The sequence below is a fragment of the Chrysoperla carnea genome, chromosome 1 (genome assembly GCF_905475395.1).
Source record: "Chrysoperla carnea chromosome 1, inChrCarn1.1, whole genome shotgun sequence".
In the NCBI taxonomy this organism is placed as follows: domain Eukaryota; kingdom Metazoa; phylum Arthropoda; class Insecta; order Neuroptera; family Chrysopidae; genus Chrysoperla; species Chrysoperla carnea.
The window spans coordinates 102,781,888-102,926,066 of NC_058337.1; the positions used below are offsets into that span (position 1 = coordinate 102,781,888).

General features: G+C 29.4%; 1 protein-coding gene and 1 non-coding gene across 2 annotated transcripts; one reads left to right on the forward strand and one right to left on the reverse strand.

Moving 5' to 3' along the window:
• Nucleotides 1–6,451: 6,451 nt before the first annotated feature.
• On the reverse strand, nucleotides 6,452–83,828 carry LOC123292974. The gene is made up of 15 exons (XM_044873691.1): nucleotides 83,560–83,828; nucleotides 28,673–28,896; nucleotides 26,689–26,815; nucleotides 25,448–25,847; nucleotides 23,903–24,680; nucleotides 21,840–22,316; nucleotides 16,288–16,563; nucleotides 15,144–15,380; nucleotides 13,529–13,906; nucleotides 11,614–12,764; nucleotides 9,909–10,089; nucleotides 8,977–9,284; nucleotides 7,867–8,033; nucleotides 7,267–7,441; nucleotides 6,452–6,625 (listed from the first exon to the last, which is right to left on the reverse strand). The coding sequence occupies exons 1-15, from the start codon at nucleotides 83,592–83,594 to the stop codon at nucleotides 6,452–6,454; spliced, it is 5,088 nt and encodes a 1,695-aa protein (XP_044729626.1). The 5' UTR covers nucleotides 83,595–83,828.
• Nucleotides 83,829–116,740: 32,912 nt separating this feature from the next.
• On the forward strand, nucleotides 116,741–116,814 carry Trnan-guu. The gene has a single exon. It is a non-coding gene; the product is annotated as a tRNA-Asn (tRNA).
• Nucleotides 116,815–144,179: the final 27,365 nt, after the last annotated feature.

Here is a 144,179-nt window from a genome sequence, read left to right on the forward strand (position 1 = left end):
CATTTAACTCAAAAATAAATGTTTAAGTTATCAAGTTTGTAACGATATTTGGAATCTGTCCATTGCTTTTATTTTAAAACACTTTGTCAACCATTCATGAAGTGGGTTTAAGAATTTTTAGAGAGAATATTGGCTCAACCAAAATTTATTTTTTGATTCAATGCAAAGGGGTTTATATCAATATTTTCTCAAAAATGAGAGTTGCTCCTAATCGAACCCGCTACCCTAAGTATGTCTAGGGTAGCGGGTTCGATTCTCGCCGTCACAACAAAATTTAATTTAATTAATAGTTGTGATGGGCTGGTGTTGTGCATGGTATATGCATAAAAAATAATTGAGAAGCTGATAAAAGAAATTATCAGTGGAAAAGGTGGTAAAACACATATATGGTGTCTCAACGGGCTGTATAGCCTAAGTGTATCCTTCGTGGACAGCCAATATAACCTAACCTAACCTATTCCTAGCTGTCAAATTCAGCAACCGCTTGTTTCCTCCGTTGATAAAGGTATAACATAATAGATACCTTTAACTAACAATGAATCGATAGATGTTAAGTTATCACAAACTAAGACCTATCTATTCCCCTCTCTCCACTGTAAGTATCGCGGAACTGTCATTATGTCAACAAAGCCAATAAAAATAAGTAAACCTTCATACTGAACTTATTGAAGAAAGACTTGTAAAATTAAGATCATTTTTCTACTACAATAGAATTTCGCTCAGCGATTAATTCGACGCAACCATTTTTATTCGAGTTTGGATGGAGAATTCTACCAATATTATAATTTTTTTATTTTTTAAATTTTATTTAAGGTCGCTTTTAACGTCTAGGTCATTAGCGACCGCAGAGACTTATACATTATTTACATGTGTTATTATTAATACAAAATGTGTTCATATAATTAAGTCATTGTCCTTAATAAACTTGAAGAGACTTGGGAAATATTTGGGATCATTGAGGATATCCAATATTATTATTTGCTTGATTACTTAAACATTTATAAAATAAAATATTTATAAGTATCAACAATTTAAAATATATTTATTGACTGACAATATACGAAGAATTTAATAAATATCATTTGTGAAAATGGAAAATTTACAATAATTTTAAATAAAAAAAGTGATTTTGTCGAGTAACAATCAAATATAGATACTTCCCTTTTGCTTTAAACCCTTGATCAATAATTTCAATGTGGAATTTAGATCTTTCTACTATTGATCAATAATTTCAATGCGTTGCTAGAATGAATATCACTTCGTCTTGTTCTGAAATAAAGGATTTTATAAAAAGTCTATCTTTTCGAAATAATCGGGCAATGAATGTCTTATTCGCAGTGTGTGCGGCGATATTTAGCGGCATAAAGGCGTAATAAGTGTTGCATGCTAATCTTTAGAATGTTAATAATTACGCAGTTCATATTAGTAAAATATCAAAAAAGTGGGATATATTTTTAGTGTATATATGCCACTTGTCTAATGTCGATATTAATATGGTTAAAGGTACATCTAATTTCCATAGTCCATAAATATACCAACAACAATGCCGAATTAAACCAGAGCAAGGCCCTTAGCAAATTCAATCAATGGAGGGGCGTTTTTTTTGGATAGTTGTGTATCTACCGACGCCTCTTTTGCGTTTATGACTGTCCTTTGCAAAAATTTGTTTTTGTCAACGAGTATAGAGTGTGCATTCGATAAAATTCATGTTCCAATATTAGAAAGAGATACAAAGAAAGTTGCGATATAGTTATCTCCGTTATATGTCATATGATCACCGCACAGCGGAACAAAAATAGCTCTACCTTAGATCAGAGACTGTCTATTTCTAAAGTTGGCACAACTTTTCAACACAGAAAATATATGAATCGCGTAGTCTAGTATCACTATGTCTATGATTTCACCACTATATTTTAACCTTCTTTTTTAATCCATCTTCAGCCTCTTATCGGGCTTCATCAAAAACTTGTTTACGTTGAGTCCGTGGGGCCTTTGCATTTGCTACTCTTGCTACATAGCTAATCCAGTACTGAGAATCCGGGATTTTTTTTAAACCCTATACCAAGCTTAAAATTAAATAATATTTGGTTTTTGAAATCTGTTAAAATTGATCGGAAAGAAAAATTTTCTCCAGGGCCCGCGCCTTATTAACTTATTGTTATGTCATTGCAAATAATTTCAAGAGGAGTTCGCTGGCTTTATATTTATTAATTGAGCTTTCTTGACTGTTTGTATGTTGTCTAAAAATTGTGCCTGGGAAACTTTTTGTCTGGAAGCAAAAGAGAAGCAGCTAATATTGTAAGAAGTATCGTTTAAAGAATTTTGTAAGCTTATACCATAAAATACACATGGATCGTATTTTTCACATGGTAGACTTACAATAAATCTAGGAGTTAGATAAGTTTAAATAAGGTACATTTCATATGGCAAACAATTTACATATTGACAATTAAAATCAAAATATTACGGAAACCTGAATGTGTCACTGTCAATTTATGAGAAAGCGGCGTTACACTAGCTTACTTTTTAAATGTGTACTAGCCACAATTTTAAAAAAGTCACTTGTTCACTTTCAACAAGTGCACTTGTGACTTGTGGCATTATGGAAACGAACCTTTTTGAAGATGTCGGTATTTTGTCATGTACAGATTTCTACTTAAACGTCATAGTAAATACTTAATAATACTTTTAAAGGTTAGAAATTAGAAAGAAAAACATCAACAATTAAAGCATTGTATTTTTTAAATAATAAACATTAATAATAAACAACATTAAATAATAAACAAAGTATAAACATTATCATATTATTATTAATAATTCCAGACAGTTTCGGTAGTGTCTAATTAAAGGATAGTCATCACAGACTGACATCTTCAAAAAGGTTCGTTTCCATAATGCCACAAGTCACAAGTGCACTTGTTGAAAGTGAACTAATGACTTTTTTAATAGTTGGTTTTATACTTGTGGGTAGTACACATTTAAAAAATAAGCTAGTGTAGCGCCACTTTCTCTTAGCGCCAAATTGACAGTGATCCATTCAGTTTTCCGTAAAATATTGGTGGCAGCACATTCAAATTTCTATGTAGAACGAATTGTGCGTATTTAATATACAAGTGAGATAGATATAAAAAGAAATTTTCTTTGTTTATACATGGACTTTGTAAAAATAATAGGTCATCCTACATAGAATTTACATTTAACACCAAAGAAAATCACCTCTTTTAAAAAAATTCAAATATTTGCGAAATTTCAAACATCTCTTAGTAAAATGGTTCAATTGGAATCATCTACTAATCATTCGAATGCTTGCACTTTGTATCATCCCAATCTTCTTCAATAATATGCAACTCAAGATCTTTAGAAATGTTAATAAAAAGGGATACCAACCCAAGTGTTTACACGTGCTCAGGTGTTAAAACTAAAGACTTGACCTGGTTAAAAAAAACGAATTGTTATAGGCGTTAGTAAAAGATGTAATAGTTCAGCTAATAACTTATAAGAAGGTGAGCTAATACGACTTAGAACCGGTGTCAGCCTTCACCCCTTCTTACGAGTTTTTCACAAACCATACAGACGAAGAGCTACAGAATTATAAGTTCTTAAACTCTTTATCATCATCAATAACAACGTTCTGGTTCATAATTGAAACTAAATCATTGAACCGAACCATTTCTTATTGGTTTTCAAAAATAAGAACGAAATTAAAACTGAATTTTGCTACGTTCTCGAGTGATTAATTTTTGCCTACTTACCTACCATCAGTAGTAGGAATCGTTGTGGCTTTGAGGTTCACTGTGGGTTTGAGGTTATGTTCAAGGTCAAATACAAGGTCCCCGTCAAAATTTTTTGTCAAAAAATACGTGGTATATGGTTATTTGTGAGTAGAAGGTGATAGGATAAAATTTCATGTTCGTAGTCAAAAACTGCAAATCACAAGTGTTCGAATGAGTTGTAGCTGGAACCGATAAGACCATTTTTCTCGGGAATATAGATATTTGAGGTGATTTTTTTTGGTATCAAGTGTATTATGACTTTAATTGTTAATATGCGTATAAAAGTATTTGGCGTTACTTTACACTGAAAACATATTCAGTCCTTGTGTACTTTGAGGACTAGCTTGTAAGAATTTGACTTGAAGATGATATTACAAAATTGAAGTCTTAAAAGTTGCGCAGCTGCATAAGATGCGCACATATACAAATATTGTTTGTGTGAAACAGAGATTGATTGATTTTTTTTTGGATGATACACTTATGTTGCGTTTTTATTTATTTATTTATTTAAATGAATGATTTTTGATTGGTTGATTGATGTGAAACAATTTCGAGAAACTTATCAAATAATATATTGTTCGTTTCGACTAATAATAATTCTATATTATTATTTTTATGTATAGCCGATTATTATTTTATATTTTTTTATTTCTGGTAGTCAGATTTTTTTTCTTTTTTTTTGCAGACTTTATTTAGAATTGTTAATCATTAAATTTATTATTTTATTTTTATTTATACAAATTTGATACTTAAAGACCTTTTTTTTTTTTAATAATCAGTCTGTACTTTTTTTTTTTTAATTTTTTATTTTTGTGTGTGTGTTTGATAATGAATTTTGTGACACATTAATAATTTAGGAGTATAAAAAGGCGCTCTGTGAATTAAAAATACAAAACAATGTATGTACAGAGTGTTCTAAAGAGACGTACTGACTTTGTTCTTTTAATACCCACAATTATTATTGTTTCTAGCTTAAAAAAGCTCAACTTTTCAAATGTGCACGAGTCTTTCTGAAACATTCTGTATATATAACGTTTGTAGGTATGTATGGTATGGTATTTGTGTGTTAAATGTTAATGTGTATGAAATATTAACAGTGGTTGATTTTAAATCAATTTTAATAATTTTTATCTATTGATTGATTTATTTTTGATTTGATGATAATCCATACCGAGTATGCCGTATGAAGTATGGCAACACAATTTCCATACAAAATTACTATAAAATTGTAAATAAAAACAAAACGATTTAAGATAACAACATTTTTTGAATTTTTAACCCCCGAACTAAAAAAAGGGGGTGTTATAAGTTTGACCGCTATGTGTGTGTATCTGTCTGTTGCATCGTACTGCTATAACAAATGAACTGATTTTGATTTTTTTGGTTTCGTTTGAAAGGTAATTTCAAACGAAAGGAGAGTGTGGAGAGAAAAAAGGGACCGCCTTCCCTCTTTGTCTCGCAGCTTGACAAAGCGTGATTATTAATATTTTGAATTATGGTATAAACACGTGCATGTCTTTGTATTTCACAGAGGTAATACAAGACAGACGAAGACAGCTATACACCTACTTTTATTATGTCTCTCTCTATAACGGTTTACCGTTTGGATGGCCACATTACGGTTCTATGTTATTACTTCTATGTACCAGATAGACTCATCCACTTTCCCTTAAACCACCTAAACGGGCAATCAAAATTCCCTAGATTGAAACGAAATCCCCTAAATTAAATGACTTTGAAATTATCAGAGGTTTGATAACTTTTTAAATTGGATTTTTTAATAAATAAAATATAAAAAAATATTATACAAAATTTCCACGTTAAAAATTAAAAAACTGAAAGTATACATTTTTTAAATTAAAATTTGTTACTTAGAAAACCCAAAAAATTATCAAATGTCTGCTGATTTTTAATATCATTAAGAAATTAGTAAATCCCCTGAACAAATCCTATAAAAAAAGTTTCCCCTTGATTTTCTGCTGTCTTATTTGCTGCTCTTTCGTGCTGTCTGAATCATCGCAGCGTGCGTGCATTCAAGAATGCACCATTGAATTTATTTTTGTGAGGGTTTCTTTTAAGATTTGCGTCTATAGTAACAAACCTGCAGCTTTGGAGCACCTAAAAGTTAATATCCGCCAAGTTATGGCCGAAATAGTCTCCGAATTAATTAGAAATCTGCACATGACAAAATACTGAAACCTTCAAAAAGGTTCGTTTCCATAATGCCACAAGTCACAAGTGCACTTGTTGAAATTGAACTAATGACTTTTTTAAAAGTTGGTTTTATACTTGTGGGTAGTACACATTTAAAAAATAAGCTAGTGTAGCGCCACTTTCTCATAAATTGACAGTGAACCATTCAGGCTTCCGTACTCTTTATTTAAAAAATTACGTCGTTAATATTTTTGATGATTTTTAAACTCGTAAAGATGTGAAAATGGAAGATTTGCTTATTTACAAGAGCTTTTTCGTACGAGTCGTATTATGTAGGATTGTTTTTTAAATTTTTTTGTATTAACATTCATACGTACTATATTCATAGAAAATTTAGTTTGAAGAAAAGACTAGCAGATAATATAAATTGATAACACAGCGGACAAGGCCACAGAAGACGGCTATACAAATAAATTATCATCACATCACATGTTTAAAAAAATAAAATAAAATCGATATTAGTATTAAGATCCACAATCAAATGATTCCCATTCACTAAATCTAGAATCTTGTTTTTGAATACGCTTCTGACATGCTTCAATATAATCGTCCTGTATACGATACATACCACTATTTGCTTGAAACATTAATGTTTCTAATATACGTTCATTTTTAATTGCTTTTGATGGTAATACAACCTAAACAAAAAATAAATTAATATTAATAAAAATATTTTTTTTATTTTGTTGAGCTCTAACTAAAATACAGTTATTTTAATAACAAAACCGATACCACAATATTCTACACACAAAAAATAATCATCAATTTTTATATTTTATTATATTATTCAATTCTTTATCATGAATAATATATTGAACTCCGCCACGAAAACTTTTTTAAAAGCTTTGTATAATTAAATATGAGTTAATTAAAATGAATTAAATATACAAAAGAATTCACAGATTACAAACGTTATTTATGTTTTTAATCTATGAAATGTTAAAATTCAAAAGCCTGTTTATAAATAAATATCTATACATATAAAATGGTTTGTCCTGAATAACTGACTGACTGATTGACGGATCAACGTACAGCAGTAGTATTAGTGGGTATTCCGAAATTCCATGGGCTATGAAATAGGAGATGAAATTTTGTATGAAAATTCTTCATTTCCCTAAGGGGGGTGGGTCTACTACTTAACCGATTTTAAAATTCTTTCACCTATAGAATGCTACATTGTCAGCAAGTAATAACTTAAAATGGGGAATAAAAGGGGAATTAAGTGAGGGTAAACAAGGTTCAGTATGGTTGGTTTGTAAATTTGAATTATTAAACTTACTTTGATTAATTCTTGTGGTGTAATTCTATATAGTTTTAAATCACGTGCCAGACGTTCCATCGTACATTTAAATTCTTTTTTATCATCACTTTTATGTGACATTTTTGTACGTATTTTATGTCGTGTCCAATTTAACATTGCTTCAAATTTTCTAACTTCAGGTACTTCTAAATTTCTATAAACATAATATTAATATAAACATTAGGACCTTTTTCAACATGTACAGTTAGTTATCTAATGCTCACGGAAGCGACGTTAATTTGCTTATTCGGTAAAGTGGGCAATAGAAGTGGGCAAGTGCAGCAGTTTCTTTTAATAGGGGTAGTTACTATCTAAGTGCTTCACTTGTTTATAAGGCGAAATGCTTATTATCCAACAGTAACAGTAGAAGAGGAAATTATACCTAATTGCGAATGAATTAGTTAAATAATAAAATTAATAGGAGTCAGGATTCCTATGTTTTCCTGTTAAGAAATTGCAAGCAATTTATAAAAATATTTGTGTTTTTGTTTAAAAATTATGTATTTGGATTTTTGTAAACATACAAATCCTATAAATTGACTCAACCGATAATAATTATAACTTTGAATATGTATTTACCTGCACATAATCATTTGTACCATAGATTCACTAAGGTTTAAAAATTCAGGTGTATGAAATAATTGATATGCTCTAGTTTCAACAAATGCTAATATCATATTGACTAATTCTGATGCTGATGTATATCTCCAATAATAATTCTCTAATGAACATAACATAATGCATACCTGCAATAAAAACAATGTAAATTAATTTTCACTCATTAATAGTAATTAGAAATAATCTAGATGTCGCGATTTTTAACTTATCTCATTTTTGTAAAAAAATTATTAATAGAAGTTAATGTAACCGAACAAGAAAATTCTGTCGGCCGCAAGCATCAATAGATATCCAGGAGTTCCTTTCGTGAACTCCAAGCTGCTCCTTAAAGAGAATATCTTAAAAAGGACCAATCTTAGATGGAGGGAGGAGCGTACTTGTGGTACTACAAGACAGATATGGTCTGAGTACAATCGTAGGCGTTCCGAAGTTCTTATATCCCTTTTAAGGGCCTCTGTTAGCAAAGTTGTTGCGACTATTACAAGGCACTGGTTGGGCGGCAGGCATGACGAACGCCTGGGCCTGGTAGTGTATCACGAGTACTGCAGGAGCTGTACAAAGGATAAAGTTCGCCGACGTCAAAACACTCCTGCTGTTCATAAACAGACCCAATCATAGAGTATTGGCCGGGGATGAGCTAACCCTTTTTCGGTATCACAACGGACCCTATAGTCTTAGTGTGTCCCACTCCAAGACAGCCACTTTAACCTAACCTAACCTAACCAGGTGAAAAATTTCCACTGCATAGGCAGAAAAGTGAAGTTGGTTTTCGAAAATTTTTAGAAGACGTAAAAAATATAGGTAAGTGGACGGCATTGATATCTGATATTACCATAGAGATACTTATAAAATACATATAAAACTTTGTTTTGCTAAGGAGAGGGGCAACCTTTTAATGCATTTGATTGCTTATAATTTCTTCGTTTTTTAATCAATTTTAATTTTACTTTTAAATTTGGCCATGGTATCAAGTCTAGTTTTACATTTTTATGCCTAATATGACAAATTCGACATAAGGCAATTACCGTATTAAAACTAAAAATTGCTTATTAATAAATATATTATACTTACAACATCTATACGTAAATGTTGTTTAGCATGATGAAAACATGCTTGTAACAATTCAGGTAAATCGTAATGTTCAGCTGCACATATTAAACCAGGTATTGTTGCGCATGTTAATGGACATGATCCCGTATGTAAATAATCTAATAATATTCGAAATGTGTCTGGATCAAATTCGATTATTGAGAATTCAGTTTGTGCTAATTTTGCACGATCAACTTTTTGTGCATCTGCACATACAGATAAACGTGGTACAGCCAATGCTACATTTAAATTTTTATTATCTTTGTTATCTTTGTCTTTATTATCTTTATCTGAAAAATAATTCTTATTAGTTTTTTATTCTAATAAAAGCGTTAATTAGATGGCAGCAGCACTCAGTAATTGTTATCATATTTTAGTTTCAAATAGATTTTATGACAGAAAAAGTTTTTTTATATAATTCACAAGCAAAGAGGTTATATATATAGAAGAGACAAGCCAACATGAAATCCGTTATCCGCCCGCAGAAATAAAAGAGATAGAGAGAATATCTAACGCTATCTAACTTAATTATGATAGAGAGGATCGCGGTAGCTGTTGTTAACACATTACAGATGATAACCAAGTTTATTTTGTTTGCAGAAATTTCCACTTACACAGGCTTACGCAACAACATATGTATTAAGGACGTGAAACTAGAGTGGAGAAGATAGCAGGAAAAAAGGCGCCTGCTTGGGCGAAGTCTAGTCCTCTCGGTCGTTGCGCACTTTGTACTGCGCATTAAGCTGTCCTTTGCTTTCAATTTTTTGTCTTTTCAATTAATTGAAAGTGATTATAAACATGTCTTCAGTCACTAAAACAGCCTGATACGCAGAAATTTTTTCCGATGCTTTAAAATTCAAAATATTTAGCTTAGTAACAATGATCGTGTGCTGCGGCCATTATTTGTTTATTACTTGAACAATCTTGACTCGATGACCATTTCTTTTTATCTTCAGCAGATAATTGTTGTGTATTATGTTGTTTACGTATGGATCGTCCCCAACCAGCTGTTATTGTGCCTAAACGTGAGAATGCACGCTTTACCATTGGTGAATTTGGTACTGATTTAGGTCTTGGTGATTCAATATCAGGTACCTATTAAAAAAAGGTAAATATTAATAACTGTTTTGAAATATAATAAACGCAAGAAGATTTAAGTGGGCTCATCAAAGTCTAAAAATGAGGTTTTATGAAAAAATTCAAGAAGGGCGAACTTTAAGAAGTTTAAACATTTCGAGATGAATCAAATATAGTGATTTCGATTATTGTCAAATATCTAAAAGGGAGATATGAAAGATGTTTTGCTTCGTAACAGTACTAAGCTTACAAAAAAAAAGGATTGCTCTTGTCTGAGGTAGGACGGTAAGCCTGCTTACTTAAGATAGGGGAAAGTGTTCTGTAATGATCCCTCTAAGAAAAAATATAGTTTATAGCCAAACTATTCGAGATATGTAAATAATAATGGGGTTTTACCTCCGTTCATCAGACATTTATGTCTCTAACAGAGGCCACCCACATCATTATGTTTTAATCTTTATTTATTTCAAATACATTCGAATATATACAATTACATTTTCATGATGTGGATGGAGTCGGTTACTTCGTTCTTACCCAAGCGACGACAGTGTGATCAATTTACCACCCCATTAACTATTTTTGTTCACACTGCCGCTGCCTATGTTCGAACCCGCAACCTCCCAGCCAGTGACCATAGCAAGCTAAGACGCCTTAGCAAGCTCGGCCACTTGACCGGTTATTCGAGATATGTATAATGTGGAAATATATTTGGTTTTTTTTATTCAAGTGTTGCAATATTGGCATGCTAATTTCTTTTGAATTGTTCAAATTTTTAGAACTATTCAATATTTCTCAAAAGGGTTCGTTTTTCCGACCTTGTAAGAATGGTGGCTAAAATGATCCACTTTCATGCGTTTTTTATCAAACAGTTCACATAAAATATTAATTGTCCTTTTTTCACATTAGTATGAACCACCACGATTAGTATGAACACAAAAATCACTGATAAAATCATCTAAATCAACACATTCAAGACTTGTTATATGACGGGAGTTCATTTTACTTATTATAATTTTACACACGAAATAGGGATCATTTTAACCTGAATAAAAGGGATCATTTTATCCCTAACGACATATTTGAATATATTCAGAGAAATTGACCTTGAAATTTATTGTACGCCTATCAAAATGTAATATAATGTTTTTAAAAGTCAACAGAAATCAAGATTAAAACAACCAACTAGCGAAAACTAACATAATGAAACCAATTTTAAGTTGAAATTTGTCTTACCGTAGATCAAAAGCTCTTGGCTACGTAGCTTTTGCTACGAAACACTAAATACCTTATACATCACCATAAGTTCAACGATGGATTTTCACGAGGAAGCCATCTATCGATAAATATTGTAAATGACTTTAATGGTCCACATAAAACAACGAGGGATCATTTTACTCTGAAGGATCATTTAGGAGCACTTTTCCTATATCTTAAAAATTTTTTGTGTGTTCTAAATATATTTTCTAATGATAAATTTGTAATGATAAAAGACATAAAACTTTGTTTTCTGTAAGCCAAGTTTTATAATTACTGTAAACGTACCTGTAAAAAATTACTACTTTTTGGTCGACTAGATTGTTGTGGTGATAATAATGTAGGAACTGGACGTGCTAATAATTCAGCAACAGGCACTTGTGGTGAACCAAAGCCTGTTTGTATTCCATACAACATTTCTTGAAAGACACGACTACGTACACCTAATATTGCTCGCACACCAATAAATTTCACTTTTTGTTTCGATTGTCCAACCATAAATGTAACATCAAATAATTGTGAATTAATTGCAGAATTTTGTTCAGTATTTAAGAACATTCGTGTAAAATCTTTGGCTAATTGATCATAATCTTCAAATTGATCACGGACACTATCTAATAACGGTGAAGATGGTCTCATATGTCCAATTGGACGCCATGAACCACGACGATATGGTTTTGGTATTTGTCCAGTTTCAGCATGATTAGCTAAATTTGCAACAATATCCTCTAACATTTGTGATCGTGTACGTTCTTGCATACGTGCAAATTTTGGTGCTGAATATGAGGCACGTTCACCATTCACAATTTTTGTTAGTAACCATTCACGAAACATTGGACCTTTGTCAAATACGCTTTGTTCCCATAAATACGGTTTGTAAGCACCAACTTCATCTCGAGTCACTACACTTACTTCGTATCGAGTTGGTTTTCGTTTAATACGTGGTGATGTTCTTACCAAGATAAACGTATGTAAGAAATGAGATTTAATGCATGATGGTGAGAAGGATGTATTGTCTGCTTCTAAGAATACCACACATACAATATCATTTCCAATGTGACGTTTCCGTTGCAGTTTTTGTGGGTCATGTTTTTCGTATGGTAGCAGAGTTGATACATGAAACATAATTTCAATATTTCGCCAATGTGTATAAATTGAATAAATTCCAGTTAAATCATGAACGGTATCTAAACCACCTTTGTATTTATCAAAACCTTTTAATCGTACTTTATCGCCTAAGATTTGTAAGAATTCGTCAAATAATTGTGAATTATCATTATTATCTAAAATGTCTTCTTCATTATATTGCCCTTCTTTTACATAGATCACACCTACTTTTAATTCACTTTTTATAAAGACTTGATCTAATTTTAGTAGTTCTTCTGGTGTGTCTGGTAATTGTCCTAATGTTAATGGTGGTGAAATATTTACTTCTTTACCTGTAACAAAATCAATTATACAATTATATTTAAAATTTTTAAGATTCCAAAGGGTCATGACTTCGATATCAAGTAAGATGCGTTTATTGTACGCTTTACGTAGTCTGCTTTTTGAAATTCGAGTTACTGAGTATAAATATGATTAATCAATACCTCGCAGGGAAATAACATTTAATTGTTCGAGGTACAAAATCTAAATTATTTAGGGATTCATCGGAAAGGACTGGCATTTTTCTCGACTTGGTGAGAATTACGACTTTTCGAGGTTCAAGTTATCAAAATTGTTTGTGAATTACAGAGTGTACAATCAATAACTTCGCAGGGAAATAATATTTTATTCGAGTTAATAAATCGAAATACCGCATGTTTATGGGCTCAGCGGAAGGGAATGGCTTTTTTTCGACTTACTGAGGATAACGACTTAACGAAGTTCGAGTTATCAAAATTGTTTGAAAAGTTTTTTGACTTTTAATTTCTTTCGGGATTTACAATTTTACCGATAATGTTTATTAAAATAAATTATTGCGTTAAGAAGTTTTCAGAAGTTATCTTGAAGAAGATTCCTTAAATGATATTACTTTTAAGAAACTGGCGCCTTCTATCACTCCTTTCTAATGGATTCAATACGCATAATGGTTTTAAAATTATATCTATCTTAACAAAAAATAGTTAAAAATCTTCAATTTATAATTGTTCCCGTCTTTACTACCAGAAGGAAACCAATATATGATGATTAATAATTAAATAGATAAAATAAAACTTACCTAAGGATCGCACAACTTCTTCACGATTATAACGATCAGCGAACACACATGATGCTGGTATTAAACCGTGTACGGTATAACTGATTGCACGTACTAATATTCTAAATTGATCACGTGCATTTAATGTTTCTTGTTTGATTGATAATATAACAGGCCCTAAATCTTCATCATTTGTAAAATAATTCCAATGTTCTGTTCCATAAAAATATTTTTCATACGTTTCTTGTTCTACACTCGTTAATTCAAAACCTTGCATTTTCTCCCATTGTTCTTCAATTACTGTTTTCTTACGTGCTGTCAACATCATATCACCATCCAGATCATCATCGTCATCGTTATCATCATTATTTTCATCATTTTCATTAAAATTGTTACAATCTATAAAAGTGATATTATAAATTTAATTTTTATGTTCGATATTTTAGAGAGAATACAAACTAGAATGAATTTTCAAATTTCAATAGCAAAGAAGTTTAAGTCTCTAGCTCAAATTTAGTAAAAATATGAAAGGCAACATTTATTTTACTACTGGGCAAATATTTTCTAAGAACTCTTGCGTGAACTTGTCTGAAAGCGATAAAAGAAAGTGCTCTTCGTCTGGGGTTTTTGTATCTTATCTCAAAAATTATGCAAAAATTATCAAAATTACTTTGTGCATTGAGTTTAACAACACAGTTTCGTTTTGTGAATTTGCTTATAGATTAATTTTGACCCAAAAAATACAAATACCCTACAATTTGAATAGATTTTCGGCAGTATCTTAAGAACTACTCATCTAGCTATCAAATTAATTGATTTTTTGTAGATTTTTAGATGGATTATGGCTTTAAGGTGATTGGGTGTAATTTTTAATGATAACTTATTTATCAGCGCGCGATAGAAATTGAAATTTGCAAATACATATGGAAAAGAATTGGCCATGTATCGGGGCGGAAAATTGAGAATAGTCTCAAAAATTCTCTTAATTGGAATTTAAAAAGATCAAAGATAGTACAGGCTGACTAACCAAAAGTTTAACAACGAAGTGCATTTGATTTAATGGAGTCTGTCTCAATTGAAACTTACGGTAAAATTATAACGTTATGTAGAAGCTTTATGCCACTGACTATAACCACTACTTGTATTTTGTGGCAACCATGAAGTTTCTTTCAAATAAAATATTGAGGCTATTAACCAGAGACTTTGTTACATAAGAAATATTATGTGAATTTAGAAAATAAAACATCTCAAGACACTAGTACCTAAATAATGTATTATCCACAAGGAAGGTGTAAAGAAATGTGAAATGTTTTAAGAGATCCGAAGAAGCAAAACGTAAAACGCTTCGTATTACTGCAATGTGTTTATATATTTTGATGGAATTTAGAAAGATGCAGGCTAAAACAGAAAATCAGCGACCTAATGCTCATATCTCAAATTGTTTTAAGCAATTAGGTTTTTTCTTCTTCTTCTTCTTCTCGTCACTTGAACGAGAAGGTAAGAGAATTAAAGAAGAGAGTATAAACGAAAAAAGCTCATCTTGGTTAAGACTTATGGTATAAACGAGACTAATCAAAATGAAAAATTCATTCTAGTTCAACTATAATGTTTTATAATTATTATAAAAGTTAATCACCTTTATCATTACTTTGTTGATGTCCCATATGATGACCACCGCCTCCACCCCCGCCATTATCTGAATAATCACTGACACAAAAATCAGGATTTTCTTCATATTCGTTAGCTTCATTTAACTCATGTTCAGATTCACTTTGGTCCCATATTGTATCTGAATTGATCTTTTGTCGTGAACATTCAATCCAATAACCAGGCATTGGTATTAAATTATGTGGAAATTCTTCACAAAATTCATCTAAGTATAAAATTAATTATTAATTATTTGATGAAATTTAACCATAACTTAAATAAATAACTAACAATAACAATATTAATAACAAACATATAACACGTTGATTAGGTGTAAAGTTCGCTCACTGTAAGGTAGAACACCAAACGAGCTAAATATAGCTTGGTGTTCAAACTTAGAGTGACCCAACAATACACAATGCATTTATTACACCACTTTGTTCTTATACTTTTTGATCGCTGTAAATAAAAATTAAATAACATTCTATAAAATCGAATGACAGGTAGATTTCGAAGTTTTAATCAGAGAGATATTGCAGTCTCGATGAGGATTTGCCTAGTATCATGCAAGGGTATTATTTAATATCACTATCCAGAGCATAAAATCGAAAACTTCGAGAAAAAACGCAAGGAAGCATTTTAAGGAAAGACTGTCGTATGTCGATAATTTCAACAGTCATTACTTTCGCCGATTAGTGCTTTAAAGAAGTATGCTGTAACCCGAACATGTATTAAAAATCTATTGCCTCGACAGTACAGGAAATTTTACTGTCGAATTGAATCTCAAAAATTGAAAATCATAAATGGCAACTTCTACAGTAGGTGTATCAAGAAGGATAACATAATTTCGTTGCAAAACAGATGCTCTATTACCAAAGAAAGACAGAAAGAGACTGGAAACCTATGTGTCGTTTTACTGAGGATGATTTCTAGAGTTTTTATCAACACTGTCAACACTGAATTATGTTCGTTATACAGACTTAAATGGATCGTTACTTAATTTAGTAAAATAGAATAAACGTGACAAATTACCTTTGCCCTTAGCGTTTATCATCAGAAAAACGTTTCTTCAAAATCTACCTTAATATAAATTTACATTAATCAATTGATAAATATTTTGGATAAATGCATACCTGAACAAGCTTGTGGTGGTAATGGAAATATTAATGTTGTTGATGATTTTCGTCGTGCTACAGCACACCCTAACGATTGGGGTTTAAATGAACGTAATTGTTGCATAAAATCCGAGCACTCCATTAGTGCAACATCAGCGAAATGTAGATCGCACAATATATGATTTTTGAAGCGACGTGCACGCTTCTGATTTGGCCCTGTTAAATTTAAACCACAACTGTTGCATCGTAAACATTCTTCGTGATAATGATTGTTGTCATATAATGGTGATGGTTCTAAAAATAAAGTTAAATTATATTGCAGACTGATTGTTGTGACTGCCTATTTAGAGTTTTAGGTAAAGTAATGAAATCTAATCAATCTTTTCATATAGACACTTGTCTGGTTTATCTAGGGGTATGTAGATATAAGTAATTGGCTTTAATTACAAGTGAAATCTCAATTAGATAAATTACAGGTGAAAAGCTTAGATATCTTCTGTATTAAGTAATCTGCAGGCCCTCATTCCCACTCTGGACGAGTATACTCGCCAAAGTTAGCAAAAGTGAAGCACTCACTACCACACTTTCGTCTTTATTTAATTAGTATCTTACTGCTGTGGCCAAAATTGAATTGGCAAAATACATGCTATCGTATGTACTGAACGTCTGAATGCCTCATTTGGCATTTGACTCGGGTGCAAAAAAACACCTTTTCAGCGAAGTCGGGCACCGTTCCCGCCCAACTTTGAATAAATGAAGACAAATAACTGAATACTTCCGTTCGTCCGAACGGAACTGAACTCCCAGCGAAAACCGCAAATGGATAATTAAATCGACTATTACTCTCGCTAATAAGACGATCTATACTCGAACTACGAAATAAAAGGCAAATTCCACTTTCAAAATGAAAAGGTAGGCTCACAGATAAAAAAGGGACATAAACTTATAGTACCCTCTTTTTTCTTTATTTTAATAAGTTCTACCAGTCTCTAAAAATGCAAAGCTACTTTATGATCGCGGTAAAGATAAATCTATATAAATAAATTGACTTTAAATCAGTAGAAAGTAGTTTTATATTTTGGATCGGAGATTAGGAATGCTATTAGATACTGTATTGCATGCGTTATTTGAATGAATATTGTTTAACAAAGATCTATAAGGATTGGTAGTTTAATAAATACGTATTACATGAGGCAAGTTCCTATTTTTACTATTATGTATAAAGTTTCTATTTTTATTATTATGATCGCCAAAATAGGCATAATTTAATAATAAAAAAATAGGTTTTACTAAAAAGCGGTAAGGTTGACAACTTTCGATCTTCCAAAAAATAAGAGTAAAGCCTATTTAGAGGTACAACTCCTCATAAAGTATATTAAACAAGCCTGCTCTTAAAAATAATAACTTTACACCCAAATTTAAAGCGATTTAATTGATTTAAGCAATTTGGAAAAACAAATACTCAAAATTTGATATTTCAAGAATGAATCAAATAAAATTTTTCTAAAGTTCTTTTAGATCGTATTATGATTAGAGCTTATCACAAAAGATGAAGTTTTTTAGAATCTTCATTTTTGTTTGATATACTGCCAAATTTCAACAAGTAGATAAACATATGATAAAAATATTTCTTTTTTGGCACTGTTGAGGTCGTTATTTGATGAAAAATCATAATAAATATTAAAATGAAACTCATAATAAATATTTAAGAACATCCTACATATATTTTTATTAATTACATATAATAACAATATCTTCCTTAGGGATAAATTACTCTAGAGAGATTATTTATTCCTTTTTTTATAATTTTAGTATTTTTATAGAGCATATATGTTTAAATAAAGTATTTATTAATTAAAAATTTAACATACCCCCTATTTTGAATTATTTTTTTACAATTAACAATTAATTCATATTATTTTTAATAATATTTTTTATATAATAATTAATTGTTCGATGGATGGACAATAAATGGTTGGATTTGTTATTTTTTAAATTATAGGTACACATGCTTTATACATAATTTTTTTTAAAATATTTATTCACATAAAAATATATTATTTTAATGTATTATAATAATAATATTTATTATATTATTATTAATAAATCACTTGTTATTTTTATTATTATTATTATTTAATTCACATACACCTTTAATTTATTACACTTTAATAAATTTAATTTAATTTTAATAATTAATATTTAAAAATTATTTAGTGAAGACAATGGACACTTGTTGTGTATATAAAAGATTTCACTGATTCTGATACTTGATCAGATCAGATGATTTGTATATTTCAATATAATATATTGTGATGATCTCTTATATTGTTGGGATGGTTTTTTTAAATAAATAATTTAATATTTACACATTTATTTTTTATTAATTAAATTAATTTTTATTTAAATATATTTAATCTGATTTTAATAAACACTTTTTTTTATTATAAAATAATATATAGATATATATATAAGTATATATGTATGTATATATTATATAGGTATATATACTTATAGTAGGTATATTATAAAGCTGACATCTTGTGGACAACACACGTGTATTAACAAACGTTACATACACTATCAAATAGAGCTACTATTCTCGAGCTATACGTATACAACATGTACATATTATATTTTTATTATGGTCATTGGTGGGAAAAGTATTTTTCTTTGGAGGAATCAGTGGACATCTAAGTAAGAGTATGGAGGACAACCATTAGCCTCGAACTTAAAAGCTTGTTTGAAGATCTAGAGAATGCTGCAGAAAATATGAATAGTTCGCGGGACACCTTATTTGTTAAATGACCAATACATACTTGAAACTTTGTGAGTGGCTTCCTTTCGGCGAGTTTACCAAACTTTCTCTCTACGACTTATTTCGAAAGCAATCGGTCGGAGAAAACGCAGCAGGGAATTTGTTGGACACCATATCCACTTGATAAAATTAATGATTATCAAACAATTCAGCAAAAATGAGCTATGTATGTATGGGAAAAACAAAAATACTTAAGTACGGCAAGTTCGAGGTGGTAGATAAGTTCATCAGTGCAATATTTTTGTCGAACACAATATTTTATTATTTATTACATCGATATATCAAATATGACGTTATTATGTTCATTTGAAAACGCAGCGCTTTCGAAAAGTCGTAGAGAAAAACTTTGGTGGACTCGCCAAAAGTAAGCCATTCACAAAGTTGCAAGTATGTATTGATCTTTTAAAATGGTACTGTTTCGCGGACTAGAATGTTGGGTTGTGTTAGTGTGGGATACTATGAAAGAAAAGGTAAAGCGACAGAAGAAAAGGGAGGTTTACGATAATAACCTAGGGTAACGCTTTAAGCTAGGCTAGTGCGATTCGAAGGCTTCATGGCAAGAAAGGGCTTTAAATGAAAAGCAATCCTAGTGAGTCGTATTAGTTAGCTTTTTAGATGGAGAATGGAAATCCTATTAAGCTTGTTAAGAAACTAGTGTATTGCCCAATGAAATTGAATTATAAAAGCTATTAATACTGTTGAAAAAATTGAGAAATTTAGAAACTGCTAGGGTATGCTTTCAAAATTTTAGTAAATATAAATTGTAAAGAGTGGAAGAGTTCATTTACTTTTTAGTAATGATGATGAATACAAGTAAGCTTCAGGCTATGATTGGACGCATTTGGTTTTGGTTAGCCTTGTCCTTCCTTTGGCGGCTTTTACATTAGACTTGGCTTTGCACCAGTTGCCAATATCATCAATAATATGTAAGAGTGAGACTAAAAAGAAGACTAATCATCCAAGGTTAAGATAGCCAAATCATTATCATGTTCTTGCTATTGTTCACAATTACTATTCAGTCTATTGATATAGAATCTATTTATTTTTTGTGTAACTTTTGTTTGAATGAATTTCATCAAAGTTATTCCGACCTAATGAAGAATCGCTTAAATAAAGGTTTTGGGTTACTTATTATTTCTTTTCAAAAGTGATTTCATAGTCCTCGAAAATCAAAGTTTATTAAAATGAGACTGACTATAAGGTACATTCTTAATTGTACATAAAAATAGTATGCCGACGCCAATGTATAAGGACGCTCGCAGTATAATGTACAATAAAAGTGTAGAATCCACCGTCGTCGTTTATAACAACCACTACTATTAGGAACACCACTACCGTTGATAACTCCAAGGCGCCAGAATGATCCACTTTAGCCCCACCCCCGATCAATGCATTCATGTCTAATCATATATATTGTAATAATAGTACAGTACATTTGTACTGTACGACGGACTATGTGTGCATGATGATAATGATGACTCCATCTTTGTTTACAAACAACATGTTGTTATATAAATGTTCAATGGTGGCGTTAGTTGTATACGTTTTGTGTGGGATATCGTAGTACTACGAAAAGTATTGTATAATAAACATAACCATACTTTTTAATATTTTATTTTTAAATTTTTTTTTTTAAAAATACGTCAGTTTAATTTATTATTTATAGTTGAATTTTGTTAAATATTCTATTTTGTTTTTATTTTTTATCATTAATTTTACACATGGAGTCACAGTATTTTTTACACAGTTATTTCTGGAATATTTTATATTTCTTTAAAAAAAAATTATTTTTATAATTAATTAAATTTATGATTATATTATTTATGTAAAATTATCATAGTTATATAATTTGTATATTGGGTTGTAGGCGATTACATAGTTTTTTATTTTCAAGGTCAAAGAATTAGGCCAAAACAAAAGGACAGCTTATGATTAGAGAGAAAAGGTGCAGAGGATAAACTTTTCCGAAAAAATCAAGGTCAGTTTTTTACTAATGATAAAGTTGACTGAACAATAATGTTCGCTAATGTTTAGTAACGGCATTTTGAATACCGTCTAACTATCGTCTGGTGTCATACTTTTTCTTAAGAAATTTTTTTTATCGTTGTTAAACACACAAATTTAATTTTATCTGGCCTTAAATAGAAAACGCTTGGTAAATATTAGCATGTGGCGTTTACTTCAGAAAACTAAGATATATCGTTTCGAAAGTATTGCATTAAAAAAACTATTAATGTATTTGCATGATAGTAGAATACCAAACTTTCGTGTCCGCTAATATTTTTTTGTCCCGCAAATTTTCCTAATATAGTGTACAGCAGCATTTGTATAGTATTTACACAGCGATACGATTACTAATAAGTGCATGTACTCTTTACTTAGGCCAAAGCCAGTTTCAAGCGTCATTTTTTGCATTTTTCAAAAATTTTTGTTTGAAACAGTTTTTAATATTTTCGGTATATCATAATTTCTAACACATGTGTATATTTTGCTTCATGAATATGTTATGAGACCGCGACCATAATAACTTCTTTTACCTTCTTTTCCTCCTTTTGTTATATGTAATCTGAATATGATCTTTATTTGGTCAATTTTGTAGTGCCTTACTTGCGTGTCTTAGTTAGATTTATTGAAAGATTAGAAGAAACTGTTAACAAGTACAATTTTAGCGAAAAAAAGCTTGTCTTGGCCTATATTTGGTATAAACTTTTCGATCGAATATATTTATCTATAAATCGAATAATGTACTTACCAGTTTGTGTACTGGAATCAAAAAATGTACTTGTTGTTTCGACAGTCATCGATGCAATTGTACCATCAGTAATCTGTGCACATGAATCACGGCGACCACGATAACGTGATGTATCGTCACTTTGTGATGATTGCCGTCGAAAATTACGACATCGTATCATTTCTTCTGTTGTGCTTTGTCGACGAAATCCTCTTGCTATTAATATTTCTTCAGTGGTTGATTGTCTACGTATTGCTGGACGATGATGTTCATTATCACTACGTGATGATGCACCACCACCACGATTCGATGGTGATGGATCTCTAGATGAACAACTACTTGAATCTGGAGATCGAGGTGAATGTGAATGACTCATTGATTGTCTACGACTACCTGGACCACCTGGTCCTCCTGCTGCTATTGATGTTGATTGACGGCGTAAACGTCCACGACGATGTTGTCTACGCACTGGACTAACATCACGTTCAGTTGAACGATCTAGTTTAATTAATTTAATTTAATTAGTATTCATAGCTATATACATTTTAAATTACAAAAAAAGTCTATGAATAAACAAATAGACAAGGGAATTGCAAGACAGAGGGTGTTCTATTTTAATATATCCACGTGAATAACCTTAAATGTTTTACTCATAAAATTGCATCATTTGAAAGAAAATAAATTAGGAGAGTGAAATATTTTTATTTTGATCTTTCAAGATAAATTAAGAGAAAACATTTTTAAAATTAAAATGTTATATGTAGAAAATCCCTTTCCTTTGAATCAAAATTGTTTTTTATGTTAATTTCAGATATATACACAAAAAAAAGCAATTTCAACGACGTTTATTCTTTTGTGCTTTACCAGTTTGTTTAAGGAAATTTTTCCATTGTATTGTTTTGTCTAAAATTAAGGCTAAAAATGATAGTAAATAATGAATACTTCTCTTGCTAATATTTTGGACAACAACGATTAAAATTCGAGATTTCTTTTAAATGACAATTTTTTTTATTATTGGCCAGATAAGGAAAATGAAAGAAAATATATTCAGGGTTTTTTATGCTGTCTGTAATTTTTAATATTCAATAAACTATTTTTTGTACTCTTCTAATCGAATCTTAACGGTCTCATAAATGAATGCCAGTTATATAATAATTTAAATTCTGCAGAATAATATCACGCTTAATTAACATGTAAATATTTGGTCAGTGATTTTGAAATGTTGAAAAAGTTAATAAATCGATAATTCACAAAATACAACCTTATGATCGTTTTACCCAAAGTTTTTTTTTTGTGAGTGTTTAAAATGAATAATAGTATATTACACATCTGGGGAGCAAAAGTATAGAATATCTCAGATCTCATGTCCATTCTTGGTTTCGCCTCGCACGACAGATTTGAGATCTGAGACATTCTTTATTTGCTCTTGTAGTGCGTATACTATTTTTCTCCGCGGCGAAGGCAGAAAGCGGCAACTTAGTTTTGTACAGCGGGAAGAAAGTTGACACTTTCTGCACGGGGGTTAGAAAAATTAATTTTAAATTTTTGAAACAATCGATTCGGACAGTTTTTAATGAGTAGATCAAAAGTCTCCATGGGCACGTCACATATGGAGATTGAACGTTTAAACAATACATGTAGGGTAGTATATCTGGCCTTATATTATTTGCTTTAGGAGAAAAGACAGATATTTTTTAATAACTATTTCATTATGAAGGCTCGTTAAATATGTCTTCGGCAATGAATGTAAATTTCCGAGTAAGTATTCTCCTTAGACAATCATTATGCCAGGTATAATCTTTCCTTTAAGGCCTGTATGATTGAACGTTGACACTACGCATGCTCGAAGTTTAACACTAATTCGTGGTTTAACTAGAACACTGCGTTTCTCAAAATTCGACTATCAATGTGTCTGTAATAATCTTCTAGAGTTCTAGAGTACAGAAGTTTAATCGAAAGCTATTTCTTATAAGAATGTGTAGGGTCCTTTGAATTTTTGACAATTTCGTTAAAATTGTTTACTGACTAGATAACAGGGTAATATTTATTTATTCATTAAAAAATAAATGACTGAATTACTTCACCTGGACTTAAATGTGTACGTGATTCACGTCGACTATGTGATGCTGAATCAGGACTTAATGAATCACGACGTGCTTTACGTGAAGAACCATCTGTATCAACATCAGGGCTTAGTAATGGTTGTGAACCACGACGACTCCATGTACCAGGTGGTAAACATGTTTCATCAATTGCTGTTGCTTGCCGTTGTAAACGTAACAAGCGTCCAGATCGATCAGGACTTGCATGTCCTGTACGTGAATCACGTCTATTTAATCGTATACCACATTGTGTTGTTGAATCACGCCGTGTTCCAAGCAACGATCCAGGTGGATGATGTGTGGGTGTCGTTGCTGTCGTGGCTGTTGCTGTTGTTGTTGGTGGTGGTGTAACACCACCACCGATAGGACTACTATTACCCCCACTACTATTATTAACAACAACAACCGTTGTGGGTGTTGTTGGTGGTATTGGTATTGTGGGTGATGTCGCTGGTGGTGTTATAGCTGCTGATGTTATAATTGTTGGTGGTGGTAATGCTTGTGTGCTGCTATCAATACGTGTACCGCTAGGTGCTTGTATTTGTATGATTGTTGTTGGTATTGTTATGCAATTGTTGTTGTTGCTTTGCTGTTGCGATGATAACAATGCAGCTGTAATTGGAGCTGAATCACTAGCTGTCGACGATGTAGATGGTCTTTGGTCTTGTCTATAATACGTTGATGTTTGGTCAGATACAGCACGTGAATCACGCCGCTTTTTGTGATGATGATGGTGATGATGATGATGTACACTGCCAACCTAAAAGTTTGATGAAATTGAAATTCTAGATTCCTTTTCCAATAATATTGAATGTGGTCAAATTTCGGTTTAGTAACAGAAATTCTCTTGAATGAGATTATAGAACCAATCAGGAAATAACAAATAATATTTCACAGGCCTTTGATTTGCAAAATTTATACAAAGTGATTAAAAATTAATTATCACAATTGAACAGTTACATGTTTTATTAAATTTATTAACCCACTTCAAAAAAAGAGAAGGTTCTCAGTTCGACTGCATTTTCGACTGACTGAACCGATTTCGATGATTTTTTATTGGAAAGGATTTACTTCAAGTGTAGTTTGATGAGAGTTTGATTAGGTTCTGATTATGGGATACATGTCAAATTGACGGGACTCTTCAATTTTTAGCAGGAAATTAACGATACCCGGCCGAATCTTTTATTAGGTCTACCCATATTCAGTCGAAAGGTGGCAGTTAGTACACCATTAAGAATTTTCAATGGATTTAATTCAAGTTGTTATTTTTAGGGGTATTTCTGAGTGTGGCCGATAGTTTCGATATTGTAATTTCTTAAATTATAAATATTTGTATAGTTATAATTAATTGAAATAAGTTATTTTATGACGGGGAGTCTAGCTTTTATGACGTTATATTCGGTAGGGGGATTTAAGAAAATGTGACGAAGCTATACGAAGAGGGGAAGGCGAGTCCAAAATTGCGACACTTTTTATAAAAGTCTTTACTTTGTGAATAAAATATCTATATTACATAAAGAGATATACCTTTTTCGGTGGTGATGGTGTAATAATTGTCGTAGAATCACGGCGACCACTGCGTGCACTTTCACCAGATCCACGTCGACTAATACTTTTTGTTGTTGAATCACGACGGCCACCACCGCTACGTGCACTCTCACCAGAACCACGTCGTTGGTATCCATTAACCGATGGTTCAATAACCGTTGTTGAATCTTTACGTGACCAACTTTTCATGAAATCATTCCGAAAGTCTGATAACGATGTTAAATGTGAATCACGTCTTGATTTTGTACTTGAAAATGATTTAATACCACTATCAGCAATTGATTCACGTCGTTTCGATGTACCATGATGCCCGTGACCACCACCAGGTATTGTTGATGATGTACCATCTTGTGTTGTTTGACGTCCCCATGGTAGACTTCTATAATTATATAAATTGAATTGTTCTAATTGTTCTTGTTCTATAATTAATATTGTTGGTAACATATTGTTATTGATATTATTGTTATGAATATTTATTAATAGTGGGTTCACGAATATGATATGTGTTATCTCGTTTTATCTATTCTGTATACATTGATTGCATTATCATCAAACGATACAGTGTGGCCACAGATGGAGGGTTACACGACGTTAAACATTACCAAACGCAAATATTCAGAAAATAAAAAACTTTTTTTTTTTTTTTTTTTTTTACAAGCAAAAGAGAAGTAATCTTCATTATTTTATAGAAAAATCTTCAAGACCTGAATACAAAGTTTCATTAACAAAAATTTTTCTTTTCCATTCATTCTGTACAACCACATTAATATTTTTACGACTGAACAATTTACATTTTGGGCTTGACAATTTATATTCCAGGTTAATGTTTTAAACGAAATAATGTTGCCTTCTGACCCTATTCGTTTTTTGCTAATTTCTGAATACTCTGTAGTCAGATTGATGTTTTTTTAGACAAACAGAAATTGTAAAATTGATAAAATTTTTGATTTTTTTTTTATATACTTATAACTCTTCCTCGTTTGATTTCTCTTTTGCAATCTTTTTTTACAAGAAGAGACTAATGAAAAATATATTTTGTCGTAAATATCATTTCTGTGAACGATCTGTATTTACAGAATGTTTCAGAAACCATAATGGTAATTTAAGAAAGAATTAACCAAAAAATGTATTCGTCAAATATCGCACCGTGCATGATTTTTATGCCAGGGAGTTACCAGTGCAACGACACTACGTTATTAATAAATTCTTAGTTTTTTTACCTAGCTAAATCAGCCAATGTTTCACGACGACATAATGGTGCTTTATTACGTTTAGTATTTGAGCCACCACCACCCCACTCACGTAATATATCTGTTAGTTGAGCTAATGAACTTCGACGTCGACGGGCTGGACCTATAATTTTTGTAACAAAATAAATTATTAATAACATGATTATAAATTATACACATTCTGTTGTTGTTTAAGGTTTTGTATATATTATAGATAATAATATTTTCTATTTCAAAATCTATTTAAGTATCAATTGTTTTAACGATAGCCATTTCCTTCGAAGTACTTGCATGTTTATTCTACTATTTTAGGGAAGAGATTGTATTATCGTATACGTATAGAACAATTAAAATCATTATATTGTTGATAAACATTATTGTTCATTAATAATATTGTATTATATTGTTGTAATATTGTTGTATATTATTAATACATGCTTTACAGGAATTCGTGCCAGAATTTTGTAATTAGTCGGCATGGTTTCCAAGTGAATTGAAATCTTCTACTGTTTCATTTTTCATGATTATTGAACGTTGAAATATCTAAAAACATTAGCAAATCAAGATCTCTTTTTATGATTACTTGTTGAGTACAGCCATCGGTTTTTAAAATATTTCGTTAAAATTTCAATAACTACTTTTTAACCCCCGGCTAGAAAGGAGGGTTTTATAAGTGTAACGTGTCTGTATATCTGCGTGTCTGCCTATGGTATTCTTATCGAGTGAAAGTAGAAAAGAGGGGAAACGTCTGGGCTGATTTTCTCTCTCGATCAAATTACCTTTCAAACAGAAAAAAAAATCGGCTCATCCGTTTTAGAGCTACGAAACCACAAACGAAACGATCAGACTTAATTTTGTGTCCGGGGTTTCTTAAAATTTTTAATTATAATATTTTGTTATTGACTTTTTTATTTGTTTATTTCAAAGAGAAAACATGCGTAGGTACGATAAATTTTATATTAAATTAAAGCTAATTTTTGTTGTCTAGATTTAGAAATACGGCCGCTTACGTACTAACAGATTGATTGCTAATTGTTGAGCGTACAAAATTTAAAAAAAAAAAATAATTGTAGGAAAAATTGGATTTAGATAAGAACAAACATAGACGTAATACAGATAGAGAACGTCCAGGTTCTGCTAGCCAGTAAGTGGATGCGGTATGTGTAAGGAGAGAGAAGACTGTCTCCTTCCCTGTAAGACGTCTCCTGTGTCCTTGTTATAATCTGGGGAACTCACTGGCAATCTTCTCTCTTGCTACGCATATCGCAAGTTTTGCCCCTTTGCTTGCTCTACGCATTCATATCTCTATGAGAACAAATGGATGTACTAATCATATTGTTGTATATTACTACTATATGTTCATAATACTATAGACTAAACCCAAGCAAAATCATGACCTTTTCAAAAATTACTTAAATCTAAATTTCGTATTTTCTCCGCAAATTACGAATATGCCATAGTAAATTTTGCCATAGATTTTAGTTTAATTCATCACTTAGTTTCTTCACTTAGAAGTTTAAACAGTTGAGTCTGCTTTTAAAAAGCGACGTATTAGATAATCCCGATCATTCAGAATTACTCTACAAACGTTATTTTGGCTATATATCATTCTTTTTTGTTCGGATTTCTCATTGGTTGAGCGTTAATTGTGTTGTTTAATTGGCTTTGACGGAATACTTTTGTATTTACACTTTAAGTTAGAATATCAGTTGAGTGAAAATATTATTATCTTATTAATATGTAGGTATAGGTTGGTATACATATAATGCGTGTAATGATCTTGGATGAATAAAGTGGAACTATAATGTGTGGTAGCGTATTCTGATAGAGTTTAAAGCGATTTTGGTGATGGGTTTTGTGCATAGAAAGTAAGTATAGTAATTTATTTTTTTTTTTTTTTGGATATGGGTGTTTTGTTGGTTAAAAAGTCGTGGTATATAGTCGAAGATTGTGAAGAAGAAAGTGGGAAATGAACCTTGTGGTGTATTAGGGGGAGACATGCCCTGTATTTCAATCGGTGGTGATATGCTATTAATTTGTGCAGCAGAATCACGTCGTCCACCCAAACGTTGTCGAATTGTGCTCTCTTCAACTTGTTCACGCATCAGGTCATCCCAACCATTTCCACCTTGCCATACCAGACCCACTTGATGAGAGAGGATCGGTAAATTGCATACAAAACATATGGCTGTCATCGTTCTGTAACAATACATTTATTATTTATTTCAAATTTATTATATAATTAAATTTTATAGTATTCCAAATTTTTTTTTATACATAGTATTTCAAGTTAAATTTCTAATTTTTCTAAATTTATTTCTACATGGTTAATAACTAAAAAACTTTGGAAAATGAATCTTTTTTTTTATACTACTAGTTCATGCTTGAAACTACGTACGTAAAGTCAAAGTCTTGAGACTTCTACCTGTCTTTCAAAAAGGTACCATCTACCATTTTTTGTTCAAAATGGTCTGGCAACATTGACTACATATCATTACATAACTATGACAATTCTTACAGTGCATTATGTTATAAATTAAAGAAAAAAAGACATGTCAACTTTGAAAAAAAACTAAGATCTATAGGGATCTCGGAAAATGGTATGTTCCTGTTTTTATTTTGTTAAACTAACATTATAATGTTTGTTATCTATTATTTTATATATAAAATAGTTTGTAATATTTCTTAACAACATACATAACCTCAACGGAAACCTAAAAACCTACTTTTAAAATTTTAAGTTAAAAAAGTGATAGATAAAAAAATAATGATGTACTTACAAAATTTAATATTAGAAACATTGAAAATGTTTAATGTGAGCTAAAATTCGATTTAAAAAAATTAATTAAATATAATTGATTAAAAAAAACCTTTTTACATACTTTAAATAATACAAAACTATAAATAATTAATATACAATCTATAAATAATCAAGTGATTCAATATCAATTTAGGAAATTGTAAAACCACAAATAAAGTGATGAACTAACTTTAATGAAGAAGTTGTTACATACTCGATTCATTAGTTGTTAGTTAGTTTGTTCATATATTCATCATTTAATATGTATTGACTTTTTTGTGTACAGGGTGTTCTTAATATGTATGTGGGAAAATTAACAATTTACATACCGTACAGGAAACATGTCTTCCGATGAAACATTGCTTAACTTAAGATTTACCATAAATTGTAATTTTTAAATAATACTAGGCAAAAATAACTACAGGTAAAAAAAGGCTTATCAGATTGTTCACAAGGTTTTTTTCGGTATTATTCTCCATGGTTAGGTTAGGTTATATTGACTGTCCACGAAGAACACGCTTAAGCTATAGAGCCCATTGTGATACCATAAGTGTGTTTGCCATCTTTCCGCTGATAATTTCATTTATCAGCTCCCCAATTTCAGAGGCTGAATGCAACTCCTTCATGCATATACTATGCATTAAACCAGCCCATCAAAAATATTAATTAAATTAATTTAGTTGCGACGGCGGGAATCGAATCCGCTACCCTAAGCATACCGCGGACGGAATTGGTTACGCCTTAACTCACTGAGCTAATACATGCAATCTAATTATATAAAGAGTACTGTCTAATCTTATAATAGATTTAATGCCAATCTAAAGGTCTATAATAATTAAAAAGTTTGCATGAACAGTAATTTCAGGTTTCTACTTATTTCTACTATAGGAAGGATTAAAAAGAGGTCATATGGTGACATGTTCTGGAATAATTTTTAATCAACATATAACATAATAGTGCTTAAGTATATTATTTAATTTCCGCGTGATTACGTAATGTCTTTTTTTTATTTCGAATATTAACTACCAAAACCTTGATTACGATAGTTTCATTATTTTACCTTACTCTCACCGTTTAATCTAGGATAAAATAATTACTATATTTCCGGACTAAAAGATAAGAAAAAGTGTTATTTAGTTTGATAAATAGTTAATTGTGAGAAATTTATATATCATTATAATATAGAGTTTATTTTAATAAACCTTCGTATACCTTTTGAAATATTAAAGTACCTAATATAAGTTTGATGAGGTTTATGAAACCTCAAAAAGAATGATATTTATTGTATATATATTTTTTATTTATTTTGGGTCTTTTTCTAATATGAATAATTTATTATTCTATAAAAAATGAAATACTTTTAGTTTTATACTTGAAGAATACCTCAATTCAAAATGATAAATGTTTGAATTCAAATATATCTACTAAGCCTGTTGTATAATTTAGTAAAAATTGAAAAGGAATGTATAATGTCAGTAATTGCCACTTTCATTTGCTAGGTCGGAAATGTTGAAATCTTAGTAAATGATTTATAAACGACCCCGGACACAATACATTGATTTTTAGTTTCGGTTAAAAATTTTTGAAAACTTCCATTAAGATAGTTTTGATTATGCTGATCAAAAGTTCTTATGGACTTAACTCTCAAAAATTCTTCCCTTCAGAGCTGCAGATCTTCAAAGGTTATACCTACATGAAGGGCTCGGAAGGAATGGGTTTTTGAGGGTTGATAATAAGATAAAAAGTAATTCAATGTAAAAAATGACAGTATTAGGAATGTTAAAACGAAAAATTCCTTGGGTAGTATATATCAATATCTCATGTTATTTCGTATTGGTCCTCAATTCCGCTTATCTTGAATTTATATTAACTATATTAAAGAACTAAATTTAGATGGCTATAATTTATTAAATTTGATGACAAATTTTAAATTTTTGCCAACCTATTAAAAAAATAGTTTTCCAATTATAACGAAATATGGCATGCAAAATTTTAACACAAAAACAGGTGGAGTGATAGTTTTCCTCATTAATTTTGAAACTTTTTGGGTCAGAGGAAGTTACCCGTTTTCATATTAAGGTGTGATTAAGATTGATAATTATTTTTAAGTAGGTTAGGTTGTATTGGCTGTCCACGAAGGACACACTTAGGCTATAGAGCCCATTGTGATGCCATATATGTGCTTTACCACCTTTCCGCTGATAATTTCATTTATCAGCTCCTCAATTTCAGAGGCTGAGTGCACCTCCTTCATGCGTATACCACTACACCAGCCCATCACAACTATTTATTATATTCTCATTTTCATTTGACTTGACTCTTAAGAAAAATCAAATATTTCTCTTATGACTTACGACTTTTTACTTTAGTAATCCACTTTCAAAAAAAAATTGATATTAAATAAAATAAAAACCAATACTAAAAGAAGGTTTTTAATGCATTTGTATTTACACCTATAACACCAATGTGTTTTAAAATTTCTTCAAAAAAATTTAAAAGTAAGAATGTTTAAAAATGAAGATTAAAATGTGTGTGTTTTATTAAATTGCATATTTTGTAGAAAAACAAATTTACTATATACACTTTAGACGAAAATGACAAAATAAGTATTTTAACATAAAAAATTTTGACAATAATTTGTCAAGTAGGTATCCATCCCTCTTATCTATACTTTTTGTAAAAGTGAGTTAGGTAAGGATAATCCATATTATTTGCTCTATAAAGCACAAAACACTTTTCTATATTTTTTGTTTTATAAAAACTTTTAAACAGTAAATCCTGACATCATGAAATTTATATATTATCATGTTCTTATTAACAAAATTGGATGGAATAACTATTCATATTTATATTGCTATGCATACAGAATATAATCTGTACTTTATATGTTTGTTATTTTATTCGAGTTGAATTTATATCTTTTAACAAAACGAGTCTTAGAAACTAATAGCCTGATAGTGGGATGGTTATAGTTTATTACCAAAAAGGCTAAGAAATGTAACACAGCGAAACATTTATTGAAATTGTGTTTCATACTAGGAAGTTAGAATATTTTGTTGCGACAAAAATAACACAAAACAACACATGGAGGCGAAGCAAGGAAAATAATAATAATAAAATAAGAAAAATTTCCTGTGCTGTAGTGTTGTGGAAATATTTAGACCCCAGATATAGATTTTCAAATGATTATGAAAAATAAAAACTTATTTATCAGCACCAAACCATAACTGAGACATAAACATTTCCAAATACAAGAATTTTTGTTTAAAGTTGCGGCAAATGTGAATTGAAGACAATGGAACATTCCTGCTCTTGTCGAGTTGTACGAGTTTTTCAATTTCATAACGACAGCATAATTTATCAAGAGTTGGTACTCAAGTAACTTGGAACATTTTTCATTTTTTCAGCTGGGCTTATATCTTTCCGGTAAAAATCTTACGGTTCACCTTGTATACATAAATAAAACATCAACAAACAGACATTTTCATTAAATTATATTTTAATGGAAATGAAAACTTGAAGAGTAATAATACTTAGAGTAATTGGGTAATGACTGGTAGCCTGGATACAATTTACCTTGAATCAGTCTATAATTTCTCCAAAGATTTACTTTAAAGACGGTTTGATAAATTTTTTACTAGATAGAAGTAAAAAACCGAGATAATTATTATCCATTTGCATTTGCAAAAAAAATATCATAGAATATTTTTATTGTACTTCAAAGTACATAAATTTGCTTTTATTGATTTCAGAGTTAAGTAGTTTTGTTATGTGATTTTTTTTAAATCCCTAGTTTTAAACACAGCGTAAAATTTTGACATCTTCTATCAAACAACGTCCTGTACCACTGACCTATAATAATAGGTAGGTACTCATTAAATTTTACAATTATATGTATGGGTTAGCGTATTACAACTGAAGAAAAAGAAATCACATTTACCCTGAAACAATAAAAATACTAGTTTAAGCTGTTATTGGACGCTCGGAGAAGAGAAAGTGCATTTTGTAAGTTTTTCAATGTTTCATACATTCTATGAAGCTGTTTCTTAGAGTGAATAGTAAAGATTGAATGTTGAACATAACACTTTCAGGTGTATCGTTGGGAATGAACCTGGGTACAAGAGTGTGGCCCAGTTTTTGGTTAACTCTCTGATTACGTTCATTTACTAATCCTCAGGAAATCTGCGAAAAGTTCAAAAAACTTATATAATATTCTGTTAACGCTACTCGAAATTCTGTTAACGCGAGACTCACGCTAAATACACGATAGTGTTCACCCTTTTTTTATTAGTTTTTTGTAAACTTTTCCATGTGCACTTATTAGTAAAGGTTTTGCCTTTCTTATTTGTTTTTATTAGTTGGTAAGCTATTTCCTTGCCAAAAATCTACTTTTACTATCTCAAGGGTGAGTATACTTTACCTAGCTATAGTTAACTCTGATTAGAGTACATGCTGATCAAATTTCAACACTTCGGTTTTAATTAACTTATACTGAGAATACCAGTAAAAAGTCGAGAGTCAATTCTTACTGAAGAATCAACTTTCCCTGTAACATATACACTGATGATGACTACATGTTAGTCGAAATATGGAAAAACGAAATTTAACTGGTACTACAGTTTCTCCTACATGCCATATATATGTAAAATTAAATACAATTAATTTTATATAAAATTGTTTTAATTAATCAATTGCTTTAATTGAATACAAATGTATATTTTATTTTATTATAATTTGAGTTGAGTTGAGGTCGATATCATCATTTAAAATAATGTTAATTTTACCGAAAGTTTATAACAAAACAATTTAATCAATTCCCTATACACAAATTAACTATAACGATCAATTTGATTTATGTAGGTGGTGTATCTTTTACCTATTATAATCGAATAAGCTATGTTTTCATCTTTAGTGTTATAATTGGGTGTTCCATTGAGAATGTTATCTTTAGATGTGTCGCCATTTCGGTGTTTTGTACCCAAATGTTATATAGGATACGTGCGCCTAGTAAGGTACATTTTTTGCAATACTTCAACAAAATGTAAGAAATAATTTATGAAAACAAACAACATCATTTAAAATAATGGCAAATAAAAATAATATAAAATAAATAAGGATAATTTTATCCGTCTTAAAAAAAATCAATTTGAAAAACCTCTCGTGTGGACCTTCTTAGGAACATAGGTCCCTGTCATAATCCGATTTTATATAAGTAATTTATTTAAAACTAAAAACAGATTTTTACGAAAAACTTAAGCTTCTTAAATAATCAGTCTGTTAAAATAGTTTTTTGTCATAATTGTATGGTGGACTATCGTAAGCTTCCGGAAAAAACACCTGAAAAAAGTAACTGACAAGAATGCATTCGCTAGTAATGAGTGTAAATTAATTATTGTCCGAATTAGCTATCGCCACAACCTTTGGCCGAAGCCGAAGCCGAAGGTTTAAAAACCGTCGTGAAGTTGGCCCCCGCATTTTTTGTTCCAGAATATAAACCATATGGTTCGATTGTACTCGCATTAAGATGGATTGTTCCAGAATTTCACTCTTTTGTACCACCCCATTCTCGAGATATTCAATTATATATGCGCGGGGGCCAACTTCACGCTAGCCCCCGCATTTTTTGTACTGAAATTTTAATGCTACCTTTCGGAAGAACAATCAAAATAAAGGATTGTTCCAGAATATAAAGGGAAAAAAATCAAAAATACGGGGTGGGGAGCCAAAAATATACCAACCCACTAATACAAGTTAACAAGTTACCAATTCAGTAGAATAACGCTATAAACATAGATTTCTTACAAAAGACTATAAAATTGATATTATTGTTCATTTTGAGAAATGTATACTGAAAACGGCAGCCATGGGGAGGATATTTATAAGGGTGCAATTACATGATGATGGAAAATTATGTAAATGCTACTTCTTGAGACGTTAGTACTGAGCTACTGTATGTGCCAATTGATAGATATACGTTAAAAAAGGATTTTTCCAGAATATTTAATCAATACAACTTCAAATGGGGCGTGAGGGAGCAAAAATTCACCCCCGATACAAGAGTAAACACATAACGCATTCGTTTGTACTGGGCTATGAATGAAATTTTTAGAAAGAATACATATAGAATAACTTAGTTTTCCATTTTCACCATTTTTAAACTTCGAACGTAGCCACAGGGAGGTGATATATATTCGGGGGAGACCTAACCCTCGCTGTGCTGCTTTCTATGACGTTTGTACTGGGTTACTGTATACGCCAATCGATAGATATACATTAGTAGAGGATTGTTCCAGAATATTAAATCAATTCAACTTCAAATGGGGCGTAGGGGAGGAAAATCAACCCCCGATACAAGAGTAAACACATAGCGCATTCGTTTGTACTGGTCTATGAATAGAATTTTTGGAAAGAATACATATAGAATAACTTATTTTTCCATTTTCACCCTTTTTAAACCAGGAACGTAGCCACAGGGAGGTTAGATATATGCGGGGGAAACCTAACCCTCGCTGTGCTGCTTCCTGTGACGTTTGTACTGGGATACTGTATACGCCAGTCTATAGATATACATTAGTAGAGGATTGTTCCAGAATATTAAATCAATACAACTTCAAATGGGGCGTGGGGGAGGAAAATTTACCCCCGATACAAGAGTAAGCACATAGCGCATTCGTTTGTACTGGTTTATGAATAGAATTTTTGGAAAGACCACTTATAGAATAACTTAGTTTTCAATTTTCACTACTTTTAAACCAAGAACGTAGCCACAGGGAGGTGATATATATTCGGGGGAAACCTAACCCTCGCTGTGCTGCTTCCTGTGACGTTTGTACTGGGTTACTGTATACGCCAATCGATAGATATACATTAGTAGAGGATTGTTCCAGAATATTAAATCAATTCAACTTCAAATGGGGCGTAGGGGAGGAAAATCAACCCCCGATACAAGAGTAAGCACATAGCGCATTCGTTTGTACTGGTATATGAATGGAATTTTTAGAAAGCCAACTTATAGAATAACTTAGTTTTCAATTTCCACTATTTTTAAACCACGAACGTAGCCACAGGGAGGTTAGATATATGCGGGGGAAACCTAACCCTCGCTGTGCTACTTCCTGTGACGTTTGTACTGGGATACTGTATACGCCAATCGATAGATATACATTAGTAGAGGATTGTTCCAGAATATTAAATCAATACAACTTCAAATGGGGCGTAGGGGAGGAAAATTAACCCCCGATACAAGAGTAAACACATAACGCATTCGTTTGTACTGGGCTATGAATGAAATTTTTGGAAAGAATACTTATAGAATAACTTAGTTTTCCATTTTCACTATTTTTAAACCACTTTTTGTGTTTAGTTTTTGAAAGGAACATTTTTTACATTTAAACTTTTGCTCTATCTCTAAAGGGTTAGAAGATGGGTCCTTCGGACCCAAAACCCAATTGACCTATGTTGCTCATTTACGAACTTGACCTCAAGTTCAAAATAAGCAACATAGGTCAAAAATAAAAGAAAAATAAACAAACAAAAAAATATTTCAATTTATTTTAAATATTTTTTTATGCACAAAAAATAATACATTTTTTGCCAAAAAATGATAAATTTCCCGTTTTTTGCAAAAACATGGATCAAGGAGCCAGTTTACGGGCATGCAACTTATTATAAAATCGATAGTTAATACTAAAACCTACAATTTAAATAAAAATTTAACTTTCTAGAACCCAATGGCTTAAAATGGCAGCCGTTCTGAAAAGATCATTTCTAAAAAGTGATAAATTTTCTGTTTTTTGCAAAAATATGGGTCAAGAAATCATTTTACGGACATGCAACTTCTTATAAAATCGAAAGATAATAAAAAATGCTACAATTTAAAAAAAAAATTAACACTCTAGGACCAAATGGCATAAAATGGCAGCCATTTTAAAAAAATCATAAAATTTAAAATTTTGGCCGAATTATTCGGCGAATTTAGTTAAAATTTTAACTGAAAGTTGTACGTGTTATAACCTAGTTTTGGTATAAATTTCATTAAAATCGGTCAAATATTTTTCAAGTTACAGTCAAATGAACTCATTTATCATATACATGTATAATATATATATATGTATAACTTGGGGAGGGAGGTAACAAAAACCCCCCCAAAAAAAATGTGGTGTAGTTTATAACCATTACTACAAACTTACCAAATTTAGATATGCTCCGATATCTCCTCTTTAAAATAAAAAATAAAAAAGATAAAATTTCTGAAAAAAATACCATTTTTGACGCCATTTTGTTTTTTTGACCTGTTGCACCACTCCGAGAAAGTAAAAAATTTCAAAAAATACTTATTTTTAAGTAAAAAGCAAAACCCCAAAGTTTCGTTGCCCGAACTTTTAATCCATACATAAAGCCTATTTTTATTCTACTAATACATGAGTGAGTGAGTTACAGTTGTAGTAGTTACAGTTGTAGTCATTTGAAACAATATGATTAACTTGTAGTTAATTCGCGTAGTGCTTTCCATATGGTACTTTGACTTATTAGGTATACAAAGAATATTATTTGGATAATTCAACATATAGATTGGTATCTTTCCGTTTAATATAACTTCGAAAATATTATTCTATCGTGGATTTTTATTGTGTCAATTTTTTTGCTTTTTTTCATTTATTATCATTTTTACAATTTTTTGCTTTTATAAGCTTTATTTTTCCTTCATATTTTTGGTGTTTTGATTTATTCGCCGAAAAATAAAATAATTTTTTTTTAATTTTTGATTAATTTTGTTTTTATTATATACATGTATAAATGTATGTATTTTTCGATTTTTGAGTTTTTTTTTTTGGTTTATAATTTTGTTTTATTGTTTGTGCTTTTTTTTTTTGTTCACTTATTTTTTCGTGTCGGAGTTTATTTTTAATTATTTCGATTTATTTTTGGAATTATTATTTTTTTCGTACGTGGTGAACAAAGAACTTGTCAGCTCGAATAGGTAAGTTCTCGTTCTTGAGAACAGAATTCTTCAAATCGTTGAAGTAACTTTCCACATACGATGACGATGCAGTTACAGTCGCCATATACTTCGAAGATAAAACTCCTGTCCACATTACGAAGTGTTTACATATTCTTAACAAATCTTGAGCAAAATTTGGTAAGTAATATGCATTAAGGCGACTTCCTTGGACACCACATTCTTGAAGTGCTTCTGCTTGAATTTTTTGTATCTCTGTCAATTTATTCTTAGTAGCATCTTTTACGAAAGCCTCCGCTAAAATTTCCTCTTCGTACTTATCAACATCGTCTACAAAAGTATCCCCTTCAATTGTTTTAGTTGTTTTATTAACGAATTGTTCTATTTTATAGCTTTTAATTCTATTCATGAGAAAGACCTCCCGATTTTCACAAGGCGTTAAAAAATCCATATCCTTTACTCGACCGCTTCTTTTACTTTGTGAAACGACTAGAACGGAAAGCAAAATTTCCCTAAAATCTTCCAAAGTAGTACACTGCGACAGGATACCAACACAACGGACGTAGAAATCTTTCACTTTAAATTGTGTACTATGGAAACACTTCCAACGGCATACCAAATTAATAAGATGGGCTATATCAATGCGTAAAAATGTTCGGGGTAAATGCACATTGTCATCTTTTGCATCTTTTAAAATTTGCAAACACAGGTCAATATAGTTGGATAGCTCCATTCCATTAAATGCCAAAGAAACAGCATTCATCAAAGCCAGTGAAAAATCCGTGATAACTTCAAAAGGTATGGGGAGTCTTGTTCGTAGCCATTCGCGAAGCCAATATGCTATCATGTTTGCGTTATGTTTTTCCGATAGCATTTGTACAATTGGAACCACTGCACTTTTTGAGGAAACTACACATTGATATAAGAAAATACTGCCGGAATAGTCGTTCCCTTTGTGTACCTGTTGCACAAGTGATCCAGTTGCATCTATAGAAATGCTTATTCTCTCACGGTGGCTCATTTCTTTGTAAATTGTCGCTTGATTTATGGTCCAGTATATGAGGTGAAATTTATTTAAGCACAATTCCTTTATAATATCTGCAAATTCGACAGACTCATTAAGATTATGAAATGATTCTACTAAATCGGTACATTTCCCTCCAATCAAAATCTCATCGCGAATCTCCTGTTTTGCTTTTCTTAATACTTCAAGACTATAAAGATTTGCGGGTTGTGGTTCGCCGTATAGCATGCAGCGGTTTGCGTTTTCACGTCTCCAATTTGCTGCTTGTGTGCTAGTTAATTCCTTTCCGATTTCGCGGCGGGATTGCCCAGCCAGGCGACGTTTTTTAATATGCGCATGACCTCGGGTGTCAGAAGCCGTGACTTGTAAAATAATATTTTCATCTGTCTTTTTTGGCTTAAATAATAAATGTGCACTTAAATTTGAATGGCATTCATGGCACAAGGCCGATATTTTTAAATAGGGACAACCTGGGCTTTCAGATATGATTCCTCGCTTAAAGACAAACGCACATGGAATTCGTAATTGCTCCCATATTGCATTATAAATTATATCAGTCCACCCTTTTCTTAAAACAGAATATCCACGAGTGTGATCACGTTTATCCTGGTAGTTTAAAGAGGAAGGTATTATTTTAGACCAAAGAGCCGCAGATATTGTAAGAATAGTATGCAAAAGAGGAAAGTTTTTGCTTTTGACATCTTTCTTTTCTATGATGGAATAAGATAAATCAGAACAAGCAACGGATTCTGTAGACGTATTATTTATATCACCAGTGTTTATTTCGGTTTCCTTCGGTTCAATAATTTCTTCTTGAATGAAGAGTCCTTTAGCTTCGAAATACAAATTTTTCAACTTATATCGATTTCCATGAAACATTACCCATAAATGTTTTGGAGTAATTTGATTACTAAGGCGTTTACTAATTTCTCTCCATATACCACTGGACGGAGGTATGAGTTTACCAATTTCATCATAAAGATTAAAATCAAGAGCCTCATCCAAAATTTCAGTCGGGAGTAGTTTCAAAGTTCTCGGCATTTTAAATTTGTAATAAAACAAATTTAAATTTAAAAAAAATCAAAAACAAGTTCAATTTAAAAAAAATAATAATTCCAAAAATAAATCGAAATAATTAAAAATAAACTCCGACACGAAAAAATAAGTGAACAAAAAAAAAAAGCACAAACAATAAAACAAAATTATAAACCAAAAAAAAAAACTCAAAAATCGAAAAATACATACATTTATACATGTATATAATAAAAACAAAATTAATCAAAAATTAAAAAAAAATTATTTTATTTTTCGGCGAATAAATCAAAACACCAAAAATATGAAGGAAAAATAAAGCTTATAAAAGCAAAAAATTGTAAAAATGATAATAAATGAAAAAAAGCAAAAAAATTGACACAATAAAAATCCACGATAGAATAATATTTTCGAAGTTATATTAAACGGAAAGATACCAATCTATATGTTGAATTATCCAAATAATATTCTTTGTATACCTAATAAGTCAAAGTACCATATGGAAAGCACTACGCGAATTAACTACAAGTTAATCATATTGTTTCAAATGACTACAACTGTAACTACTACAACTGTAACTCACTCACTCATGTATTAGTAGAATAAAAATAGGCTTTATGTATGGATTAAAAGTTCGGGCAACGAAACTTTGGGGTTTTGCTTTTTACTTAAAAATAAGTATTTTTTGAAATTTTTTACTTTCTCGGAGTGGTGCAACAGGTCAAAAAAACAAAATGGCGTCAAAAATGGTATTTTTTTCAGAAATTTTATCTTTTTTATTTTTTATTTTAAAGAGGAGATATCGGAGCATATCTAAATTTGGTAAGTTTGTAGTAATGGTTATAAACTACACCACATTTTTTTTGGGGGGGTTTTTGTTACCTCCCTCCCCAAGTTATACATATATATATATTATACATGTATATGATAAATGAGTTCATTTGACTGTAACTTGAAAAATATTTGACCGATTTTAATGAAATTTATACCAAAACTAGGTTATAACACGTACAACTTTCAGTTAAAATTTTAACTAAATTCGCCGAATAATTCGGCCAAAATTTTAAATTTTATGATTTTTTTAAAATGGCTGCCATTTTATGCCATTTGGTCCTAGAGTGTTAATTTTTTTTTTAAATTGTAGCATTTTTTATTATCTTTCGATTTTATAAGAAGTTGCATGTCCGTAAAATGATTTCTTGACCCATATTTTTGCAAAAAACAGAAAATTTATCACTTTTTAGAAATGATCTTTTCAGAACGGCTGCCATTTTAAGCCATTGGGTTCTAGAAAGTTAAATTTTTATTTAAATTGTAGGTTTTAGTATTAACTATCGATTTTATAATAAGTTGCATGCCCGTAAACTGGCTCCTTGATCCATGTTTTTGCAAAAAACGGGAAATTTATCATTTTTTGGCAAAAAATGTATTATTTTTTGTGCATAAAAAAATATTTAAAATAAATTGAAATATTTTTTTGTTTGTTTATTTTTCTTTTATTTTTGACCTATGTTGCTCATTTACGAACTTGACCTCAAGTTCAAAATAAGCAACATAGGTCAATTGGGTTTTGGGTCCGAAGGACCCATCTTCTAACCCTTTAGAGATAGAGCAAAAGTTTAAATGTAAAAAATGTTCCTTTCAAAAACTAAACACAAAAAGTGGTTTAAAAATAGTGAAAATGGAAAACTAAGTTATTCTATAAGTATTCTTTCCAAAAATTTCATTCATAGCCCAGTACAAACGAATGCGTTATGTGTTTACTCTTGTATCGGGGGTTAATTTTCCTCCCCTACGCCCCATTTGAAGTTGTATTGATTTAATATTCTGGAACAATCCTCTACTAATGTATATCTATCGATTGGCGTATACAGTATCCCAGTACAAACGTCACAGGAAGTAGCACAGCGAGGGTTAGGTTTCCCCCGCATATATCTAACCTCCCTGTGGCTACGTTCGTGGTTTAAAAATAGTGGAAATTGAAAACTAAGTTATTCTATAAGTTGGCTTTCTAAAAATTCCATTCATATACCAGTACAAACGAATGCGCTATGTGCTTACTCTTGTATCGGGGGTTGATTTTCCTCCCCTACGCCCCATTTGAAGTTGAATTGATTTAATATTCTGGAACAATCCTCTACTAATGTATATCTATCGATTGGCGTATACAGTAACCCAGTACAAACGTCACAGGAAGCAGCACAGCGAGGGTTAGGTTTCCCCCGAATATATATCACCTCCCTGTGGCTACGTTCTTGGTTTAAAAGTAGTGAAAATTGAAAACTAAGTTATTCTATAAGTGGTCTTTCCAAAAATTCTATTCATAAACCAGTACAAACGAATGCGCTATGTGCTTACTCTTGTATCGGGGGTAAATTTTCCTCCCCCACGCCCCATTTGAAGTTGTATTGATTTAATATTCTGGAACAATCCTCTACTAATGTATATCTATAGACTGGCGTATACAGTATCCCAGTACAAACGTCACAGGAAGCAGCACAGCGAGGGTTAGGTTTCCCCCGCATATATCTAACCTCCCTGTGGCTACGTTCCTGGTTTAAAAAGGGTGAAAATGGAAAAATAAGTTATTCTATATGTATTCTTTCCAAAAATTCTATTCATAGACCAGTACAAACGAATGCGCTATGTGTTTACTCTTGTATCGGGGGTTGATTTTCCTCCCCTACGCCCCATTTGAAGTTGAATTGATTTAATATTCTGGAACAATCCTCTACTAATGTATATCTATCGATTGGCGTATACAGTAACCCAGTACAAACGTCATAGAAAGCAGCACAGCGAGGGTTAGGTCTCCCCCGAATATATATCACCTCCCTGTGGCTACGTTCGAAGTTTAAAAATGGTGAAAATGGAAAACTAAGTTATTCTATATGTATTCTTTCTAAAAATTTCATTCATAGCCCAGTACAAACGAATGCGTTATGTGTTTACTCTTGTATCGGGGGTGAATTTTTGCTCCCTCACGCCCCATTTGAAGTTGTATTGATTAAATATTCTGGAAAAATCCTTTTTTAACGTATATCTATCAATTGGCACATACAGTAGCTCAGTACTAACGTCTCAAGAAGTAGCATTTACATAATTTTCCATCATCATGTAATTGCACCCTTATAAATATCCTCCCCATGGCTGCCGTTTTCAGTATACATTTCTCAAAATGAACAATAATATCAATTTTATAGTCTTTTGTAAGAAATCTATGTTTATAGCGTTATTCTACTGAATTGGTAACTTGTTAACTTGTATTAGTGGGTTGGTATATTTTTGGCTCCCCACCCCGTATTTTTGATTTTTTTCCCTTTATATTCTGGAACAATCCTTTATTTTGATTGTTCTTCCGAAAGGTAGCATTAAAATTTCAGTACAAAAAATGCGGGGGCTAGCGTGAAGTTGGCCCCCGCGCATATATAATTGAATATCTCGAGAATGGGGTGGTACAAAAGAGTGAAATTCTGGAACAATCCATCTTAATGCGAGTACAATCGAACCATATGGTTTATATTCTGGAACAAAAAATGCGGGGGCCAACTTCACGACGGTGGTTTAAAAACATGATTTTAAAACTTTAATATTAAAGTTGATCTCTAGAAGTTGATTTAGAGGTTATGATTTTGAGAAGTTGATCTAGAAGTCAATCTAAAGATGATTAAAAAAATTACCTTGAAATTTATTTCAAAATAATAACATTTAGAACAATTCGTTCAATTCCGACGTTGCTAAGAACCTTCGACCAAAGCTTCGGCTTCGGCCTGAATTTAGGCCGAAGCCGAATGTTTGTCCGAAGGTGTTTTTTTTGGCCGAAGCCGAAGTCGAAGCTTCGGTCGGTCACTAAAATTAATAAACCATTTAATTTACCCTTTTTTATTCAATGAAACTATTTTTCATTTAAAATTATCTTTAAAGATTAATCAACATTGTTGTTTATGTAGTAACAAACTTTTGAATTATTATATCTTATAAATGTTATATACCAAAATCAAAACTCAACGATTTTCTTTGAACAAATAAAATATCTCCGTTTTCTGTAATAGTGTCCCATTTTTGAACGCAAGGGCTAAAAACTTCAGAACCTAACAAACTCCTCGATAGTCAAAAATCAATATCAGATGCGTTTGGCTATTTTTTCCGATAACAAACCAAAAAATTTTTTCTTTTAATTTCACAGGGCCTTTGGCGCTTCTTTCTTTACAATATCAGTGTGCCTTCTTGAGAATTCGTTTGATGGGACTATAAATATACTTTTTTCTGCTACAATAATAGCTTTTTTTTATCAAAAATACAAACAACACTTATCTTTTTAAGTCCTTGGACCTAAGTAGCTTTGTATAAAATAAATTTTGCTTTTTTAGAGATATAACACTATAAATCTTAGGAAATTTGCAACGTGACTACCAAGATAGTAGCTCCCTACCTTATGAATTTACAGTTTTATCTGTGATACGAACCGAACATGAGCATGAAATTTAAACTTATTCGAACTTTTTTAGGAATAAGACCATCTATTTTAAGCACAGGTAACTTACTTTGACTCATAACAAGTAAAAATATTCCGGTTAACGAAATTGGAGAAGTATAACTATATATATAACTTCCATAATAATTGCCATAATTTTATTAACAAATTGGACCTGTATCGTATGTTTGAATTTTGATTAAAATTCGTCCATCAGGTAGCATGATATTGTTACATTTAAACAAAATACGCAGACAAAATTAAAACGTTTGGGTATGAGAAGGTTAAAAATATGTCGGTATTGATTTTTAATAATATTGATAATTACAGTAATTGAATACATGTAAAATGCATTAGTTACGCGAGGGTAACACAAACTAGTAATTTAATTTTGATATAAAATTAACACGTTTGCACACTAAAATACAGATTAAATAATTCAACACGCAATATACTAAATTTTATTTTAAATATTAATTCATATTTGGTTTTGGTATATTAAATTGATATGTTTCCCTTAAAATGAACTGACACATTATTTACAACGATGGATGGGCTATTGCTGATACAGGGTAGCGGTTTAGATTTTCAAATATTATGATTTGAAAAGGGTCTTACCCTGCCATGAAGAATTGACCAAGTAGGTATTGGTGTTTATTGTTAATATTGTAAATTTAAGTAGTAATATAATTCATTGATATACCTACAATACGTGCACGTTACATAAGAAAGGATCAACCTATCTACGAAATTGACATAGTTTTAGTCGAAGGACTTAAATTACTTTAAAAACTAGTGAAAACAAACAATTGGGTAAATTAATTGTTGAAATACCATGCATAGTCAGTGTTGATTTCTTTATCACATAACACATACATACATGTGACACATACATAACTGATATTCAAGTATGGTACATACTATAAAATTTCCGCCTAATTGGCACCCTCACGGGTAAACAGTGATGTTTACGAAAAAATGTTTCAAGCAAAAGTTGTTTATTTTTTGATAAGGAACATTTTTTACATTTAAACTTTTGTTCTATCTCTAACGGTTTACAAGATGGATCCTACGGACCCAAGACCCAATTGACCTATGATGCTCATTTACGAACTCGACCTCACTTTTTACGTCCTGAGTACGCTGTAAAAATATCAGCTCGATATATTTTTTCGTTTTTGAGTAATCGTGTTCACAGACGGACGGATGGACGGACAACCGGAAATGGACTAATTAGGTGATTCTATGAACACCTATAGCAAAACTTTGTGCGTGGCATCAATATTTTTAAGCGTTACAAACTTGGGACTAAACTTAGTATACCTTGCACATTACATATATGCATGGTATAATAGTATACCTTGCATATTACATATATGCATGGTATAACAAGTGAAAGAAAACAATTGACTGACCTAATTATTGAAATCCGAAAAAGCGGAAAAACGATAAAAAATGTATACATATTTCCTCTTTTTTTAAGTTTTTATCCTGCCCCCCCAAAAGTTACCATGAAAACTCCTTAAATGATCGGCCTACAAGAGAACTTTTTGCCCATTTAGTTTAGTTTGATCATTTAGTAGATATATTCGACTGTATTTCAGTAAATGTATAATAACAGAAAATAAGAATTGTCCTTTTTGAACCTTTTTTTGTGTTGTTAATGGAAAATTTTTAAATTTTCTTTCTAATGAATAAAAGCTATTTTTGATATTTGTTGTAATTTGTAAAAAAAAAATATAACAAAAAATGGCATAACCTTACAAAAAAAGAATAAGAGCACATCTATTTTTAGATACCTATATACATAGTCGAGGTGTAGAAACAAATTTATTCTGTAAATAATAACACTCTGTCAACATTCTAAGTAACCCAGATCAATCTATCGAGGTACCTTGCACTAAAAGATAAGTAAACACAATTTTTTACATGAAATGAAATATAAATTTTTAATATTCTTACATAAAAAAACAAAATAAAAAATGGTACCTATATTTATTTAATATATAAAATAACAGGTGTGTAGAGTATTCCTAAAATAGATATACCTTTTAGATATCTGTGAAATTATAAATGTTTCATGGTAAAAGGTGCCAACAAAGAAAACTGCCATTAGTAGTGCGTTTTGTTTTATTACTTGGATAAAAAAAAATTATTAAACTGAATTTTAAATACAGCACTTAAGTGGATAACCAATGATGTAGAAAGAGCTTAAATTGTCTCCAGTCGACCGTCTCATCTTTCTAACGAAAATGCCTGTAAGTTGAATCGACTTATATTTACTTATGTTAAGTTTTATATAAATTTTATGTTACTAACAGAATAATTTCATTCACGAGAAGAAAAATAATGTTAATACAGTGTCCTGGTCATGAAACGTAAGCATATGTTGAAAATTTCGATTTCGATTTTCGAACAGCTTAACAAGAACATCCGTGTACTGGGAAGCTATTAATATACTTTAAAATTTCCGAGAAGAACAGAAAAAACTGTACGAGGAATGCAGCAAATTTAGGAATTAGCATAAAAGTTCTTGATAAAGTTTATTGCTCCTATTTGCTAATATGAAAGAGCGCCATATGTTGCTCTTATGGCAGGTTGCTCTTTCAGTGTATGTTAGCAAAGAAGAGCAATAAACTCTATCAAGAACTTTTATCCTAATTCCTAATTTTGACGCATTTCTCGTACAGACCTATCTGTTCTTGTTTTCGACAATTTTAGAGTATATTTTAACTTCCTAGTATACGGATGTCCTTGTATAAGCGGCTCGCAAATCCAAACAGAAATTTTAAACATATCTTTTCTTGACCATGACACTGTATTAACACCATTTTTCTTCTTCTGAATGAAATTTTTCTGTTGGTATTGAGAAGTTTATATAACAGTTAAAAAATCTTCCCCAAGTGCTGGGTTTTGATCTCATTACCTCTTGCATAGAAAGCGAGTATTTAATCTCTAACTTATACATATCTTCTGAAATACAATAAATTATATTGAAGTATTTAATTAAGACAAATATAAAAAGTTATTTTCATAATCTGGGAAATTGAATTAGTGAAACATAAGGGCCACACGCACATGAGCTAGTTGTCATTTAGCTATTAACTAGTTAGGTCAGAACGTTGGTACAGTTTGGTAGCCACATTTCACATCCTTTGGTAATTCCTACTTTTATCAATAAGGTGATTTTCGTGGGTTAAATCCTAAATTTTTACTTCCCATATAAGAATTGTGTGTAAATGGTGTTTTCTAAAAATTTTTTAATTTAAATTAAGTTAGAATTTATTGTTAGAACACTTACATTCTTTTGCAATTACTTTGATTTATGTCACCGAATCACACAATGAAAATAGGGGTATTCATTCCCTCAAAAAGAATGCTTCATGCGTCTCAGCTTTCACATTTAAGAAAACTCGAGAAAATTACCCCTTTTCCATTGTTCGTGTATATCATAACAAAAACACAAAGAGTTAAAAATATCAAGTTAAAATTAATATTCTAACAACAAAGCGAAAATATATATGCTAATATTCATTAAAGGTATCTCTCCTTTCTATATTCCTTCACGTATACCTACATCATATAATTCATAATGTCTTTGCTTTTTTAATGTTTTATCAGCATATTCTTTCTTATCTTTTAAAGATTCACTTTTATTAATGAAAAATAAATTATTATGTAGGTAGGTATATTAAAAAAAATTATAATATCTTTTGGTCGCATCTACAGACCATGGAAAAAACTTACTCATTAGTTAATATTAAAAATATTGATTTTAATCTGTATGATTATGTCTTATGAAAAAAATTATAAAAGGTAAAGAAATTCCCAGTGAGAAAAAGAAAATTTATTGTTATCGTTTTCTGCAGTATTTAAAAGAGTCTTTGTAGTTCAAACAAAAATAGAAATGTACCGAAATCAATTTATTCTTTCACACAAAATGCTTACTTATCGTATTCGTAAGTGAACTGTAATTTTGAATTTTAATACTTAATTTAGAAATTTTTGGAATTTTTAATGCGAGAAAAGTTTAGAGTTAGATGTGACTATTTCATTTGTAATCTGCCTAATCTATCTTTTTTGCATGCCTCAAATGATCTCTGGATTTGAGCTAAAAATCCTATAACAAAGGACAAAACAATTGCAAAATTGAGTGTGTACCTATTATTGTGTATCCGTGGTACAGCACGTTGTTTAATCCAAGGTACATAAAGGTGCACATTTTTTAAATTTACCTGCCCTATATTCTTCGTTGAGAATTAAAATAGAGCATGAGTAAATACCCATCAATAAGTAAGTAGTGATTTAGGTGGAATAAAATTTATAAAACGCAAACTCAAAAGCCAATTTGTAAATAAAGGCAAAATCTTTTAACTTTGAAACTAAAAATATGTTATTCCTACTTTACTTGAAGGCAAATAAATGTGGATAAACATTCATTCTTCATGCTAGTTAGTAAACTTTATATTTAGTGGCTTTGTCATATAAATAGGAATATCTGCTGAAAAACTAGAGAACAATTCAGGTAAATTGTGAACGAGGTACTACACTTTACCATAATATAAAAAAGGGTATTAAATTTAAAGTGGAAATTAACAATTGACTGAGTTATTTGTTGAAATATGCTATAGATGTTTATAGACGATGTTGAATATCAGTGGAATTGGAATTTTACGTGGATTGCAAAAACAGCATCTTTCTAGCATGTCTAAAAGAAACGGGAAGTTTTAGAGGTGTTTTTCCATTTTCGGGGAGTTGAGTCGTTGATCTTAAATTTTTTCGCAGTATTCTGTTAATTTGACTTTATTACGCATCGTATAGAAAAATCCCCATGAATCTAGTGTCAATAGAAATTAAAAGGGCAATTTTACGGGTGTCTTTTAGCGATAAAAACCTACGTTCTTTCCCATGATCCCAACTATCCCTCTACTAAAATTCATCAAAATTGGCTAAACGGATTTGGCGTGAAAACGTAACAGACAGACTTACTTTCGCATTTATAATGTAAGTAAGGATTAGGATATAGGCGATAAAAAGGGTTTGATTTAATTAGACAATTTTAGTTGGACGTTTCTAGAAGATAACCCACCATAAATCTTAATGAAAGGTCAAGGTATTATTGATTTGTCTCTACCAAATATATTCTGCTATTTTGAACCATTGATATAATTATTATTATACATAAGTTATTAAGGTCACTTTGGATTAAATATCTAATAACAATAATTAACATCGCTTCTACGATATAATGTTTCTCTGAATTATATTGTATAATCAACCTCCTATAATTCAAAAGTTATGAATTATTATTTTTAAAATGATTATTAGATTAGTGAGTAAAGTAGTATTTTGTTAAATATATTAAATAAATAATGTTACTAGTTTTGAATAATAAATGAAATAATATAAAATTTATGTAAATTTATCTAATGTTGTATTCTGTTTGCAACATTCTACATATTTTATGAAATGTATTATATTTTTTTGTATAACATTTAAATATAATCATATAATATAAATTTAACCATATCTACCGAATTCAACCAGTACAATTATAATAAAAAAAAGCTCATGGGCTGCAGAACTACATCGTTAAGGTCATATTTCCACTATATAAGATGATGCCCTCCGATTCAATTTGGTGATCGATATGAAAAGGGGAATGAGGTGCTGGAAAGTTAACAATCTTTATAGGCACTTCCTTGACCCTAGGTTAGGTTAGGTTATATTGGCTGTACACGAAGGACACGCTTAGGCTATAGTATATATATATAGAGCCCATTGTGATACCATATATGTTTTTTACCACCTTTCCGCTGATAATTTCATTTGTCAGCTACTCAATTTCAGAGGCTGAGTGCACCTCCTTCATGCATATACCATGCACTACACCAGCCCATCACAACTATTAATTAAATTAATTTTGTTGCGACGGCGAGAATCAATCCCGCTATCCTAAGCATACCGCGGACCTTATCCAACTGAGCTAATAGGTCGACCCTAGCTGAACTTATATACCAATTGGTAACTGCTTAGCGCAATTTGGAAAGACTGTGGAAATGCGAAACGTTTAAAAAATCTAGAAAATACTTGACATTTCGACATAAAGAAGGAGAAAGAAAAGCTGTAAAGTTTCTAAAAGACATTTACACAACCTATGAAGTGGTTTCCAACCCTATAGCTCAATTTAGAGGGCTGTACAGATGCAAAAACAATCTGCTTGCCAAAAAACTTACGTACCAAATTCATTTGAACAAAGAATGTCAAAAATTCCGAAAACTTCCTAAATACTAGGGATATAAGTCTATATTTTCAAACAAGCATTATTTTGATAAAATAACTCACATATTCTCGTTTCATCAAGCGAAACACTCTTTGAAAATATGTATAATCGGAATGAGTAAAAATTTAGCTTGTTTGCTTACAAATACAACGGTAGGAATCTGAACTGCGAAACTATGCTGTATTGTCTGTATAGCCTATGGCATGATCTGCGTAATTGTGATATTGCAATGTAATCGTTCTTATTAGATATTATAATGAATCTCTTAGGAATCCTGTGTTATTGGATGATTTAAAAAAAATATTTTGCCTTGAGAACAGATTATTAAGGCTATTGTAAAGACATTAAAATTTAACATATTTATATTCTTTAGAATTTTTAAGCTAGTCATTGGATGTAAAGCAGAGCTGCATGGGCAATTTATAACAAACTTAGCAATTTCTTATCAATTTTTCTAAATACTGTTTAAAAAACGATGAAATACTTGAAATTACGGCATAAAAAGAGTAAAATGGAAGCTTTAATATTGACACCTTTTAAAGACACTGCCTTGGTACTTACAAAACCTTTTTTCAGAGTCCGGAAAAACTTATCCTTTATTTAATACATATTGTTCATACTATTTTGAAAAATTGTATAGTATGAAAAATCGAAATTTACTACCGACAGTGTAAACTCTGTCCTCTGTCCACCCAACGCAAAAGAATATGCAAAAAGGTCGACCGGAAAAAGACATCAATCTTTTTTTGGCAGGGTATGCTTAACTTATTAAACTACTTGGAAATAAAAATTAGTCCTTTGTGTAGTGAAAAAAGTAATAATTGCTTAACTGAATACGATAATATTTACTTACTTGGAATATAATCTATAATTTTTGTTAATTTTATATTAATAAATATTATTTAAAATACGTGATTTAGAATATTAATTAATTGTCTGTTTTTACTTTGACATTTATCTTATACCCTCTTCTTTTTTCGTAATTTAGAACTTTTGAGATAAATAATATTTTTATTTAAAATTTATAAAATATAAACTCGTAAACGTTTTAAGAGTTAAATAAATAATAGTAAGAATTTATGTACACCCTACCTAAGTAGAACATAAATAATATTATTTATTCGAGTCGAGATAATATAAAAAGGAAATAATAAAATATTTACTTTTTTTTATTCAAAAATGTAACTGTTTTTTAAATGAATTATTGAATGAATGCGAATGGCAGACAATATGTCTGTCGTCAATGTGTATTCAGCAAAATTATATTACATTGGTTTATGAGTTTATTGGAAACGCAAGTAAGATACATTTTTATTATTGTAGATTTTTGATGTAGAAATTGTAAAAACTGATAAAAAGTTTCGTATTCTTTTTATTCGTGTTAAAATAAACACTCGAAGCCATTAGCCAGCTCTCGTGCTTTTAATCTTTTCTGAAAATATAAATTTATTTAAACAAAATCAATGACTGTCATAAAAATAGAAAATAATGCAAGTCCTTCTAAATTCAACCACATAGCCGGACTCTTCAGAAAACGCCTAATTATAAATAGATTTCTACAAACCAATTCTGTTGGATTATTGTAATCCTGCCACTGATAGCAAATTACACTTAAAACAATAATATTAAATTAACATAGAAATTTGATAATTAGATCAATATAGAAACATAAATAGATTAACATAGAAATTTGGTAATATGAACAGAGTATATTACGAACATTTTATAGTGGTAAGAATATTTTGTTCAGCTGTATATTTAATGTTAGGTATAAAACTACCCTACTTTTTTTGAATTTATTTAGGTGACTACATTAGGACTATATCCACATACTGGGCCGGTAATAAACACATGTGTTATTTGTGTTGGTGAACGCAGTGCTAACAAGACTTCTGCAGGCTTAGAATTGGTGAATATCTTCCTTCTTTCATACTCTAATAAAAAGATAATGGGTTATCCAGCTGCCTGTTGATTTTTTGCTGACCGTCAAATTTTCAATCGCTTTTTTCAGTATTGTGTCTCAGACTTCAGACAAAGCACTGAGAAAAGGCGAAAAAAAGAGAGGTTCGTTCATTCTATTCTGAGCCATCAAACTTTTAATTTATCGCCAGCTCATTTAATCATTGTCTCTCGGACACTGCTGTCTTTCGTCTTATACTCAACAAAGCAACATATCCGCAGTTCGACACTTTGACTTCAAACACTCCGCTTTGGTGAGTGCCAGCAAAATGTAAACTGGTTAATTATCTTTTTATTAGAGTATGAAAGAAGGAAGATATTCACCAATCGTGGCAGGACAATTAAAAATTACCTGGACTCAAACCTTTGCAAGCGGTGTTTGTAAATATTGCTCTTACTCAGGTCTGTTAGATTATCTAAGAACTGACCTAGTACAAAAAATGTATCTACGGTAGCTTTACACCTATGTTCATAATAGTCCACTGGGGGATAACTAGTTATTTTATATAAGTAAAGTTATCGCAAAAACCACATAAACTATTTATAATAACAATAATAATTATAATAATGGTTAAAACAACAAAGTTTTTTTTTCTCCACATTATGTGGTTTATTGATTTTCTCAATAGAGGTCCTGTGAATCGTTTATATTTTGTGTATATGTGTATATATAAAGTTTGTCTGTTACAAGAGAGAGCTGCTATATTACTACCTAAATATATTAAAAATACAACATACACAATATTGAGCAAATATAGTGGAATCGAGCTCCACTAAGAGCTACAAGCTCACTATATACTATATCCAGCTGATGACTAGTAAAATAGGTTTGAGCATTGGTGCTTTGCTCTACTAGTATAGTATGTACGTACTAGCTGGTTAAAGCATCGTCATCATAGAAACCTAGAGACCAGATATTATGATGATGTGTTTATTCATTCAGTTCGTTGTTCAATATATAACATTTATAGGGGAATGTATTCTACCCCGAGGCATTTTACAGTTTCTAGATATTTTACTTAGAAGACGGCAAACAACCGAGATAATGATTATCCATGTGCATTAGTTTTCAAATAAAATAGAATCACATTCTTTAGTGTTTCAAAGTTTAAAAAAAGTTTTTTCTGTATATTTATTTACAAATTTATAATTTTGTTATAAATCACATTCTATCTAAATCACTATTATTTGGAAATATTTTCTTACGAAATTTTCAATTTTAAACATATGAAAGGTCGAGAAGGTAAAATTAGAAAAAAAAACACGCGGTCATGTACCTTGGATCGAACAACGTGTTGTACGATTATGCACATAATTGGTTTGCTTGGAAATATACAATTTAACAATTATTTTCTTTAGTTATTTTTCAAGTTTATTATAAGAGGAAAACGAGTTGCTGTTACGTTTTCAATGTTTCAATCACGTACGTTCTACCATTCTGTCTCCCAGAGTTGACTGTAAAAATAACACGCCTTCAGATGCAATCAATGGGAGTGATCCTAGATATATTAGAATATACTCCATGATCCCATGTGCCATGGATCGCATGTTTTTATCGATAGATAGGCTAGATCAGGTTAGGTTAGGTTAGGTTATATTGGTCCTAAGACACACTCATGTCTTAGGACCCATGGCCCATTGCGATACCATGTGTTTTACCACCTTTCCGCAGATAATTTCATTTATGAGCTCCTCAATTATTTCGAGAGACTGAGTGCACCTTCTTCATGCATATGCCATGCACTACACCAGCCCATCAAAACCGTTAATTAAAATAATTTTTTTTTTGGTGACGACAGGAATCGACCCCACTACCCTAAACATCCCGCGTACGGAATTGCTTACTTTAACCTTCTGAGCTACAAGAAATCGACAGGTATTTACTATTTAAATTCTCAGGAAAAAAAAATGTATAGGTAAAATAGTACTATAAACAAAGGCTTATCATTTTTATATTTAAAAAATGGCTTTGAAATACACATAAATGTAAATGTTGATCCCTGGTTAATACATTCTCCCCTTTGTTCACATTTATATTTTATATGTACGTTGTTTTGAGTACAAACCAAATATTATTTATCTTCCAGTATACATTTTATGTAGGCCATATCTTGTTTACTTCTTCGCTATCTAAATTCTGTATCTATGTTTTAATGTATTTTCAATTCGTACGCTCGTGGAAAAAAAAAACAAAGTAATTGAAATCTTATTTCAAAATTGAGTTTCCATTCACAGCGTTGTCGATTTATTAATAAAAAATGTAGGGTTAAATGCAGTACCTAGAGTCAAAAATACCATACCTATAAACTTCTGTAGTTTCTCGGCAGGTATTGCTATTTACAGGACAACATTTATATTGAAATTAAAGAACTTTATGAAATGCAGATAGGTTTAAGACTGATTGACATTTGTCAATATAGTTTTGTTTTCGAAAGAACTAAAAATATAGAATTGATTCTTTTGACTGCAATTTACCGGCTGAAAATTGCATATTGTTTTATAATTCATACTTGAAGTAAATCATTGGTTATTGATGAGCAGTTTGTTATAACTATTTTCCAGTTTTATACATTAATTTTTCAAATTCGCAAACTAATGTACCTCGAATCTTATAACATAATGTACCATTGATATATGGTTATATTTATGGATTAAATTTTTAAATAGAGTAGTGAATTTCTGTGAGAGAAACGTGCAGGGTTTTTGATGCTTCACTCATACAGTCTATCAAGCTATTCGCTAATGTGAGCTGTAAGAATGATTATATTGAGAGAGCGCCGATCGATACACTATGGTGATTCACGGTACATTTAAGTGTGAACTATGGTATATTATAATGTTTTACCTTCGTTCACTCGTTTTTATCGATAGTTGCTTGATATTTAAATTCTCTAAAATTACATAGTGTTGTGGAATAACAGTATCATAAACACAGACTATTTCCATTGTGATATTTTGAAAAATGGCTTCAAAAAATATGTAATGTACTTAAAGTTTGATTCTAAGTTTTACACGTTGTAAGTAATATCCGCATATAAATCCTTTCCCGGATGAAAAATTATCATTGGGATCAAATAATTAAAAATATTTTTTTCTGTTTTATTCTGTTACTTGCTTATTATAGGTGTCGCCTTTATATGAGAGATTTTATTTACACAATTAATAAACATACCTGAAATATTGGCCGGGTAAATTAGGACACATCCAGGCAGCTATACTAAATCATTCTTGTGTATTAACATCAGTATACGGTTAACCCTTTGAGTGCGAAGTGCTGATATATCGGCTACTAGGATACGTGAGAGTAAATTCGAGTGCTTATAAGATCATAAGATCTACAGATCTTTGTGTATAGATGATATATTTTTCAAAATATTTTAATGAATTAGCAAGTAGCAAAGTATACATAAAGAGTCTAACATAAACATTGTATATCATTTTAGCTGGTAATAAAACTATCTACGTGTCGGTAGATATTACAAATAGTTTGATACATGTTTATCTATATAAAGTCTTCTATAATCTGTATTTCAGAGTAGAGTTTGCACAAGTTTTCATTTTACAAGCTTTGTTAGTAACAAATTTCAACATTTCAAGTAATCACTATAAATATTTAAGTGCTGCATTGGGTGGGAATCTTTGGAGAAGTAAAGCAAGATGTATACGTACCCAAGTCATTATTTCTCAAACGTCTAATTTTTGTAACTCAAGGCCCTGTACTTGAACCTATTATCTATAAATATATAGGAGACTTTCTATAGATATAGATAGTCACTCATCACGATATCTCTGGAACTATAAGACCTAGAGACTTGAAATTTGGCAGGAATATTCCTTTTGCCAAGTAGAGGTCAGCTAAGAACGGATTTTACGAAATTCCACCCACAAGGGGGGTTGCGGGGGTGTTCATGAATAAAAAATTCATATTTTTCAATTATGGCTTTTAATAGTTCAAAACTTGGTCAGAATGTTTTAAATTACATTTAGAAATTTTTTAACCTTCGGAGGGTAGAAAGGTGTAGCGAGAAAGTGGGAAGGAAATATCGAATATTTACAAATATACCTAAGTGGGGTATCAAATAAAAGAGCATGACATGTACATTACAAAAATGTTATCCAACGCGAGGAAATGTGGAGGGAGGGGTGCAAGTGGGGATGTTGCCCAGCAAAGCGGGTATATTTTACGCCACGCAAAGCTGGCGGGTAACAGCTAGTACAATATAATTTACTTCAATCTCTCAGACTGTTATGCAATAATTCATAGCTTCGTTCGCAGATGAGACAGTTTTTCGTCTCACTTGTGCATTTTATAACGATTATTTGAAACTTTCAACTACTATACCTACTAGATACAATAATTTAATTTCGATTTAGCCACAAATTTCTAGATCAATTTTTGTATAATATAACTATTTGTTTCGATTATCATGTAGTTATCATCAGCTTGGATAAGCTAATAGTAATTACTCTTATAGTGTGTGTTTCTCGTTGCTAATTTGGTGAAGATTAATTCAAATTATTCTATAGTTTTCGTTTATTTATTATCTTTGATAATATTTATAAGTACATTAAGGTTCATTTAAGATCAGAAGTTATTATATTTTGTAAACAGTTTGGAATTTGAACTCTAAAGAAATAATTTTGCACAACTTTATTACCTTACATTCACTGAAAGGGAAAAAATAAAGCAAAAACCTTGGTTTTTACTAAGCAGCAGTAGTACTTTTCACTAGACAGAAATAAGGTATACTATTTCTATCACTTAGAGGCATATGGTATTGAGGTATATGCAATGCCAAAACTTTATTTCTTATTTAATTAAATATTTCTAGTAAAATTTCCTTATTTATTTTAACTTTTTATATAATCCTTGTAGTATTTTATATATTGTCCTTGATATTTTAGACCACTTTGAAGTTGGAAATCTTTTGAAGAATTTGGAATGTTTTTGTTTTTTTTTAGAAGCCGCCCTTGTGTTAAAAATAATAATTTTGACTATTTCTTTGAGTAATACCTGTATTCATCTATCGATTAAAGAAAATTTCTGGATATTTTCATTATAATATGGTGCTCACCGCTGAACATCTTTTTTTTGGAGGACCTCCAGGAGATCGCCTACAGGAACAGTACCATATCCAATTTTTGAAATCGGAAAACAGGATCTTGGTTGACCTATAATTGTCCTATATGTATACGTATTTTATATTTATGTAAAATAAATGGTCCTCCCCCAAAAAAAAAAAAACTCGCAAACGGCGCTCACAACTATTCAACCCTTTAAGTTTGTATAATATCAAATTTACATTTTTTAAATTTGTTTTTTAACCGGAAAAATGATTTATTAGTTGATAAACCAATGAAATATTTTGATTTGAACCAATCATCTGATAAAATCTTTAGATCTTTCTGTAAAGATACACTATTCAAAGTGGTGTAATAAACCACTTTCAATGAATTAGCAAGTAAGTAAGGTATATATTTTGTTAATGGCTCTGACATAAACATTGTATATCATTTTAGTTGGTTATAAAACTATCTACGTGTAGTAGGTAGAATGTAGATATTATAAGTAGTATAATACATGTTTGTCTGTATCATGTCTGTTCAAGTCTGTATCCCAGAGTATCAAACGGTTTGTACAAGTTTTCATTTTACAGGGTTTTGTTGGTATTGAATTTCAACATTTCACTATATAAACATATTATAAATATGTAGAGGTAGAGAAAGCTCACTCGAACTGAACTGGGATATATGTGTATGAATATGATGCGCATTCGTTTCATCGTTGTTGTTGTTGTTGTTGTTTACTAGAATACTAGAATCCATTTGGTCTCCTAAATCCTTAAATGTACTTGTTGCTTTTAATAATAATTGTCTGTATATATGTAGTACAACAAACATCACATGTAACAACATTTCAACTTGTAACTTGTACAATATATAACAGTAACAGATATATCCACAATATATTGTAAATGTAAAAGTAAGGATGTTTGTTTGTTTGTTACGCTTTCACGCAAAAACTACCGAATGGTTTTTAATGAAACTGTACAGCAATATAGTTGATATATCAGAATAACACATGAGCTATAAATTATAAAGTAATAGATATTAAAAAATAAATAAATTTAATCTGACATTTACTATTTCAAATTTTTACAGAAATCTTTAATTTATGGTTCAAAATGATGATCACAGATGAAACAGATATATGATCATCATTTTGAACGATAGATAAAGCAGTAAATGTCACAATTCATGGCCACCTTTCTGATATACTCAATGAATAAAGACTATTTTACAATTTAAAAAATTTTAAACTAGAGGCTATAAAGCGGTGGTTTTGTACTTTCAAGACCAGTAAAGCAGGCGGGTATCAAGCTAGTTCTACAATATATTCTTCAATTTTTAATGTTAATGTCTATTTTTATGCTAATTAATTATTAATGTGTCTTTCAAAACATTTTCATTTTATAAAATTAAATATTTATGCTTGTTTTTATATTGTCATAGTTTTTGTTTTGTGTTTTTTTAGTTTTGTTTAGATTTAAAAATGGTTGTTAAATTTTTTATATGGTATGAGGAAATTTTAATATTTGACACTGAAAAAAAATTAAAATATCATCCCGAAGTTGGCCGTTTCATATTGAAATCCAGGTTCTTGTAAACAAAGGTAGTAAAGTATAAGAGACCAAAAATCCCAAATTGAAAATAAAGTTTAAATAGAAGCTTTCAGAATCTTTAATATAATTGATAAAATTTGTCTAAATTTTGCTTGTTGAATTTTACAGGGATATTGACAAACCATCTGTCAGCAGATAGAAGACTAAAAAGAGGGTAAGTAAGTTGCAGTACTAAAAACTTCAGAAATCATCATATCAGAAATATTTGCCATCAAGAAATGTCAGTCGAAGTTATTATGTTCGTATAGAAGTTGAAATAGAAAGTGAAACCAAACACAAACTAACAAACTATAATTCTGTACGAACATAAATAATAATAAGAACGATTGTAAGTTAAATTTACAATAATAATAAACATAAATGTCGATATATACAGGGTGTTTTATAATTTACTGCAGAAAGCTGGATTTCCTGAATAAGCATATCAAGACAAAAGAAAAAGCTCTTTACCAAATTTTGATGTGATGCCTACTTTCCGAGATATTGTTATTGGGAAAATAAAAAATTAATTAATTCACAGACCACCGATGTATTGATAACCGTGAAATTTAAGAAAAATTTGCAACGGGCTTTTTTTACGTGAAATCGACCAAAAAAACTAGAGTAGCTTATCTTGGTTCAAAAAAATGTGGCATTGGAATGTTTCTATGGAGGGCTGGGGAATTGGAAGCATCCGGACCAAATGCGGCTCTCACATTTTGAAAATTCAAAATCCTGCTCTACTAAAGGTGTGGCAAATTTAAGATTCTCAGAACTGTAATAATTGTGACAAATAATCGAAGAAGGTGAGATAATTTGATAATTAAATGCGATGATAAACATAGAAAACTTTCCAATTAAATTCGTATTTGGTTTTTTGATAGTCCCCCCCATATAAGCAAGCCTACTGACTATCAGCGGTCTGTGAATGAAGGAAATGTTTTAATTTTCCCAAGAACAATATCTCGGAAAATACGCCTCACATCGAAATTTGGTAAAGATCTTTTTCATTCGTCTTTATATGCTTATTCAGGAAGTCCAGCGTTCTGCAATCGATTATAGAACATCCTGTATACCTAACCTATAAATGTATCAATGTTAGTTATTATTATTGAAAGCAAGTTAAGCTTTTATGTATAAACTTACGTACAATAATATCTTAAAACTTTAAAATAGATGGAATATTTGAACAGTGTTAACTTATAAGGAAAATCATAAAATATTTTTTATATATTATAAAATCATACAATGTATATAATATATAGAGGAAAGTGTAGTACCTGGAATTAAAATATACATTTATGTATTTTTAAAGCCATTTTTTAAAATTTCACAATAGAAATTGTCTCTGTTTGTAACAGTATTATTCTTACACGTAATAACTTTTTCAGGAGTTTAAATATTGAACAACTACCAATAAAAACGTACGAATCATGATACAAGATCATAACGAACCCTGGTCCCTACCCTAATGTCCCTAGGATCACCTCTACCGAAGGTACTGTTTTCAACATGTTATCTTTATAGTTCACCACTAGGTACGCTATCATACAATGCATATATGATTAAGGTCCAGAGTCCGTTCGCCAATGTTTGTCAATCCGATATATATTTGTCTGGTGAGCTGAAATGTTAAAATGTCTATCTAAGTAGTGAATGTGACTATCTATGAACTTGACTTGTCCTCCAGAATTATAAAGTCAAGTAAAAATTAAAAAAAAATTGAACTTTTTGCATAAAACTTAATGAGAAAAATGTAAAATGTGAAATTTTTTCATATTTTTCATTATTTTTCATAATATTTTCACCAAACAATATTGTAGTATTCTTCATAAATAGCAACATAAAATAGGTAATTTTCATCATACAATTTTTTATACTATTGATTTCTTTAATAGTTTATACTTCACAATCAGTTCGATTGTCAATTGCACATGGGATTGTAATTAGAAGTACGAACGAAGTAAGTACTTTCACCATTCGAGTATGTTATAGACAATTTCCACAGGTTGTAAACTCAATTTTTTTTTATGAATGCAAGATTATTTTTTTTTTATTTCTGCACGATTTTCCATGAAAGGACAAATAGCAAACTACTCACAGCGAACGATAAATTGTGGGCTCGGCCAACCCGCTCGGCCTTGCCAGTGAATGGCCTACTTAAAACATTGAAAACCTTAAAATTACCTCTGACAGACAGCCTATTGTTTGAGCATAGGTTAAGCTTTTTTTTTATGGACTTTGGCATATGAATTAAATGAGTCTTCTTTTTACCAACTTTACTTCGCGCTAACCTAAACATGGTAACATATAACATCATAAAAAGAACTAATGGTAAATTATATCTAAGTGTCTATCTTTTATCAAGTATCCGTTGAACAGTGCATTGATTGATCCCAGATACATCACAATTTACTTTTTCAAACTATACCTTCTCAAAATTTTGCGTTATATTTCAAGGTGATATAAAGTATTACAAAATACTCACCAATAGATAGTGATTTACACCAAATAAACAATAACCAACTTGTAAATAAATGAATGAATAGTAAAAGTAAAATTTTGTTCTTTGAAACCCTAAAAAAATATTATTTCGACTCTACTAGAAAATCAGATAATGACCCAAGGTACATTGTACTCTTGGTACAACATCTTACTTTTTGTATTAAATCCTATTATAAGATATATCCGTTAATCCTGATTATATAAAACATATGCATATGAAGTAGATATAACGTAGCTATAAGCATATTCTAATTATAACCATTGAAGTCTTTTATAGACTACTTAAATCCTACATCAAGTTGAAGTCTTCAACGAACAACATTCGCTCAAAGATTTTAAGAGGATACAGAACTAAAAACAGCTCCTTCTATTAAATTCATTGGTATCATTAGTTACTTTATTTTTCTATTTCTATCTAAAAATATTCTCTACTAAATGTATTTTTGGTTTGAAAGTTGAATCAATAATCCGGTTTAGATTTTACATTTTGTTTTGTTAAAAAATACCGTACTCTATATTTTCGAAAAATATAGAGTAGTAACAGCTGAAGTAATTATTTTGACAAAAAGCATCATTCGCAGATGTGTCCGATTTTCACCCATTCATAACAATCTGTAAAAATTTTTTTTTGGAAAAACTAATCGGTAAATTTTGTTTTTAATAGAACTGTAGGTTACTATAAATATTATCAAAACTGATTTTTCTAAATAAATTTCGATTTTTGCCCCAATTTCTTAGACCATTTTTTGTATTATTAAGTATTTCGACTACCATGTAGTCATAATCACTAGGTTACTGTTTTTGGTACTTTTTTAAAAACAAAACAGTGCCCGCGACGTCTTTTTTACAGTTTGTACCTAAATTTTATTACATGTGCAGCTATCATAAGGCTAGGTGGTGCAACGCACCAGGTCTCTAAAGCTCCCTAAGCATTGAAAAGAAAAAAAACCTGAGTCTGCTCACAACAATTTTTTTTAATGTTGTAAAATGAACATTAACAGAACTTCTAATTTATGATTTTCAACACAACAAGTTGGAATTATTATCGAAACTATAATATCTGATTATGGACTGATGTGGATTTTACTTACGATGGAAAACAAGGTGGCATCAAACTTCGGTTTGAATCAAGAGTTTGTGTATTTGACTTTGAATTTTTTTGTAAATCTTTTTTCCCGTATATTGATCCCATCTATATAATAAATATTTTCTATGTTGTCGTGTGCATCGTTGTTTGGAATGTGGAACGATGGGATGGGCCCGATTTTTTCTCTCTGCACTGGAGTCTTTGTCTACCTAGGTACGCCACTGAATACAGAAAGTATACTTAAGGTTTTCCATATTCCTTGAACTAATGAGTACTAAGATATCACTGATAAGTATACAGATTGATTGAATAACATTACTATCCGTGGGCTAGTCGCATATACTCCTACACAAGATTCACCTACAAAATTAATACATATTTGTAGGTGGGTGTATTTGTCGAGTTAAATGTCATTGTTGCAGCTAAAAGCTTTGGAATAATTTATAATGTTATATATACAGAGAGTGTCCTAAAATGATACATAAATTTTATTAGTGATTGATAAACAAAATTTAATTATGATTCTATACTTGGATAATAGGTATCTGTATCGATTTATACCAGAGGAATTATGGCCTAATAGTGATCTAAATCTGCCTGCTTGTATCTATAGTTTAGTCAACTAGTTCAAATTGGTGAAATATAGAAATACTAGTCTTAAAAAATACGTGTGATACCTCGTTGGGTTGCAAAAGTTATTATATTGGCAATTTTTATGTGCTGGAAAACGCTTATGGCATATTTTTCTAGACATCATTCCGAATGCAACGAGATATCACACGTATTTTTACGACTAGTATTTCTATATTTCACCAATTTGAACTTGCCGACTAGTGACTCTAAAGCAGAGGCAAAAATGTTAGCTATTGGAGGCAAAAAAGGATCTAATCTCACATCTAAGGACCTCTATAAGCAAAATCATTGCGGCTATTACTGGACACTAGCTAGGCGGCAAGCACGCTGAACGACTGAGTCACCAGAGCATTAAGATTATTGCAGAAGCTGTCACAGTAGGAGGAGCAATCGGTGTCTCATCTTCTCTCTGGACAGATACACTAAGGTCATAGTGTCCGTTGTGATACCGAAAAGTGGGTTTACCCCTCCCTGGCTACTATTCCATAAATCATTTGGAGCTATTTAAGAACAGCAAGAGGTCTCTCCCCTTGATAGCCATTCTAACCTAAACTATATAGTGAGCCTGTAAACTATACAAGCAAGCGGTGCCCGTGGCTTCACCGTTATTATTATTTTACTATGTACATATGAAATATATCATAGTATATTAAGTTTAGTCCCAACGAGTAAAGCTTAAAAATATTGACGATATGAACAAAATTTTGGTGTTCATAAAATCACCTAATTAGTCCATTTTCGGTTGTCTGCCCGTCTGTCCATCAAGCTATAATATCAAGCTGAAATTACAGCGTGCTTAGGACATAAACAGTGAGGTCGAGTTCGTAAATGGGCAACATAGGTCAGCTGGGTCTTCGGTCCATAGGATCCATTTTGTAAACCGTTAGAGATAGAACAAAAGTTTAAATGCAAAAAAATAGCCAAACAACTTTTGTTTGAAACATTTTTTCGTAAACATCAGTGTTCGCAAATTAGGCGCAAATTATATAGTATGTATTCAGTCAATTGTTTGTTTTATTATGTTTTTAATTATTTTTATTATTTTAATAACAGTATATTTTTAATGGAATTCCTATTTTAAATATTTATTTTTGAGATATACTTTATTCATAAAATTTACTAAATAACATTTTATATGTATTTTTTTTTTTTTTTTATTTGTTATAAATAGTAATAAAACATTTTCTATTTCATTTTTATGTTGAATTATTTTATATACATTATACATTTTAAGTAAATATATAACTCAAATTCAAGTCTTGTTTCATCACAACCAAACTGTATATTCTCTCAACTAATAAATTCACTCTGTTAAACATTTATTTTTAGTGAATTAAAAAACTATTTTTCCCAGTGCATTTAATTTTATAAACCAGCAACTAAAACAGTGGTGTTATAAATTTGAAACGTCAGTGGCCCCCAAATGTATGAATCGATATATCGAATATTTTTTTTTAATTTTAAACACAATTCAATTATTTGGCGCTTGGAGTTAAAAATATATTTTGCTAAAAAACTGCTATTTGATATTTTAAAACAAATGAATTCGACAAAAATGATTTACTTAGTTTGACGCTAAACATTTGTGTAACCAAAAAACAGTTGTTGTTCTTATGAAATGAAACTCATTACTATTTAATAATTTTTTGTCAACCTATACATAAATCCTATTCGAAGAAGCTTTTTTTCTCAATATTTTGTGTCAAACTTTAATATTATGTAAAATGATATTGACATTTTACTGATAACATGTACCAACACAAAAATATTTAAATTGACTACTCTGTCAATTCTTTTTTATTTAAATTTAATCCTTTTTTTTCTATTGTTGTTCAGCTTTTGGATTAACTTTCATCATACAAGAAAAAAATAAATAAATATAACCAGAAATAAATGAATTTGAAAAAAAAAGTTTGAAAAGTGCTTGGAGCTTATTTATATAATATTACATATAATGTACATACCATGATATTACTACATACGGATGATGGTAAGGGGTCAGACATGGTAGAATTTAATTTCATAGACAAATGAAGGGTAAAACGGGAAAACGGGAGTAGAGTAAATAATATTTTCATTATATTTCATATAATAACGAATCATCTAACTGTATCATATTAAAGGTAACAAATATGCGCCTGAAGCTATTAAATATGGCAAACCATTCATATATAATTAATAAAGAAATTTGTTTGGTTTGATAATTATTGTTAAATCTTTCAGAAAATCAAATATTGTATTATTATTTTATATAGTTAAACTCAAGCTGTTTTTGTATGTATCTAATAACACTTTTATCTATCGTAAATATTTAAAAATCAAACTTAATTTATTAATTAACTTTACCTTAAAGAATAATTATTTCCATTTTCCTTTTTTAATTAATTTATATCAAGCTCTTTGTAATCTTCTTATACTCTTTGAAATTATAAATACAGATTTGTTTGTCAAGGGAATGATTCTTTTACATTTCATTTAAACTTCGATTATTTAAATTACATTTAAAATTAATTATTTAGAATAAATATATACACAAAATATTTCTTCATTTATATACATTTTATTCGTTTTGTCAACTTTGGGTATCGATAATTAATTAACCACATATACGACCATTAAGACAGAAATGAAAAACAGCGAGAGAAAAAATTTTAAGCAGAAATTCGAGATTCAACAAGCTTTTCTTGTAAGAATAAGTTTTTCTGTTTCCTAAAGTAACAAAAATATGAGTCCAATCGGTCAAAGTCGACTTGAAGACCATTTCCCTATCTCTTTTAACCTCTTTTTGTGCCTCTTTATATTTTCATTACTTAGACACCAAGTGAACTTATTCCTCGCGGATTTCTTTGAGATTATACCGAAATCATTGGTGGGTTCCCTTAAGACAATATAAAGACAGGTATTCTAAGCATTCATGTGGTTGCGCTGCTACGAGTGTGTCCAGCATACTGACCAACTGTCAACCAAAGTACTTCCATACCAACTCCCACAATAATAAATTTATTTTTTAATAATTAATTAGCGACTAAAAAAATAAGTCACTAATTGTTTAATTGATTAAATACAATATACCATCGAAATACCTGATAACTGTGAATTAACATAAATTCAAAAATACGAACTGTATTATCTTTGTGGTTGGGCAGTATTTGTTTCGACCGCTGATTGCGAAGTATGTGAAAGAGTAGTTAATTCTCCAGTACCTAAATCAAATGCAGGCTCTGACTGAACAGATGCATTAAATCGTAGTCACTTAAAATGTTCTAATGAGGCAGTATATTATCTTCTGAAAAAAAACCGAAGAACTTTTCACTAGCTATGGAAAATCATTACTGTATTTGCAGAATGTTCATGAGCTTTTTTATCAAGAAGTATTCAGGAATGCTGTTAAACATTCACTTATCTTTCCTGAGAACCAAAATCTTGTTGTTTTTAGTTCTCGAAGTGCATACATACGTACATACTTCTACAAAGAGTGTTCGAAAATAAATTGTTTAATTTTTTGCAATAATATTATAATATTATAACAACTTATTTTTTAAATGATATTACTAATTTACTTGTTTTCAGTATTAAGAATACTTTAGATATCCATAAAATATAATAAAAATATTTATTATTATGAGAGTTAGCATGAAAGTACTTTAGTTGACAGTTAATATGTCAAACGCTGGGCACATCATGTATTGCAAGATTAGAATACCCGTCTTTTATATTATCCTAGGTTCCCTAATCTTTGTAAGGATTTATATTCCTTAAATATTTGACTTCTCAGTTGATTTGATAATAATGAGTACATTGAAATTTAAATTATATTGGTTTCATTTTAAAAGAAATGAATTTTTTTTTTTTTTTTAATTTATTTTTATATTATAACATATCTATTTAACTGAGAAAATATTTTAATTTGACTTATGTAATTTACAGTTTAATTTTTTTTTGTACTTTATCTAAGTACCAATTGTATTCCAAATCCTTAACCGAATCACACTATGAGTTTTAGTGGGGAGGCATTTGATCTTTTTGTATGAGATGCCGACTGTCCTATGATTTATCCTATTTCTATGGTTTTCCATTAGGTTTGCACGAGGTTAATGACGAGATACTTCCTAACAAAGTCAGCCATAGCTGCACACCTTCCCCTTCCTTTCTTTTTCCCTTTTATTGACATGTTCTGTACAATATTGTATTGCTTAAAAAAAGAATGAATAAATTGAATTGAATCTTCTCTTAAAAGTTAGCAAGTATAAAATGATTTCCAAATAATTATAAGCAATATTGTTTTTCGTAGAAAGACACGTTTTAGAACCAAAACTACACATGGCTGATATTTTCCATATATTGAATTATTATAGACCTCAAACCATATATAGTTATTTTATGATTAATTCGAATAATTAACTTTGAATAATATGTCAAGCGTTAAATTTCTAGTAATTAAAAAAAAGAAAATTATCCCAACCATATAATCGTTTTATAAATTATAATTAATCATAATATTATAATATTACCCATCTGTAATAATATTAACAGTACATTACATAAATTTTAATAATAACCATATTATTAATTTCAATTTCAAAAAAATTAGATACATTATTATTGATTTATTTGAAATACTATGTATAATTAATATAATGTAATAATTATTAATAGTGAATGCAAGCATTTAATTTATTTTTAAAATAAGGATTCATACCAAATCTATTTATATATGCGTATTTATCTACTTTTAATGCAACTCCATTCAAATTAATTGTTCTTGTTTGCATTTTTTTAAATTAGTATCTTCTTATTTACAGTGATTTGTTAAAAAAAAATAAAAATAAAAAATAGTGCCGCGGACAGAGAAATTTTCACGAAAGGATGTACACTCTATTGAGGCTTGGCTTTTCTTGTTGTATTATACGTATACTGAACATAAAAATAACCTTCTTTTGATCTGCCAGCGGGAAATATTTAACGTAGACTTGTTATAACGTTCTGCCCTGTCACGTTTCCAGCGGGACAAAAAAAAAGCCGGACATATAGGATAGTTTTGTTTACAATGGTCTAGATTTTAGATATTTCTGGATTACTTGGACTAGAATCTCGGTTTAAAAAACTTGCCTCATATACCTTATAAGGTAACTTCTAGAGCTGTGATAAAAGAAATTTTGCCGAGTGTTTGTCGACGAATTTTTATATACAGGGTTTTTCATCATAGCTAGTCTAAGGCGTTTTTTAAGGAGTGGTCATAAGATAAAAACAACCTAAAACTATATTTTTAATAATATATTTACAATAGAATGTGTAAAAAACAAATCATGTTAATACATGCTTATTATTTTCTTGTCAATAAAGTCATTGTTTAAATTGACTATTGAAAAAAATAACATTAGAGAGAAGAAGGATATTAATTTTTTGTCGGTATAATATCAATAAAAAAAATATTATCTATCCCCTCTCTAAGGTTTTTTTTTTTTCAAAACTAAGTTTATACAATGACTTTATTGTCAAAAATAATGAGCTTGTATTAACATGAAATTTATTTATTACACATTCCAATGTAAATATGTTATTAAAAATACAGTTTTATGTTATGGAACTCCCCTTTAAAAACGCTTTAAGGTAGCTAAGTTTGCTCTGTCTATAAGGCGTTTTACCAAATTTAAGAGGAGGACAAAATATGTGTTTTCTGACGGAAAATGAATATTTAAATATTTGCCATTTCAAGAGATTCCGAATTTGCATAAATGGTTTTATAAACAATTCATACTAATCCAGTACCACTTGAAATCGACGTTTTTATAGGTATTATTAACGTTTGGCTACCGTCTGAATGGAAACACATAAATTATGTTATGTTTTCTCAGTGAAAATTCAGCTACGAAAGCACTTAAAAGGTCGTTTTTTGAACCAGGTATTAAAATGAGTAAACAGTGCCTATTTTAGTGTAAACCTATGGTCCGCTGAAAAATGCACAACAAAATTTTTATTTTTTGTTAATATATAAAGTACTTGTTATATTTTGAAATTTCAAACGGCAACACTAAAATGGTGTGTTCATATTTGAAGATCTTATTGGTTCTTATGAAAAATTTTGATATTTCCAACAAAAACAATTAATTATACCATGAACATTCTAAATAAAAATAGGACTATTATAAAACCACTACTCATCTAATATTACATAAAGAATCATAGATACTAACTATATACACCAATCATATACAAACAATGAACAAATAGATAAAACAAACAAACAAATAATTATGGTTAAAATGAATGTGTTGTTAAGTTTTATAGTTTTATAAACAAATGTATTATGTCTCGTCTAATCTGGTCTGCTCACATATACATATTATATACATTTAGTACAGTTATTTAAAACAGTACCCTTGTGGTCTTTGGTCAGTCATAAAGAATATCTTGTACTTTTATTTTTATTGAAATAAATGAGACATCTGGAAATAAAATACTAATTAGTATATCTAAAATGGAATTTTATTTGTATGAGGTGTTTTTTTTTTTGAGTATAACGAAAATGTTTATTTGGATTAAATCATCCTCCCGAGAGCTTAGACCAATTAAATTTATAGTTCGAGTTCTCCTTGTTAACTCGGAGACTTAATGATGATTTATGGGGATTTTTTTAGTTATAATAGTAATGCGAGGCTATATAGCTCAAATTTTCTTTAGAATCCGATCCGAATCCGATTTTAATGATATTAACAATGCCATCACATTCAATGAAATGAGTGAGAATAAAAAATTTCCTTTGGCGAAATAATAAATATAATGACGGGAAATTTATGCAAAGCGTTGAACATGTTTTTAAAAATAAACGAAAAATTTTCAGTATCTTTTCGCCTTAGACTAAACGACATAAAACTGTTAATAATTGGACCAGATTCTTGTTGAAATTGGACCTGATTCTGTTGAAAAGTAAAGTAAGATCCAAAAACATAAAAATATTTAAATTAATCAAGGTCTTGCTCTCGAGATGGAAAAAATGCTACTAAAAAGAAATCTTTTGTGACAAAATTTTAAAGTACCTATAAAGTATTTTCGGCCTTCAATCGAGGGGTATTCGTCATTCTTTAGATTGAGGAGAGATGTTATTAATTTTTCAAATCAATGATAAAGACTTTTAAATATATTGCATCGGCTGCTCAATCTTTTGCGCAGTGAAGTCATGACCAAATAAATTTTAGCTCCACAATACTCTCTATTTTTTATCAACTGTTTTTATAGTAACGCTTATTTCCAGATGCCGTTAGAGAATGAATTAAACAAATTGTTACGAAAGCCACTTAACCGAGAAACCGACAATCAAAACATCTAGATATACCTAGTTGTAGGTATGTTTCTTGATTTGTATGCAAAAAATCTTTTTCTCAGCTTTCAAATTTTCTAAAAAATCTACCTCAATTTACAATCGTTCATTAAAAATTCTTGAAAAAGTTGCTAATCAAAAAAATTTCTGCCAACCTGTTCGTGTTTTCCGTACTTTTTTAGAATTTATTTAAAAATTATGCATTTTAGAGAAGAAACACTTTAATCCAAAGTTGTAGAACGTAAAATTTTTAAGCGATATGAACATATAGTTTTCTGCGGCTTATATATACTTTTCACCAATAGAGGATGGAAAACAAACAACACAAGTTTGTATACCTCGTATAATATATTATACAGGCATAAGTGTATTAATACCTACTTATAGGTACAAACAAAAATTATGCCTCGTAAAGTAGGTATTTATTTGAATATCGATTTTTTCGAAAATTCGAAACATTAGAAACCATCAAAATATAGAGATCGGTAAGAAATTTTACATCCCGATAACTTTGGGCTAACCGAAAATCTTGGATTTTTCTAAAATCACTCTTTTTTTTCTGCGCATATGCAAAATTTTTGGGCATACTGCACCGAAAAACTTCACCAAAACTTCAGTAAATCATATGAAATTTCATCTAATTTGATGGGAGTAAATATATATTTAAATTGAATTTGTTTTTGCTGTTATAAGGGAACACATTGCCCATTGCTAAAATTATTTCGATTTTCGGATAAGTGACTTTAAACTGCCCGATATTTTATTTAAAAAAATAACTTTGTCAAATTAATTTTTTTTTTTATTTTTAGTGTATCGTATTATTTGTAATTAAATATGATATTCTCCTTAACTTGTCCAAAATCATTTGTTTGCGTATAAAGAAAAAAAATTAATAACTTATTCGTATTGAGCACCATTTTTTAATAATTTTAATTGAATGGTGGTGGTGGTGCTTGTTATAACTGAATAATAACAATATAATAATAATAATAAAAATAATAATATTGAGTGATTCATTCAATTTTCAATTCAATACAATGAATAATATAATAGAGCGTAGCAAGTGAGTTAATTGAACTAAATAGAATGATTAAAAAAAAAAAAAAAAAAAAAATTTAAAAAAAAATGTTTTTAAAAAAACCTAAGAACGCAGATTGCAATCCAATACGTTTTTAAAGAGATCAATTAATTAAAAAATATAATAAATACAAATATTATTAAATTAAATAAAAAATAATTTTATGTGAAATATGTATCTTTAATTATGAGTCCATAATGAATTCAAATTTCCACGTTTCCTTTTATCTGCTTTTTTGAGGATTGATAAAAGATAAGGTCTTTATCCGTTGTTCGAGTGTTTAATTTATGGAAATTGAGATTGACAATTTCCATATTTTCAAAGAATTTTTTTGTCTGTCTATATACTGTTAGAAGAAAGTTAAAGTGATAACACAATAATATTTACAAATATTTTATTATAATTCTTTATCATTGATAACATTGAATTTTGCCAAGAAAATTTTTAAGTACGTATAAGTTAATTCAAATTGATAAAATATAAAAAAAAATTCCCAAATGTAATTTAGGCATAGCATGCTATGATTGTGACGTAACAAGTTTTGTTATAAAATAAATTTTTGTCAACTAAAAAAATTTTGTTCAACAACCCTATTGGTTTTGTTTTTTGCTATTTTATTTAATTTTCCAGCCATTGTGATGGATGCAAACTTCTTGCCATTATTTTTTACATGTTTGTATATATACCTTTTTTTTTATATAACACATACGACGGCATAAATAAAATCATAGGATTTAAAAAACTTTATTTCCATAAAAACACCAACGATACGCTGGAAATTTCACTGTCTCATAATTAAACCTACTTTTAATAATTCTCAAAATCGCAGACAAAATATAATCATGGAAATTTTGTTTCTGATTATTATTTCATTAACCATAAATTCGTCAGTTTTGTCAACATTTTCTTTTATACGTAGTGACATTACAAAACTTTAAACAACATAAAACATTAGGATCTATTTGTACAGTGGTGGTTCATGTGTGGAAAGGAATTAGTACAAGAAGATGAAAATAACTTAAAACTTAATAAAATGTTACTTCACAACGGAATTCATGCAATTATTACGTATAAACTTTTATACTCTTATAGGTATACTCGTATGAAATAACTTGTTTGATGAAAGCTATGCAATTTCTAGACAAAATTAAAAGTTATTTTTAATATTGGATGCCACAATGGTGATTTGGTGAACTAATTTGATATTCATACAAAATATGAAGTTATTAAGCTTGTGAAGTCGATAGGACGCTGATAAAAGCGCACCAATAAAGCAACGTGAAATGCAGTTAAAGCCAATAAGCTATGGTATCACATTTCTTAATGATTGACGTTCGGAGCGAAACCGGCAACCCGTATGTAACAAGCTCATTCTTAAGTTTTATCGACCTGTTATGTGATTTATTTAGACTTTTGTCAAGTCTACAATTTACAAAGTCTATGGAAATTAGTCGATGAATTCATTGCCGTTTGAATTGAATTTAAAATCTGTGCCGATTGTTTTTCTTTGATTTTATAATATTTTGACAGTGACTTATGCGTTGGGAAAGTTTATGAAGGAAATGGAAATGTTAGGTTTTGTAAGTCCACCACTGACTTTAAATATTAGATAATTACATAATCGTATTTATTCTTTAAATATTATTTCATTAACCATAAATTCGTCAGTTTTGTCACCATTCTCTTCTTTACGTAGTGTCAGAAATAAATGGTGGAAACCCACATAAATAATATATAACATTACATTTTACTATTCAAATATATTCATTAGCGCTCCCATCATATTTATCTAAAATTGTGAACCGCTATTTGAATAGTATTGAGGTATTATTTATTATTATTCACGTGTTGTGAATAGGTATTTATTAGGGATATATGCGAACGCAGCGAGCTGCAATGCCGAAGGCTCCAGCTCGGCCAATGATCAGTTATTCCAAAGTTTTCACATCTTTTTTTATGAAAAGAGTAGTAACTTAAAATAAGTTAGGTATTATATTTCTAACACTTTTGTGCTCATTTTTATCGCTTAAAGTGGTAATGATGACGTGCTAAATATATAAAATTCCAAATTGCTTAGGAAATATGTTTTTTATTTGAAGATTTACTTCCCGAGATAAGAAAAATGAGTGAAAGTTTCATTAGAATTCGTCCAGCATTTTACGTGTTGCACGAATGAACTGTAAGTACATTATAAACATACAAAGAATGTGAATGATAGCATAGAAATAAAAGTTGTAAGAGATGAAATGAGACTAAAACTACAAATAAATTGTTTTATTCATCTTGTTCTTGTTCTTGTTCATATAATCATGTTTGTTGTTGTTTTTGTCGTGTGTTTTCTTCACATTTTTCTCATATTTTAGTATCATATTTTTCATGGATATATTATTTTATTTTTGTATGAAAAAATAATATACAGGTTGCTCATTTTAAGTGAACCAGGTATTTTTCGCCTCAAAGGCCATGTTTTTGAAACTGAAATGTATTTTTTTTCAACCAGTTTCTTCAACTAAATATCAAGGGTGGACCATTTTAATCTATTGTGGCTAATAACTCGTTTTGTAGTTAACCAAAGGAAAATAAAAACTTAAATAAAAGTTGTAGAGTTTGATGGGGGACATCATATTGTGACATCAATATAGGCGTCAGTATAAGATGGTTCATTTTCAATAAACCATTTTTTCATAAATCAAAAATTAATGTTTCGTACAAAATTGATTCATAAAAAATTAAAGCCTATATTTTTATAGCATATTTTTTTTATTTAGCAAAAAACATGAGGAATTTGTTTGAAGCTTATTTTTCTTAGACTTCAATAATATAGGTTTTTTGCATTAAAAAAATAAAAAATTCACCATTTCTAATAAACATTTAATGGAATTTTTGCATTTTTCCGAGAAAAATTTTAAACAACAAAAAAGATTAGCAATTCTTTTACTTAAACGGAAACCTAAGGAGAAAAACGGCTGGCACAAATGAAACACTCTATATTTAGTAGAAGAAATCAGTTGAAAAATTAATAATTCAAATCATATTTCTTTTGAATTAAGCCTTTCTTCAAATAAGCTTTCACTATAGAATAATATTATAAAGAAATGTTATTTTTTATTAATTTAATACAGTTATAACGACGAAACTGAAAGATCCCGACCGAAGCTTCATACTTATGATTGTATCGAGTATACCAACATCGAATATAACAACATATTGGCTATAACGATCAATGTTAGTGCATAAAATACTTTTTTTACATTTATGTATCATTTTATATTAATAGAACAACATCATAATACTATTTTATACTATATTAACTTAATTTTGAGTCTTATTAACTTTATTTAAGATCTTATTAACTCATAGGTATATCGATTATAGAGACCAATTAATTCAAATTTAGAGTAAACCTCTCAATTTATGTCTAACTTTGAATAAGTATGGATCTTTCAATACTTCTTAGGAACGAAAAGATATTTAATGTATTAATACTTAATATAATATTGTGTTTCTAAATTCAATATTTTTAACCTTTACAAATTATGAATAGAACTTGTATCATGTACGATAGTTACATAATGATATTAATTTTATAGTGTTTGCCTTTCTTCTGTTATTAATTGTGGACCAGGAAGTACTCAACAAGAACGAAAATTTACAAAATGTATTTACTCAACAAGATGTAGTACTCAACAAGAACGAAAATTTACAAAATGTATTTTTAAAAAAACCTTAATAAATTCCATTTTAAAATAATTTTTATTTCTGTAGATTGAACTACTTTATACATAAAAATTAATTATTGTTCAATAAGTGATTATTCCTTATTTATATATAATTCAGACTATAAATAATAATATATAAATACAGAATATTGTCTATAATCTAGATCGTAGTAGACATTAGTTCATAGATAATGTCTACTACTACAATACAAGAAAATAAATGAATATCATCAATTTAATAATAACTATGATCTATGAAATAAGTGTGTGTAGAGTATTCAAGTAGCCAAGTGAGAACATTCAATATTGAGAATTAAGCAGGCTATACATACATGAAAGGTTCTGAACCATATGCAAAAATGTTATTATCTTACATAACAGCTAACTGGTTATCCATAGTTAGCTAAGGCCAAATATCGTGATTATTCATGATTTCATCACTATTATTTCTTAAAAAATATAACTAATAATTTTCGACAGAAAAATGCATAGTCAGGAAGAATTAAATTGGAAGAAAGAACGTTAATCGAAAATAGTATGTGCATCAATTTCCATGTGGTGCATCAATTTCCATGCAATGGATATGTTAATTGAATCTCAAAGGAAAGTCTTGGATTCAAAATTTTATTATTACTATGGTTCTATATGTGAATATAATACAATTTGAACTGGTATATGAAGAACAGGACCCAAAACCATCTCTACGATAAAGCCATCTACTGATGTTTGCACAAAATCGATCGAGAAAGATCATGTTGTATATCAAGAAAAGTACAACCACACTGAGAAAAAAACAAGTAAAACCGTTATTTGGGGCTCCTGAAACTCGTTAAGAAGGCATGGACTTATTTTCTGCTTTCTCTCCTTTTTATGATGCTAAACTACAGCCATGATGCAAGAATCTATCTATCCATCCCGAATACAAAATCTTGCATGTATAGCGTGCTTTAAGTATATTGGAACATAGTAATGTAGTTTGAATAGCGTACAATTCAAACATAATGTAATATCCATAAATCACTTCGTTTTTATTTTTAACGGTTGCTTGCTTATGTTCCATCCCCACTTTTATCCCTTCTTCCACTCTGTTGTTGTATGTATTGTATGGTTATACTATGGCATACCATTTGCAGTTTCCAGTAATTCAAACTATGTTTTCTTACACACACATTTATACTTGTGAGAAGATTGCTATGGTCGGGAATGCTTTTGACTTGCTATGGTCGGGAATGTCTATAATTACAGAATTTTGGAAATCCAAGCACATTGTTGTAAAGGTACGGAAAAACAGAGTATTTTACAATGCTAGAAAAACCCATTTTATTGCAGAAATGATTGAAAATGATGTAAAAATGAAATATAGAGCACAATTTTTACCATCTTTTTCTGATTTATTATGCGGGATTACAATTAAAGAGGATGTAATAGCTCGCAGTCATATTCTTAATACTTTAACAAAACTTTTTGACCAAATATTGCTTGAAAGTTGTTCAATACTCACTTTATAATCTTATCATGGCATTTACGATCTCGCCATTGTATCCGACCGAAATGGTTTCTACCTAATTTAGATGGATTCGGTTCCTTGTTCCAATTTACTGATCAATATGTCTCCATGTCTCCCCATTGGCAATATATTTTTATTGTTACTGTATTAACCAATTCCTTTGTTAATCCCCAAACTAAAAATGGGGTATTTTATAAGTTTGACCGCTATACGTGTCTGCCTGTCTGTGGCATCGCAGCGCCTAAACGAATGAACTGATTTTCATTTTTTTTGTTTCGTTTAAAACGTAATTTAATGGAGAGTGTTATTAGCTATATTTCAAGTGCGAGATTAGAATTCCGTACCCAAAAAAAAAAAAAAAAAAAAAAACTAAAAAATTGTCAATGATCTTAAAATTGGTTCAGCTTGGAAAAGGCTTTAAGGAAAAAGGTAATTTCATGGAAAGTGTTCATAGATATGTTTCAATTGCGAGTCTAGGGTTCCGTACCCCAAAAATATGTCGGAAGTTTATTATTTTTTCCAGTTTTAGATTTTTTTTTTTTCAAATAAACACGTGTATTATTAAGAAGAGAGAGTAAAGCCTAAAGAAGTTTTATTTCAAAACTAAAATAGTACGGTGAGCCTACCTACACAGAGAGGCGATCTAGACAACTGTCCCTATATAAATTGTTTTCTGTTGTTTTCTTTATCATTTTCTACTAAACAACAAAAACAACAATGACAACAAAAGCATTAGATATAATATAATATGATGCACAGTTTTATATACGAGGAGTATATTGTTGTATTCTATATCTCTGTTGCGTGTTTTAAACGTATGTTCGTCATACAGAAATAATACTATAGCAGCTACACGTCTTTGTAAAAGTCTAAAGCTGTCTTTACTTGCTAGCTAGCTTCATTCAACCTACTTTATATTCATAACTTTATATCCAATACAATGCTCTGCACTTACATTGTGTAAAAAAAAAAAAAAAAAAAAGAATCAACAAACTTAAGACTTCGTTTGTTTGTAGTTTTAAAAGAAGCCGGACTAGGTACAAAAATATAGATCTTATTTACTAAAGGGTAAAACTTCTTCAAGACTTGTATTACTCACTAAGACTATTATGATAGGTTACTATGGTTTCTTTATCAAACCATGATTCAATTACCAAAGATCGCTCACTTTCGGTTACCAATTCTATAACTGTCGGAAAAATCAGTGAATTTTTCGAAATTTCGCATACGAATCAATACTATTTAACGATAGGTACAATATGAACTAGGTGCGCTAGGGTTTTTTTGCCAAGTTTTGAGCTATCACAACGAGATATTTCGAGAGTAAAACTTAAAACGAACAAATTAAAAAAAAACAAAAATAATAATAATTATTATTCCGCGACAAGGGTAAACTTTTATTGGTTGTATATATTAAAAATCGGTGTGACAGACCTTTCTGTCACGATAAGATCTGTCACACCAAATTTTCTTGAAAAAAGATAAAACGTGCAATAAAATGGTCTCTTACTAATTAAAAGTGCAAAATACTTGAAATTATTAAAAATATAAAAAATATTTCTGCCAGGATAAACCCGTGACACACCTAGTCCATATTGTACTTATCGTTAAATAGCATTGATTCATTTACGAAATTTCGAAATCCGTGTAAGTGCAATATTACTGTCACGGGCCCCCCGCTTATTTTGAATTAGAGAGAAACCAAAACCACAAAATAAAACACGAAATGGCGTTTTACTTTACTAGTGTATATAATAATACTTTGTAATTTTAGGTAACATAGATTGGGTTTTAAAAACTGTATACTGTAGGTACACAATTACACATACTTACAATTATCTTCATTTCTTTACTACATTATAATTATCTCAATTCTTTTTTATTTATATTTTCATTATATTTTTAATTAGTATAATGGATTCCTAAAATCCTTTAAAATTTTTATTCATACCAATTTAATGATATTAAGGTTATTCGGGTACAAAAACTGATTGAATACAAATGTGTAAGTATTTTCCTTTTTATAAATTTTTAAAGAGATGTTTCATCATCCCATATTAAGGTAGTATAGCAGTATCCGATGCTCGCAGTTAACTACTGTGTTTTCAAAATTTATTTAAAAGATCACAGACATCACAAAAATTAGATTTTATTACCGTACCGTTAAAGAAATATCATTAATTAAAAATTGTGCAAAATAACATGGATTCTTTGATATTCTTTAATTTTTATTATCATAATTTAGTTTCTGTCTATATTGTTAATAAAATATATTAAAACGTATAGTGCGCACTTTGAATTGAAAAAATTCCTTAGATTATATATAACGCATTTATGAATGGTATCATAATTTAAAGCTATCAAATATTAATAATATACGTATATTATGAGTTTTATTTTATTCATAATCAAAATAATACCTATTACAATCAAATTACGTTGCCTTTTGTAAAAAAATGGAAAATTTGTACGTTATGCGGATAAATTGAAACAACATCTGGTCATGGAATAATGTTATTTTAATTTGCTATACATTTTTTTGTATCATTAGTTGTAACAAGTGAAATTTACAATATTTAAAAAACCTCCGATAAATTGTTCGGGTACGGAACCCTAAACTCTCACTTGGAACGTATCTAAGAACACTTTCCATTAAATCACCTTTTTCTTTAGAGCCTTCTCCAAATTAAACCGATTTTGAGAATCATCGCCTATTTTTTAGTTTTTCCCGGTACGGAAACCTAAACTTGCCCTTAAAACATAGCTAAGACCACTCCCCATTAAATTGTCTATTAAACGACGAAACACAGACAGACAGACAGACAAAGAGACAGTCACTCATAGCGGTTAAATTTAGAACACTTCTTTTTTTGGTTCGGGGTTAAAAAACAATTTATAAATGAATAAATGATTACTGATTTGACTAAACTGTTTCCCATCTCGATACTGCTATACTACTTTGGGCAAAATTCCACGAAAAAACTTTTGACAATTCGATGTTGAAAACTGAACCACTGAAAAAATATCCAACCATGACAGTCGGTATTAATATAATAGATTTGTGGAATAAGAATGAATTCAATTCTGTATGTCACTGGTATTAATAGCAGGAACGTGTTAAACTCGAATTTTAGAGCACAATCGACAAATTTTAAAGATATTTAAATTTTGATTTGTTTGTTCATTATATAATTCTTATTACATATAAGTAAGCATATAAAAATGGTAATTTCACTTCAATGGTAAATGCTAATTGTGGTGAATTTAAAGTGCTAATGAAAACATGTTTCAATGTGATGGGCTATGAATGTACGAAGTTCACGATTTTATTCGCTGAATCACTTTTACGCCAGTCCGTTAAAATTATAATTCCAAAAAAATTTATTTAAGGTAAATTTGGGTATCTAAAAACGCTTTTCAATCACATGAAATAAAAGAAACGGTCGAAAAATTTCAGAGTAAGAATCAACTGTGAAGACGCGAAAGTATATCACAAATAATTATGTTCCCTAGGAACAACAGTATATACTGGCGAAGAGACAACATCCAAGATCGTTTATCTTAAAGACCCGAGTCCATTTCCGCCTATTATGTATTTTTTTTCGTTTCTTTCGCCCTCATATGTTGCCATGCAAAAGATTTTTAAAATATCATGTATAAAAAACTTTGACTTATACAGGGTGCGCATTTAAGATGAAGACCTCATATTTTTGTTATTCAATTCAGAATATATTCAAGATATTTTGACAAATATACTTCAATTAGATATCTCAAATTTTAATTATATCCTGTTTTAATTAACAAAAGCTTGATATAAATTTACAAGAATTTTATTAAATTTACCACAATTTTACGTCGTGATAATGATTATATCAATATTTTCTTCTCATTTCTTTCTTTTTTTTAATAATTATTTTTAATCAAATGTAATCTTTGTTTGAGAGTATGTGAGTGTGTCAAAACATCGAACACTCTCAGATGAAATCAAATATAATGAAAGTAAATAGAAGAAAACAAGAAAAGGAATTTTTTTTTTGTTAGTATTAATATTTGTGTTTGGATGGATATTATTTGTGTGTTTTTCGTATTCTATCTTTTGTTAATCAACAAAAAAAAATAAAATGAAAATGTGCTTGTTTGTTTGTTTGTTTGTGTTATCTCACAAGTCAACACGAAACGGGGGGCTCATTCTATATATCTGATAACATTTTATTTCCTTAAAGGAAAAATATAATTACAAATCTCGTGGTAGGTATATGGTTTTTTTATTTTCATTTAAATATTCTATAGAATTTGATTTTTCTTTGTACCACAAAATTTACATTTATCACATTTTAAAAGAAAATTTTGCATGTGCCTCTATTATAAAATATTCATCATAATGAATGAATAAGGAACAAAAATTATGGTGATGAATAATCACTTTTAGTATCAACTCAATTATAACTAATAAAATCGTGAACAATGATCAAAGCCTGACCTTTATCTTAACGCTTTTATAACCACCTAGAACAGAGATGGCAGACCAATAGCACGCAGTCATTGATAAATCCCAGCACAATATTTTGGGCACGCCACCGATCACAAAGTTCACTATGCTGTATTATATTACGAATAAACAACTGATCCTACGATAAATTGCTAATGACGCATAGCTTGTCACTCCTTAACATGGTAAATCTTTTCAAGAGGGAAAGTTTTTGAAGGAAGCTTGGTTTGCATGGGCGCCCTCACATTGTAGTAAATGCCATGCATTTCTTATCGTGCCTTTTATATCTCTATGTCTTGACGAAAGCACTGATGTCAGTAAATTTGCACCTTTAGATGTCCAAATTATTTGTCTATGGCTTTATTAATCATTTCTTTAGAAAAATGGCACGTATGGGTTTGCTATAATTAATTTCCTAAATTAGCTGAGAAAAAAAATAAAAAATTGCACTTTACCAAATTTAGATCCGAGGCCTAATATACGAGATACTTAACCAAATCAATTAATAAACAAAACAATCATCAAAATAAAATGCATCCAATAAAACACTACTTAAACAGAGGATGTGTTTTATCATAGTGTGAAGGAGTGACCTAAATGCAAAATTTCTTTTGATTTGAGTTTCGATTAAAATTTTCACACAAAGCAACAAGATATATTATTCTTGAAAATAATACTAACGATTTAACTGCACGTGTATATAAATAACATTCCTTTGCTATAAAACAATCGTAGCTATTGATTTTACATAATTTTTCATATGGTTCTTGGAAGATGCAATTTCTCCGATTATCTTTCTTTAGATTCGTGCTTGATTTGTATATCTACTCTACTTAAACTATAAGGTTTTGTATAGTAATATCTTCAATAGTTGACAAGGTTAAAAATATTGATTGCAAAAAAATTATTAATGTCTAATGACCGAATTAATAATAATAAACAGTGTACAATTATTGTACATATAATTAATTGTTTTCAAATTTTTCTTCTATTTAATATGTAAAACAATCATTGTACTCTTTTGTTTACCAAAAATATCATACGAATTTTAATAATTTATTGGTGTAGGCAGAATAATACTCTGGTCAAGCTTTATGGTTAATGGTCAACAATGGTCAAGCTTTATGGTTAATAAAATAATATACATATACTTTCATGTAAAATTATGTAACCTGTTTAAATAAATAAATAAAAATAATTTAAAAAAAATAAAATAAATTATTAAAATTAATTGTGCAATAATTATTTTAATTAATTTTATTCCTAAAATAATTTGTTTTTGTAAATAAATAAATAAATTGTATTTAAATTAATTGTATGAATGTTTTAGCACCTGTGGCGGCGCAGGCGCGGATATTGCGCGGCCATAGCGCATGTCTGCTGCCGCAGCTTGTGTGCACAGTCAGTGTAGTATGACACGTACACGTAAACGTACACGTACACTCCACACACAACTCCAGATTGACGGTCGATGCTTTATTATTGCTGCGCACACGAGGATTTTGAATGTGATTGATTTGAGATGAACGAACGTAAGTAGGATTGATTTGGAACTTAAGCTGATGCGAATTCAATGCAACGTAACACGTACAACAACTTTTTTTTTTTTTGTTATTATTATTATGATTTTTTTTAATACTTTTTTTTTTTCAATCACATGTATTTTTTGAGATGCTGCAAAAATTATATCATTATTAAACCGTTTACATACGGCCCTTTTTTTCTTTTTGTGTGCAAGTTGCACGTTTGATGATTCATTTACGCAAGATCATTTTTCTTTCTTTTTTTATTTAATAAGTTATTAAGCGAAGTAAATACACAGTGGTGTAATAATAAAGGTAATATAATATAATGAATTAATATATAAATTGTAAACAAAAATAAAAACTTACAACTTGCATGAAAAATTATGAAAAAAAAGGTTCCATGTGTAAGTGGTTTAAGAGAAAAAATAAATAAAATAGTTACACAAAACATTAAATTTAAGGATTGAAACAAAAATTTTAGGTTATAACACTTATTGGATTCATTTATGGATATCGAAATCATAACTAATGGGATCAGTATCAGTATTTAAAAAGACGACTTTCAAAGGAATCATCATGAACATTCTCAAAAATAACACAACTAAAAACACTTCTTATTCATAGTTCACAAAATGAAAACTTTTGATCGTTATTATTCCTTCCGCTTTTAAAAACTTGTATGAAATATAAAGGTTTGTGAATATTTTATCAATAAAGGTGGTAATTTAATATTATAATTTTTACTTCATCCTGAATTCATAATTTTGATATAGGCTGTCCTCTTACAAATAATTTCATACAATATACAGTGTGTCACATTTAAGATGAAGACACATTTTTTAAGATACTTAACCGAAATCAGAACTTTGAACTCAGTTTACTACAAATTGGCAAATAGGGCCGATTTTTAATATTTGACCTAGCATCAGAGATAGCTAGAGAAAATTTTTTTCAATATTTTAGTTCACACTCATAATCATTACAAGTTAATTGAAATATTTAAATACATAACACTCTTAAATTATTAATTTGTCCAGTTTTTATATTCCATAGCACACTAGTTATAAAAGTTTATTTTTTAATTTTATAACTAGTGTGCTATGGAATGTAAAAACTGGACAAATTGATAATTTAATAGTGGAATAATGAAAAAATTAAAAATGTTAATTTTGTCATAAAAATCGGTGTATGGGCATAAAAAAGAAATTTTTTCGTATAATTTTTTTCGATTTCTCTAACTATCTCTGACGCTAGGCAAAATATTAAGAATCAGTTTGTCAATCCTATTTGTCAATTTGTAGTAAACTGAGTTTAAAATTCTGATTTCGGTTAAGTATCTTAGAAAATGTAACCCATCACCCTGTATGCTTTTGCAAAATTTCAAGGCGATATTCCCATAAATAACGAAAATATGGTGGCTCCGACAAGTCTTCATAACACCATAAGAGGTTGATTGAGACGAGACAAAACTGCCAAATTTTGTTTTAAGATTAAGTAAATCGTTAATAAAAATTGTTTCACTTTACAATTAGATTAAATCGCGCATACAACTCATTTGAAACTGCTTACATGTTAATTCCGATCGACCCGGCCGATTTACAAAAGTGTCCTAATGCCAAAAGTGTCTTAACTGTAACCTAAATGCATCAACTAAGTACCAACTTCAATTTGGTTGCTTCATGGATAAATATCGATAATTTTGAGTTTTTAAATAAAAATTCCGTTTTCATTAATATTTCTGACAATTTGTTCAATGGGAATCGTTATTGTTTTATTCTGCGAACTGTTTAATTTCAAATTAATTTTCTCGATGTATGATTGCAGAATCCACTGCTTGTTTTAATTAGCATGAATTGTTACCGCCAGATGGCAGGGTTGCAACTCCCAGTTACTTGATAAATGTTAAGTACAAATACTGCCATCTGGTAGGCTAAATTGGAGCTACTGAAATCGGGTCCACTTACTGTTTTAATTAGTACGAATTATTTTCGTTAGTTGCAACTCCCAGTTTTCAATAGCTACTCATAAATCTATTTGTAATTTTGAAAATGTTCAAAATGAATCGTGTTCAACATCCTTTAATATCTAAATTAGTAAGTTATTTTCAACTGAAACAATTCTGATCACATTAGTTGTTACTTCTTTAAATTGGGTTAATTAATAAAATAAATAACATAGGTATAAACATAAGGATATTAGATATACGTAGATAATTTAACAAGGACTACACAATAATTATTTAAAAAACTATTTTCAATAATGGCATATTAATTAAAAAACATTAAATAAAACATTTATATATTAATATAAATAAAAACAAAAAAATAAATAATTTAAATTATATTTTATAAAAAAAAAAATAGGGTAGAATTTTATTATATGTTTAATTAAAATTAAAAACAAAAAAAAGAATACATTTTTTTTTTTTTTTAATTTTCAATTAGAAAATATTTCTATTCAAATATTATTTTATAAATAAATGCCATGTTAATCACTGAAGTAGCTCTGTAGTTCCATGTTGGTTTAATGAAATAAATAACAAAAATACAGGAGAGATAGTTTTATTTAAAAATTAATTGAAAATATCTTATAAGATAATATTAGATACACAATCTTTTTTGATATTTATTCAAAGATAAAATCAGATATTTATAATAATGATACTCTATATAGGTATTATAAAAATACATATATTATTTTATTTTAATAAATCTATATTTTTATAAATTGTGGATCATAATAGGCTCGTCATTTTGTCTGTCCGCTTACGACTAAAGGGGTTATATACTACTAATCAGGGTCAGACTAATCATGTCGGAGCAATGCAGCGTCCCTAAGCAATGCATTTCTCAGCAGTTTGAAAGTCACCAGCTCCTGTTGATGGGGGGATGTGAATAAAATGAGACGCGGATATTTTAATTAACGCATGAAAGGCAGATTCAGAACAGAGCTATCTACTCGGTACTGGTTCTGTTCTGGCGTATGAAATATTTCATCAACTGCCAGCATGCGTAAAATAAACAATATAATACAAAAGACGGTGTAAGGTCGATCTCTTAAGATAATAAGGCACATTTTTTATGAAATTCTAGTGATTTTTAGACACTCCTGTCATAGTTTTTCTATAGTAAAGTGTTGGCTTGTTATGGCTGTTAATTAATTTTAATCAATTTTTTCCATGAACGGTTTTTTTCAAGCAAACCTATACAATTATTTTTGTGATTAAATTATCTTTCTTCTGATACTAATTTCGGTTGGTTACATAAAATATTAAGAAATGATAAAAATGATTTTGCCACGTAAAGACCAAATCGATAAAGGTGAGGTCGCATAAACAGTCTTGCATAGTATTTGCATCTTAAAAGAACCTTAGCTATCCCTTGTAAGTTTTTATACTGATCGAACGAATCACCCTGTATGAGCATATATATGTCTGCAGCATTCTTATTTCTTTGAGAGTAGAAAGGAGCATATGCAATAAAAGTGATAAGTGACATGTGAACAAAAGATACAAAGTAATTTCAAGTAAAGTCAACCTAAATCTAAATCAGTGTCAAAAAAGAACAAGACACAAATGTGGTAAAACCAAAAATAATATACAAATACTATAGGAATTGTATAACATTGGTTTGTGGTTATGTTGTTAAGACAACATTAATTTGAAAACTAACTTTTATATAAAATACATTTAAACTATCTATTACTTTACAAGTTTAAAACTTATTTGTATTTCATTTGTCAACTTGTATTAAATATTCTTATTATTTAACCCATTCCGTCCTGACGATACTCAAGTGGACCAAATAATAACACCGTTGCAGACCGAGACAGCGAAATACGCCAGAAAAACAATTTTTTCAATACTTTTCAAGTTAGTTTAATTACAGCTATATATAATCGGCATCTATATTTCCAAAAATTGTGTAGTATAGAACAAATATTATTGTTTTTATTGATAAATTTAAGTAACTTTGTAGTCTCAATTGGAACTAGTGAAAAAGCGACCCACTTTCACTTTTAATTAGTGCCAATTTTTATTGCCAGTTGGAGGGATAAATCAGATTTGAATTTGAATATTTTTATTGGTCTTTAAATATGGAAGTACAATTGTCATCTTGTAGTCTAAATTAAAACTATTGAAATCGGTCCCATTTCTTGTGTTAATTAGTACGAATTATTATCGCCAGTTGGCGAGTTACAATTCCCAGTTTCCAATTCCAAATAAAGAAAAAGCTCAAATTTCAGCATTTTGTTAACCAAAATTAAAGCTGTCTCGGAAAACCTAAAACAGCATTGATTATAAGAAAACGACAAACAATTCACGAGCAGAATGATGCTTTTATAATATACAAGGTGTTTTTTATAAAGTTTCCAGCTAATTTTTCAATGACGGATTGTTATATCAAAAAAGCCTTCTTCTTTTTTTAAGAAAGAGCTAAAAAAAATGTGTTTAATTTTCCGAGAGTACTTAACGATCAAACAGGAGTTAAATTAAAATGGAACTAAAGATAAAATAGTAAATCAAGTATCGAAAATTGAGGACCCGGAAATAATATTTTCAACCCAAGTTGACTTTTTTGAGGCAAATAATTCTAATCTAGCAGAAAAAATTGATAGTTCCAATTAAAAAAAACCGGAAGTCGACCATCGTTTAATCTGAAAGGAGCCCTCGGAAGATAAAACTTGACACATTTTTTTACATTCTCTTCGAAGATCCGCTTTTCAACGTTTTGATAATAAAATTAGCTGGAAACTTTATAAAAAATCATCCTGTATATTAACAATAAACCAATATTAAATAATATTGATTAAAAAGTTGGTTTTGTATCTTCATTATTATTCTGAACATAACATATTCTATAACGTAAGTATTGTTGTCAATTATTTGAGATAGATAGGTTTAACTAAGATATAATATAATTATTTAGTTCAATAAATATCTTGTTTCTTATCAATTGATACCTAGAGATTTATATATTTATATATATATACCAACATATTATATTATATACATATATTATATAAATATTAAAGATTCGGTTGATTGATTGATTGGTTTATTATGAATATTGATGGGCATAAAATGAATGAATTTAAATGAAATGAATGAAACTTTTGTAAAGTAAATGTAATAAATGCTTTTCAAAAACAAACTTTTATTTCTTTAATAGTTTGTAGTTTAGAAACGATCTCTGAAACGGATTCCAGTTTAATTCTTTCCTCGTCATGAATTGGTTATTAATTTTTTGCGCATTTTATTATTCTATGCAAAGAGAGGCGTCACGGTTCCGTTTGAAATTTTCATCCCCTATTTTTACCTGCTCCTTTAGAGTAAAATATTCACAAACTTTGAATGTATTTATCTAAGCAAAAGTCTAAAAAATAAGTATAAAGCTGCCAGCTTTAAAAATGACGTAATTTCCATACAAACTTACATCTCTTATTACAACCGCTTACAGCTTTACTTTCGCATTAAAGAGTAGCCTATGTCCTTTCTGAGTCTCTAGATTGTCTCTATATCAAATTTCATTAAAATATATTCAGCAGTTTAGGCCTGATTGAGTAACAAACAGACAGACAGAGTTATTTGCGAATTTGTAACATTGGTAATATAAGTAAGAATAATGCAAGCACTGACATTCAACACTTGCTATACATGATATTTCAACAACTAAGTCAGTCAATTGTTTGTTTTCACTTGTTTTAAAATAAAAACGACTGGTTAAAGCACTTTTGATTGGTTGAGCGATTGATTATTAACTGTAGGCAAAGCTTTACTTATACCTCCTATATCCTACACTTAATATTCTATAAAAAAATATCCAAGACTCGAACGGGGAAATATCTTTCGAGAACGTGCTCTAAATAAACGAGACTCATCGAAAACCTCGCTAGAATACTAATATTAATTAAAACTATATTCTTTTTTGTATTAATTTTTTTCCACTATATGATATGAGAACGAGATAATACACGGGATTAATTTTTACGCGAATGGAAAATCCTGAACTATAACATATGCAAATGGTATTTAAATAATTAAGTAGATTAGATATAACATAAAATATGTGTTCTTCATGATTTATTTTGAAAAGTATTTATACTAAGCAGGTATAGAAAGGAAATTAGATTTACCCACACAAAATTCAATGTCTTATCTTATTCCTTGAAAAGGTGAGTTGTTTGTTCTAAACAATACTAAAACACGATATGTTTGTTTTTTTTTTGTGAAGAGTATTTATATCAAGTTTCAAGTTACTACATGCATGGAATACCATTTCCCACACAAAGGTTAACATACCTCTTTCTACCAACTATCTTTCTTTTATATAAAAAAAAAAAAAAAAACAATGGAAATCTTTTTTACATATTCGTATACAATTTTAACATACATAGTTCAATTAAATTATATATCTAACAGGTAAAAATTAATGCCTCTTTGAAATTTGCACATAGTAGTTTATTAGGTTGTAAGTTAGGTTAAGTTATATTGGCTGTCCACGAAGGACACACTTAGGCTATAGAGTCCATTGTGATACCATATATGTGTTATACCACCTTTTCGCTGATAATTTCATTTATCAGCTCCTCAATTTCAGAGGCTGTGCACTCCTTCATGCATATAGCATGCACTACACCAGCCCATCTCAACTATTAATTAAATTAATTTTGTTGCGACGGCGGGAATCGAACCGCTACCGCGGACGGAATTGGTTACGCCTTAACCAACTGAGCTACTAGGGCGACAGCTTTCATATAACAATCATTAAAATTTTGTTCTATTCTCTAACGGTTTACAAGATGGATCTTTTTATTTCATTTGATTGAATAAACAAAAACTTCTAAAAGATATTTTCAAAAATTTTCGAAAATTTCTCAAGTTTTTTCTAGAATCTTTGTTTTTCTACAACGTTTCCCCAAACCACTAGTTGAAGTTAACCAGAATATTTTCAACACACTTTTTTTGATAATTTGGGAGTTAGGAGTTAGGGGCTTAAAATGGGAGTAAGGTACGCCCCTGAGAGGTCGATTTTTTACGAAGTTTTTGTAACCTTATATACAACTGTGAAAATTTCAAAGATGCATTAATTTTTACTTTTTTACCATGATATTTGATTTAATTTTGTTGTGCTAACATTCCTTCATAGTATTTAAATAATAACACTTAATTCAACCAACATAATTTTTATCGATTGAATTAATTACTCAAACATATTCTAACGCTATGTGCATATAAAGTCAATATTATGATTATAAAATAGACGGGCGGTTTGGGAATACATTATAATTATATTATGAATCAATATTACATCTATGTTGACAGGAAATTGACTTTGTTTATAAAATTGACTATAATTGACCAATAATTATGACCATCAATAGCAAATACACAATGCACAATAGTAAATTATCAAATAGATTATAATGCTGCAAGATATACAGGGAGTTCTATAATTGTTTGCAAAACTTTCGCTTCCTGAATAAGTTGAGAAAAAAAAGAAGAAAATGTTATTTACCAAATTTAGATGTTAGACCTAATTTACGAAATAATTAACCTACTCTGATATTAAAAAATTATTATAAATAAATTCTTCAAAATAAAATTCATCCAATAAAACACTACTTAAACAGAGACTATGTTTTATCATAGTGTGAAGGAGTGTTCTAAATTCAAAATTACTAAAAAAAAAACTGTATTTGGCTACTTATATTATATTATTATAAAAACCAACCCATAAAAGTATAAAAACAAACCGCCTTTCTTTGTAAATTGAGTTTTGTACGCAACCTATCGTGGGCATATTACATACCTTAGCCATGTATTTGATCGAAACCGACTATATATACTGTGTTGAAGTTGTTAGTTGAAACGATGTATAAAATTTTGTTAAAAAGTTTTTTTTTGTAGTAATTTTGCATTTAGGTCACTCCTTCACTCTATGATAAAATTCATTTTCTGTTTAAGTAGTGTTTTCTTATATGAGCTAGTTTTGAACGCTACTCCCGGCATCGGAGTCCAGTGTTCTGCCACAAAGCTATTGGGTCTCTGTTTAAGTGTATAATATTTTATATACTTATAGGATGGCATTGATGTTCTTATGTTGTTGAAACGTAAATCTTTCTATATTCACTATAACTCATCTCTCTCTCAACACATTTTTGTAACAAGCTTAATCACAAATTTTCTGATCATACATTCTCCAATTTACTCCCCAAGTCAAGTGCCTAAAGTGAAGTTTTACTTCAAAAAATTTTGATTATCTGAGGGGAATATATATCCTGTGTCATTTTTATAATTTTAAGACTAAAAAGTTAGATTATATTCTCAGTTTACTAAAAAAGGGTAGGTTTTCTTTACAGGTAATGTATCTACTAAAAAGTTTTTCTTCAACCGGAGTTTTTAACTAGTATACTTACATAGTTGCTGCAAGTCAGTTGCTTTGCAGCAGAAAATATGAATCAGAATTAATAACGAACTAGATTCATTAGACTGGATCGAATCCCAATTAGAAAAGAAACAACACTGTAGTTTTCGTGATATTAAAAAACAATAATAAATATCAATTAAAAAAGAAGCATCTATATAATTTTATACAAATAAATTCTACATTTTCTACATATTGAAAACCCAACCCTTTTTCTGAATAATTACCCAAAAACATTAATAAATTGTTTATATTTCAAATTAAATTGAGATAAAATTAAACATGTATTATATATATATATATATTTAAAACATCATTTATATGTAATAATATATACATTATTAAATGTTACTTAGGTTAGGTTATGTTACACATTACATAAAACGGATCACATGCCAGAAAATTACCTAAAAATACATCAAGGAAGGAAGAAAACCAACTAATATGATACGTTCGTTCAATATATATCTGTGAGATCTTTAAATATATATTTATATACCATAAAAGTAAATCCACTGGGAATATTTTATATAAAATTATTAGAATCGATTTTATACGAATAAAAAAAAAACCTTTAGCAAAAGTATATCAAGACTGACACTTTCAAAAGTTTGGATATACAATATGGGTATATTATATCATATAGACCTTATTGAACCCTTATTTGGTGTATCTAACCTCTCCTACTCCCGTTCTTGTTCGCGTAATATATCAACAACTAAACACTGTAGAAAAAATTAGTAGGAGACAGTTTTTATTCCAAGTTTAACATTTCTTTATGGTCTAAAAACCTTATTAAAATCGACCTTCGTTCATTCGCTTACCGAATTAAATTTGCAATGGATTACCTAAAAAAATGTGGTCGAGACCTTTAGCAAAAATACTAACAGTACAATTTTTTTCTACTATCTACTCGAAAGTAAAAAATTGCCTGCCTGTTTTTGTTCACTATTATTGCATATATACAAGGTGATACATTTTAATCTATAATGGTTAATTGCTCGTTTGGTAGTTAATAAAAAAACCAATAAAAAAATAATTTAAACAAAAGTTACTTAATAATAATTTAAACAAGAGTTTGATGGGGACATCATGTTCTGAAATCAGATTAGACCTAGTCCTTCGGGTTTCTTTAATGGATAATTTAGATCCTAAACGATAAGAGTTGGTATAACACTTTAAATTGTCTAAACCATTTTTTCGAAAATCTTCAGCTATCGGAGGAAATACGACTTAAAAATATGTCATTATTTCATTTAATCGAAAGAAAACACGCTAACTACGGAAAAATGCTTTAGTCAAAAGTTGTCAAGGGCAATAGAGGACATTCGCCTGCGTCCATGACTTTGACTCACAATTATCGATAGACTTTCGATTAAATGCAAAAATGGCATATTTTTAAGTCGCCTTTCGAAAAAATGATTTGGATAACAAATGATAGTTTTGCAGGTGTGGGATGCAACACAACTGTTTCATTTAAGTCATTTTATCCCATCTACTTTTGAAATACATTAAATTTCCAAAAAAAACTCAGGTATATTAACTTGAAACTTTCCGAGTTTGAGTCTTTGAGACATTATGGTTTAAAAACCAACAACTTTTGTTTGGTTTATTAGTTATAAGAGAATTACAGGTGTTCCAGCAAGCGAGAGTCAGTAGATATGTTGAACATATTATCTATCAATGTTTTGTATCACAAAACTGAAAGCATACAGCACTTCTAAACGGATATTACATTGGCTTAGTTTTTTACTTAAATTTTAATATAATAATTCATCAATCATTTCTTTAGATATTTTCTATGTCACCATTTTAAAAAACTACCGCAGAAGTATGAACAGAAGTTATTGTTCAAATTCTCAAATATATTTCTGTGGCTTTAAAAATTTTATTCACAATACCTTCACCAATATTCTCTATTCCTTATCGTATTCTAGAAAATAGGGGTCATATTTTCAACATTTTACTCACATATCAGTTTCTGCAACACATACAAAAACAAGACCAGTTTAAGCTAAAGAAAACAATTCGACGTGGTTTGGCGTTTGGGAGTCATATCAATAACATTCTGATTAAGTAAATTGAAAAATTATATAGAAAGATTTGTTTTCTAGAACTACTGAAAATTTTATGTTTATGCTTTAGAATTTAAACATTCAGGTCGTAAATATTACAATATCATTGAAAGTTCATCCTCAAGTGAATTAATAACAACAAAACTAATCAACAAAAATAAAAATTCGTTGAGTTAAAAAAATTGCACAGTATCTCTAACGCATATATGGCCCAGTTGGCAAAAGACGCCTGGCATAAATCCAAGGATCGGGGCTCGGTTCCTAATTTATGCATATTTTTTCAATTCTTTTAACTTCAAATTCATGCTCAAAATGTTACTTCAGCAATTACTGTCAGTCATGTTAATAAAAAAATTTTGTAGATATTTAGTCATACTTCGGCCAGATGTAGTCTTTTCATACTATTATTATCCCCTAATCCCCACCGTTTCCGAAAAAAAATGATAATAGCTAGAGAACGGGTAAAGATACAGAGTCGAATCTTGGCTTATAGTACTTATTTTTGAGTTAATTTCAACTTTCTTAATTAATGTTATCAGCGAAAATAAATAGTTTTCCCATAAAACTCACCAAAAAAGATAGTTCCGGGGTAGAATTTTTGTGCAACTTTTTTGGATCTTTGTTTTTGAAAACATTACGAGCCTATTCTCCTATGGTCTCGAAGTGTGTACCTCGAAAATTCGACATCCAAATAAGGGGTCTGAACTATTCTAGTTAAGAAGATAAGTTTTGATTTCGTTGCAATTTTTTTATGTGCTTGTAAAGGATAAAAAAGCGTGAAATCTTAATATCATAAAAATTTTTTAATTCTTAACATATCATTTTTTAGTGATACCTCAATTCTAGCTTTTGTAGACACCTTAAAACAAAAAAAATATCATAAAGTATTTTACTTCGATTTTCGGGATTAAAACAATAAGTGCCCAATCAGAAATCATATATATCGTCTATAGATTAAAATAATGACATATTCTTGAGAAAGGCTATAAATTATATTATCATGACAACTAAATTGTTGGCAATCGATGTAGTATGAAAGTGTAAAAAGCTACAAATTATTATTGACTGTCTTCAAAAAACAAAAAAAAAGTATAATATAAGAAATGAACTTTTTAAAAGTTTTGTAGCTTGCGTAGGTGAGTTGTGTTTTAAATGTTATAGTAGCTAGTAGCTTGTATAACTTACTACACTACATACAGCAAACATGACTAAAGAAATTGGATAAAGTATAGGAGCTAACTGGTCCCGTAAGCTATTCGTTATTGAATTGGACAAGGGTTCTCACATTAATATCTAATAATATTAAATTGAAAATATATACCTAAATCATTATTTTATTATACCTTAGTCATTCACGTTCTACAGAGTAGTCCATAATGACTGTGTTTTCGTATAAAATTATGGCAAGAAACTCGGTAGTTATGATTCCCGCTACCAGTTTGTAAGTATTTCTTAGGTAGATGTAGTTCTTAGGTTCCTCGTTAGCACAGAATGAAGGCATTATTGAAAAACTGATAAACTTAAAATTGACGTTTATCCACTTTTCTGTTATTCTAATAAGAAGATAATTTCATAAAAAATGCAAAAAAATATGTTTCCTGACACTTGCAGAATCGAGTTTTTGTCTTGCAGAGTTGGATGTTTTGTGTTTTGAACTTTAAAGTTTCGATTGAGTCTTATTGTGTTTGTCAGAATTTTTGGAATCTTAATTTAAAAAAGATGAGAACAGAAAATAGTTTTATAACGAAAGTTATTAGATTTGTTTTTGTTTTGTCTTCTTTCTTCTGGTTTTACTTAAAATGTGAAAGAAGAATTTAATCAGGTTTAATAAAAAAAGCACATAGAAAAATTCTCTAGGGGGTTCATTAATTATTTTCAACAATAAGTTTGGTAAAAGGCTTGCTATGACCCTTGGTCTTGCGCAAATAATGTTCTTGCAGAGTTGGATGTGGACCTTGATCTTGATCTAAATATAAATGGGTCTTGTCGAAGTGGTACTAAACTGGTCTTGGGCTTGATCTTGAAAAATTTTCAAGACCAAGACTGCAAGGCCGAGACTAATTTTGGTCATCACTACTAAAAATTCAAAATTCGGCATTTATTTTTTATAAACACAAAACTTGGCTAGTTGGTAAATTAGTCAAAAAGCCAATTGGCCCAATTAACAATTTGCCGGACTCCGTACTATGATGTTACGATTCAACATCACACTGAGTCAATTTGGACTACCAAAGAGCAGTCTTCATAAATTTTTGGCTTGTCACAGATAATTAAAAAAAGAAAATATATCTACTCTCTTAAATAAATAAAAAATTACAATCATAAAAACTTTATTAATTATAGAGTTGAGAAAATTTTTCCATATTTTACATAAACGTCTTTTGGTAAGATTTTGAAATATAACACAGAAGGAACAAATATTTCTCAATGACTATTACTTTATTTTCAAGACAAAATCTTCCGATTAAGTATGGAATAGTGTCGGATTAACCCATATCGACGCCCCTGGGTAATGCAATTTTCCGGGATCCCAAGGAGATGTGAAAATCAGACGGCGTAGTGGTTTTTTAGTCTTTGTAAATGCGCCCCCTTCTGTGTGACTCTTCTTAAATTAATTTCTTGTCCAACTTTTTTTTTTAATCTTTGTCAATTAACTTAGCGTCTCCTGGTGACGCTCTTCTGGAACTAATTTATTTTCCCCGATATTTGCCTTGTATGCCTTATCCACCTAATGGTTAATCCGTCACTGGAAATAGTTTTTTATTCAAATAATTATTTCGATATAATATTTTCAGTGCATTTATAGTTTGAGCCTGTCTTAAGTTTTAGCTTCACTTAGTCAGTATAATTGCGTTCTTCATAGCCTTAATTGGCTGTCAATGATTTGCATAATATTTGTACTTGATTTACCAAAAACTATAGTCCGACAAATATTTATTTTAAATTTAACCAAGATGAATGTCTCTCTATACTGTATATTTTTTGATGTACCAAACTGTATATTTTATTCACCTACGCTACTAACATTTTTATTTTATACTTTATTTAGTAAAGCTTTCAAGAATAAATTTTGAAAAAAAAAAAAATATATATACAGTTTTGGTTAGAAATAAGCAATTAAATTTAATGAGCAAAAAACTATCAACGAATGTATAAGAAAACATAAATATTTTATGATCGAACTAGCTAGTCGTGCCCCATAGCGTTTTCATCATATTATCATCGTACAACTATTTTTATGGGGTTTTTATTATTTGATATCATCAAAGCTCTGTTTACTCACGTGATTTAAAGAAAAAGTATTACGACAAACGTTATTGAAACACTATTAATACAATTTATACTGTATTCGATGGGCACAGAACAGAGCTAGTTAAAGTAATTGATTATTATAAAATATAGGCAATATTATTACATAAATAATTGAAATTATTGTGTAAAGTTATAGTACAAGATCCGAATTAAGGTCGACCTTCACCCATCTGTTTACCGAATGAAAGTTATTTTTTATGAAATGTAAAATATTTACAAATATCCCTGTTGTGGGTTGTCCTAAAAAATATGGTCCAGACGACTTTTAATAAAAATATCAAAACTTGGAAAGCTTGTAAATTTTATTTTTTGACTGATATTTTGTGGACAATCATATAGCACCGTATTTGCAATAAAATTATCTTTATTTATATATGTGAGGCAATGAATTAACAGATGAACGTAATTACTATTCACAACTTGTATAAATGCGAAAATAGTGAACGAAAAGAGGCAGACACCATAGCTGCTGCATATTCTTTATGGCTTTTACTTTCTAGTAGATCAATATTCATTAGATATGCAAGTCTGAAAAATTTCAAAAAATTTTACTCTTGATATTTTCACTAAAAGTAGTCTTGACCACATTTTTTTAGGCAACCCATTGCAGGGATATTTGTTAACATTTTACATTTCATTAAAAATAACTTTCATTCGGTAAACAGATGGGTGAAGGTCGATCCTAATTGGGATCTTAGACTATTAGGGAATGTAGGATTTTTCAAATTGAGAATACGATTCAAAAAAAAAAAACATTCGCCTTTTTGTTATAAATAGAAAATTTAGACTGTAAAGTGTTGACAAAAGATTTGCATATACCAAAATTTGGCAATAGTCTTTTGAAGTTTGAAAATAAATGACTGGCCGTATAGCTCTAAAAATTGAATTGTGATTGATTGATAAAATGACTGTGAATGTGCAGGTTGACGCGAATGCTGGCGGGTTAAACTTTTTTGCAATACGTATTGGAAGCAGTAATTTTTTTAAACATTTTTATTTGGCACACTTTACATATAAAAATTTTTAAATTTTCTTTTAAATTTTAAACAAATTCCATATTAAATCTGAATGTCGTGAATAAGTAAGTAAATAATTGTACTTATGTGTTTTTTCATTTTGCAACTAAATGACATTCATTGTTTCAAAAAACATCTGATGTCAAGTAACAACGGTACGCTTACTTTATAAAATTAAATTAGTAAAAACAAGAAAAATATAATACATACCATAATTTATTGGAATATACATATACCATGTCTTATATCAAAATAATCAAATTTTTTTTTTTTTAATACTACATATAAATATAATCTAGAATCTGGTATTGCCGGGATTCCAATCCGCAGTCTCTCTTGTCCAAGTTTCATGCTTTAAACTACTCGTATATTTGGTTGAAATTTTTATTATAACTGTTAGCCAAATGTGAATATTTCTATATTTTATCGTAAATTTTTCAACTAGTTTCGTCTAGCTATTTTAATAAAATAAGTACAAGCTTGGTATTTGTATATAAAGTAATTATTTTAATACAAGTCTTATTACCTCTATGTATAAATTACAAAATAATATGTATCAGAGGTAATGTGTTCATCCTAACAAACCGACATTGAGCTCGTACTGTAGGAAATGAAGCGTTTGACCCAGGAATCGACACCTGGTCAATAGATTTTTATAGAAGCCGGTGGAAAATGTTTATTTGAGTGTACTCAAAAAAGTTATATTATCATACGTGCTTGACCTTTTGGAATTTATAATTTGGACAATTTTCAAAATTTTTTATCTCTGATATTTTTACCTTACCTGACCATTTTTGAAATATAAGCTTTTGGAAAAAAAATGCGGATTTTCTCCAAAAACTTATCAATGTCATATTTTAATATCACAAAATGTTTACGTAAAACATCGTGCTATTTCACTGAACTTTTTTGGTTCTTGACTTAAAAAATTCTTATCACATATCGCTTTACCTTTTTTCTCACGAATCTACAATGAGACAAGTATGATAACAACACTTTGTTTTGACATTTCCACATCGCCGCAATGATAGATTTGGCCCAAGCAATTACCTCAGATGTTAGGACACTTTAAATCGTTTGACGCTCAGCCCATATACTAAATGCTCTAATAGAACGCCTAAAAACAGGCAGTTAATGAAAGTGGCAGATGTCAACATCTCATTGTGAAGTCTAGACACAAAATTTGAGTTCTTGGTTCAGTTCTGCCACATATTTGTACGCAGAATTTGGTCTGTTTATGGAGGTTGCATGGCGTACACTACATATTTTTTTAAATTACATCGCATACCTATTATTATACGTCTTGTACTTATATAAGCTTTTGCAAAAAACATATATAAAAATGTATGTTAGGTAGTTTTTCAAGAGTCTATTATACAACCTCTTTTTAATTAAGATTGATTCTTCAACTATTCCTTTACTAGATGATTGTGCTTTTCTCAAAGTGAGATACTTCCAACACTTTGAAATACTGCAACTGCCATGCGTGAATATTCTATTGTACCTACAGAAGAACAGATTTGTCGAATTGTTGAAATTTCACAACATAGCAATATACCTACAAATAGTTTTTAAAGAGAATCAATAATTTTTGTCTAAAATAATGATAAGTTTCCGAGTTCATCGACCTTTCCTCTTCCTCTTCCAAAAACAATAGAATCTTCTTTATTAATCAGGTTTCAGAAGGATACTACGAGTATAAGAACTGAACCTCGTTCCTTTTAAAATGCAAAAATATTTTCTATGTAGGTACAAGTAACTTAAACTAACATCATTTTTAGACAGTAGATTATGCAATTGGCAACTGACCACTTTTGTCGTGACGTCTGGTGGTTAAAATTTTAACTATAGTAAAGTTGTATGGGATGCTGTCAATACATATTACTCATTTTATATACTTTATATGCATAATTAAATATCAGAACAATTTAGATACAATTTTTTTATACTTTCCCCAATTCTAATGATAGTGTTGTGGAAGTTGCAAATATATTTGACAATTCTGAAAAATTGGATTAATTAAAAGCATAAAAATGCTCTTAGAAATTAAAGGATGTGTTCCCCAAAATGAAAGTTATCTCATATAGAACACATGTATTGTTTTTAAATTTTCAATCTAAAGTCAGCCATATTTATTAAAACTGGCTTCTATGTCAGTTGTCAAAATCTGTTCCATAACCATAAGTTTATATTCTTTTTGTATCTCAGTATATAGAGAAAGCGATATAAAGAGAGAATGTAGATGTATATGCATGTGCAGTAAAATCTACACTCTCTCTTGTTCGGTGTCACTTTAGTTTAAACAACCTATATACTCTTAGCTAGAGAGCCAATTGTAGACGACATATAATGCTCATGCGGGAGAAAAGATTTTACAGTCTGCCAGAGCAATGTCACCGTTAGACCTGATACCTGTCAAGTCTGAGTGACTAGGAACTCACCGCAATGGCGCTTAGCTAGTCCCCATCTCATGGTCGGTAGGTACAACAAACTAACTGAGGAAATTTTAGGCTTTCTGCAAGTATGTGTTGTCTGCCGTCCACTGACTCTCTAGCTATCTAATACACTGACTGTGAAGTATAAAAATACTCGCTCTCTTTGTAACTAGTATTACATGTGTAGAAGGTAAGTATCTACCGAATCCATGGTTTATTCATTTTGACTTTTCAGTGTATTTATTTTACACTAAGTGTACAACACCGGGATACCGGGGCGAAAGGAATAAATAGGATTCAATCGATCCCAGACTTTCTTTAGACTGATTCTAGTCCTTTTTATAACTTTTACTGTCTGAATAGGTTATGGATAATGTAGCACCAGTATCAAATCAGGTCGTAGCAATATGTTGCCTAAAATTTAATTTGTATGCTTTCATTTCTTAGAAATCTATTATACCATGCGTTTCTCTCTCCTCCTCAAATATCTGATATACTCGTCATACATGAAAACCTCCTATTGTACATCGTGTATTCGTGTATTCAAGTATCGTTTATCATATAAAGACAATATAATTAGAATGTACTTGTTCGTGTAATACCACTAGGCTTGACTAAATAAATGAGATACTCAAAGATATATACTATAACAGACAAGAATCAAACAGGTTATATATCATTATTATTTTGGATATAAGATTCTGAATATCAAAATTAACTTGTAGTATTCAAGTTAATTGTTCTCTACTTAACATTAAATTATCAAATCTTATGTTGCCGATGGCTACATTTTCATATTTAGACGTATAAGTAAGTAGGCCATTAATTTAAAGTGTCAAATTTGAGAGAGCATCATCATTGAGATTTGATATATTGACAAGTGACAAACCACAGAACCTTTAAAAAATTGTTAATATTGATTCTCTAATTAATTCAAAAATAGAGCTAGTTGGTCTTCTATCCCTATTCAATGGTCTCGAATGAACAAAATCTAATAGGGGATTGAACTAAATTTTTTTATCTCATTCAGATGAAGAATTTTCACTTCACGAAGAGAAAAGTGGAGTTGTTTTTTAAAAATCTTTCCTAGTTTCCAAGATATGAACGATTTAACTTTATAATCAAACAGGGATATACCCACTAGTGACGTCATACGTGAGGATGGCCATAGAGATTACATATAAAACTTTGTTTTGCTAAAAGGTGATGGGCAACCTTTGAATACAATCTTTGAATAACTTCATCATTTTTTAATCAATTTTAATTTCACTTTCAAATTTTGTCATAGAATCAAGTCTAGTTTTACATTTTTATGGATAGTATGGCAAATTCGACAACAGGATTATTACTATTAGATATAAATCTAAAGCTAGTTAATAGGATTATTTTTATCATCTTGCAACTGAAACAACAGTGAGTTTTGATCCATTTACCTGTTTTAAGAACGAATTTTTAAATTATATACATTTAAATATAAATCAGCTAAAGTTACTGTGCTACTCTGTGCTAACAGAACATCTATTAACACCCACATGAAAGTTAATATTTATATTCGCACCGCGTGTGAGTTTTATTGGAGGCGTTTCCATGGTAACGATAAACTACTTTAATTATAGAATTGTATGAATGCATATATAGTTGTATGAATTGCATTTATGACTTACATTGAAAATTTAATATTATTGTCTCACAAATTTAAATAAATAATTATGATAATTTACATTTGAAAATAATATTTGTGCAATTTGATTTCTTATTTTCACAATTTTTAATGCATTAAATTTAATTAATTAGTGTTTTTCAATAATTTTAATTTGAAATTTTCAATAAGATTAGCATGTAAAGAATTGCAAATTAGTCATAACAGCCTCCTTTATCTCCAAAATTTTTCACTGGAAGCTCTGGCATCGATTTTATTGCCCCTACCATGACTACGTACACAACGAATGGGCTTTTGTATTTTAACATATTACTACGTCACGAACATAGCACACTGACCCTAAAAAACGTTTGTAATCGAATGCGAATTCTTTTTAAATTTTATTCATTTTAATTAACTTATACGTAGCTTTTAATCAATTTTTCTTGGACAAGTTCCATATCAATTATGGTAAAGAATTGAAATAAAATACAAAAATTCATTTTTTTTTCAACGCAATTTCTATGCAAAAAGTTAATATTGAATAAAATTTAAACAAAATATTAAATTTTTTATTTTTGAAAACCTCATTAATTTAAAACCTTAGTCGTAAAAAAAAAAATTTCATGTCTTAATATAAACAAGTGAAAACAAACAATTGGCTGAGTTAACTGTTGAAATACCATGCATAAATAGTGTTGATTACTCTATCACATTGCACATACATATACAATTTATATAATACATACTATACAATTTACACCTAATTACCGCCCTCACGGTTAAACAGTGATGTTTACGAAAAAATGTTTCAAACAAAAGTTGTTTATTTTTTGATAACATTTTTTACATTTAAACTTTTGTTCTATCTCTAACGGTTTACAAGATGGGTCCTACGAACCCATAGGTCTAGACCCAATTGACCTATGTTGCTCATTTACGAACTCGACCTCACTTTTTACTTCCTGAGTACGCTGTAAAAATTTTAGCTTGATATCTTTTTTCGTTTTTGAGTTATCGTGTCCACAGACGGACGGATGGATAACCGGAAATGGACTAATTAAGTGATTTTATGAACACCTATACCCAAATTTTGTTGGTAGCATCAATATTTTTAAGCGTTACAAACTTGGGACTAAACTTAGTATACCTTACAATTACATATATGCATGGTATAAAAACATCTTTTTACTCTTTTGCAATCACTTATTTGTGACACGGTCTATTGAACCTTACTTAATTAAATATGCAAAGTACCGACATCTACATTTACTCTTCATTGCGGATACTAACGATCCAATAATGTTAACAGTAGTTAACAATCACAAAGAAACACATCAATTTTGGAATTTTTTTTTTTACATAAAACAATTATTGATCAGTTCATTTAATTTTTGAAGAGGTTTACGAATTAAAAAAATTTTTTTTGAGAAAAAAAATATTTATTTTTAAAAATATGACGATGATAAATTTGACAGATATATATTATAAACATAACCTATAATATATTATGTGATGCTCTATGATGTAATGTTATGGATGTAATGGTTGATATATGTTATTGGTAACATTATAAAATTTACATAATATTTTATGGATGAGAGGAAAATGAAATTGACTTTATTATTGGATTAAATTAAATTGTAATACGATTGTGATGTGACTAACTTTATCCATCCAACATAGAGAACATATATGTATACAGCCTGTAGGTTAGGTAACGTTTTCCAACATTTTACCAACAACACAGTGAGTACCAATATCAATATTATTTACCGTTGATATATTATTATTATCAAATATTTGTGACATTGACACATATGTGACAAATAATAATACATATATGTGTATCAAACTATATTATTTTTCATTTTATATATCACTCAATGTATATATATTTTTTTAAATACAGCGAGTTTCTAAAGATGCGTTAAATGTTGTAAAACTTTCAAAAAATATTAGCTGAGTTGGTTAGGGCGTAACCAATTCTGTAGGGTAGCGGGTTCGATTCCAGTCGTCGCAACAAAGTTAATTTAATTAATAGTTGTGATGGGCTGGTGTAGTGCATGGTTATGCAAGAAGGAGGTGCACTCATCCTCTAAAATTGAGGAGCTGATAAATGAAATTATCAGCGGAAAGGTGGTAAAACACATATAGGGTATCACAATGGGCTCGGTAGCCTAAGTGTGTCCTTCGTGAACAGCCAATATAACCTAACCTAACCTAACCTTACCTAACCTAATCATAAAAATAGCAAACAATGTGGAAGAAACAACAATAGTATTGCTATGCAATGGGACAATCCTACTAAGCAAGGCTCTATCTATCGGATTTAATTGGAACCTTTTTATGAGTCACTTAATAGACATAGAATATTATACAGATGTTAATTATAGTAACACATTGAAACTAAAAGTGAAATGTGTTACTATAAATAAGTACTATAAGAACTATAAGAAACACACAACACGAAAAAGTGAAAAATTTGTATAAACAGTATCCGAATACACAAAACAGTAATATCAAAAGTATTTTTAAAAACACAACAAACTCAAAAGTCAAGGGGAGTAATATTTTTAAATATCGAAAAGAATCAGCTGTCAAAACTCAAAAGCAAGCTTTAAACACAATAAGGGTGTAAGGCTTTAAACACACTGGGTGACCTAATGAAAGTTCATTTTTTAACGATCGCGGTACTGAAATCTTAAAAATATACTCGAATAGACAATCACTTAGTTCATGTCAGATAGAATTTAAATACATTTTGTACGGAACTTTAAGAGATTCAAGAAGAAGAGGTTATTGGAAAACCAGAGGATTTCAAAACGTGCAGAAAGAGCTAAAAGTCTCTAGCAAATTTGAATGAACAGTAAAATCAAAAGCAACTCAAGATTTACTGTAAAGAAATTTAAACCAAGAAAGACAGAAACCATCATAAAATTAAAAACTGTTACTAAAGATAGGTTTGGAAAAGAGTCTGACTTTTAACTCCTTCGAGAGGCGATTGAAAGCATCCATTTTCATAGATAGATCAATTTTGATACGTAAAAAATAAAAAGTTCGACAGTAAAAAGACTAAAAAATTTCAGTTTAGTAGCAGCGTGTGTCATGAGCAGGCCAAGTTAATCTCTCTGTTGTGTTGTGAATGGATCATTCAGTCAGATTAATAGAGAAAGCTTGCAGGAAAAAAGATATTGCCTCATACGATTGGCTTAAAAAAAATTGGTAAAACACAAGCCAATTGTACATTCTGTGAAATCCAAGAAGGCATGATAGAGTGGTTAAAATTTCCCCACAGATCAGAGTCTAAGCGGTTTGTTTGAAATCTATTTCTAGGTATAGAATTAAGTGTGTGAAAATTAACACTTCATTATAGCGAGGAACAATTGCTTAAGGATCTAAAGGAAACAGCGAAGATACAGGTCGAAAAGATAATAAACTTTGCATGAAATTGAGAATGCTTTAGTCAAAGGACTGCATTACTATAAAATAAACGAAAGTTCTAGACCAGGTCATGATAGAAAATTTTTCTTAAATGTTGGCCAAAGTTTTCGGTTTTAGATTTTTTTTAATAAGTAGTGCTCGTTATTTCATGAGTCATAGTTTCCTGATTCAAACAACCATTTTCTTCGTTTGCTGCTAACCGAGAACTGGTTGAGGTTAAATTGAATGATCGATTTATATTTTTATTAAGCTTTTCTATGCATTTGAAAACTATCTAGCAATAACATTGGAAAAAAGAAATCAAAGGAAGTTTTCTTTGATTTCTTATAACCTGACATCTTCTGACATATAAATAACACTGAGCTGAGAGCCTAGTTAAAGTTCAAAGTCAACTTTAACAAAGGCCTTTCTATTCCATTGGAGGCGTCCCTTACAAAGTATGAAAGAGGTTTTGTTAAAATGGTACACTTTATACATATAAATATATATTATATACATATTTCATATTCCATATGTATTTTATTTTCAAATATTCATATTATCAAATTGATTTTGAATTTTGCGTGTTTATACATATACATGTATATGTTGTGTTTAGTACGTTTATTTCAAATTCCATCAGTTTTCAAATCCATAAAATATGATCAAATTTTTATTTGGAATACATATAAAAATACATTTTTTATGTTTTGGAAGCGTGATTAATGTTGATTGATTGCTAAAGTAGTTCTCTCTTGAAATAAATTGTAAATTTACAAACTATTTATTAAAAAAAAAAAAAGTGAAAACAAACAATTGACTGAGTTAGTTGTTGAAATCCCATGCATGAATAGTGTTGATTACTCTATCACATTGCACATACATATACAATTTATATAATACATACTACAATTTACGCCTAATTTGCGCCCTCACGGGTAAACAGTGTTGTTTACGAAAAAATGTTTCAAACAAAAGTTGTTTATTTTTTTATACATTAACATTAATTTTTGATACATTACATTTTGGAACATTTTTTACATTAAAAATTTTGTTCTATCTCTAACGGTTTACAAGATGTGGCCGACGGACCCATAGGTCAGGACCCAATTGACCTATGTTGCTCATTTACGAACTCACTTTTTACGTCCTGAGTACGCTGTAAAAATTTCAGCTTGATTTTTATTTCGTTTTTGAGTTTTTGAGACGGACGGACAACTACAAATGGATTTTATGAACACCTATACAAAAATTTTGTTGATAGCATCAATATTTTTAAGCGTTACAAACTTGGAACTAAACTTAGTGTAACTTGCATATTACATATTAGCTGGGAACTACCCGCTTTGCTGGGCAACATCCCCACTTGCACCCCTCCCTCCACATTTCCTTGCGTTGGATAACAGTTTTGTAATGTACACGTCATGGTCTTTTATTTGATACCCCACTTAGGTATATTTGTAAATATTCGATATTTCCTTCCCACTTTCTCGCTACACCTTTCTACCCTCCGAAGGTTAAAAAAATTTCTAAATGTAATTTAAAACATTCTGACCAAGTTTTGAACTATTAAAAGCCATAATTGAAAAATATGAATTTTTTATTCATGAACACCCCCGCAACCCCCCTTGTGGGTGGAATTTCGTAAAATCCGTTCTTAGCTGACCTCTACTTGGCAAAAGGAATATTCCTGCCAAATTTCAAGTCTCTAGGTCTTATAGTTCCAGAGATATCGTGATGAGTGACTATCTATATCTATAGAAAGTCTCCTATATATTTATAGATAGATATACATGGTATAAGAAGTATTATTATTATTTCAAAACCGGTGAATGGGCTTTATTTATAGTGTAAGTATTTTTGGTAATAAAGAAGCCCACATTTTGAAACTATGTATTTCAAAAGTTCTCCATGTAATCTTTACAAAAAAAATAGAATGAACAGCTAAATGAAACTAAAAGAAGTCCCTAGAGCAATCATTTTTTATGATTTATCATTAAAAAAATGTATATCATTCGGGAAATAACCAGACAATAAAATTAAAATCTCGTAAATTTTTTATTTACTTTAAAGTGGTTAATATAAAATTTAAATGTATATGCAGGTACACTCATCATAACCAAAATAATTTTTTGAAACTATTGCTAGGTTCCATTATGAAAGATTATCAACAAAAATGAAGATACGTTTCATTTTTGTTTTTCAGTAGTTTCGTAGCCTACTTTAAATTTTAATAAAGAATGAACAAGGTAGTTATGTTTTGCCTACAAGTTGGTTATGTTTTGCCTACATTCCACATTTTTCTTAAATAGCAACCCCGATAGCGCCCCCTTTAAAATAAGGGACTTATCGATGACTTAAAATATATAAATTTTTAAATGTCTTCGGCGAGTTCGAACCACTCCACAATTTAAAATTTTTCATTTTGCCTGTATTAATTAATTTAAAAATAAAGTTTTTCTGTCTGCTTACGCAATGAAAAAAACACTAAGGACGCTCTTCGTATCATGTCTCTAAATCTATTTTAACAAAGAATTGAAAGAATTACTAATTCATGAATATTTATTGGTTCCCTCCCTAATTTTAATCACCAATATGATCTATAATCTCTTTAAAAAATTGACGAGGCAAGCAGAAAAAAGTTATAAGTATAAAAAGAAAATAATACATGTGTATATTATATTGGGCATTGTAAAATATTTCAGAATTACACGATACTATTTTAGCTGGGTGTTCTTAAATTAAAAAAGTAAACGGCAATCTATTTAAGGATGTTTGCGACGTACAATCCAGAGGAAGCTGTAATACTAGAAATTTTAATAGAATTGTTGAATTAAATAAGGAATACAAATTAAAACGATTAAAACTCACCTAAATTTTGGCAATGAATGTTACCTCAATATCACTCAAGCGTATTAGTGATAAAGAAAGTCTCTTTTATTTCTATCAAATCAAATGTACTATAGCTGCTTTTATAGTATAAATATCGATTTATTTTCAATTTTCTCCTTAATAACTATTTACTGAATAAAATTGTGAAAAATTATTTCTATATATTTCAAAGTTATAGTTTGAAAATTTGGAAAGCTTCGAAGCTTTTTTATAGTAATTGAAATTTAATAGAATAGAAAATTTTGATAAACTCTCCAATCAATCTTAATAACTTTCCCTAAGCCTTCTTTCAATGACTGCAAACGTTTTATATTTCGGTATTATTCTATTTGGGAGTATTTTTGAACAGCAGCGGCACCGCCATTTCTATATACGTTCTCAGGCTACAAGCATACTCCGGCCGCCATGCCTATATGAAATTAAAATCAATAGACTCATTGTTTGAAACATCCTACCCATTCTCATATTTCTATCTTTTATAGTTTTTGAGAAAATGGAAACTAAAGTTAAGTTTTAAATTTGCATCCTTACGAGAAAGCCATGATAAAGAACATTTTTTGTATTTAAACTTTTATTACATCTGTTACAGTTTCAAAGATGGATCCTGCGGGACCTATGATCCACTTGATCTCTTTTGCTCGTTTAAAAACTCCTACTGCTCGTTTAGAAAGTCCTGAACACGTTAACGTGAATACGGACGGGCGCATGGACAGGCAGAAATGGACTATTTGTTGATTTCATGAACACCTATACAAAATTTGTTTGTAGCATCAATATTTCTCAGCGTTACAAACTTGAGACTAAGCAGAGTATACCTTGATATATTTCATATACCGATTGTGCTGGAAAACATTGCTGATAGAGAATCAATGTTAAATAAATTAATTAAACATTTACTGCTATACCTACACAGACATATATACATCTGGATATAGGCATCTGGATATATGGTGTTTGTTTGATGTTATTTAAGAGTGGGGATATTTGTGGTGCCAAGTATAATTGATAATATTAAGGTAGTACCAGCATGAAATCACTTTTCGACAGATTTGGCCGAATTTTTTTTCTCGGGTTTATAATAGCTTTATTTATGAATTCCTAAAATTTCATAATTTTTGACCGTTTAGATCGCGAGATATTTAAAGACAAAGTTCGCGATTTTGAGGGTCATGTCCCATTTAAAGCATGTAAAATGTCCGGTCTCTCCAACTATTTTTTATGATATTATTATATATTGAAGAAAAAGTAGAAAAAAATGTTTATACATTAATATTCTAAAAAAAAAAATTAGAAATTAATTTTCACTTTCGAGATATTAACTTTGACGTAAATTGATCGAAATTGGGACGTTGGCATAATTATTTCCCATTTTAAACGGTCAAAATTTCTGAAACTTTGGGAATTAATAGTAAGCATTATTAAATTCTTAAATTTAATTTTTCGTTAAATTCTGTCGAAAAAAAAATTGTACCATTGCTTTAACATAGAAACTGCAAATATCATGCTGGTAATACCTTAATCATTCCGTGTATGTGAATGCATTCGAAATATTTACCCAGCCAGAAGTATGTTTGTATGTGATTAGTTTTATAATAAATATTTAAGTTAGTTAGTTAACATTGATTCTCTATTAGCAATGCATTCCAGCACAATCGGTATACAAGGTATAAAAATGATGTTATGTCTACTATCTTTGAATGGAAAATTTTATTTTTTTAAATTATTAGACAGGATTATTTAAAAATATTAAAATTAGGTAAATCGGCCATTACGAATAAAGAAAAAAATAAAACATTTAAGCGTAGTTTACATAGTATTATAAAAATAAAGTAATAAAAAAAATATGATATCATCATTTTCAGTAAAATGTTTTTTAAGAATAAAATGCGAATACAATAAAACAGAAATAGTTAAAGATTATTGATGCGCAAAAAGCATAGCAAAGCAAACCACAGCAGTATAACTGTATAGTAAATTAAAGTAAAAGCATGAACGAAACGTAACATAGGTACAAGATGAAAATCATTAGAGTGTTTAAATTTTAAACAAATATTTGTAAAACACAAGTAGGTAGAAAATTAGTAGAAGATACCTCTAAAACACAAGTTAGCTATTATTATAATGCGTTACTTATTAAAACCCATTAAAATATTAACAGTACCTACAACATAATCCTTAAATTACTAATCTAAAAATCCATATTGATATTATTTTTTACGAAAAAGAAGGAACTTTTTGAGTTTGTACCAAGACAGATTGCTCCCTCTCCCCAATGATAATATTTTCTCATATAGTCCTGTAAATGTCATTTATGAAACAAGATATCCATGAAAATTTTGAGCTCGGTATATTCTTTGACTTTGTCTTTCAGTCGAGTATTTCAAACAGAAAACCAGAATCTTGGCGAGGCTATCGAACTGGCGGAAGTCAAGGCTCGCGACAGATTCAACGTACAAATGTACAGACTGATGCTGTTAAAGTTTATTTTCAGATTACAATCTACATACCGCGTACATCGATTTGTTTCTGACACATTTACAGGATCGATTTTTGAATCATCGCAATATTTTATCAAATTTCGCTTGCGCTCAACATTTTGAACCATACCGTTCAATTTTTCACGATGGTCCCCGTGACATCTGCTACGAAGAAGATCTTTGGCGAAAATGCATTGCCGCGTTCTTCCAGTTTTGCCTTGAACGCTCTTTTTTAACTTTGCGTCGTCTCAAAACATACCTTAGATCAACAATGTTTGAAGATCGAACAGTTTTTTTCTGTACCTCGCAGAATTAACTTTGACATATCAATTTGGACATATTACTCGAAAAAAGAGGTTCTGGTATTTATTAACTGACTTATCTTATGTGACAAGAGCCTTTAAGGTACATAGAAAAGTTGACTTCCGTTCATTTTATGGGGGCATGCACCCACATTTTATTTTTAGGATTTTTTTAGATATGTTTTTACGAAATGACATCGAATATGCAAGAAAATTATAAATATGATGATAACAATGTTTTCTATATACATATTTTATATTTTATAATAAAGAAAAAGATTATTCAGCATTTGATAAAAACAAACTATAGGATATATATGTCGCAGACAACTGGCTTAATTAACCGTTCAATTAACAGCCAGGTTTTTTACTAAACGGCGCCGTTCAACTAATGTCTTAGCTAGTTTAGTAATTTAAATTTAATTCTACTTTTTGCCACCATGTGTGAAATCTGACGTCGGTGGGCTTCAGTAAGGTGGGCTATTGTAGGTAACGCAACGGCTGAATATCATTCAGGTCGCTAGTTAAATGATGCTGTTATGTAAAAATGCCATGCTATTAACTAAACGACTAATTAAGCAAGTTGACTGCGACATATACACATCTATCGTCCATATTCAAATACACAAGTTTTATTAACATGAATTGTATATTATTCAACAACCCTCAGATCTAAACAGAACTTTTAGATCAAACTTAAAATTCCAGTCTTACTTTGAATGGAAGAGTAGCTTTTAAATAATGTGTTTGACGAGAACATGTTAAATGTTTTATAACAATATATGACCTTTTGTTGGCTCGCTTCACTTCAGTTTTAGTTTTGAGTTAGTTTGATATCATCGGTTTTATAATAATATGTATATTATGTATGATGTGTATGATGATTATTATTATATTATAGTGTGAACTAGCTATATATAATATGAACCAACAATTTTCTAAAGGTTAGTTTACAATTAGTGAGTGATATGTGATAAAGATGAACGACAATATAAAATTATAAAATCTTTAACTTTGATATCACTTAATATACAAAATATTCGTACCAGAGACTTATAATATTCTCTCATCATACTATAACGAATTTCTAATTTGGAAAAACTACCCTAATAAAAAATTAAATAAATTTGATAAACTTATGCACTTTCTTACAGAAAGGAGGCAAAATCAATACACCTCAGCAGGAGCAGAATAATTTGTAAAACGCCTTTTTTACTGTCTACTTGCTAATAATGTTAAAAAACTTTAAGTTGAACAGTATGATCAAAAATTCGAGTGTACAAGTAGAGTTTTCAATAAGTGTCGAGAGAGTCTCTCCGAATATAGCCCCTGCCCGAAAGATCATCAATCTATTCAACCACCGATAACATCGAAAAATTCAAGAAATTGTCAAGAATTATGCATGATATAAACTGATTTTGGTCTTCGAATCTAAAAATACCGCCACTCCATCAATAATTGTGGAATGATTTTTAATAATTTACTATAAATCAATTCGCCCCTAGGACTATAGACAAGATGTGATGATACTTCGATTTAAAGGAATCGATATCGAAATATTTCGATACTTTGCAATTAGTCATTCTCATAAGCATTGATTGCGTATATTCTCAGTTTTGTCTCGTATAACCTCAGGGAAAATAAAAAACGTAGCATTTTGCTCTCGACGAACGAGTTTCATCTCGAAGTGTTTGATGATAGAAGAAGAGATCAAAAAGAAAAACAGGACCGATATAAGTCTTATAACCTGTTATGGAATTCAAGAAAAAAAATTTAATTGGAGTTTTCTAGTTTTTCACCTTTTTACATTTAATATTTCCCCAGCCTTTCATTTAAAGTAAACCCTGTTTTTCTGACGAAATTACTGTATTCTGAGGCGGATCCAGAAATTTTAGTTTCAAGTTTTTTATTTCTTAGAACCTGTAAAATCGCGTTCGTGTTTTGGGGCAATTCTGGGACATATATTCATTAACAAAATACTTGCATCGTTCCTAACATATTTCCTCTATTTTGAACTTCTTCAGTGTTCAAATTGATCAAAGTGCTTTAAAACGAAAAATAACTTGAAAAATTGTTATGCAATTCTCGCCTATTATGAAATTCAACCGCAAGTCTGTCTGTAATTACTATAAGATATACTTCCAATCTGAATGTTTCCCGATCATATAATAAAGGATACTTTGGCAGATTCATCCCCTCTTCATATTCTTCCCTCCTCTTTTCATATTCTTCGACTATCGTGAGTATCAAGGTTTGCTGTTCAATTTTATTAAAATTTCCTGCAGAAATCAAATCAATTAGACAGTCATAAATTTGAATTTTTGAATACGTATACACAATTAATTTTGTGTTTGTTTAAAAACTTCTAAGCGTGCGCCCCTTGACGCTTGTAGGCACGTATATACTTCTGCCTTATGGACAATCTGCCTTTGAGAGTGTTAAATTCTTTCAGTCAATATGAGCAACAAAACAACTATGTGAATGAATTAAAGAGGAATATTAATTGTTTCGAAAGCATATTTTTTTAATAATTGAATAAAATTTAAAAAGAATGAAGATGATTGATAGAATTTTTTAATGGAGACATATTGACGGGTAAAATTGATACAGGTGATTGATCGTTTAAGATATGTTGTTGTTAATATTTCCATCGCAATGTTACACGTAACAATGAAAATCACAAAGATTTTATATATGTTATAGTTATGATTGACGAGTTATTTCACACAATATTGAAGTATCCCATGCCGCATCCTATATTATTGACAATAATATTAATCGTCTAGGGACCACTATACAATTTAAATGTAAAACGACCGTTAATGGTCAACCTATTTGGACTATAGACTGTGTAGGTTGGTTGGTGTTTCTGTATACTATTTAAATGTTTTAGTTATACCAACCAGTACGCTCTTTATGTTGGTAATAGTAAAATGTAATATTAGGTTGGTATTAAAAAGGATTGTTTAAATTTAATTTTAAACAGTTTGTTGTTGTTGTTCTTGTTTTATTTTACATAATCAAATGTAACTCTATTACTATATGTAAATTATATATAACCATTTCCATCACCATGACCATATCCTACGTCCGTATCCATTTACTATAATGGTATCTACAAACAAATTCTGCTAGATATGACCTTTACAAATCGGGTCAATAACGTTTCTTTGTATAAGATGGGACTGCAAATGTATAGTCGTGACTTCAACTTTGCTCTCTTTGTTACAGGTGGTCACATTTGTGAGCCTCCCCTCCTCTGATACGTCACACATTTGGTGGCATAACCTTTTTTTTAATTCTAAAACTATTGCATAAATTAACAAGTGAAATTTAAAAAATTTAAAAAACCCCCGAAAAATTTTTCTAACTCGAACTTGAAACATATCCAAGAACACTGTCCATTTAATTTCCTTTTGCCTTGAATCCTTTTTCAAATTGAACCAATTTTGAAAAGTTTTTTCGGGTACAGAACTCTAAGCTCGTACTTAAAATATAGATAAGAACACTCTTCATTAAATTACCTTTCCCACGAAAAAAAAAGGATCCATTCTTTTAGGCGCTACGATGCCACAAACAGACAGACGGACACACACACACACACACACACACATAGCGGTCAGGGGGTAAAAAATAACAATAATAATTGAACAAAAGAGACCGCGCTCATCACTCGTCGAAATTGTCAAGTGAAGAATAGAAACGCACAGACAAGTGACACGTGAAACGCTTGGATGCTGTCGCCGACAACCTACATGAACCTTATAAACATGAATTGAGTTAGTAATATAAGAAAGTTCCTATTTTAATTTCGCGTTATAATATTTAAGGTTTTTACGCAGTTATCGCCCGGATACACATCTAATCAAATAATTGAATCCATCAACGCCTGGATGGCAGATAAGATTGGTCACTGAAACGAATATGACGACTCCAATACTTCAAAATTCTCTTTTGTTAGACTTTGGTTTCAATGGTTGCCATCCTTTCCAGATTTGATCGGGAGACTCAGTAAAAAAAGGCATTTGTTGACTATTTGTTTCATATGCAGATACATTCCACAATTCTGAGCAGCTTTTATTTTAAATTACTGGAAACATTTATTTAAATTTTTAATTATTAAAAAAAAAACTGAGTTCACAAAATATCAAAAACATCGATAATTCGATGGTATACTTAGATGAATTTCACTATCTTCCGACTTTCTGGAACTTTGAAATCGAAGTGAAAAAACATCCTGTATATATACCTACCTCAAAACGTACATACATCTATTTGATTTGATTTTTCGAGGTGAAAACAACAGATTACTATCAGGAAGCTCACATATTCTATTACAATAAACCAAATAATAGCCGTCAACTATCAACTTAGTTATATATTCAATTTATTTATAAAGGTTAAAAATCATTTGATTTAATATATTTATAAAATGGAATGCCTACATAGAATATTCTATAAATTTAATTTAATATTTAAGAAGATTATTTTGTTACAGAGATTATTATATTTGTTAAATAGGCGGGTATAATGAGATTGATATTACTTTTACTTTAATTAGAAAGTCATATAATTTTAAGGGAATAGGCTTATTCAAAGGTTTTACACAAGAAAGAGAAATTTCTTGATTTTTCCACATATTAAATAAAAAGGGGTTAAATAAATTTTTCCTAAAATCATAATTATATCCTTAATAAAAAGCAATATGAATGTATAATCGATATGAAATAATTTAAATAATCGCGTTAAATTGTGAGTAAATAACATCTTTGTTATAAGCATCATATTTAACATTATAAACTTCGTATTTTAATACTTCATTACAAAATAAGAATTAAACATTTTCATAATAACTTTAATTTTTTTAAATTTCTAAATAAATCACCATTATCCCAAACTTTCATAACTATGTAAGAAATAAGGAATTACATATTACTTACCTAAATAACCAGTTACACTCTTAACATACATATTTGACTTCATCAATATGAGCCTCCGTGGCGCAATTGGCTAGCGCGTTCGGCTGTTAACCGAAAGGTTGGTGGTTCGAGCCCACCCGGGGGCGATTTTTTTTGTTGTAATTTTGTAATAATATTACATGTAAAGTGATAGAATATTATAAAAAATTAAATTAAATATTATTTTTAATAGTTTTTTAAGCGGTAGATTACTGAAAAGCGAATAATGAAATACTTATTACATTTACATCTAATAAAAATTCACTTGATAAAATATAATTTTGATAAGGCGATAAGGCTTTGTTACAAGTTTAGCAAATACGTATAAAATAATACCTAAAAATGTGCGCGATTTTGAAAATAATGTAAAACTAATATCCATTAACTTCTCCAAATGATTCTTTTATCGTATTAAATAAAATCATTAAAGACAATTGCATAAATTGAAAGAAACTGTCTAGATCTAGAAGAATGTGTACCTACGCCTTAAAGGAATATTCCAATTGGGCTTATTTTTTAACTCAGCCACATTTAGTATAGTTTACTTTCTTGAATGTATTTTGTAACTCAACAATTTAAGTAATTAAAAACACAATTTACTTATAATTCAGTTAAAAATACAATTTGTAAATTAATTGAAAATACAATTTATGTATTTTTTTAAATCGTTATTAAATATTGTAAAAAGTAATTTGAAATAAATTTGTATTTTGTTTTATAGCATTTTCAAAATCACGCACTTCTTTACCTATAGCACTGTAAAAATAAATGCTTTTCCACAATATATTTTTATTTTAATGGTTTTTTTTACAAGTACTTGAATAAATATGAAAACTTTAAGAACCTTTTCTATTGATGGAAAAATTCTTCCTCGCACAGTTTAGGTACAATAAATCTTCACAAATTTTGAAGTATCAGGTAAAAAAAAATTTATAAACAAATCAACTTATTACGCACTTTCCTCTTCTTATTTGAGAATAAATTTCTGTAGACTTTTAAATTTTTTATAACATTTCGCAAGATATTATATGAGATTTGATCGTCATTTATACCTATTTGTAAGTCGATTTAAAATTTGACTATGGTGAGAATTGTTTTATCGCTTTATTCAGAATCAAGTATATATATAGAATGTTTATTCCAATTGATAATTTTATTGCTCGCCTTCTGGATTAATGGATTAATAATAAGCCGTAAGTACCCAAACATTCTAAACTATCACAAAGTCTAACAGATTTAACATAACAGGTACCTAGAGTTTTATGCTTTAATTACGGTTCTTAAAACATGAAATGCAATGATTCGTCGTGGTATTAATTTGTTATTTTATTTTTCAACATTACAGTCAACAAAAACAGGGTGATTTAAATCGTATACATCTGAATATTTCGCCAGAGGTGCCACCTATACTAAAAAATGTCCTCAACAAAAATTGTAGAGTTTGATTGGGACATTATGTTTTGACATGACCTAGTTCCTCGGGTTTCTTGAATAGCCAATTTAGTTCCTAAACGATAAAAGATAGAATAACACTTTAAATTACAAAATTGATCCTTATAAAAAAAACCAACATTTTTCACCGAAACCTTTTTTTCGAAAATCGTCAGCTTTCGGAGGAAATGCGATTAACAAATATGACATTATTGCATTTAATCGAAAGAAAACATGCTAACTACAAAAAAAGGCTTCAGCCAAAAGCTATTAAGAGCAATAGAAGACATTCGCCTGTGCCCACGACTTTGGCCTATCAATAAACTTTAAGTGTATTTTATTTCGATTAAATGCAATAGTGGCATTTCCTCCGAAAGCTAACGTTTTTCGAAAAAATGGTTTCGATGAAAAATGTTGGTTTTTTTATGAGGATCAATTTTCTAATTTGAAATGTTATTCTATCTCTTACCGTTTAGAATCTAAATTGGCTATTCAAGAAACCCGAGGAACTAGGTCATTTCAGAACATAATGTCCCCATCAAACTCTACAATTTTTGTTGAGGTCATTTTTTAGTAGGTGGCACCTCTGGCGAAATATTCAGATGTATACAATTTAAATCACCTTGTTTTTGTTGACTGTAAGTTGAAAAATAAAATAATAAATTAATACCACGACGAATCATTGCATTTCATGTTTTAAGAACCGTAATTAAAGTATAAAACTCTATCTGTTATGTTAAATATGTTAAAAATTGAGGATAAATTTTCTAATTTAAAGTGTTATTCTATCTCTTACCGTTTAGAATCTAAATTGGCTATTAAAAAAATCCGAAGAACTATGTTAAATCTGTAGCATATATTAAAATGACCCACCTTGTAGATCTAAACCAATTTTTCTTATCTTTCAAACATGGTAGACAATACGACCTAAATTTATTATTTATATTTTATTAGACAGACTTTCTTTACTTACATAGAAAACACACTCTTTACATAAAGTTGATATTATATGTATTTTACATTCTACATAATGTGTTTTGTTAAAATATATACATAATTGTATACACAAAACGTAATATGATCACATTTTAATGGATGTCTTGGTTAGTCAAATATGTTTTAGTTTTCACTTTATTTTATAATTAATTAGTTTGCCAAGAAAACTTACTTACTAATTGAAATTTTATTCAAAATAGGAAAAAAAATTTTATATGAATATATATTAATTGGTATTCGAATATCAAAGTTTGCTTTACCCAAACTTACGTACAACTATAAATTAAGTCACTACTTTTAAATTTGATATTCTCTATACAGAAAAATTCGATTCATGAATTTAAAAAAAATTTGTTTACATGATACTCTTATAAAAAAGAATTACAAAAAATATCTAGAATTATGTTTAGCTTCAAATGAAAACAAGCAACTTTTGTTTAGGTTACGACCAGAACAGAAATCATATTTTTTTGTTAAAGAATATGCTGTAAAAATCCCCAAAATAAATTTTGTTACGTGTGCCAATGTTATGTAGTGACAAATCTTATCAAAATTACGAAAGTGATAAAAGCAGCTTACTGCTCCTATTTTTGATTTAGTATTGGAGATCGTGGACACCGCAAATGCGTTGTAATTTTTGTTACATGGAATTTTCGAAAGTCCCGAAGTGGATGAAAAGTAAACAAAAGAAAATGCCTTTTGCAGTTCCTATGTTGTGGCGAGAGCCTTCTGATTGTGTAAATGATTGCTATTTTTGCACGATAAATGTCTCCGTATACTCGAGAAGAGTAATTGTATAATAAAATATCCAAATTGTGCCATCAGCATTGTGACCCATATAATGCCGCTCAAAATTCATTTTCTACACTCCCATTTAGACTTTTTTCCTAAAACCTTTTGCGGGAGGGATGCACAAGGAGAGAGATTCCATCCAGATATGCGAACAATAGATATAATATATCAAGAACGGGTAAACAGTGGTGTTTACGAACAAATGTTTCAAACAAAAAATGTTAATTTTTTTATAAGGAATATTTTTTACATTTAAACTTTTGTTCTTCGATACCTATATTACCCTTGCTTTAAAGGACTAACGTAACTAACGTTTCAAACAAAAGTTGTTTAATTTTTTATAAGGAATATCTTTTATATTTAAACTTTTGTTCTATTTCCAACGGTTTACAAGATAGGTCCTTTGGACCGAAAGCCCAATTGACATATGTTGCCCATTTACGAACTCGACCTCACATTTTACATCCTAATGACGCTATAAAAATTTAAGCTATGTATCTCTTTTCGTTTTTGAGTTATCGTGTCGATAGTCAGACAGATGGACAGACAACCGAAAATGGACTAATTAGGTGATTTTATGAATACCTATACCAAAATTTTGTTCTTAGCATTATAATTTTAAGCGTTACATCTTTAGGACTAAACTTAGTATATCTTGATATATTTCATATATACATGATATAAAAATTTAAAGTAAATTTATGCACAAACTCTTTACAGTTAAGTGGTACGATTATGGCTATACTATCCCGTACATCGATCAACTTTCCTAGGATATATAATACACACAGAATGAAAGTCACAGATAAAAGGTTGTTAAATATAAAATTGTTTGATGAATATATTGTACATACAATAAAATAAATATAATAATTTATGACTGATGATAAAAGTGATATTAAAATGATACTTCATACTTCATAGTAACATTAAAGAAATATTGTATACTTTAGTTTATACATTACATACATACATAAAACATAGTATATAGTAAAGTTATTGGTTGGTTATATACATTTTTAGTTAAGTGTAGCACTTAAGTGCTTCTTACTTAAGTTCTATGTTGTGTTGTATATGCTAACTGAACTGAATTGAATATACTTATATCTATGTATATATATATGGTAATGGAATGGATCAACGAATGAATATTTGATTCGATTCATACTTATACACAACAACAACAACAAGAAATAAAGTGTACTTCGTTATTATATTCATCAATTTTTCTATTTATATGTATACTCCTTTTTTTTTTTTTTAATAAATATCTTCTTTTTTTTTTGAAAGTTTATGAAGTATGGATTATCATGAGTTATGATTTTTATCAAGAGATAAAAGTTATGAATTTAAGAACATGAGATATAAATAGGGTATTCCACTATTTTTGAAAAAGTACTTCAAAATGTTGATTTTGCTAATAAAAAGCCATCAAAGATTTATTTCGGAAAAATACACACGCTTTCTTGCCAAAAACTTAAATTAAATTTTAAACCTTTTTTAAACTGTCAAAAACGCGGGCATACAATTTGATGACGTAATATGGGTATCACTATACGAAATAACACAAATAGGTTTGATAGATATATTCATGGATATCTGATTATAATATAAATATAAATACTTATCTATGTGTATATTATACCCAACTGTCTACACTGAACTAACTGATGGTCTATGACTCATACCGATATGACATCACAGCAGGGCTTACCTGCGGTTTAGGTCACGTGATATACAGTTTAAAAATTACGATTTTTAATTTTAATATTTTAAAAGAAAAAAGTGCTTTTATGACTCGAAATCTCAACTTTTTTCAAATTTAATGATTTCTTTTTGACTAACGATAATACCCTATTGCAAAAATTGCAGAGTGCTACAGGCAAAAACTTTCGTTGTAGCCTGACTATTTTGTTGGTTTACTTGGTACAAAATATATTGAAATATACTCAAAATATGCGATGGATTTACTGCGCAAGAAAATACTATCCTTTTTACCCGACTGCGTGACCCAAAGGAGTAGTTGTTTATCAGTCTATATACAGGATGGAGCATTTAATCTATGCACTTAAATATCTCGTTTTTTAGCTAAGTAATCAAAAAATAACTTGAACAAAAGTTGTGGAGTTTGATGGGGGATATCATGTTTCGACATCAAATTGGACATCTCAGAATTTTTTTTCGATTAAATGAAATAATGACATATTTTTAAGTCGTATTTCCTCCGAAAGCTACCGTTTTAAGCAAAAATGTTAGTTTTTTAAGAGGATCAAATTTCTAATTTAAGGTGATATTCTATCTTTTACCGTTTAGAAACTAAATTGGCTTTTAAAGAAATCCGAAAAACTAGGTCTAATCTGATATCAGAAAATGATGCACCCCATCAAACTCTGCAACTTTTGTTTAAGTTATTTTTTGCTTTGTTAAATACAAAACGAGATATTTAGGTGTATAGATTATTAAAATGGTCCACTCGGTATGTTATTCCTGTATGTGTCTTCCTTTGTGGGACATTAAAGATTAAATGCGTTGGTCGATTTTGATGATTCTTACGACAATCAATTTGTCTTAAACTTGCGGGAGTCACTAAAAATATGGCACTAATGAAAATTCAAATTGGCGATCACCAGACCCCATATTGTGAAATAACATATCGACGAACTATCTTAAGTGGTGGGATATCTTTGAATCGCTATTAAATAGACAAATCGATTGCCATAACAAAAATTAAAATCGATTCACGTGTTTGGTCTCTAGAATGGATATTCGCATAATAAACTAGTTTAAATTTTTAAATTAAAGTACGTTTTACAGCTGTCTTAGGTTGTAAAAGACCTTGCACAAATTAGATATAATCTGCATTTCGGTCAAACTTTTTCTAATTTTGACAAATGATAGTTTAAGTCATTCTAAAGAAAAGTCCTCATAGTCACAAGTCATGAAAATGACAGGATTTCGTGTTATAGCTAAATTAAAGTTGGAAAATGTACTTATTTGTATAATATATGCCTATGTGTGTATAGGCAAATACATATACAGATATGTTTAACTACATGCACACGTGTGTTTTTTAATGTAAGGGTATTGTTTTTTAATTCTTGTTTTTTTGGAAGAATATGTTACGAAATTCAAAGAAGAAGCAGTGTTAAATGTTCAGTGGGTCAATATATGAATTGTTAAGATCAATATTTTATACTTTCATATATTTTTGAGAATGTTGGCATCAGTGAAACTGGTTGATAATGGTACACAATGGATTTATTTCCTGTATTGGCCAGACACACAGCTTTTTTAAAAATATAATAAAAAAAATTTACTTAAATTTACAAAAATTTTTAACGTACCTACAATCTTCTATTACATACTGCACTTCAAATATGCGAAAATTTTATTTCATTAAAATTTATACTACAACGAATATTATAAATGAATTTTAAATATTTGATGAGAAACAACAACAAAAAAATGTAATTAATTTTTATTACATGAAATATATGAATATGAACAATACAATATAATATATACGACAGACAGGGTAGGAAATCGTAGGGAGAGTAGAGACAGAGACCACAGGTTATTTGTGTGAACATGAAAAAAATTATTTTTAATAAGAGAAGAGAGTAAAAGTTTGTATACTGTGTACTGTATTCTATAAGAATGGAGATAAATATAATAAAAAATAATAATAATAAAATATGTCAACGAAATGAAAATAATAAATTTGATACAAAAATAATAAATAACAACAGCATACACACAGTAAGAGTGCTCCATTTTATGGTAAAGTGCTGTACCTTGGAGACAATGTGGCTTGCAACATTCTTTAATATTTCTTTAGTGTTTCGTAACTTTACTCTCTTAAATCACATTCTTTCTATATCACCGCTCGCTATTGGTGGTTTTTTTTTGTTGCTATATTTCAGTTTTAATAAAAATAAGTAATTTAAAAAAACGATTGCCTTACCAAAAAACAAACTAAAAAGTAAAAAATAAGTTTTATTAGTTGCATACACAAAGCTCACAGACTTTCGCTACCCGCTTTATGCCATCCTTCTTCCCATATCCCCTTGCGTAGAAGTTACAGTTTTGTACTGTATACGTCATGCTCTTTTATTTACCCCTCTTGGAAATATTTGAAAATATTCGATTATTGATTTCCACTTTCGTTAAAAATAGATAAAAACAAATGAAAACGAAAAACAATTGACTGAGTTAATTCTTGAAATACTATGTACAGACGCCAGTGTTGATTACGCAATGGTTTGTTTTTTACCTCATATAAGTAAAGAAAGATGGACACTCTTACACACAAAGTTATAAGAGTATCTTTACTCTCACTTCCTCGGTATACAGGTACCTATATACAAAAGGTACCGGTATACATACTATATAATGTTTCTTGACTTTTGCACCCTCACAGGTAAACAATGATGTTTACGAAAAAAAGTTTCAAACAAAAGTTGTTTATTTTTTTATAAGGAACATTTTTTACATTTAAATTTGTGTTCTAACTCTAACGGTTTACAAGATCTAAATGACCTATGTTGCTCATCTACGAACTCGACTACATTTTTTACATTCTGAACACGCTATAAAAATTTTAGCTTGATATTTTTGCGGTTTTAAGTTATCGAGTTGTCAGACGGGTGGACAGACAGACAGACGGACGATCGGACAACCGAAAATGAACTAATTAGATGATTTTATGAACACCATTTTAAGAACACCCAAATTTTGTTCGTAGCATCAATATTTTTAAGCGTTACAAACTTGAGACTAAACTTAGTTTACCTTGATATATTTCATATATACATGGTATAAAAATCCTTGAAGCTGATTGTATGTATATCATGGCAATATTTGAGCTTAATCGATGCGCAACTTTTTAAGATTTTGAAGCACAGCCCTTTCAACTCCTTACTCTACTATATTATGTGTGTATTATAAAATCCCTCCTCTTGAATCACTCTATCTATTTAAAAAACCACATCACCCGTTGCGTAGTTTTAAAGATCTATAAGCATGCATAGGGACAGACTTTGTTTTATACTATATAGTGATTTTAGTATATAATAATTCAATAATAAAATAATTTTGTTTAAACACAATTGAACGAAATCATGGGCAAAACTCGAAATTATTAAATATTGAATCTAATAATTAAAAAATTTTAATAAAAAGAATAAGCAAAAATATATAATTCCATCAATTTAAAATTAAACAAATTTATTTATCTACTTTAATATAAGTAATAAGTATCTATATGATACTTTGTTCTATGCATTTTGTATGGGGCACAGTGAGGGGGGCAATGATTCCCCCTTCCACATTCATAACAACCTTAATAACATGAAATTTTGATCTAAGGTACAATACTCTCTCCAACTATGTCTAACTCTAAAGGTAGAATGTAGTACCTATAGAATAATACAATGTAGAAGGCTTTTACCATAATTCTAAAAGCAAATGTTTATAACTAGAGGGTTGATGTGGGTTGTTAAGGATTAGATGAGTTATGTTGGTTGTAACAGGAGTTGGAAAGATGATGACAACTTGTACCCAACATTTAATATAAATAATAGGTAGATATTAGAAATGAAGAATGTTTTTACACGTACACACACACACACACACACATACATACATACACAGGTGATGTTAAAATTGTAGGTCATATATTCTAGACCAGTTGTCTCATAATAAAATAGCCAAAATTCGGATTAGAAGAGAGTGGGGTAAGCACGAATGGTGGGTAATTACGAACAATGGAGTTTTAGGATTTCTATCATATATTATTTTAAAATAAAAAAAGTCTTGATTGTCATTAATTTTAAAAGCAAAACATTAATTTCAGGTTTTTTTATATACGAAAACTTATTTTTCACAATACATAATTTTGAGCCAATTTTTATAATTTTTAACCGACTTCAAACAAAAAGGGAGGGGGCTATCAATTCGACTGTATTTTTTTATGTGTGTTACCTCAGAACTTTCGACTGTGTGAACCGATTTTGATGATTCTTTATCTATTTGAACTAAACCTAGTCATATGCGTGGCGTTGATCGGCCGTTGCTCGAAAATTACTCGTTAAAAAATTTTGTGGCTGTCAGAACTTTTGATTAAAACGATCCGAAGAACATTTTGGAGATAGTTTGAAAAAATTTCACAGAAAGTCATTTTCATATCTTATCGTGCGGGATCCTTTTATTTAATAATTATTTTTACAGATCAAGACCCTAACTTGCCAAATTTTTCTTACAACATCGATAAGTCAAGCTATATATGTATATACATATCTCACACGGAATTACAGAGCTAATATGATGACTTTGCGACATAAAATTGTGTTTCAAGAAATTTTGTCTCTTCAAATTTTTATATTATTCTAAACAGCAGCCAAGTTACAAAGGTATCGAAATTTATTATGATCTCGAAATAATTTTTAGTCCAATTAAATTTTTGGCGAATCAATTTTCCACCAATTTGTTGAGAAATTCTTACGTTTAAAATGAAATGATTAATTGTGAAGGTACAATAAATTCCTGGAAAAATTGAAGTCCTCAAAACACACACCTTAATTCACAATTTTGAGTAAATTAAGCATTTTAACTATAGCCTAGTCTTTAACATATTACCATATACTATTAATCAAATATCTCAACAACTGCCTTGTATCACCCTTTGTTCAACAAGTACAACTATCCTCTTGCTTTGAACACCCACAAGTTTTTTGGTCTCAGGACCTGTGAATAAACTTTAGTGCGACCACCAACATTCATATAGAACGAAAAGTAACTTTGAGCCTTACTTGTTCCACGTTATCCATCTCAAAAAATGACTTTTTGTTTTTTGACCTGTCTCCAACTTAATCAATTGACTCAAATCTACAAATCAAAGTGTTAAAGTCAAATACGCTATCAATTTTGGTTAACTTTTCTGCATCTTTATAACGATAGACCCTGTATATTCTCGTTAGATTGTTAGACAAAGCATTGAATTATGCTACTTTAACAAATTGGAAAACGTGATAATGTCAATTTGAGTTGGCATGTTTCATCATTTATAGGAAGAAAAAAAAACCCTTATTTAATCGAATCAATACATCCTACAAAACATTCTAGATTGGAGGATATTATACAGAACTTTTCGTTATTATACAAAATACCAATGAAATGGTAACTAATGTTTTGTAGATAATCGCTTGAAAATGTTTTTTTTTAACTAAAACGAAAAAAAAAATTTATTTAGAAGTTAATGTTGTTAAAACTTTTATTAACAGACAATTAAGATTCGAAAGTGTTAAAGAATAGTTCTGTCGACTATAACGTATATGTTAAATAGTCAAATCAGCTATAAAACTTAATAAACATTTTCTATGCTTTCAAATTCTTTTAGAAAACTTTTTTAATACTAATATAGCAATAACAATAAATTAGATAAGATAATTTAAAACAAGAGAGATTAAACAATTGGCTGAGTTAATTGCTAAAATACCCTTAATGGAAAGTATCAGTGCTTGTATTATTTTTATAAATAAAAAAAGTTTAAAAAGAACAAAAAAAATTCATTCGTATTCAGCGACCAAAAATACCTACTAGATGACAATTTTTAGACAAAATAATCATTTCAAAAAAATTTTGGACTACTTATTCCCTCCGCTGGCGCCCTTTGCTCCCTTATGACTAGGCTGAATGTTCCTTGGGGTCTTATAAACACGTTACAAAAAGTTTCATTAAAATCAATGCTTTTTCCCCACTTTTCCACTTTCGACACTTTTTTTTCGGCTTATTCATTGTATTATAAAAAGAACATCTGTATTTAACATTGTCTTGATAAAACTCTTTTCTCCGACAACAACATGGAATAATTACAACACATTTAATTCAATAGAACGTACCCAAGAGAATTGTTACCATCATTAAAAAAATATTAATTTACATTTGACACTTTTTTTTTCTTAAAAAAGAATTAATGTTGAGTTATGTGTTGATGTTTGCATGTAATTAATCTTGAAAATTAAATTGAATAATTCTATAAAATATATAAAATATTAAATATGCATGAGTTATAATATAATTATTGTACATGTATATATCTGATTTGATTTTATTTAAATTGTGTATATAGCACAAGCAATAGAGAAAATTAATTAAGTTTGAGCTTAAAATTTTTATTATAAGTAGTTGAAACGATATAAAATAGCAAAGGAGAGTTGCTGTCATGTGGAGTATTTAGAAAATTGACAAATAAGAAATAAAAGTTTAAAATATATTTTCCTTTAACAACTTGAAAAGACCATTAACTGAAAAGATTGAAAGTTGTAGCTGACGTAATTCTGCACATTTCTGTTTTTTATTCGACTTTCAAAATTGGCTGAGATATTCTATTTTTTACGATTAGCATTTCTTCATGTTATTATGAAAGCCGATATGTACAGAACTTCAAAATTTTATAATTTTTTCGCGGATAATTCCAAAGCCATACATTTAATCGAAAAATGTTTGATATTACTATAAACCTCATAAAATAACAAAAGGATTTGATTGCTTTTCGCTACTCAAAAAAAAAATTCTTTCCGGACTGAGGCATTTTATTCGTCAAAAATTCAAAACTCCAGGCCATCATTTACATATTGTGTAACATGACCCATAGTCCTAGGCGGAAAATTTTGGTGGCAGCAAATTGATCGAAAGGTCAAAATGAAGTGAATTTCATCTGAGATATGACAAAAAATGTTGAAAAAATTTTATACTTTTGAATTCCACAAACGTATATCCTCAACCAAACATAAAATTTTTAAATCCTGATTCATACGCTTTCTGAAATACTGACGAATTCTTAAGCATAAAGCATCGATAAAAAAGATTTGCGTGAAATTTTTCTCGTCTGTTAAAATTGTATAGGTATTTTATTGTCCCAGAACTGTATGAAGAAACTTAAGGGAGGAAATTTTTGCCATTCCTCAAAAACGGTGCTTTGTGTAAATCCGGCCTAAAAAAGTGGAACATTATTTGGTGAAAACACGTTTTTTAAAGTCCATAAATAGATCTTTCAAGCAAGATGTTGTAGATGTAGACTGTATATCTCAATAAACGCACTTTTTAGTATATATTCTCTATGTAATTCCGTGCGATTTTTGTGACATAGAGTATATTCTATGTATGATAAATCACACAGCTATGATTCAAATAATATAGTTTACAAGCTTAAAAACTACTAAGTTAGGGTTTTCGTGTATATAAGCTTTTATAAAAACAAACTTTTGGTAAAAGGTATCATATCATAACCAATTTTGATACTAGAAACTCGAATAAATATTAAGTATGTGCAAAACTACCTCATCTAAAATTTTTGTATTCGACTTTTTTGGCAGTTTACAGTTTTCAAGTTGTTGGACTGGAATTTTAAAAAATTTTTCTCTTTTCATTTTCCAACTTCCAAAAGCTCCTCATAACAGCAACTTCAATATTTTATTTTGCATTCTTTCAACTACCTAAAATCAAATTGTCATCGAGTCTTTAAAATTTTGGATCTCAAAATCTTTATTTCTTGTACTAATATTTTTGAATACCTCTTCATATTTTAATTTAATTAATTTATAATATTATTTTAACATAGTGATGTACTTAGAAGAGGAACGAATTTATTGCCTCTCCCCTTCTTCAATTTAATTTTTAGAATAAAATAATATACATAAATAATTCAGAATATAATGATATTATTTCTATTAACAACTATTAGTCGATTAAACTTACAATATATCAGATAAATCAAATGAGGGAATCAGGATTTAACTAAATCAGTAAATTTAGAAAGTGGGTTTTAAAGAATTTCAATGCACCAAAAATGAAAAAAGAGAAACTTATCAAAATGATTGTTTTAAGTTACACTTTTCATCGCGGACTCTTTGATTGGCGTGAAACTTTAATTTTTTAAGACTCCTCTTAAATACTCATTGGTGGAAAAAAAATTTATAAAGAAAAGCGATTTTCCAAATAAGTATGGTTAAAATTACAATTGAATTTCAAGCACCGCGATTATACCCTTTACTCTATCGATTTGAAATTTGGATATGTTAAAGGTACTCATATTCTATCTGCCCTGAAAAATTTCATTGTCCACAATGCAAACCCCGGAAAATCGCAAAAACCGTTTTTCCAATTTTCCGAGTGGTGGCGTTGTGGAAAATGAAATTTTTCGTACTTTTCTGTTAATTTTACTTTATTTTGAGTCGATTGGTAAAAATCCCACCTTTCTAGCATGTACAGAACAGAAAATCGTTATTTTTGAGTAGTTTTTCGCACGCTCTCTTAACAATCAAGCACTTAAAAATCGATTAGGCCAAAAATTTTTGCTGGAATTTTCGGCTTGTTTCCATGTAAAATTATGTTATAATATAGTGAACACAAGTTGAGTTGTTACTAAAGCGATATGTTGACGTCACTGGCGTTTGTATTTTAAGTTTAGAAAATCCATTTTCAATTGTATAATAACACGGAAAAACCAATTTAAAAAAAAATAATTTTATAATTTTCAGTAAACATTCGAAAAAAAAAAAATTAAATTAAAAAACATGCAACTTCTCTATTAATAAATATGAAAATAACTAATAATTTATCATGTGATTCAGTGGTGTGAATATTCATTCGAATAGTGGAAATTCGTTAATTTGATTCCTAGTTGGATGTGTAACTATTTTCATATTTTATTAGCTATTTTCATATCTCACTAGAGTGATACCCACCCGCTTCGCTGGGTTTAAAAGTAAAGATTGATAAAGATTGCTCTCGCTTATCCCCTTTCTATAACACTCGAAATGATGGTAAGCATTGTTTTACACAGGTAAAATATATGTAGGGTTTTCTATTTTTGTAAATGTATAATAGTCGTAATTATTCATTGAGTATATCAGAAAAGATGGCCGTGAAATATTTTATATTGACTTTACAGAAATCTGTAATTTATGGTAATGTCAAATGACTACTTTTACAGAAATCTGTAATTTATGGTAATGTCAAATTAAATTAATTTTTAATTTTTTTTTTTTTTTTATTAATATATCTTTATAAATTATATCTCATGTGTTATTCTGAAGTATGAGCTATATTGCTGTACAGTTTTATTAAAAACCATTTACCAGTTTTAGCGTGAAAACGTAACAAACAAACATGTTTACTTTCGCATTTATAATATATATAGATAGAGATAGAGATAAAGAAGATAACTTAAAGTTTGTATCATAGATACATACCATCGCAATGCAACTGTGTGAATGATAATCCGATGTGGGTAGTAATTTTATGAAATTATACAGATGCTGCTAATCCGGTGTGGGTGGTGATAGATTATTTGAAAAATTAGATTATCACTAATATGAAAATGACTGGAAATTTAATAATATTGAAATTCATTTCTATAAAATAGAAAAAATGTCAATGGAAACTATAGAGTATAGGTAAGCACATAATATTAGAATTAAAATGCATATTTATGACGTACTTTATATATAAAGTAAAATAAATTAAAATGTATTTACGTAGTATAAAAATAATAATAATATAATAATAACAATAGAATCAATTTGTTTACGAGTTTACTAAAAATATTATTATACCTGTGCGATATATTTAAATAAAGAATGGTCAGATAAAAATTACTCATTTTTTAATTAGAACGGTGTAGGATATCAATATTATTATTATTATTTTTTTTTTTATTTAGATATTCAGGAATTTTCAAGTTATAAATGTTTTGATGTTAATAACCGTCTCTTAAACGTACAATATAACACAAAGACACACATAACTGATAATTTTTATTGACGTTGACGTGATTCATGTTAGGTGAGGAGGCTGATCTTCATTTTTTTAAACTTCTAATGCGATAATTTCTGTGTTCTATTATTTAAAAATCCATTCTATGTTCCATTAGTTAAAGATCCATTGTTTCATGAAAAATGGATTAAGTTCATATTTTGTTAAATAGCTTAATGAAGAAGGTAAATTGCTGCTTTAAAGTTCATTTAAAGCAGCAAGGTAAATTTCTGCTTCACATTTACACTCTATTTTTATAAATATGGGAAAATATAAAGAACAGTTTTCCAGAAAAATGGTTATAAGATCTTTAAGAACGAATTCTAGTAAAGTATACGATAACCAGAACACTAACTACATTCAGCTTTGATAATTTCAAAAAAAAAAAAATGCGCCATAATATGCAGAGATAAAGAAATTTACGGATCTCTTATAAAGGATTTGTCGGGTCATCAGGTCATCTTTAGACCTTGTCTTTTCCTAGAGCGTGGCTTCATCGCGTATGCTGTGGTCGCATGCACAAAAAACCTGAACTATTGAATGCTACACAGATACAATTATATTTTTAGTATACTTGTATCTCCATATCTAAAATATAATATGTACTTATTACATTATAACTACTTGAAAGAAAATTTAACCCGTTGAAAGTAAACGAAAGTCTCCCCATTATGCCATACTATCCTCTTCCATTTTGCCCGAGAGAGCAAATTCACCGACGAAATTATTTTCATCAAACAAAAATTATAGGCAATATATGTCATGAATGATAAAGCTTTTGTTTCAATCCTCAAGTTTGACCGATATGTATCTGCTTGCCTGTACCGTAGCTCCTAAACGGTGTAACCGATTTTTTTTTTCATAAGGTAATTTAATGGAGAGATTTTTTAGCTACCCGGGTAAAAAAAATTATATATAATTATATAAAAATATATACAGTTTACATATAATTATATATAAATTACATATAATTAGATATACTCATATATAATTATATATAGACGCTCGAGAAATTTATGTATCGTTATATCTAATTATATATAATTATATATACTCATATATAATTATATATAGACGCTCGAGAAATTAATGTATCGTTATATCTAATTATATATAATTATATATGAGTATATATAACTATATATAGTAATATATAATTATATATAACGATACATAAATTTCTCGAGCGTCTATATATAATTATATATGAGTATATATAATTATATATGAGTATATATATACTATACTATATATAGTTATATATATAACTATATATAATTATATATGAGTATATCTAATTATATGTAATTTATATATAATTATATGTAAACTATATATAATTTTATATAATTATATATGATTATATATAATTTTTTTTATCCGGGGGATTTGTTGTTTTAATAGTTCAGAAATCATTAAAATCGGTCCAGCCGTTCTTGAGTTTTAAACGGTGTGTAACTAACTCGACTTTCTTTTATATACTAAGAAGAAGATATTTTTAATAAGATAACAAAATAATAATTTGAATCTTGAAGAAATCTTATCTAGGAATGTACAGATGTAGTACACATTCCATTTATCTAAAATTCAAAATTAGTACTTTAAGAATAAGACTCTGATAATTTGAAATAGTTTTAAGATTTAAAATAGTTGTTGCACTTCAAAAATCTATTGTTTTATATTTAATTTCTAAAAAATACTTCATAATTTGCATTTATTTATAAACAAAATTAAATTCCTAATCAAAATGTTGATAAATTCATACAACTTATTTGTTGATAAATTCAACAACTTATTTTGTTATTCAAATCGATTAAAAAATTTCAAATATTTGTAAAGTATTGATAACACATTAATACTTATTTTATAATTTTTGTATTATAATCAAGTCTTCTGTAGTGTAGTGGCTAGGAATTTTTTTAATTTGTCATAATTTTAATATTCTTTGTGGTATTTTTAGACATCCGACGGTGGATATTCAAGGTACTTATATAATATATATACATGATATTCTTTACCTGGACGATAATGTAACATTGAATATTGTTAATAAAAGTAGAAAAATATTAAAAAGAGATGTGGAATGGAGGTCGAGGTAAATGTATGTATTCGTTGCATGCGGAACCGAATTAAGCGCCACACACAGAAATGTATTAATAATATAAAATTTACATACAATGAATTCATCCTTTATGTAATAATATTGCCTATATTTTTAAATAAATATATTATTGTAATGTAAATCACAGGGACTTGGGTATAAATCAATTAATATCAGAGAAGAAATAAATCATTTCTATTCTGACAAACTGTCACTTCTATTTTCTGTGATTTTTAATACATTTTATGTGATATTTTTTCTGTGATTTTTAAATTATTATGTTTATACTTTATAAACTACTACCACCACGTCAAAGCCATCACCCCCCTGCTGTCATTTTTCCCTCTTCCATAACACTCCAAATAGCGATATGGATTGTATTACACAGGTACAAATAATCAAATTTAAAAATGTAAAATCGTCAAGCTAGGGAAAAATGGAGCATAAATCTATACTGCCTAGTTCTACCAAGATCTATCTATTCGTTGTGTGCGTAGTCATGGTAGGGACAATAAAATCGATGCCAGCGCTTTAAGTGAAAAATTTTGGAGTTAAAGGGGGCTGTTATGACTAATTTGCAATTCTTTACATGTTAATGTAATAGAAATGTCAAATTAAAATTATTGAAAAACACGAATTAATTAAACTTAATGCATTAAAAATTGTGAAAATAAGAAATCAAATTGAACAAATATTATTTTTCAAATGTAAATTATCATAATTGTTTATTTAAATTTGTGAGACAAGAATATTAAATTTTAAATGTAAGTCTTAAATGCAATCCATACAATTATATATGCATCCATACAATTCTATAATTAAAGTAGTGTATCGTTACCATGGAAACGAAACTCACGCACGGAGCGAATACTAGTAGTATTATTACAGGCCATGTATTCTTTACCAAAATTAGATGTAGATCTAGAAGTCTGGAAAGGATTGTTTCCATAGTATTTATAACAATAATAGAATTATCAGATTGAATATGAACTTTTAAATTAAAAACTATATTCTGTGATATGAACACCAAATAGTACAAGATCCGAATTAAGGTCGACCTTCACCCATCTGTTTACCGAATGAAAGTTATTTTTTATGAAATGTAAAATATTTACAAATATCCCTGTTGTGGGTTGCCCTAAAAAATATGGTCCAGACAACTTTTAATAAAATATCAAAACTTGGAAAGCTTGTAAATTTTATTTTTTGACTGATATTTTGTGGACAATCATACACCACCGTATTTGCAATAAAATTATCTTTATTTATATATGTGAGGCAATGAATTAACAGATGAACGTAATTACTATTCACAACTTGTATAAATGCGAAAATAGTGAACGAAAAGAGGCAGACAGCATAGCTGCTGCATATTCTTTATGGCTTTTACTTTCGAGTAGATCAAAATTCGTTAGATATGAAAGTCAGTGAAAAATTTCTAAAAATTTTACTCTTGATATTTTCACTAAAAGTAGTCTGGACCACATTTTTTAAGGCAACCCATTGCAGGGATATTTGTTAACATTTTATATTTCATAAAAAATAACTTTCATCCGGTAAACAGATGGGTGAAGGTCGATCCTAATTGGGATCTTAGACTAAAACTAATAATTGTATAACTAATCCTTGAATTAAATCGCCCACATCTTTTAATGAAGTATTTGTTTTATTATTTATTCGAACCCAACAATTGGTGTCAGAAGTGGGATACGAACCCACGCACATAAAGACTTGACAAAGTTTAAAAGTAAATATTTATTTGATTAACTAAAGTCTGAATATAAAATGTGATGATTGATGTAATAAAAATGAAACAAATATATGTTTGTATTTAGTTATTGCCACTAAATAAAACGAAATAAAATTCACTTTATTTTATTTTGTAAACTAGTGAAATGTAATGAAAACATATAGAACTTATAAATATTTCCGCGCGTGGTACTTAATTTGGTTCTGCACAAAACGAATGTGTGTGTGTTGTGGCTGATTATTAAGAAAGAAATAAACCAATAAGAACAAGCAACCTCAGGTATTTTAAAAAGAAAAACCGATTCGATTCAAATATATCAACTTTATAATGAAAAAAAATTTATATATATATAAATACTGCATACATATATTGGAAAAGCTCAGAATTTCTTCGGAGCTTATACCTACGTATTATATATAATTTTTTTATTAGGGTTTTGTACCAACTGCGTATTAATTAAAACATGAAAAGGACAAATAAATTATGAAAATATATAATGTTGATTTTTAGTCTGAAAATAATTTTCAAAATCATCTCTGTTATATTTTATAATTTTGCTAAATTTAATGTCATCAAGACGTTACTTTAAAATTATGTTTCTTTCTAAAAATCGTGTATATACATTCTTATTTATTAATCTCCGATTTTAATGGCAAGTGTTCTTAGCTATGGTTTAAAAAAATCAGTTCAGTTTGGAGAGAGCTACAAGGAAAAAACTTCATTTCTTCTTACGGTCCTAAAATTTTTCTATTTATTTATTTTTTTTAAATTGTCGAGAAAGTCGGATTTTTTTTCGGCTTTTGTTCTCAGAATCTTCATATGATTGAAATCTAAAATAGTTATATTTCTTCAAAAAAAAAGTGTATTTTTTTCAATTCTCTTTAATTAAGATTACTAGACAAGGTATTTGTCAATATTTAGTTTACGCCTGTATGCATCATATTAAAAACATCAATTATAATCGAGAAACCATGATGTTAATAAATATCGTATGCATGATTAAAAGTAAACAAAAACAACAAGTACTCCGGGTTCGAGTCCTGATTCGAGTGTATTTTTTTCAATTCTCTTTAATATAGTTTTGATAATTATAGGAAAAACTTATGTTGCGAGAATATTTTGCTGCTTTAATTTCTTACCTTTTGATATTTTTTATGTAATTTTAACCTACAGAAAATTTTTCTTGGTCATTTACTTTCAATTAATTAAATTATATACTTCAAAAACCAGTTTCTTATAATGTCTTGTTTAGCTTTATATGAAGTATATACCAATTCGAAAAAATTGTATTCATAAATAATTTTAATTCAAAAAGTCTTCCATGAAAACCGTCTACATATTCACTATTCCAATTAATTTTAATTCAATAAAAAAGAAAAAGATACTTTGTTTGAATAGAACAATTTTTTATCAATCTCATTTTTCATAAAATTACAGTGTAAACTAAAATAGAATGCTTTCAAAGAATGTCAACTCATAATTTGTACATAACAAGCTCGATTCGAAAAGTTCGTAGAATTCAATTTTCTAGAAAATAACTTTATGTATATATATAAAAATCTTATCTAAACACGAATATAAAAAATTTACACTATCAACATTTTTTCTTTTTTGTAAGATGTATCGACTGATAGGTTTAATAAGCATTACGCAGGTCTGTAACAAAAACAAAACACAAGATTTTTTAACTAATTCTTACAAATTTTTCCCTACTAAAACTCGGTAATATATTAAAAAACTTCTATCCCTTCATGTTTAAAAAATAAAAAACCCGGCTGCTTTAATTAAAATCTGAAAAAAAAGAAACAAGCCCAGTAGTTTACATAGCGACTTTAACAGTTAGGGCCCATTAAAATCTATACCGACTCAAATCCTCTTAATAATGGACTCGAGTGTTAAAGTCGCTATTTAAACTACTGAACTTGTTTCTTTCTTTACAGATTAATTAAAGCAGTAGAATTTTTTATGTTTTTCATTATTTTTGTTTAATTATTTATTTTATTTTATTTTTGTAATCTCCTTTATAATTCCTTAATTTTGATACCCTACTGGATAGTTTTTATTAATGTATTACTATTTCGCTCCAAAAATTCGCCATTTTGTTTTGTTTTTTCAAACACTTATCTAAGAACACTTGGGTTTTTGAGACAAATATAATGATACCTTAAATGTTGAAACCTATTAAGCCGTTAGGAAGAAATTTGCTAACGAATATGCATACATACATACAATATACGCGCGAAAAACATAACCACTTCTTTACAGTCGGGTGAAAATCGAACATTCGTGGAATTCACGAGGATAATAGGAAGATACTAACTCAAAAAGAAATCCCAACATATCCCAACAAATTAACCCAAGCGGGATAACCCAAGCGGGAAACAGAAGATGAAAGCGAAATCGTGCTCGGAAGACCATCAAAAACAAGAAGAAAATGTTTCATGACAGAAAATGTAATCTAATCAATTTCTGGGTCTAGTATCATTCCTAGTAAATCTGATGTGATAAAAGTAAATGGATATTATTTTTGGATCCAGCACCCTACTAAACAAGGCCTATATATTCACCCCTAAACGTACCAAGTATGAAAGGTATCTGATATTCCCATGTCTACTAAAATTCATTAATACCACGATATTTTCAACTCCAACAAAACATTTTCATCTAACCCATATTGTCAGTCATCACAAAAAAATGACATTGGATTTTTACTGTCAGTTTTGTATTTTGCTGATATTGCTAAAATGAAAAACAATACCTATATACTAGTCAGTCGCGAGAAATTGTTAGTAAAAATACCTCGTTTACAATGTGGTTTTAACTAAAGACACTTGACAGACAATTTATTTTATTAAAATAAAATTCAATTTTTCAAAAATAATTTATATGATAAAAATGTATATACTATAGAAATTATTTATGGTGAATAAGGAAATATAAAAAAAAAAATTGAAATTATTATTATTAAATTTTTATACAAAACAATACACATGATCTGAACATATACCAAAAAAAAATATTTATTTTAAAGATGGTAAAGAGTGATCAAAAACAACTTATATACATATTTAAATTGAACTATAAACAAAACAGTATAAGATATCAACAAAATTTTTTTATTTTGAGATATTTGATCATGATGGCATTTTTATTTAAAAATGATTTAATATAATATGAATGAACGCCTATTCTAGAAGGCTAATCAAATAAAATCTATAAAAAGCGTTTTGCGGAATTAATACCTGAAAATCGTTTTAATACCTTCATTTGGTCATAAATGCATGTCATCCGAGTTTGGGATGACTTGGGAGCAAATTTAAATGCAAAAATGAAGGAGGTTTGCAGTTTTTTACAAATTACAAAATAACTATGCTTCAAAATTGACCGAGATATGGCAATTTTTAAATGGGTCATTATTCTTTATAAAAAAATAAACATCATTTTCTCCAAAAATATAATAGATAGGGACTTGTTAAGTTGTAACTAGTGATCTTGTGAAAAATTCTCGGAAAACGAAAGAAAATTCTAGAAAATAATTTAAAAAATCTTGAAATAAAAAAACGTTAAAAAATTTATTAAAATTTTTCGAAGAATTAATTCCCAGCAAGCTGGAAATTGTTTTGATACCTTTATTTGGTCCTAAGTGCGTGTATTACGAGTTTTTCTAATCCCAGAAGGTGTGCATAACTTTTGGGAGCCCTATAACTGCGAAATCCTTGCTCTTTTCTCAGTTTTTTACTTGTAGCTCGATAACGGTACGCCCGACTGAAGATGTCATTCTATTCAATATTAAAGAGGGTTATATTCTACATCGAATGGGGTTATATTCTATGCTCTCATAAAAAACTAACCATTGCCTGTTTGGAACATTTTTTCTAAAAGTCTTGCACAAACAGACTTCTTACTCATTTCAAAACACTTGTATCAACGTACCATACTATTCCTTTGAAATATAACCATTTATTCAAAATCACCCTGTATTTTTATCTAATCAACAAGGTTTCATAGCTGAGATAAGTAAGAGATGGATTAAATACTTTCTATATATAAATTCATAGTAAATAATTTTTTTCTATATTATTTTAATCAATGTTTCGACTACGTGTTATAAAACTTCAGTAAAAAATATAATATGGAGAACTTTCTTATACGCTTACAAATAAATAGAGGGAGTGAAATGCACAGATGAAATTCTATAGGAAATGGTTTCACCGAAACTATTTAAAATGGAATCAGTGGTTACTCGATATGAATATTTCTTTTAAAAATCTATTTCTTTTTACTTTGAACAACGAAGTAAAACATGGCATTTTACAGACGGTATTTATAAATTCCATAAAAAGTGTTTACTTTTAATTATTTTATGTTTTACTTTCAGAAAATAACAAGTATTGATACTCGATTTAATGTACCAAAAATTGTGATGTCAGAAACTAATATTTTATATATTTACTTTTATAGAGTTTTTAAAAGGAAAGTTAAGACACTGTCAGTCAAAGAGGTTTGGTATCTCAGGCTGTATAAGGTCGAAAAATTAAATTATCGTGAGTCGTAGCATGATACCCGCCCGGTTCGCTGGATAATTTCGATTGCCTTCACTTTCCTTGCCCTCACTTATCCTCCTTCCATAACACATCGAAATACTTTATGCTATGAATACAAACTAATTAGTATTTGCTATTTAAAATAGAAATTTTCCGGAGAATCAGGCGGATAACTGCCATCTTTATAAATTACAGCCTATATGTTATATAAGCTATATTATTGTAAAGTTTCAATCAAATCCATTCAGTAGATTTTCCGTGAAACCGTAAAAAAACCAACAAACTCACTTTCGCTTTTATAATATACTAGATGGTCCGGTGAAATTTGTTTTTACCTACAATTTATTTGATTATAACTGTTGATCAGCGATTACTAATATTAATTAACCTGTAGCTCCAATTCATTAATAGCTATACTATATGATTAGCCCGCCCGCTAAGAAAGAGGGAATTTTATTTATGTTATTTTGAGACTTCCCAAACATTATCATTTTTAAACCTTTCTGGTATTATTACAAACATATCAAAAAAAGAATTATTCGAATCGGCCATGTCGTTTTTGGGCTTAACCAGAAAACGAAAAGCTGTTTTATCCACAGGGTGGGCCATTTTACTTTATGATGGCTAATTGCTCGTTATGTAGATAAACAATCAAAAAATTGCAGGAGTTTGATGGGATTGACATCATGTTCTGACATCAGATTGCGGCTAGTTCTTCGGATCTCCTTAATAACAACTTAGATGTTAAACGGTAAGAGATAGAATAACACTTTTAATAAGGATGTTGATCCTCATTAAAAAAAACTAACATTTTTCATCTGAACTATTTTTTCGAAAATTGTCAGCTTTCGGAAGAAATACGACTTAAAAATATGTTATTATTGCATTTTATCGAAAACAAGTGAAAACAAACAATTGACTGAGTTTATTGTTAAAAAAACCATGTATAGATAGTGTTGATTATTCTGTTACATTACATAGGTATACATACATGTCACACATACATAACTGATTTTCCCATATAATACATACCATTCAATTTACGCCGTATTTACGCCCTCACGAGTAAACAGAAATGTTTACAAAAAAATGTTGCAAACAAAAGTTGTTTAGTTGTTTTTATAGGGAACATTTTTTACATTTAAACTTTTGTTCTATCTTTAACGGTTTACACGAGACGAAGATCCAATTGACCTATGTTACTCATTTACAAACTTGATCTCACTTTTTACGTACTAAGCACGCTATAAACATTTCAACTTGATATCTCTTTTCGTTTTTGAATTCACGTGATGACAGACAGACAGACAACCGGAAATGGACTAAATAGGTGATTTTATGAACACCTACATCAAAATTTGGTTTGTAGCATCAATATTTTTAAGCGTTACAAACTTGGGACTAAACTTAGTATATCTTGATATATATTACATATATACATGGTATAAAATACGCTTAAAATTTATTAGATTTGAAAACCCATAATCACTAATTAAGACAATATACAGATATCACTAAATAAGACAATATTCTTTGTAATGTCAAATAGCCCTATTATAAAAGTAATCTTTTGTTATACCATTTACGTTTTACAATAATTTTATAATAAAGTAGCTACGAATAATTAAGAACACATTTTAATAAAATAATTTACATACAATTTAAATTAAATTATTATTATTATTATTTTTTTTTTTTACTTAATTATAATAATTATTATTTATACTAAAGGAGAAAAAATTTGGATTGCAATTTAGAAAATTAATTTAATTTTTATAAGAAATATACACTTTTTACAATAAAATTATAATATCTACATACCTACACTTATACTTACTTTAATTTGTGATATGACACTGTATTATAATTAAATAAAAAACAAGTGAAAACAAACAACTGACTGAGATAATTGTTGAAATACCATGTATAGACAGTGTTGAATATCAGTGCTTGCATTATTATACCATGCATATATGTAATATGCAAAGTATACTAAATTTAGTCCCAAGTTTGTAACGCTTAAAAATATTGATGCAACGCACAAAATTTTGGTATAGATGTTTATAAAATCACCTAATTAGTCCATTTCCGGTTGTCTGTCTGTGTAGACACGATAACTCAAAAACGAAAAAAGATGTCAAACTGAAATTTTTATAGCGTAGTCAGAACATAAAAAGTCGAGTTCGTAAATGAGCAACATAAGTCAATTGTAAACCGTTATAGATAGAACAAAGGTTTAAATCTAAAAAATGTTCTTTATAAAAAAATATACAACTTTTGTATGAAACATTTTTTCGTAAAAATCATTGTTTACTCGTGAGAGCACAAATTATACGTAAATTGTATACTATGTATTATATGGGAATATCAGTTATATATATGTGACATGTATATATGTGTAATGTGACAGAGTAATCAACACTATGACAGAGTATACATGGTATTTGAACAATTAACTCAGTCAATTGTTTGTTTTCACTTGTTTTTTTATAAATTATAATTTTTTTTTTCGTTTTTCGAGAATATTTCAAACAATCATTAGTTAAAACTATATTTTAAACTGTCTATCTTTTATAATTTTGGAGATAAAAGAACGACCAAAATTTTGTACTAATTTGCCTCGTCACGGGTAAACAGTGACATATACGAAAAATGTTTCAAACACATGGGTCCTACTGACCCAAGATCCAACTGACCTATGTTGCTCATTTACAAACTTAGCCTCACTTTTTACGTCCTTAACATGCTATAAAAATTTCAGCTTGATATCTTTTTTCGTTTTTGAGTTATTGTGTTTACAAACGGACAGACGGGCAACCAGAAGACTCTTTAGGTGATTTTAAGAACACCTATAGCATCAATATTTATAAGCGTTACAAACTTGGGACTAAACTTAGTATACCATGTATATATTACATAAATACATGGTATAAGAATTATAAGAAATAAAAAATGAAAAATAAAAATATATATGAAAATGTACGCAACCATGTTCTATTGTTATGTTAAATATTTATATTATTTTCTTTTGAAAGATATCTAGAAAAAAAATCGTTTTGTTTATTTGTTTAAGTATTTGTTTGTAAAAAAAGAGATTAATTAAAAAAAAAATTGTAAGTAGAAGAACACAGGCGAGCAAGATAAAGATGTTGGGTAAAAAGAATAATTGTTATTAATATGTTAGCGAGAAAAATTACCCGTTGAAATATCAATATCATATAATTATCTATAAATATTATAAAATGGAATATAGAAAAATTAAAAGTAAAATTTCCCTCTAACTTGAATTAATTGGCAACCAGTTTCTACATTGTAAAGAAAAATGTTGAAAAAAGTTTTAAAAAATTCAACATCAAATTTTTGTTTCCTTCAATAAAATAGTTTAATAAATATGGTGGAGAAGCAAATAAATGCATTGTATACAGTAAGACTTGATATGCTATCTAATTTAATTGCGTTTCCACCATTTAATTACCGTATCTGTAAAAGCCGTTTATTTTAGTGTCTGTTAACCGCAAATTGATTTTTAAATTGATATTCAGATTAAAAAAAACACTGGCGAAAAATTTATAATACCTACGATTTTTGCAGGTGCCGATAAATCGTTTTTCTCTTCTTAAAATTGCACTCCATATTTCAAGACGAAACAGGTTAGTTACAACGGCAGGACATTCGATCAAATTTCTATTTGGTCTATAGGTGAAAAGTTCCCAGAGATCTCAGATATCCAGAGATATGTTAAAATATCATTAAATACAATTCGAATTTCTTAATTTTTCTATGATTCAGTTTCTCTAGTAATTCGGATTTTTAACTTCCTTATTTATTAGAGATACAACATCATTTTCAGTTTTTACCCGACTGTCAAGGAGTGGTTATGGTTTTCACGCGTATCTTACGCAGGCAGACGGGTTTTTTTATTTTTTAAATTATGTATTTTATTCTTAATAGTTATAAATAAAAAATCACTTATCCGATTTAGGTGATTATTAGATTTTTTGTAAATTCCTGAGAACTTGTCACATATATTTTATAGGTCGACAT

Bases quoted from the DNA above. Each gene is read 5' to 3' on its own strand.
- LOC123292974 (XM_044873691.1), bottom strand. From the start codon at position 83,594: ATGGCCGCGCAATATCCGCGCCTGCGCCGCCACAG. The intron at 12,765-13,528 runs GTAAGTTTTATT...ATTTTGTTACAG, and splicing joins AGAAGTTGTGCGATCCTTAG to GTAAAGAAGTAAATATTTCA. The intron at 7,442-7,866 runs GTAAATACATAT...TTATGTTTATAG, and splicing joins GTACAAATGATTATGTGCAG to AAATTTAGAAGTACCTGAAG.